We start from the raw sequence: 144,179 nt of genomic DNA on the forward strand, positions 1-144,179 counted from the left end.
CACTACCTATGGAGGATCCTTTCGACTTTACGGTCCTCTAAATACACTTGACGCACCGCAAGTGACTGCTGCTTCCACTTATCTAAAGATGCCATAGCTCTCTCTGAGGCTCCAAGGGCTGCCCTGCTTAACCCCTTAAGGACATATGACATGTGTGACATGTCATGATTCCCTTTTATTCCAGAAGTTTGGTCCTTAAGGGGTTAATTTCCAAAGGGACTCTAACAGGAATGTTAGGGTGGATGGACTAAGCCATGGTGCCTACCTGGTGCCTACTGCCTACTAGTGGGCGGTTTGGGATTTCAGGTGGGCGGCGGTGGGTTCTGCAGAAAATGCCCAGTGGACCTCGATAGCCATTGACCGAGGCCAGCAGGGGAGATCATTTCATCTCCCCTGCTGGCCCATGCAGAGCCAGCCTTGCTGTAAGCCCTCTCGGGCTGGTGAGGAGATCAAAGATCTCCTTCCTCGGCCCGCTGGCACTTAGTTCCAGCAGAAGGAGGTAAGGGCCTGGGAGGTTCTGTGTTCCTCCCGCGAGCAGGCTGATCAGAGCGTTGCCACGCATTACCATGGCAACACTCCAATACAGTGCTGTGTTCGCAGGTGGACATAAGAGTCCACCTGCAGCCAGAGGAGCTGCAGTCTTAAGTGAACATGCCACCACTGGACAACCAGGGCTTGCAGCATTATGTCCCCCATCCCTGGTAAAAGGTAAGAAGGCGGCAGGGGGAGACAGTAAGATTTTCACATCTCACCCACCTACACACAGCATGCACCCTTCACACACACAAACACTTGTGGAAAAAATAAATAAAAAAACAAGATAAATTTAAGTTCATAAAACTTTTTTTGTAAAAAAGGAATTGCTCTATAAAATTAGTTACTGTGGCACTGGTGGGCGGGAAGGAACTTTTACCATCAACAAAGATACAAAAGTGGGCGGTAGGTATTAAAAGGTTGACTACCCGCAGAGGACATGAACTAGGGCGGAGGATATGGGCTGTGCAGCCATTGGCTGTCTGTCAGCTAAGGGGTTAGTCTCTGTATGTGCAGTATTTCAAACTGAAACACTGCACAGATCTAGGCACTATGCCTACTTCAAATAAATGAGCATGGTGCCAGGGGAAACCCTTTAATTAAAATGATACAGCTGGCTGCGCTATGACTAGATGGCATTTGGTGATATGTCCTGTGTGCAAATTGTGTAAGCTTGTGGACTGTGTGTGGTGTTACTGCGGTGTGCAGTACCTGTATTACTCATATTTAGCTTGCTAGGGGTGTGTAGTATTATTGATGAAAATGTATTATGAATTTCTAATGTTCTATTGAAAGCTTATGAAGGGCGTCTAATGCAGTGTTTTTTTAAAGCTACATTATAATGCCATTGACTTGGACGTCAGCAGGGGTGACCTTGAGCACATGGAGGCTGCGTCAGCCCTGTTCCCACGCATATCATATACTGGATCTACAGGCTGCTGTTATAATGGTAGTAGAGATATCACATAGTAAAGGCAAATGTGTAAGGGGTGAGAGAAGAAATAGCAGAAGAAATGGCATTAGGCAGGGAAATGAAAACATGCAAACTGGGCATGGTTAGGTAACTGGTTAAGGACAAGGTAAGGGAGAGGGCGGGTGATGTAGGAAGGGAAATCAGGGAAAGTAAAACAGGGGCAGAGAAAACAGTTTATCTAGGGCAATGGGCACGTAAACTGGAATGCAGGAAACTGGGCAAGTGTTATGAGAATGAATGGTTAGTGGCCAAATGGTATGGCGAGGGAACTGGTATCATAAAGCCTGAGATTAGGTCAGTCTTCATTGAGGTAACAGTTACAATGAAAGTGTTAACAGCAGCGGTAATATTAGTAATGGTTAGAATTACAGGGAAAGAACATTGAAACGTGTGAACTTGTCCACTTATAAGCATTAGATTACTCCAGCTGTACATGACGGAATTATTGCTAAAGGGGAATTGTCACTCCAGATGATTTGCATTATTGTTTAGTTATCTACGTTGAACAAAAAAGTATTTGTGTAAAATAAAATTTACAAATCCACACCTCTTTATCTTGCGCACCTCCATTTTTAGTCTCTGTCACAGTTTGTTAAAAGTTGGGGTAGTGGCACCTGGAAGTCAACATAAAAAAAAAGCACACCGAGAGGAGGAGATATGACAAAATGCGCATTTTGCAATGTTTGCACTGGATTTATTTGGAATTAAATGGGTTATAATGCAAATGTCTAAATCTCTAAAGGGAAAATTCTATTGATACAACGTAGCAAATGTATAGCTTGGGGATCTTCCTACCATTTGTCAGTCAATTATTTTGCATAGACTCTATGAGGAAGAATTGACAGAGGAAAAAAAAAAAAAACGGTGGTCCTTCTGCTCTCCACACATAGCAACCACAGTGCATGTGCTGTGGTTGCTATGGTAACTCCCTAGCCAACGTAGTTGGTGCAAGCTAGGGAGCATAGGAATGGTGGCACAAAAAAAATCCAGCATGTTGGAGTGACAGAAGAGATTAGCCCTGCTTGGGGAAGCACTCCTTAATCACAGAGGCCTGCAGGCAAAGTGCAGGGGAAACCAGAGGTGGGTGTTAAAGACTGAGTGAACATCAAGACACTGAAACAGAGGCGAGGTGAGCAGGTCTCAAACTTTTACACTGAATGCATTATGCATCTCATGAATTATTCAACGTGTTTAGAGCTGATTAAAAAGGCAAGTCTAAAAATTGATGGCATGTTCACTTGAAAGGGATACCAAAACAACTTTAGCTTAGTACAGCAGTGTTATAGTGTACAGACCGTAGGCAGTGTAGGCCACCTACAGCATGTTGTGGATTACATCTCCCATAATGCACTGATGCATTTATCTGTAAAATAGTTTATCACTCTCACTGCCTTGGGTCATGCAAAGTTTCTTCACTAAAGGGCATGCCAACTTTCTTAAAGGGACATTCAAGGAAACAATACAACTTTTGATAGATGGTGGCCTCATTGAAATGCTGTATTATTTGCATGCACAAATCTTTAGAATTTGTTTTTAGTTTTTTTTTTCCAAATAGCTGTCTTGCAGTATACGGCACTATACGCTTTTAATTTACAACCTTTTAATTCCCTATGTGCCCTCTCCTAAAGCAGGTTATTTTATTGTTCATATCATTAGTTACCGTCAGTGGCATTGCTGCGTGCATACATTTGATAGGGAAGTATTTTTCTGGAGTGATGGGGCGTGGCTAAAGAAGGAGGTTTAAGGTGCAACATACTGAAAAACATTTACTTATTTTATGCAAAAACTATAAAGATATGAGCATGCAAAAAAATATATCATGTTAATGAGACCAAAGCCCATTGAATGCATTAAAGTTGTATTGGTGCCCGCAGTCTCTCTTTCATGCTGCAAAGTACGGTCCTTCCTGTCCTCTGGAGGTGTACCTCTGCCCCCTTGGTTGCGCAGTAGATGGATAGGGTGGAAAACAAGGGTTGCTGGAGGTAATGACTGCTTCCATTCTTAATCAAGTTAAATATATAGAAATCTGGTTTCCTTGGCTTACTACATTAAACCTGAAGAACATGGTGTTCCTAAGATGATGCAACCGCAAGGGGCCACACAATCAACCCCAGGAATAGCATCGCTTGGTCTCTTGAATCGATTTCTGGAGCCATAGGTATATAAAGAGGGTCATGAAATAAATTCAGCATTTGACAACAGTGTAATGGTGCACCCTTGCACAAATTCGGTTGAGCTTAAAATGGAGCACAATGCCATATTATAAATAAGGACACAGTAACAAGTAGTTATGGTAAATAGATGTATTTACATATTACAGTTTCCAGATATATCTGCGTATGATACATATTTATATATTGCATGGACTGCATATTGAAAATGTGAAAGAAATTGTCATTTACATACAGTTTCTATAGTATTATTTTAAACACTTTGTTCTCTAGTGAAGAGCAATTGCCAATATTGTACAGGTGCATTCTGTATTTACACCTGGCTCACTCTATAAAACTGCGATACATCTCAACAAATCTTCCAGTTACAGGTAAGACACCACTCATAGAACTGATTAGCATCGATATGTAATGTATAAATTATAGCTCTGACTCATTTACGATTTACTAGCTGTTGGTATTATTCTGTCATTGTTTCACCTTGGCAGAGGCATACTAATAGGAGAGGGGGAATGGTCCGGCCCAGATGACACAGAGCACCCCGTGCCAGAGAAGGCTGTTGCTTACTAGGGAGTTTATTTTGGGGGTGCTGTGTGATAGGTGCACACTCTGTCACTGTGGCTGCAGAGTTCGCACTAAGTGGTTGCAGGCATCACTCTGTACGGTTTTCACAGCTCCTCACGGGCCCTGTTCTGGTGTTGGAGCCAGGATATGATATCACACCAGCCCCAATGTCACTACAGAGCAGAAGGGAGCTAGGAAATCAGTACAGAGCCTGGACACCAGGGTTAAGGATTTACTCCAGCTCTCCCGCTGAATGCAAGAACACAGAGCCTTGATGGAAAGAGATAAAAAAAAAAGTATATATGTGTGTGTGTGTGTGAGTCTTTGTGTATATGAATGTGTCTATGGGTATGTTTCAGTCTGTGTGTTTATGTGTGTGTATATGAATGCATGTGTATGTGTGTGTGTGTGTGTACAAGAATGTAAATACAAGTGAATGTGAAAAGAATGTTTTTACAATTTTGGGGTTTGGTGCAAAATACATATCCACCTGGTTAAAATGCATCCTAGGTATACCTCTGCCATTAAACTGCCATAAGCTTACCACCACCTTGAAAGACAATATTTAACGACTACCACAGCTCATTTTTTTTATGTGACCATGCATCAATCACTGCTTAGGATTTTATTCCAAAACAAAAGTTAAATCTAAAATCTAAAAAGATATTTGCAGATATGGACTAAATCACGGAAAACAATTTTTGGGAATCACTAGCGGTTTGTTCACTAGACTAAAAAACATGCAGAATTGAAGAAGATGAAAAAGGTAATAAAAAATAAAATAAAAAAAATTGAAAACTGGGAATAAGCTCCAACTCAATTACTTACCCAACTTGGATATTTTGGACTTATCTTTGCAATTTTGTTAGCGGTTATCCAAAAATGAAAACTAACTATCTGAGATCTTGAAATTGTTTAAACCTGGGTTGGCAACAGGCAGAGCTCCCATGATACGTTGGTAAAGAATCAGATGAAGCTGCAATAAACTTTAAACCCACATTAAGGTTGTTTGCCATCTTATTTCCACAAATTCTTTTTTTTTAAAAAAAAGCTTGTTTTTGTGTTGACTGGTACACCATCCATAACCAGGTAAAACTTGCATATGCTAGAGTGACAAACTGTGCTACAATAGCAACGGTCATCCAAATCATCTTCAAAATGGATTTCAAAACCATGTAGTAGAGCAGATCCCATCCAGTCCAGAGATGGGTAACCTGTTGGTGTGTCCATGATGCTCAAACAGCCAAAAGTCATGGAAAACACGGACCACTATGTGTACTATGCTAAGGGTTAGCAGAAATAGCGGTGAAAAAAAAAAAAAGACCTGCAATTTACTTTTTTACTTTTTTTTTTATGCATTTCACAGTTTCTGTGATGTTAATATTGCTATAGGGGTGCAGTACGATAACAGGATAATTGTCCGAAGGGTTAATAAACAATGGCCACACAATTTAATGGCATTCCCAAACTAAACACCACAGCCTCAAAACAAATATTTCAGAAATAGGAGCATATGAGAATTAAGAGATTCAAGCTTGCACTATTATAAAAAGTTATGTAATTCTGGAACGCTGTCTACAATATGAATAATTCTGCCGACTCTCTGATCAACCAATTGCTCAACCTCTGTTGTATTCATTTTATCCTGATAATAACTGTTTTCAGCACCGTGGGAAAACGACTTGAGTAAACGGATTTAACAGTATTTCCAGGCCATGTTCCTTGGTATAAACCAAGATGTATATCCTGGTTACTGAAAGCAAACAGAACAGCCATGAAATCTTGGACTGCTTTGTGATTGTGGCATGGCACAGTGATGGCCTGGTTTAAAGGGACACTAACCATCAAATCAGCTTTGGCTTAGTTAAGTGGTTTTGATATATAAATCATACCCTTGCAGTCTTATTGCTCAATTCTCTGCTATTTAAGAGGAGAAAAACCAAACAAACACTTTTTCATTCAGTCCTAGCCATGCATTCCCCCTGCCCGTGGCTTACAGAGCTTCCCTACACACTTCCTGTAAAGAGAGATCTAGTTTTCAAAACTTCCTTTACTGCACAGTGTGTGTAATTTTAAATGTCTTAACTCCTGCTCGGTTGAGAGCCTACAGGGACCTTCTGTGTATAAATAAAGTAGGAGATAAAAACTCTAAAGTAAAAAAAAACTTTGTGCTGTAAGATCTGATTGAAAATGAAACCTTTTTTTTCATTTTGATTGTATGAGTCACAGCTGGGGGAGGTGTGACTATGGCTGAACAAAAAAAAAATGATTTAACTTTAAATGGCAGAGAATTGAGCAGGGATACTGCAGGGGCATGATCTATACACTAAAAATGCTTAGTTAAGCGATAGTTATTTTGGTGACTATACTGTCCCTCTTACTGAAATGTGACATTAACTTAACATATTAAAAGGAATAAAAAACTCTAAAATTAATGAAGACCTCTTCAAAACGCAATCTAAATGCATGACATGAAAGTAAGAGATAGGCACTGTGACATTTCCCCAAGCATTGGCTCACATCTCTTGGATTACGTGAAGCAGTAAATATTTGGTAAGTTGGGCATATTACGTCCTTTTTGCTGGTTTTGCTGTTAACTGTTTCTCTCTTTCCAATTCACGTTCACGTTGTTGTTCCCGTTTAAGGTTTTCTTCCTGTTTCTTCTGTTGTAATCTTAAAGCTCTTTTCTGTAAATAAATGCAAGAAAACCATGAACAACTGCAGACCATGAAACACGCTCATTTAATGATTGCTTCAGTTGTGTCTAATCGTCTTTGAATGGATAATCAAGTCTGATGCTCATGTTGCAATATAAACATATTTGCTTCATAAAAATCTAGCATCTTCCTCAGCACATACTCTTCCTTGCCCTTGGACTCCCACAGGTTAACGTGGATATTTTTGTATAAAATATTTTACCAGGAAGGATACATTGAGATTTCTCTCGTTTTCAAGTATGTCCTGGGTCCACAAAACATTGCCTTGATAGAATAGGGCACAATAAAATACAAAAACAATATTAATACACAATATATACAAAATGGAACATAGAACAGGTAGGAAATATATAATCAACCAAGACACGTGCATTCTGTTTTGAGTTACGTAGAGAGGGATCTCTTAAAGGATATAACTGTTAGAAGTTACAATGAAACATTATAAGAAGTTCCAGAACTAAATAGGTAATTTATTAAAGGGACATTCCAAGTAACATATTTCTAATAATGAGCTTGCAGTTGTAGTGAGATCATGGGGTTTGAATATTATTGAAATGATTGAAATAAACAAGTTAAATAAAAGAACATGTATCGTGTGTCTTCTTATAATTTCTGAGAGATAGATTTAACGTTTACCCAATATTCTAGCCGAGGTTTGTTTTTTTTGTTAGATCTTACTGAATGTCATAGAATCTTTGTAATTAACTGATTCTGCCGGTTTTGGGGTTTAAATTAACTGATTCTGCAACGCGTTTGATTTATTATCCTGTGTAGGATGCCATATCTGCAACAAACTGATTTTACCTAATTTTTCACACGGTTTATTGACAGTGTAGCATATTCTATATTTTGTCTTTGGTGCATTATTTTGTCTTTGGTGGTGTAATCTATGCAAGTAACTGATTCGGTCTAGAAAACAATGCTGTTTCTCTGAATATTGTTACATTGTATTGACAGTATGACATCATGTAACCCTGTGAAGCAGCCTGCGTTGCTGTTCTAAAAAAAAAATAAAAAAATACACCAATCTGCACAGAAGAAGGAATACGTATTATACAAGTCTATTGGATTTATAAACCTTGAGTTAAAGGATCACTATAGGGTCAGGAACACAAACATGTATTCCTGACCCTATAGTGCTAAACCCACCATTAAGGTTGCTTGCCCCTCCTTAGCGCACCCCCCCCCCCCCCCCTCATAAAAGTTAAAAACGTATTTCCAGCGCCAAGCGGGTCCGCCAGCGCTGGCTCCGCCCCCTTTGTGACATCAAAATGGCTGGTTTTTTTTTTTAAATCTGCACGGGGCAGGGGTCATATGCTGTTTTGGCCAATCAGGACCTCCTCATAGAGATGCATTGAATCAATGCATCTCTATGAGGAAAATTCAGCGTCTCCATGCAGAGCGTGGGGACGCTGAACAGCAGGGCTGCCTACCGTGCAGCACTGAGCCAGGAAGCCCCTCCAATGGCCATCTAAGGAGTGGCCACTTGGAGGTGTCCCTAGGGGCAATACAAACACTGCATTTTCTATGAAAGGGCAGTGTTTACACGAAAATGCCTGAATGGAACCATTATACTCAAAAGAACAACTACATTAAGCTGTAGTTCTGGTGACTATAGTGTCCCTTTAAATACTGATAGAAAACAAAAATTATGTACCTTAGTACCCCATTATTCCCTATTTTAAACAATCCCAACTCCAACACCATAAACACTACACCTTTTACTTTAGATTGAGTAGGTTTGTGGTTAAAGAAGCGCTCTATGCACTATAGCCATTTCACACCATTAAAGTAGTTATAGTTCCAGGCATCCCCTGGCATCCCCCTCCGTTTAATGTTAAATCATTTTCAAGTGGCTTAACACTGAATGCCACGGTCTGGCCCCCACCAAAAGTATAGCGAAGGCAGGCATTACACTCTTCCTTAGCCATACAACAAAATAAATCGAAACTGGGTGCCTATGATAGGCTTAGAGTAGTCAGCGGATACTCACAGCCAATCACCATCACCCGCTACTGCTCATGCAAATGCTTCTTCATTAGCCAAGGCAGAACAGATGGGAAAGTCTGCATTAGACTCTTGCTCAGTGTTAAACCACTCAAAACAGTTTTTTACTGAATGGAAGGAGTGCTTACATTGCCAAAAAAGTGTCCCTTTAAGTGGTCCCTGCAAACTTACATTTCAAATTATTGCCATTTTTCATTATCTTGAGGGAAGTGTTTGGAGCGCAGATCCCGGTCTCCTTACGTCATGCCCATGTACAACTGGCTCATTGTGTGCAAGTCAGCACTGTACTTGCAGGTGCAGTGAGCATTTGCATGTACACAGTACTGTTCTTTGTCCAGCTCAGAGCCCAATGCTTTGATTCAGACAGGGTCCAATACTATGTGAGATTGCGCCCCTCAGAAGGAAAGGGGGTACTGGATGTTTAGCTCAAAATCATAAAAATATGGCAAGGATTTCCCAATCTTACATAAACAATATACTCAACGAAACCGTTATTTAATCTACTCACATCTTAAACATCACACAATTCATTATGACCCACTTTTTAACTTCTGCTACAGAACTAAATTGTCCAGCAACCATTATTCTCTTGCTATAAGGCTATTCAAGAGTCAACACCTCCTGTGAAGCCCCATTACACACTCCAATGGGAGAAAGAACTTCAGCAAACACCATCACTAGACCAGTGGAAGGGAGCAGCCACTATTATGAGGAGCATCTCAAAATGCAACAGACATTGGGAAGCGATCCGGAAAATGCTTTTTTTGCTGGTCCTTAGTGCTATTATGTCTAGTTCATTTATCCAAATGCTTCAAATCTTTTTGGGCGCCACGGTTCATATACTCTGGGACTGTCCCTACTTGCATCAAACTGGACTAAAATAACAAAATGTTAAAATTCTATCAACTTTAACTGGTATACTATGGGATATTTTGCCACCTAAATTTAAATGCCCCTCCAAGTGTTCACACTTCATACTATCCTAGTGGCTTGCATTACCATTGCCAGACAATGGAAAACTCCTACAGTGCTACCAATCTCACTGGTGTGGTCTGCTCTCAAACGGGCACTATAATAAGAATTGCTAAACATGAACTCTGTCATGGCAAGCTGTGATGTCAAATTATTTTCTTTGTTAGAATATAAAGGCAGGTGCTTTCCAAGGGTTCCAATTGGTTCTATTCCCCATAGATAGGAGGCAATACATAAAGGAAGAATGGAACTTGGTTCCCAAACGGAGACCAGAACTTTCCACAGGTACATCATGAAGACAGAATTTATTTTAAAATAGTTGAGTGCCTATACTTGGTCACCAAATGTCTTACACAGCTGCTCCGCAGATTTCCCTTTAATACATAGAATAGGGAAAACAAAATGGAAGCTGTTGAGAACTGGTGAAAGGCATGACAGGTGAAAATCTAGGAGGAGAGTGAAAATGCAATAAAATACATGCCTGTGTTCCTGACCCTATAGTGTTCCTTTAAACTATTATATTACAAGCATATTATCTGAGTACCTGGAAAGTTCTTTACTGTACTAGTTTAGTAAATCAAAATTACTATAAACAATGAAATGAAAATAAAATAAACTCACCTTTAATTTTGAAGTCTTGTCATGAAGTATTATCATCTCTTTCTGGATATTCACCAGTTTGTTGTGGTAATATTTTGCTTCAGAAAACTTTTTTTTTAAAAATGAAATTGGAAATGAGGTTAAAAGGATATATATATATTTTTAAATAAATTTGTATTGCTTGTTGGATACACTATTTTAAAATATTAGAGATGCAGTAACACTGCATGAATAGGATATCTGAAAATCTAAAACGTACATTTAATTCCTCACCTCATAGGTTCTCTCAGGAATTGCATTTTGACAACCAATGAATAAATAGCAAAATAGTAAATACAGTTTGCAAAGTAGACAGTAAACACCATTTTCTCTGATTAAAAGACCAATTTGGGCACCGTAACTTTAATCGGTACTAAGTTGTCATGGTGTCAGGAGATGCTCTGGTTCACCTTTAGGGTTACATCTGTACCCGAGCGCTGGATCGCTCTACCTCCCTCCAACCCCCTTCTTTCTGAAATCTTTGATAATGTAAGGGACCTCCTGGCACCACAACAATTTAAATTTTGTTATGGTGCCAAACCTGGTCCTTTAAAGAGAGCAGAGTAATTCATATAATTCATCTGTTTATATTTTGGAGCTGTGTGTTTATGGCAAATAAAACCACTGCGACTACCGAACACAATTTCTTCAGATGTTACAGGACCAATGACTTAGTCTAGTGGTTTATGACGAATGGGCATAGGTGTATGAGGATATTCCACGGTAGCTAGGTTCTTCATTTAATGCTTGTACTCCTGATCCATGTCTACCGTACAAAGCTGTAGAATGGCAATGTACGCGCCAATACAGGAGTGTGTGACCTGTGCAAACTGTGACATGGTGGCAGCAGATACTTTTCACCAGCAAACTTGAAATATGGAAAATGTGTTACAACAAGTTGCAATCACTGTGGCTGTCACTGTTCAATGTTGTATTTCTTGAATTATTGAATGTTTGTTCTCTGCCTGGGAATGTACATGGTTAAAGAGTCCAACCCGAATACCGAAGACCAACCCAGGCCAATGTTATGGTTAAACCGCACAGTCTAGGTAACATTACTAAACCCTTATATAGTGACCTGGAAATCATCTAGCTGAAGTTTTATAAAAACACTTTTGTATTTGTTCATAGTGGGATAAAAATCTTTATCAAACCTTTCCTAATAAATAGGTCTTATATTTATAAAACAAAAACACGCATATGGACACATTTCTACAGAAACGTGAAAAGACTCTATATACTCATGGTGACAACATAAATTAAAATATGCTAAGCAAAAGTAGGTTATAAGCCTACCTGTACACTATATTAAGCCCACGTTCGAGGTCGGCAAATGTGACACATTTATTGATTTTCATTGTTTATTATACATATTAATGATAAAGCGCTTACAAGTTATGTATGATATTATTCAGTTATTGTTTATTTAAAAAAAAAAAAAAAACCTTGACACGGAGACAAGAGGACTTACAGCTACACAGCTTAAGGTTTATATTATGGAAAAGCACATGCTGGTCAGAACCGTGATTACTTGGGCTTCTGCGAAAGCCATGATCCAACTGTGTGTATTCATGTTGGCAAAAGCCATATTGCAACTATGTTTTATCTATGTCGGTGAAAGCCGTAATGCAACTGTGTTCACCTAAGCTCTGTCAAGTGAAAAATAAAGAAATAAAAAAAAAAAAAAAGAAACGTGAAAAGAAAATGATAATTTTGCTATACAAATTATTGCCCATTAGCATTACCATGTGATCATTACTCAGTAAAAAGCAAGTGGTGTAGACTAACTGAAATAGTGAACAGATGAATTTACTGCTAAAGTAATATTTTAAAAGCATTAATGTATGCACAGTTATATACTGACTAAGTAAAACGCACGGGAACTTTCCTTCCTCAAACACAGGATTCAAATATTGGGTGGTTAGGATCAAAAATATTACAGAGACCCATTCAAAGAAAATCAGAAACTGCGGTTAATCATATTTAGTTAAGTTATATACAATGTTTGACAATCTAAACATTGCTACATTTAAAGCGGCACTCCCTCTTAAAGCATGCCCTCCCCCTCTCAGGATCTGTTCTTGTTTTCTTCCTATCTGCTATAGTTTTCTTTAAAACGTAAGAAAAAGTAGGGACTATTTCTCCTCTGGAGGTTTCCTACGCAGTGACCAGCGGAGGAACAAAGTGTGCTTCGTTTCCGGTGGTCACAGCAATTTTCCCATGATCCTTAGCATTCCTCCCTGTTCCCACGATGCTTCCTGTCACTTAGACAGAACGTCGGCAAAACTGCCGAATTGCGTTCTGTTTCTCCATTCGTCTTAGAACGCAATTCGGGACTTTGTTCGGATCGGAATTTCATTAGAATGAATGAAACTCCGATCCTAGTCATTGCCGCGGCTGCATCTTGCAGTATTAGGGAGCTATCTACTAAAAGGCTGAAAGACCTAAATTGGTCTTTCAGCCAAATTTACCAATACTAAGTAAAGATTACTTAGTATTAGTAAATAATATGCCCCTACTCGCTATACCGAGAGTAGGGGCATGTATAGTAAACAGTGAGCAGCCTGTTGCTGCTCACTGTAAAAAAAACAAAAAAAAAAAAACTATTGGCCCCACCCCTACTGTCCCCTAAAAAAACCTATTGGCCCCACCCCTGCGCGGTGGGGGCTATAAATCACAATGGGGGTGACCTATTGTCCACCCCCCGCCCCTACCCCTGCTCGGCCGGTGGGGGCCCTAAATAAGGATAAGGGGGGCGAACCTACTGTCCTCCCCCTGGCCCCCACCCCTGAGCGGTGCGTGGGGGCCCTATATAAGAATGGTGGAGGGGAGGGGGACCTACTGTCCTCCCCCCCCTGGCCCCCACCCCTGAGCGGTGGGTGGGGGCCCTAAAAAACAATAAGGTGGGGGACCTACTGTCCTCCCCCCCCGGCCCCACGCGTGTTAAACTAGGGGTTAAACTAGTCCCTCTCTTAATAAAGAGAAAAAGAAGGGGAATAAAAGGGAAATATTTATATACACCAAACTCCCCCGCACCCCATGCACAGCTTTACCCTCTTTTTTTTTTTTTTTAAACAATCGCTACATTTTCTGTCCCAATGACTAGCAATGCATTCATTAATTTTTCCTACCCTACTCCTCTAGATTCAACCAGCAGCTTCAGATGGTATTCCATCCCAAATCAATCTCAACTAGTGATGTCGCGAATATAACATTTTCTGTTCGCGAACGGCGAACACGAACTTCCGCAAATGGTCGCGAATGGGCGAACCCGGCGAACCGCCATAGACTTCAATAGGCAGGCGAATTTTAAAACCCACAGGGACTCTTTCTGGCCACAATAGTGATGGAAAGGTTGTTTCAAGGGGATTAACACCTGGACTATGGCATGCCGGAGGGGGATCCATGGCAAAACTCCCATGGAAAATTACATAGTTGATGCAGAGTCTGGTTTTAATCCATAAAGGGCATAAATCACCTAACATTCCTAAATTGTTTGGAATAACGTGCTTTAAAACATCAGGTATGATGTTGTATCGATCAGGTAGTGTAAGGGTTACGCCCGCTGCACAGTGACAGACCAAACTCCCCGTTTAACGCACCGCAAACAGTCCATTTGCACAACCGCAAACTCCCCATTTGCACAAGGTTGGTTACCAAGCTAGCCATGTCCCGTTCCTTGTCCTCGCTGATGTAATTGAAGGTCTCTTCCTCCACCCAGCAACATAAAACACCAAGGGTCCCCGAAAGGTGACAACAAGCCCCCTGTATTTTTTTTATTTTTTTTTAAATGTACACTACTGTTACACCAGATATGAGTTGCACTGGTGTGACACTGTGCCCTGGCAGGCCCTGAAACGCACACGTGTGAAGGAAACTGACTGCTATTATATTACAGTCAAAAACGTTTTTTGTTTTTAAATGCAAGCTATTGGGCCCCCAAAACGTTTGTGTGTGGGGGTGCTGGATTGACGTGGGCCAATGGGAGCCTGAATCAACTTTTGGCTCCCACTGCCCCTTTAAGAGCGAGCTCGTGATTCGAGCCGTGCTCCTAGTGCCAGGCGGGCCACGTGACCGATCACTGCGGTCAGTGCACGCGGCTAAGTCAGAAGAGGAGATCAAGCCGCATGCGGCTCGTGTGGAGGCAGGAGTGATCCAGCCACGCGCGGCTCAAGCTTAGCAGCCAGGTCGGTCCTAGGATAAGGTAAATACAACCACAACCACTTATCCCAATCACACACCTTTCCTAACGTCCTATCCCATTAAAAGCATATTACCGCGTATTTAATAAAACAGATAGACCCCCTACTTCATCCAGGTTACCGATCGATGGTTCGATATTCTGAGCCCTCTCTGATTTACTGTACACGACTATTCGATATTCCCACATATTTTACATAGCATTTTATGTTTGTTTGAGACCACCTTAAAAATATTGGATATCGCTAAAAATCATGATCACTATATACTTTCTCTACAAACCACTCATCCATCCGCTATACCACTTTATCCCACCTAGAACTAGTGCCCAGTTAAAATACTTGATTCTTACTTACCCACACTCAGTCATGCCACACACATTTCACCACTACTCTCAATGAATCCCTCTGACTGCGGCTAAATTCATCTTCTACATCAGAACACTACTCCTAAGATTGGGTTGTATCCATGTCTCGGGTCTTTCATTTAGAATAGGGGCAGCTTCGGACTCCTTCAACACGGACACCCTAGTGCATATTATTAAAAGATTGGGCAGATGGAAATCCTCAGTCTACAACCGATATATTCCTCATCCCGAGAAAGAAATGAGGAAAGCTTTTAAAAGTTTGGCTTTGTAAATTTGATGCAATAAGTGTGTTTTTCTTTAATACCTTTTCACCCTCTTTGCATGAACCCGATTTACATATATTACTAATATGTTTCTGAACATATATATTATATTATTCACTCACTCACTCACTCTCTGGGCCGGCCTAAGACATCATGCTGCCTAGGTCCAACGATAAATGACTATGGGGGATAATGTATAATAAACACAGGTTACTGGCTATGGAGGGGATAATGTATAATAAACACAGGTTACTGGCTATGGAGGGGATAATGTATAATAAACACAGGTTACTGGCTATGGGAGGATAATGTATAATAAACACAGGTTACTGGCTATGGAGGGGATAATGTATAATAAACACAGGTTACTGGCTATGGAGGGGATAATGTATAATAAACACAGGTTACTGGCTATGGGAGGATAATGTATAATAAACACAGGTTACTGGCTATGGAGGGGATAATGTATAATAAGCACAGGTTACTGGTTGTGGGGGGATAATGTATAATAAGCACGGGTTACTGGCTATGGGGGGGATAATGTATAATAAACACAGGTTACTGGCTATGGGGGGGATAATGTATAATAAACACAGGTTACTGGCTATGGGGGGGATAATGTATAATAAACACAGGTTACTGGCTATGGGGGGGATAATGTATAATAAACACAGGTTACTGGTTATGGGGGGATAATGTATAATAAACACAGGTTATTGGCTATGGGAGGATAATGTATAATAATCACAGGTTACTGGCTATAGGAGGATAATGTATAATAAACACAGGTTACTGGCTATGGGGAGGATAATGTATAATAAACACAGGTTATTGGCTATGGGAGGATAATGTATAATAAACACAGGTTACTGGCTATGGGGGATAATGTATAATAAACACAAACACAAAAAAAATAAAATGAATACAGCTTCAGAATTAATCTAAATTGTATGCTGTCTAGGAGGTGGGAGGGTCTGGGAGGGAGGGTCTGCTGCTAATTGGCTGGAATGTGTCTGCTGACTGTGAGGTACAGGGTCAAAGTTTACTCAATGATGACGAATAGGGGGAGGACCGAACATCGCATATGTTCGCCGTCCGTGGCGAACGCGAACATGCTATGTTCGCCAGGAACTATTCGCCAGCGAAACCGTTCGGGACATCACTAATCTCAACCAATTAATGTCTCCATCCACTACATTCAATTAACATCCACATTCCCCATATGTACACACACAAGGTAAACTGTTGGGTTTATTGTGTAAACTGTGATTTGCAGGAAATACCGCCATAACTTGGTGGGTTCGACTAGATATTGTTTTCTCAGAAACATACTGTGCAGAAAATGAAATAAACCAACAAACTGACAGAGGAGAAGTGGTTTGCCGTGGACTCTGCAGTAATGGTGGTTACAAGATCACCTTCTGCACATTTTTTATCTGTGCATTTTCCTTAGGTAAATTATTTCCATCAAGGTAGGATTGCTTTACACGTTTAAAAGTTAAAATGTGCACCAAGCATATATACTATGTACAAAGATTGTGGAAAAGGTTAAAAAGCCGCCTATGGACAGTGCTTACTGCCTAAGCTGCAAATCCTAGAGATCAGCATTAAATGCATGAACTTCAAATAGAAGTATTATATAGATTTATCTATGATAAAAGTGTGTGTCAAAACCTGAAGTATTTGCTTTGCAAAGGATTAACATTTGTTCACCACCACATAGTCTAGATCTTTATTTAAATATTTTAAATGACTGATCGAACCCTCTCTGAAGACAAGTTTCTTCCTGCCAACTTGTATTTCAAATATGGATAGATAAAATGTGTGCCCAATAAAACCCACTGTTCTCCCATTGTACCAGTACAATTTAAAGTGGCACTGTCGCTTTTCAAAAAGGTATCCTCATATTGACTACACCTCATATTGACTACACTGGAATTTCACTGATTTCATAAGACAAATTAGGGGTTTCATGTTCAGCATGTTATGACATGAAAAGAATATCAGGAACGGGGGAGAGTAACATAGAATGGGTCCCCGATGCATTGATGACCTCTGTTTGTACCAGTGAAAAAGGAAAAAAAAATGGAGCTTGTGATATCTTACCAGAACAGTGAAATGTTTGGAGACTGTAAGAGTTGAAAATAGAGTAAAAAAAGAAAATAGGACAGCACCCATGTAGAAAGGTATACGAACCTTTAGCTACTATGGATGGCTGAAACAGAACAAGTGAGCATGTTGACTTATAGGGAGCAAAGATCCATCAAGTGATTGCCATTTTCAGTGAAAAAACAAGAATCATACTAAAGATGTTTGGTCCGTTCTGAGCACTGATGTAGTGGAAACTACACACTTACTAACTGTAGTCACGGACACAGAGTCCTTCCCTTGCACATCACAGTAAGTAATGTCTACTAGAAGATGCAAATCATACAGTATTTGGCAAACAACAGCAAAAGGAGTGAGCATTAGGAAGCTCTGGGGTAAACAATATAAAGCCTCTTCTACAAAGAAAAGAAAATAAGCAAACCCACCCACCAAGAGCATCTGAGATTTTCCAAGCACCTTAATATAGACCACATAGAATAGGGTTACTTACCAGAGCATTGATGTCAGGAATAGAATTACAGTCTTTGAATTTTGAGATTTCCTGGTCAAGAGTGTCTAGTAATACCACCTGATTTTGCCTGTGACGAAAATAGAGTTAGATTTTGTTTTTGCATTGCAATAAAATACTCTCTAGTTGCTTATAATAACTTCTTAACTTACTGCAAACAGTGACAACAATAAGTATATAAATAAAAAGGAAACAAACGGGAGCAACTTGGGTTCTTTAATTCAATACTTTCAAACCGAAGGGAAAAAAAAATTAAGATTCATAAATCATCACCATAATTAACTTGCAATATATAACATAGCTCAGGAATTCATTCCTGAACTAATCCCCAAAACAAACAGAACTAAAGACTGGGTTAGCTGCAGATTAATAGGTCTAAGAAGAATTCTTAAATTTAGTGAGGATCCACAGGACACGGTTATAACCGGGGGGAACAATGCAAACGCCATAATCATGCACAAATATGCAAGGCCCTGGGGTCCCACTAGTAATCCCATAAAACAATGATTTTTTAAGTCGACATTTCATGATATTTCACAAATTTCAACCAGTTCCATCAAGTAATTTTGCCATGGAAGCTGCGTTACAATTATTATTTGTAAATCATAAGATCCCTGCCTGTGAATTAATAAAGGTAACAGTTTGCGTTCATTTTACATACGTAAGTTCTTGCAAGGCAAGCTTAGAACTCTGGAGATTAGGCAAGTAGTGGGAAATTAGCCCGTCACTTAGTTGGTCAATTGCACTTGTATTAACAGGTAGCAGATCTTCTGGCAGTCCTTCATCACTCACATCATTACTGGAATCTGTGAAAACATATGGAATTAGAAAAAAAAAAAACTGATTCTGACCAATTATTGATTGCACATTGCTAGATAATGACATTGTTCAGCTTTTAAAATGTCAAGTCTCCAGAACCATTATACGAAACAAACGGATAAATCACACGCACAAGATCACCTCTTTGAAATTTAATATATAGATCAACCTGATCTAAAAGCAAACATGATTCATCAAACCAGGCAGCCTTCTTCCATTGCTCCATGGTCCAGCTCTGACACTCATGTCCCCATTGACTGAGTGTTCGGCGGCGGATAGGGATCATTATGAGCACTCAGAATTGTCTGTGGCTATGCAGTCCCATAGGCAGGAAAACGTGATGCTGGGGGCAGAGGGAGCAGAAATCCTCCTCCTGTTCTTGCTCTGCTCCATCGCACGCCCTGCTGTAATGCCGGGAACTGGGTTATGATGTCACTCTGGCTCCCTCATCACTGAACAAATAATGCTATTATTCAAGGTAGTATTTATCAAAAGGGTATGTTCAGTAAACATAAAATAGTGGTCAATCAACAAGTAAATGACAAAATTGTCAAAATAGCTGAGATTAAAGAAAATGGAAGACTGTTACTTTTCCACTCTGCCTTTTTGAGTTTATATGTGCAACACAGCGATCAATGAAAGCTAAATCACGGTTTATTTTGAATGAATGAATGAACCACATTTTATCCCAATCAATAATTCTTCAAGGAGCTACATATCTACCCAAACCCCAATCCAAAACTCTTTTTAACTTATAAATCATGATGGGGGTTGGTAGTTAGTTCTACTAGTAGTCTATTTTTAAACATCTCCCAGAATGTTTTTGCAGCCAATAAGAAATTAAGTCATGGCTGCTTCGCTTCAGGGTAACTGAACATTATTGTAAATTGAGACTACAGAAGCTTAGGGACCATTTCAAGTGGGTTTCTAAACAGTTTGGCACTTACTGGAGTCCCCTGGGCGCCCATGGTCAGGCCTTTGTCTCTGATATAGCCAAGGCTGAAGATCCTATTTCACTTTAGAAATATTAAAGGAATACTAACATGTTCCTCTGCATCTCCTCCCCACCCACCGTGATTTACAGGGTTAAATATTTAACCCTTTATTTACTTAATGGATTCCAGCACCAGTGTCCCTCGGTGGTGGGTTCTGCTCCGCCTCCTCTTACGTCAGCCAATTAGAGGGGGTGACCTAGTGCGCATGATTAGGCCTCCCCGATGGAGAGCATTGCCCCAATGCTTTCGTATGGGGTTTTCCCTTGATGCTGGATGTCCCTATGCAGAGTGTGAGGACGTCCAGCGTTATTTCACAGAATCAAACTCTGTTGAACTCCAATGGCTCTAGTAGATGTCTAAGAGGGAAAGGGACATGGCAACCAGACCACTTCAATGAGGTAACATATTCTGTTTGCCTATAATGTCCCTCTAATGTTGTTCCTTTCATCTTCAGCTGATGCTCTAAGTCAACGAAACTCTTTCAAAACACAGATTGAATGGAAACTTCTGCATTAACGATATGTGAAATGTGATGTGAATGCTGGATTGACGACACCTGGGGACACCTGCTGGATTGAGGACCCCAACTAAGGGGGTCTAGATTAAATGTAGAGCACAAAAATATCAATGAGGCTGTAATAAGGATTCCTTCCTCTTGATTTGCACAGGTGAATTATATTAACCTTTACGCATATTTTATGATAGATACAAGGATTTGGGAAAATGCTAAGTTTTTTAGAATCTTGTAGTCCAGTGAATACAATCCTAGTGACTATTTGTAATGTGTGTCTTTAAAATACATTATGCCGAGCAAACAAACAAACAAAAAAATATCTTTTATTCATTTTATATAATGAATTGAACACAAACAGCAGATTTATATCTGCCCAACAGCACATACAAATATGGCCATTGTAGTCCCTGCCGTATATAGCCAAGGAAACTAAGCATTTCTCAGATAGTCAGAACCAGGACTCTCACCCTGTACAGTCTTTCTTCAATTGCCGTACAGAGGGAGTTATATACCTTCGTTTTTTTTTTTTTTTATTCATTCTTTATTTTTGCGAGTATTGGCAAACAATATAACAGATTTTGTGATCAGCAGGTAAAACATTTTTACAGTACATGGATACTTTCGCCACCTAGCTTAGTCTACTCAATTTAAATTTTAAGTATAGGCGGGTTTACCCAGGTTTCCCTGTTGGTGGTCCTCGAGCTTGTGACTGTGTGGGGCGGTAAACTTGGGCCGTATGTGCCTTGTGGCCAGTGTAAAGTACACCCTGATACCTATGCAAGAGTGAGGCACGTAGTTATGGTATTATTGGGTATGGGAGCCCTCGAAGCCGGGTGTGAGTTCCCGTTATGTTGTGCTGTAACTGAAGGCGGGGGTTATGCTCTGGGCACCCGGAGGGCTGCTATTTCTGCGCTGGCGTGTCGCTTGGTGGCGCTTTGGTACTGAGCTAGGTCTAAGGCTTACGGAGCCGGCAACATAACAGATATAAAATATAGAAACATATATAAACATGGTCAACTTTTGTTCCCTTTTAAATAAAAAAAAAAAAAAAGGAAAAAGGCAACAGTTTTAGGATTTTGTGAGGGGTAGCGTGCATATGGTAGTGCACAGGCAAAACTCAGTCCCAAAGTTCAGGGTGGCACTGCCGCTGTCATGGGTGCTCCTCCTCTTGGCACGAATGGGGTGACGTCTGCTACATTCCAGGCTGGGTGGGCTATAATCTGTGGCTGTGCTGTCGGTAGGCCGAGGGCTTGCAGGAAGGTTGAGGCTTCAGCAGGGTGCGAGATAGTGTGTGTTTTCCCTGCCTTATTGGCAAGTAGCCTGCGGGGGCCCCACTTGTAGGTAATGGATTTCTCCTGAAGCACTTGGGTTATGGGCTTGAGAGAGCGCCGCCAGGACAGGGTATATCTGGAAAAGTCTCGATAGAATGCCAGCTGATCACCCTCAAAGGGCACAGTGGGAGTACCCCTTACTGCCCCCATAATAATGCCACGGTCAGCGTCTCGTACCAGTTTGAGACGAACTTCCTTAGGCGTCTCCTGGGTTGCAGTAGCCGTTTTATTAAGTCTGTAGCAGGAGTCCACGACTATCTGTTTGGAGTGCTTAGGCATTAGAAGGGTGGCAAGGAGCCTCCTGCAGTAGTGGGGGAGTTCTGTGTCTGTTATAGTATCTGGAATGCCTTTTATTCGTAGGTTGCGTGCCCTGGCTTTGTCCTCCAAGTTAGCTAGTTGGGCTTGGTGATCGCGCATTGTTTCTGCAGCGCTCCTATGGCGGTATCTGTGGCTGTCTGAGCGAGCTTGTGGCCTGCCATACCTTCCTCCATTTTGTGCATGCGGGTATTGAGCGTGGATACCTCCTCCCGTATTGGCGCCAAGTCTGCCTTGAACATGGCTTGAATCTCTGCTACCAGGGCTTTAATATCCCCAAGCGCTGTGGTCCCCAGTGGCTCCATTCTTCGCCTCGGTGGAGGGGAGAGGTCGGCTGTGCTGCTATCCTAGTCCGAAGACAGATGCGTGTAAGCCTCTGCGGGCGCCATCTTGGTGTGTGTCGGCCTCGCTGCAGTCCGCATGTAAGTGCCGATATCTTGAGAACCCGAGCCCGGGTCCGGACGCAGCTTCTTGTATTTTTCCCCCATACCGTCGGGGTTCAGGCAGCTTCCAGTGGAGGTCTGGTTGTGAGGTATTCTCGGGTTTTGCCGACCTTTTCCCGGGCTGAGTAGCGGAGCAGCTCCGAGACGCCTCCAGCTCGTTTGGGCGCCGGCTCCCCCCCCCCCCCCAGTTATATACCTTCTAACATGCTCCTGCGGAATTAAATATATCGGAAAGACATTCCGTTCTTTTAAATCCGTATTAGAGAGCATGTGAACTGTGTTAGAAGGAAATTGGAACCCCAATTTCACGGCATCTTAAGACTCATCATGCCAATTCGTCCAGTAAGATACGCTTTATGGGCATAGAACTCATAACTCAAACCCAACGAAAAGGGGACTGGCACCGTAAACTACGACAAAGAGAATCCTACTGGATCTATAAACTTAAAACACTCACCACAGGGACTAAATGAAGGATTCTCCTTCTGGTCATTCCTATAGATGTTTAGGTACTTTCCATCAACAGAATTTAAAATCTACTCTACTCGATCTTAGATGTTGTCTGTAAATATGTCTACATGTAAATTAATCATTAAAGCTTTTATTTTTTATTAACTAGCCCGCATAGACAACACCGGTTATTACTTAAATTAACACTGTGGCTGACCATGCATGTCACTACCTACAATTATCCAGTATTCACATTCAGACCCATACCTTAAATGGCTAATATCATATTTATAACTTGTGAGCTTGCTCACACTCATGCTCATAACAAGCACTCCGACACTGGATTGGATTTTTCCTTTTTCTTTTGGCCCACTATATATTTAGTTTAGAATCCAGTAATATGGATGCTTGTGCTAGCATATACTCTTATGTGGACATGTATACTTGACACATAAGTTCTAATATTTATACACATTCTTATATATGGAGATTTTTATATCTAGTTATAATATGATATTTTGTTGCCACTTAAGGGCCACCCTAGTGATATCTTAAGCATTTTTCCCTTTTTGGACCCCCCTTCCGTAACGCAACCTCTATTAAATATACAACAATGGATATTCGATATGATAGGGTGAGGGGTACGTCCCAATACCCTGTCTGACCCTTCTAATCATCAAATGGTATTTGCTGTATGTTTTGTAATTGAACACAAAAATCAGATTGTATAAATCATAATTCCTCTTCCTTTGTTCTTCAGGCTGAGAAGTGGATAAGGTCATCTCTTAGAAATGTAATAGGTGTTACATCTCCCTAAATAAATACCCATTACTGTGAACCTAACCCTTTTTCTTTTTACCGCACCAGCATATACCCAACACACATCACATTCCTCTGCCTTTAATTAAAATAATAAACAAAAACCTCACCAGCAATTTACTATGTTTACTCTCTAAACATATCACATTCCTGCCCACTCCCTCCAAACCCAACTTACTGCCCAAAATCAACACAAGACATCTATATAAGTTAACTTTACATTTATTAAAACATATTTTACATCCGCAAACAGAGAGAGGAGTCACTTAGGAGGCAGGATTTATCTTGAATATTATTACAAATTTGGCCAGAAAACAAGATGCTCAATACCACCAGACTCAGGAAGAGCCATTCTTGCAACACTCAGGAAATGAAAAAAACACTCTTGGAGGAACCATCTGGGGAACCAGGGCTTGAAGGACTTCCCTTCCCTCTATCTAGAGATTAAGAGGCAAATAACCAGGGTTATTCATTAAAGTGAGACATCAAAGTGAATTAGAAGTGAATTTCAAATTTAAAGGAACACTATAGGCACCCAGACCACTTCAGCTCAATGAAGTGGTCTGGGTGCCAGGTCCCTCTAGTTTTAACCCTGCAGCTGAAAAAACATAGCAGTTTCAGAGAAACTGCTATGTTTACATTAGGGTTAATCCAGCCTCTAGTGGCTGTCTCACTGACAGACGCTAGAGGCGCTTCCGCGATTCTCACTGTGAAAATCATAGTGAGAAGACGCTGACATCCATAGGAAAGCATTGAGTAGTGCTTTCCTATGGACGTTATTAATGCGCGTGCGCGGCTCTGGCCGCGCATGCGTATTCGGCTCCACTTGGGAGCCAACGTCGAGGAGCCAACGGGGGAGGAGAGGTCACCAGCGCCGAGGGAGGATTTTAACCCCTTCAGCCCAGCAAGAGGGTGTCCATGAGGGTGTGGGACACCTAAGGACTACTTAGTGCCAGGAAAACAAGTTTGTTTTCCTGGCACTATAGTGGTCCTTTAAGGTCAAAGTATACAAATTAGAAGCATAGGTGACTTAAAGGAACACTGTAGGCACCCAGACAACTTCAGCTCATTGAAGTGCTCTGGGTGCAAACTCCCATCACCCTTAACCCCGAGCATGTAATTATTGCAGTTTTTATAAACTGCAATAATTACCTGAGAGGGTTAACTCCTCTTCTAGTGGCGGTCTACCAGACAGCCACAAGAGGGACTTCCGGGTGGATAGGCGACTTTTGGTCGCCTAAACGAGCTGGACGTTCTCACGCTACGCATGAGGTCTTCTGTCAGATCTTTCCCCATAGGAAAGCACTGAATAATTATTTCCTGTGGGGAAATCCTAATGAGAGTGTGGATGACGTTGGCGTGAACAGAGCTTAGCCAGCGCCGAGGTACATCTGCCCTGTTCCCAGGTAAGTGATAGGAGTTATTAACCCCTGCACCACGGGGGTAGGGGCCTTGACAAAGGGGGGAGCTATAGTGCCAGTTAGTTTTCCTGGCCCTAAAGTTTCCCTTCAAAGAATGTTTGAAATATGGCTATTATTTCCTCAACGTTTGAAATTCACTTTGAATAACCACTTTAGTGAATAACCCTGATAGGGATTTTTTTTTTTTTTTTATTCTTTATTTTTGTTGTGCATAAAGATATAACAAAGCGTATGTGGTACCCCAACGGCATTCCACAAATTTTTCAATGACAGGTATAACAATGGTACATGGTAGCAGTTGCACAATTTTATATGTTTTGTTATTAAAATCTTTTGTTTTGTTGTGCAATAAATCATCACAAACTGACATGTTGAAAACTTACTCTTTACATTACTCAGCATCGCACAGGGACAGCCCTGTAGAAGCGCATGACGTGCGTTCATTGAAACAGAGTTTTTAACAACAATTGTAAAATGAACCTAGGTATCACTAATACTTATTTAACATTCTAGATAAGACATACAGTATTCCATCTCTTACTTCGAATGCAGGGTTCGCTGTACCTTGCGAAGCGTCGGCACCACTCCCTATAGGAGAGGTTCGTGGTGGCCAACAGGAGAAAAAAAAGTGAATGGACAGAACAGAGTAAGAAAGTATAGAGAAGAGGCAAGATGGGGCTTTGGAAGCACGAGGAAGGAAGCCGCGGGGGAGTGAGGGGGAGGAGGGGGGAATGCGAGCGCCCCGGCCGATCCTCAGGACTGCGGAAGCCCCGCCGCGCATCCTAGGCGCCCAGCGGGCTTCCATCCCATGGCTCCCATAGTCTACTGAACGCTCCCGAGGACCCCCTTATCCTGGCCATCAAGGTAAGTTTGTGAATCAGTTTTTGCTCCCTTCTGGTCCAGCCGTCTATAGTTCTATTTAGGAGATACACCCACGGGTCCAAGTCTGGGGCTCTGGAAAAAAACGGTGTCAGAAGATCCTGTATGGCCCTCCAGAATCCAGTGATTCTTGGGCACCTCCACCACATATGCAGGTAAGTCCCCCTCTCCCCGCACCCCCTCCAGCAGTCGTCCGTGGTGGTTTTGCGCATCTTAAATAATTTGACTGGGGTTGTATACCAACGGAACATTGTTTTAAGAGATTGTTCCTGTAAGGTTACACATACCGAGGTTGTTCTGCTTGCCTCCCAGATTTCCTGCCACTCTACCCCTTCAAGTTCTTCAGCCTGATAGGGAATTTATGAGTTATTTAAATTGATAGACAGACAAAGGGCAGTTAGACTGGAAGAAAAACAGGCAGGAAATAATAGAAATAGGTAGGTGGAAGACAGACAAAAGGATACACAGACCCTTACAGACCATAGGCACTTTTGCTTTCCCTTTTGCCATTGCAATCTTTCCAACGTGGCACATTCAAAGCTTAAAATGTTGATAATCCTCTCTGAAGAAAGTCCCATATTTTAACTTGGGTATACAAGTAGATGTGGAGAATATAATGCTCCCCCTGCTAGAACCCCCATTGCTCCAGATCAAACTGAGCGTAGGCAAACTTCAAATCTTCAGACACATAGATCTCTATGCCTTAGACATGGTAAGGGACCTATGGATGGTGAAGCTCTGTCCGAACCTCGGATACAACTAGGAGCAAACAGAATGCTCAATCTGGTATAGCAACATTTACATTCATGACATCATCTATTATGACGTCACTAAGGATCACTGGATCACTATTGCATCTGAGGTGGAGGGGATTGCAATAAAAACATAAAATGCTAATATCCATCTGAAGGTAAACGTTACAGTGTCCATTGCTTTCTCATCTATTCTCCTCTTTAGAGATAGATATCTATGACTGTATCCACTTTTATTCCAATCCAAGTATTAGCTCCTGATCCCGTATCCTCTTTCTTTCTATACCTATTCCGCACTCATTCCCAGTTTCCGCTGAGGATACAATTCATATTACTATTTATAAAAAGGTTCGGTATACAGAAAACAGTGGTCAAGCAACAAGTAAATTGAACGACAAAGACCCAAAGAGCTAGTATTGAAATAAAAATCAAACCCAGTTATATTTCCACTATGCTTTATTGCGTTAAAATGTGCAAAAAAAAAAAAAAAAATTTACATGGAAGGCTGCCTCCAGTGCTATATCTGCAGGTCTACCAGCATCATGCGGATTCTGAAATATTTTCAGGAACTGCAAAATGCCGCTGGCCAGGGGAGCCGGTGATTGGCTAAAGCGGTCAGCTGAAGCTCTAAACCATTCAGTAGATCCCCATTCATAAAAAAGGTTTGACGTGACATTGTATAAAGGGTGTGAAACATCCCCACAACTATAAGTCAAATTCTTAGAATGCATCAGTAGAGTTCCTTGGTACCTCTCCAATATTGTTGTAGGTTTAATATATTTACCTACTCATCAAAAGAACTTAGTCAATACGAGGATCAACAACATAAAAAGAGCCAGTGATGCAGAAAGACATGTTACCGCTCCTCCACCCCAGAACACAAGAGAATGGTTCTTAGTGAAAAATACACCATTAAATACGAGAGCAGAAAGTTGATTACCTTAATCAGTTACTTGGGATTAATTTCAAGAGTGCATAACTCCACTAAAGGATCTCATATGACAGCTTCAAAGCACAAAGCACTCCATTGTTACTAGTCACGCTCATATTTTCAAGTGTTTAATGAATGCCCAAATGTAACTCCTGACACAGGTAATAAACGTCAAAATACTATGAGAAAGTGTGCAGTTTAACAGTATCTCCCAACGTCAGGCAACTCCTGTAGTGTCATGAGTAAGGATTAGTGGAGTATTCAAAAACACTCAAAGCACAATAACCACTACAGCTTGCAGTGTGACACTTGGCTTGGGAGAATGCTATGTACAGTGCCATTCACAGGGGTATGAGTAAACAGATAGCAGCTGAACTGCCACATCTGATAAATCAAACTGTACCTGGGGGCTGAAGTACATATCCATAAAATCCTGCTTACCAGATATGATAATAACCCATAAATCAGAAGAAGAGACTCCTAACTGGCAGAACCTCTTCTTGGTCTGAGGGGTGGCTGTATGTAGCTGTAGTTTTTACCTGTGCAAGTTCAGAAGCTTAGAAGTAACACTCTGGTCACCAAAACAAAATTAAGTTGTTATGGTCCCAGGAGGTCCCTGGCACTAGCTCACCATTAGGGGTTAAACGGTTTTTAATTCTGTGTTCCAGCACCGGATCTCTGTTCCATTATGTCCTTCCGCTGCTGAAATTCTGGAAACTATAAGGTTCAGGCAGCATTGAGCAGGCAAGAGCACCGTTTAAAAGTCATTTTTATAAATGGGGAGCCACTGACTGGTTGAGAGCCTCAGCCTCATACTGCCAGAGCCTTCCGGTTTCCAGTATTTCAGCAAGTGGAAGGGGCAAAAGAAATTCGGAGCTGGAAAATGGACTTCAGGGTTAAACCGCTTGAGAACAATTTAAACCCTACAGGTGAGCCAGGTGGACCTCCTGGTACCATAACAACTTAATGTTGATAAAGTTATGTTACCAGGAGTGTTCCTTTAAAGCATCTGTCACCAGACTATAAATTGAGTATTTAATAGATACGTTTTATGAATATTAGGACACAGTTCCATAGACTGCTTTGGAATATCCTTGAAATCTGGCAATCAGGCTTCTTCTTACATATTGGGAGAGCTTGTCTATCAAGGACCCTGTTTCCTCACAGGATCCCCCATAGATAACCCTTTATTTTACTTGCTCTCAGGCATGAGCGTACACATGACTTCTGGAAGATGATGCAGTTTGAACTGAAAAAAAAAAAAAAAAGAAAAGATGGCAGTGCCCTCCACTGCAGCCCTATGTCACCCAGAATGCCATCTGGAAGCAGGGGGGCTTTGCTAAATATGTAGAGTCCCCCGAAAGTAACAGAGCCGCTGTAAAGAACTGTGCAGGTATTTCTGAATCTTAATAATTTCCATGCATGATGTACACAATGAGTTAAAAAGGATGGCCACTTCCAGTCTGGAGCATTTTTTAATTTTTTTTTTTATACCGGAGTTGCAGAACTACACCAATCCAGGTTATTACAGCATATTATTTGCACTCCCCTTGTTAATTATCTACATCCATGAGGACAGAGTCAGGAAGAAAGCTGTTATTAGTAAACCTTTAGAAGTTGGTAAACAAAAAATAATAATAAACACACACACAAAACAGAGTAAACTTGGAAAACCACAAAACAAAAAATACACATCTCTCAGTAACTTTAGAAAAAAAAAACTACAAATGTGATGCAAAGGATCAATAAGTACCAAATCAGTTAAATTCCCTTATACAGCAGTCAAGGCAAGCATGGATTGCAATATAAATATTATATCTATACATAGAGCATCACTCCAGGATTCAGTCAGCCTAACTCAGGGCTGTGTTTTTCAGGAGCTGTTTGTAAAGCACAGTCAGTATGATCTGTCCTCAGTTACCTGCTGCATGTAGCATGGGGGCCAGTCCATCAGCTCTCTGCCCTGCTTCCTCCATGAACCCCAGCTCTGGGTCTGCACATGAGAAGCATATAACCCAGCTGATCTCAGCCACACATGTGATCAGGGAGCTAACAACCCGGAACTCACTCTCACTCAGCCTTTTCTGCAGCAATCCCCCTGGGTGTCAATGTTTCATTGTTAATAAAGTTTGGTTGAAGAAAAAAAAAGGTAGATGTCAATATCTACCAATGTAATGCGTTATTTTATCGCTAGGGGGAGCTAAATGAGCAGAAATAAAACTCTTAATGCCTGAGTGTGCTAGTGCTGGGCCTCCTCGCAGTTATGTCATTACGTCACGGGTAGGGTAATCAATGACGGCCGTTGGGTGCATTTTAACTCAGAAAGTGTATGTAGGTGTTTCTTGGCCAATACAAAAAGAGTGTGAATTAGTCTCTCTGCATTTTGATGACTTTTATTCAGGGAGAGGGAAACAATTTGGTAGAGACCAGCACTTTCCTAGGGCTCATCTGAGGTCGCCAGTAAAATGGCGCTTGCTGACGTAAGACTTCGAATGGAAGCGCGAGCGCGCCTAACCTGCCCGTGTCACGTGACGCATGGTGCACCCTGAGCGCGCCTGCTCGGCTCACGTGATGCAGCGTGTAGCGCTCGCCCCCGTGCCCTGTCATGTGACTCATTGTTTGCAGTGAGAGCTGTGGGAACCCGGAAGCGCAGTCAGTGTGGCAGAGAGTCACTGAGCGAGTGACATCGCCTGCCAGGACCTGCAGGTGGGGGGGAGAGCGGCTGCTATGTGGCGGCCCCGAGCATGGTTCAATGCCCTGAGGACTTCGTTCAGGAGAGACGAGCAGCCGCCTTACCTGAACGATGCCACCGGCTTCGACTTCTCGGAGGAGATGGGGGACGGGGAGGAACAGCTGCCTCGCTTCAACAAGCTGAGGGTGATGGTGGGGGACGAACCGCTGGCTGCTAACGGGGGCCGCCTGAGCCTGTCCTCGGACGACGAGTCCCTGCTGGACCGGGACAACCCAGTGCAGGCCCGAGCCAAACCCGAACCGTGCGAGAACTGCACAAAGGAGAGGGAGAGGAGAAGCCACAGCAAGGCTAAGAGGAGGCTGGGGCTGGCTGCACTGCTCTACCTGCTATTCATGGTGGCAGAGCTTGTAGGTGAGTCACCCCTCTCTGTCTTACTGGGACCCCTCTCTGTCTTACTGGGACCCCTCTCTGTCTTACTGGGACCCCTCTCTGTCTTACTGGGACCCCTCTCTGTCTTACTGGGACCCCTCTCTGTCTTACTGGGACCCCTCTCTGTCTTACTGGGACCCCTCTCTGTCTTACTGGGACCCCTCTCTGTCTTACTGGGACCCCTCTCTGTCTTACTGGGACCCCTCTCTGTCTTACTGGGACCCCTCTCTGTCTTACTGGGACCCCTCTCTGTACTGGACATTGTTTACCGAGTGGGAACAGATTGGGACCGTGATGAATACTTTTTGAGCTGTTCATCTCCTGTAACTTACATCACTCATTATGCTCAGGCAGCAGTCTAGCTGGGCGAGCATGATGAGAGATGGGATACACAGCATTTTCAGTTCCTAAGATTATCCCTCTGTGTCTAAAGAGCAGCAATTGGTAATAGTTCACATGGCAAAGAGGTTCAGTGTCTTGGAAGACAAGAGGTGTACCAAAAGGTATCTGTCAATCGTCTAAGAATGGCATGGACTTTTTGGGCAAATAGCAATGGTGTAAACATCCAATGCAGTGACACGTGGTTAGTACTGCCTCAAAGGACATAGTCATTGTTTGGATCCAGCACACACAAGGGTCTGATCACCCATAGGCTCAATAGTTTGGAGTGCTACTTCAACCACTCCACAACCTGTCACCAGAAACACTGCGGCTTAGTTTAGTGACTGGTGTCTATAACCTGTCCCTGTAGGTTTTTCTATGTAAGCTGTGCTTTTTCAGAGAAAAGTCAGTGTTTACCTTGCTGCCTAGTAACACCTCTAGTGGCAGTAATTCCAACAGCCACTAAAGTGTCTCCTGCCTCAGTGTTGCACAATAAGCAGCATCTACATTGAGCATGGAGGTGGCACTGAACATTCCCCATAGAGATGCATTGCTTTAATGCTTCACTTTGGTGAGATGTTGATTGGTAATTGATAATCTCAGTTATGGAGGCTGGCCAGCTGCGGCGAGTCTGGCACGGCGTTGGAAAACAGTTGAGTGAAAACACCATTCCCATTCGATCGTAGGGGGGCTGGTGACCTAAACATACACATTTACTAACACACGCACGTACAGACGGATGCATGCACGCACAGAGACACGCACACATCCTCTCACATACTATCACACCATCACAAAATATTTATTATTTGATACACACAAATAATCATAGATGTACACAGACAAATACACACACACAGATGTACATGCATTACCGATATACACACACAAATAAAAGTGAAGACATATTTTTAGCCACTCTCCTGTTTCCTACCTTTTGGGCACAGGAAAGTGGCTTCCCTGGGGTCCTGTGGGACAGGGCACAGCAGTAGGCAGATTGTTGGGGCTGGCTGCGTCTAATGGGAGTGGGCTGCCACTGTCCAAGACTTCTCTCCTCCACCTCTCTCGATCTCGCGTGCAGCTCACTGTGCGCCGGGAAGAAGTGAAGGGATCTGCAATTACTTCCTCCTGGCGATGAAGCCGCGCAGGGAAACGATTGTGCGGGTGGGTCTGAGAAATGTGGGCGGGCATTGAGTCTGTGAAATGTGTGCGGGCGGGCATTGAGTCTGTGAAATGTGTGCGGGCGGTCGGGTCTGTGAAATGTGTGCGGGCGGTCGGGTCTGTGAAATGTGTGCGGGCGGTCGGGTCTGTGAAATGTGTGCGGGCGGTCGGGTCTGTGAAATGTGTGCGGGCGGTCGGGTCTGTGAAATGTGTGCGGGCGGTCGGGTCTGTGAAATGTGTGCGGGCGGTCGGGTCTGTGAAATGTGTGCGGGCGGTCGGGTCTGTGAAATGTGTGCGGGCGGTCGGGTCTGTGAAATGTGTGCGGGCGGTCGGGTCTGTGAAATGTGTGCGGGCGGTCGGGTCTGTGAAATGTGTGCGGGCGGTCGGGTCTGTGAAATGTGTGCGGGCGGTCGGGTCTGTGAAATGTGTGCGGGCGGTCGGGTCTGTGAAATGTGTGCGGGCGGTCGGGTCTGTGAAATGTGTGCGCGTGGTGAACAGAGACGATTTTGGCAGGTGTCCTGTTGTGCAGCCTCCGCGCCGGGAGAAAGTACTTACAGCTCACTTCCTCCCCGGTACACCAGGATTGAGATAGGAGGGAACGGGCTATCCAATCCCAGGAGCCAAGGCAAAATTCATAGTCACCTGGCGCCTGGGATTTGTCGAGCCCTGATTAAAATCATTGCATCAATTTTTGTGCAAGTATATCTTTCGCTATATCAGTGTTTTTAGTGGCGTTCACTGGTAGTAAGATTGTTTCCTTTTTAATTGGAAACATTTGGTCACTTATATGTATTGACTTTTTATCTATACTCACACTATATTGTGTTAAGCCTACCACTGCTCCGCAATATTGGTGGGTCCTAGATTAATACCAACATGGGAGACAAATCAAATAGTGTTAAAAAAGCTAAATTAATGTGAGAAGAAACGCAAATGAAATCTTATTATCCAAGTCAGAGGTATTCAGTAAAGTGGGAATTGTCGGAATGAAATTCATATCGCTCAATACCCTGTACATGAATTTTCCGTTCTTCTTCTAGCCTTGCTGTGGGGGATATTGGTGCTTGGGCTAGGTCAGAGTCTGCACCTCTACTGGTTGCATACCTCCGTGAACACTTCCTCTTGGTCTGGTGCCCAGCCACTGGGATTTCCAGCATGCACTCGGCTTCACTGAATGCTGGTACCACAGCAACAATAGGAAAGAGTGCCCTCTTACTGAACTACATTGACAGGCTTGTTTTTTTTGTTTGTTTTTTGCCCGATGTAGACTGGAATATTTCTCCATAATCTAATGTATGGACATGGTTTTCCACACCAAGCCCAACGTTGGAGGAAATGTTATATTATTTATTTTTTCATTAAAATACACACACACACATCGGATATACAGACTTTCAGATCTATATTGTGATAATTCAAAGCTTAGTAAGTACCCCTGTCAATGTCCAGGGTTCTTGGTAGTGTCCCCAATCTTTATAATTTAAATTATTTATCTTTATTTTTCCGTGCATAAAAGAAAAGCAGTTACAGATGTATTTGCAATGCCCCGACAGCATAGACAAATAATAAAGCGTCAAACATTGAAATATTAAGGCATGACATGGACACACAATGCACAATTTTTATGATAGGAAGAATGGTTTCAAGCTGACATGGAGACAGTGCTGGCTAGGCGTAGACTATCAGAGTATAGAGATTTACACTAGAGGCACTGTGACTGATAAAAATTCCTCCCAGGAGGCCCTCCAGGTAAGCTAGGTGTGAGTCCCACATTGAAAATTAAAAAATGCAAAGGGGGGTAAATTAAACAAATAGCTTGACACACTGTGTAGGTACTGTGGGTGTATTGATGAAATAACATGCGTGAGATGGTTGGTGCTTGTGCTCAGTTTAACCGATGCCCCGCTGGGGTACTCCACATTCCTGCCAGGAGAGTCTCCGCGCCAGGTCCTGTTGTCCTCCCAGGGAGAGACCTGCAGACATATTTTGGAAATAAGGCAAGCATAGTGAGGTTTGCAGGATTCTATTGTGTAGCCTCCAAAACCAGAGTGAGCTGTAAGGCAGGCTGTTTGGGATGTAGCAGGCTTCTTGGGTCAGCGTTAACTGCCCTGCTGTTGCTGTGATGGCTGGCAGTTTTCCGATGAGCAGCTTGGGTTCATGGCGAGCTCGGTGTTGTCCTCCTCCATATTCGAGCTCCCTGCACTTTGAGCACAATGGGTTTGCCACGGGATCATGCCCTTATAATGCCCTTATGGTCCTGGTCTGTATAATGGCAATGTAAGTTGCCATAATACAGACCCTGACTCGAGTATAAGCCGAGGGTTTTTTTTCAGCATAAAAATGTGCTGAAAAACTTTGCTTATACTCGAGTATGTACGGTACTTTATCTATATCCAATGCTTAGTGAATATACCCCTAGATAAGTGCTGTAGAACATCATGTAACAAGTAACCGCTGTTATATCCTGTACGTTTCTGCTGATTGGCCTTATTTCCTATTTCTCCAAAAAAGCTTTATTACACAAAAAACACACGTATGACAGGTATCAACATAGATATCAAAGAATTAGAAATGCAGAAACATCTCTGTCCAATATGCGAACAGTGACTGCAAGTAAAGCAAAATAGAAAAATAAATGATTATAATCAAAATGATCCGATAGAAGTGGTGTAGCCACTTATCCAGAAAAACAGTATTATGATACCTGTATATACTGATAAACAAAAAGATACATACCAAAGAAAACCGGAAATATGAGAAGAGGGGGTACAGACATCAAAATACAAAAAATAGCCCCCAACGTTTCGGCGTTATCCACCTTTATCAAGGGAGCATCCCTTGATAATAAAGCTTTTTTTGCATTTTACTTGGTTGTGCTCATTCTTGTAGTTTTTTACTTGTTATTTAAGTAGGTCATGTATGAAAAATAATTTAATTTAATAGATGTTAAGTTAATCACCAACAGGAAACTCCCCATGAAGTGCTCTTTTGCAATATGAATTATAACCTGATTGGCAATGTAAATTAGGATGAAGACAGCTTGCTTTTTTTTTTTTTTTTTTTCAAATACAGCAAATTCCCTGAATGCAGTGACATGGGAAATCAGGTGATAAGTGAGCCATTTCACCATCTTACTTTCCTCTCTGTCTAACATAATATCACTGAATGTCCCTATTTTCTCTTTTATGACATTCTTTCAGATTTTATCTACATAAATAAGTTATAGATTCCCATAACCCTAGCCTTTTTCATTTTATTGCAGGTGGATATGTTTCCAACAGCCTTGCAATCATGACGGATGCCCTTCATATGCTTACTGACCTTATCAGTATTATTCTGACCTTGCTTGCATTGTGGTTGTCGGAAAAGTCTCCAACTAAACGTTTCACTTTTGGATTCCACCGCTGTGGTACGTATGTGCTTTGACATTACCCTAGCAGATTAAGTAAAGTTTCAGTAGGTTAATAAAGTTAGCAGCTTAGTGCTATTGAAATAATCACTGGATAGTAGTAGGGGGTAACCCTAATGTTACCAAAAGGTGAACAGAAAAAGTGTATACTATTCCAGATAGGGAGGTAGTAGATAGATAAAACTTTTATTATTCTAATTTATTAGCGAAGAGCCGCCCGAACGGTGAAACGCTGAACTAATCTCAACTTGTAAAAACTACACTGATGCTGATCGTGATTTTACATAACATTTAGTGGATGCAGCATGATAACCTCCCCTACCAAGTTGTCTTTGGTTTAATTCGATATTACTAGATAGCTAGTAAGATTTAATTTGATACATGATAGTACAGGTGCCCTCGAATGCACAGTTTAGCTTCAGTGTTACCTGGGTATCACTGCCCCTTATCTGAGGACTTTCTAGCTCTCTAGTCTCTCAGTATTTTGCAGCTTTAAAAAAAAAAAAATAAATAAAAAAAAGACTTTCTTTCTAGCCAGTTCTTTATTTTAACAGCTTAGATTTGCCCTCCTTTTTTGTGACATACAGATTGATCTGTCTCTGTAACGTGGTATGATTTTACCTTCAAGGCATTATTGAGACCAATATTGTCACTATAGACATTGCTCTTTCAAAGTTGGCTAGTCTGTATTCACTACACTGCTCTTAATATACTACAACTATTGATTGTTTAGATAGCACTGTGCCACATTGTATCCAACTCTTGTATACCATTTGGATAGCACAGTGCTCTATCGTATCTACCGTGTTAATCTGAAAATAAGACAGTCCCCGAAAATAAGCCCTAGCTTATTTTCGAAGGATGCTCATAAAATAAGCCCTAGGTGCTAGTTTGCGAATCTTTGTTTGGGGAATTTTCCCCGAACATGCCACATAATAATGGCATGTGTACATAACTACACCTTACTTTGTACTGTTTCGTAAGCTGAAGTGGGGGTTCTCAGACTGTCAGAATTATTTAAAGCATGCTTATCCCTTTCTGTCATGTATCTTTCTCCAAACATTTCCTCTCTCTGAATCTGTTCTTCGTTTCAGTTCTTTTTCATTAGGGACTACTTCATCCACTGTATTTTTCCTCTGTTTGACAAAGCTTGAAATTAGGTTGAAACTTAAAGCAAGCTCCTCTTCATTGACACTATAGTCACCAGAACAACTACAGCTTAATGGAGTTCTGGTGAGCATAGTCAGTCCCTGCAGGCATTTCTATACAAACACTGTCTTTTCACAGGACTTTCCTTTAGAGATTAAATAAATGCATCTCTACAAGGCAATGCCGTTGGCCTGTGTCAGAGCCACTTTAACTGTGAAATCATGCATAGAATTCATTAGGGAATTCCGAAACTGAGGCCAATATAGCCAAACTTCAAAATTCTACAACTGACCATGGAATTGCCAAAGTTAGAGAATAGGCATAACTCCCCATCTCCTCTTATGTCCAGCTTAGCTATTTTGGTCTACAATGTGAAATACCCTGGCACTTGCAGGGAAATCCAAATTTAGTAAATAACTCCATATGTATAAAATTTGTAATCTAAAAAAAGAGTAAGGGTCTGATCAAGGAGAGGCCCAAATCACCAGACCATAGCTTGAGTTTGTGCTTATGGTAATCTATTCTAAATGTAATATTCATTTTCTGTTGCAGAGGTCATGTCTGCCGTTATCAGCATGATACTGGTGTATGTGCTTACAGGTATCTTGTTATATGAAGCAATTCAGCGTACTATTCACATGGATTACACCATTAATGGAGATGTGATGCTAATAACAGCAGCCGTGGGTGTTGCTGTGAACCTCATGTAAGTTACAATTAACTGAAATAATTCATGGGAATGGATCATAGTTATTCTCATATATATATATATATATATATATATATATATATTTCTCATAGATACTTACTTGCATGCATACATACAGGACTTAACATGTAAAGTCTTATGCACTAGCCAGGCCTTAAACATTACTTGCCAATGCAACTCATAGCATACCCACCAGTGGTGAATTTTTGCTGGTATTGGACAAAAGTTGACAGTGGAGCTCCGCCCTTTATCAACATTATTATAGAATGATTGCAACAGAACAGCTTTAAATGCATTGGGGAAAAGTTCTCTCAGCTTAGTTCATGGGTTTTTCTACTTATGAGAAAAAGTAGGGCATGGCACAAAAATGTTGGCATCAACACAATGCAAATAGCAGCTAACAATTAATTTAACTTTTCAAACTGGTAAACCCTGAAAAGAAACGTTTAACTACCAGCACAGTTCTTCTCAGAGATCTGGTTTGATCATGTATTTTTTTAGGCAGACCATAGAACAGGGCTTGGCTAAACACACTTTCCATTATTTTTATTATTATTGTTGGCATTTATAAAGTGCCAACATATTGTGCAGTGCTGTACAATTTACACAGACCAATACAAAAGGTAACGAGGGCCCTGCCCGTGAGCTGCCCATGAAGCAGAAATACAACTAGATACAACTTGATGTGTCTTATGACGACCCTTCTCAGCCGGAACTGTGTGTTTTAACTGCAAGTTTTGCCATACGCTAATCCAATCTTTTTAAATCGTTTACTCATTTTCTATAGGAAAAGGGAAATTAAAGTTAGGTATTAGGCCATTCATGGTTGTTGTACAATATATTCCAGGGGTATTTGCACAGGATTGTGAAACGGCAATCGCACCCAATGTGTGTCTTCAGGATTGCAGTGATTCCCCACAGTTATCAGTCAGGAGAAACATAACATTCTTAAAAAGCTTTGGTGGCACAATTGCTGCAAGAAAAGTGTTAAAATACATTGCATTATCTAGTTTTGAAAAGAATATTATTTTATGGGGTTAATTTGAATGAGTAGGCTGCTTATACTGCCTGTCTTGGCAGGGGACCCAGGAGTCCCCACTTGGGCTGAATAAAATTTGCTTTATTGTAACGTGGTCAGCAGGCCAGGATAACAATAAAACACAATATGAACATGTAGAAAGGATCTTGTTCAGCATTCTGTGTTTCACACACCAGGGGCCTGACCGCACGTTCTGTGTTTATTCACCGTGAATACATTCTCTTTCAACCTCCTCCTTCCTGCATTCAAATTTGTATAGAAACTTTCAAACCCAACCCCTTGTTGTGAATCTCTCGTTGCTGTCCCTGTTTAAGATCACTAACTTGTATATGATAAGTAAGTGCCTCTCCCACCTCTCTTAAATGGATCTTATAGATGCCATTTTAAAAGGAACACTATAGTGTTGGGAATAACATGTATGTGATGCTCCTCTATCGAGTGCGGCCCTGCTTCACTCATTAGAGCTGACAACACTAGACTGACACTGGTGAAAACCGTTCTTAAACAGTTTGACTACTTTCTTTGGGAGGCTGCCAGGGCATTCCTGCCATGATAATTACTACAGCTAAGATGGAAAATGTTTGTTTCAATTATAATGCTTAAAGGGACACCACGGAGGGGGGGGGGGGGGTGTAATTTACACCCGGGCCACCCATTAATCAGACCACAATAAGCACTCATCTTGTCGAGGGGCACCGGAGGATACTTGTTGTGAGCCTGTCTGCCCCGGCACATACTGATTGTGGCTTGCGGCCTACAGAAGCCAGAGGGGGGTTATTCCTGGTATCCACTGGCTGACGCCTCTATCGACTCTACTCTACATAACTACTACTCCACGACTCTTGATCGCGGCTGACTCACCTAAGATGGGGGACATGCTTCTGCTCCACCAGTCTGGTCTGAAACAGCCCATTGAGACATGAGGAGGCGCTGCTAAATACATGCTGGAGCGCTTGGATGCGATCTTCGCTGGCTTCTGGGCCAAATTGGAGACTCGTATTAGAGCGACACCTAATCAATCTCCTGAGGGAGAGCACCCCAAAGAGCTACCCTACACACCTGCTGAAGGCCAAGCGGTTTCCGGGGGTTATCCTGCTACACGACGCGGCATGTATAAACAGCCTCACTCCCCCCCCCCCCCCGCACGGCCAAGAAAGAGAGAAGGTGCAGAAAGCCACAGCGGCGAGCAATGCTTCTCCAGCATACCCAGCAGCATGGCTGCCACTACCCACCTCGACCACGGCAGAGATCCAGACTCCCTCGGCGGGAGGCGGGAACGGCATGACCCATAGGTCGCCCCCTTATGCTGCCAAGCACACAGGAACGTCGGCCCATGGAGGTCACAGCCCTTCCTGTTTCGACGCCACACACGGAAATAGCAAGAAGGGGAGGCAGAGCCTGGTACCAAGCTATCTCATCTCACTTGAACTCTAAGTGGCATAGGCTAAATGTCCCAGGCAGACTCCTAGAAAACCCAGTGTAGCCAGTGTGTCGGCCAGTTCTATCTCGCTAGCATGTTATATCTTTGATTGTATTCACTTTTAATTCCTTTGCCTAGAACGTCTTAACTGATGGCAAACTACCAGATACTCACTCACCCTAGAAGTGCCTAACTAGCATGTTCCAACTTATACGTATACATTATCTCTTACTATGAAGTTTTACCAGTTGAGTTCATCTTGCTTATGGTTGATTGCTATTATACTAGAAAATGTGCCGCTTTTCTTAATGCTCCTACTGCTATGCCTGAAACTAAGCTTGAGGATTGCTATTGGGGCACCCCGAGCATGTATGTCATTGTCACTATGCACAAATAAAATTATTTTTTTATTTTTTTTTAAATGGTCACCACAGGCAATCTAAATGAAGTGGTCTGGGCGCAGTGTCTCTTTCTGTTCAAGCCTTCAAAGTAAAATCTTGCCATTCTGTAGCAATGGTAATGTTTACATTACAGGTAGAACATGCCTCCCCATTCCCTTTCCCCAATTAACACTATAGCATTAGCAGTACATGTTTATATTCCTGACACTATAGTGTTCTTTAATTAGTGATATGTTGTGATAATTTGTAAAACCACATTAAAATCCTCTGCCTATGATGTAATCCCAGAATTGGAGTAAGTGTAGTTGCTTTTCAGTTTAATTACCTCGAGAATAGTGTGAATGACAGGGATTCAACAAACCTGGAAGCATGGAACAAGGATTTTGATCCATACTGTCTCGGAAGCATAATTTAGTAGTTCACACTGCAGACCTCTATTTTTACCTCATCCCAAAAGCACTTTATTGTATGAAGTTTGAGAACTTGCAGGTTATTAGAGTTCTAAGGAATCACAGTAGTTGTTGTGAAACCATCTTGAGATGATGGTGCATTGTCCTGCTGGAACTCTCTATTGGAAAATTGGCAACACCCACAGACACTCACCTGCTTAGTTTGCCTTACTTTCATACACTCATTTAAAGGGACACTACAGTCACCAGAACAACTACAGCTTAATAGAGTTGTTCTGGTGTCTATAACCTGTCTCTGTAGGCATTTTAATGTAAACACTGCCTTTTCAGAGACTACCTTATGACGACCCTTTTCAGCTGGGACTGTGTTTTATTAACTGCAAGTTTCGGAGAAGAGGCAATGTTTACACTTCCGATCACTCAGACTGCCACTAGAGGTGCTTGTTGGGAGATGCTCAGCATGGAGACATTGAACTTTCCCCACAGAGATGATCTCTGTGAGGAGATGCTGATTAGCCAGTGTGGTGTTTGGCTCTACTTCCCACCCTGCCATCTTGACCGAGATCAACAGAATTGACGATCTCAGCAAATCCAATGCTTTTCTGGATTGGCTGAGCGCATCATTTCTCATGAGGTCATCTAAAAAGGCGGATCAGGAGCGGAGCCAAGACAAGTTGAACCACACAGTGTTGGAATAAAGATAATTTTTTACTCTATTTAAGGGGCAGCCACCTAAATAGATTTTTTTAACACTATAGGGTCTGGAATACACGTTCGTACTCCTGGCCCTATACTGTTCCTTTAATATGTTATCTCTAACTCGTACTTGATTAACCACACTTACATCGCAGACTGCCCTGGCCAAGACCTGGCTGGAATTCAATGGCAACAAACTAATTGCCATAATTCAGTGATTGCGTGTGCCTCTTCATTGCATACGGCTTTCCTAAAATGTTTGTCATTTGCAGTTTATTGAGTTGAGTTTAAACAGAGCTGACCAACAAAAATGAGTTTATTACTCAATAAATTCTTCTATTGAGTTACTGACGTTCTTGACTGTTATATTTTTCCTTTATTGTTTTAAATATTCTGCATTTTGTGGCAAGTGTGTAAATGACCTAGGTATTTCTTTGCTTGTTGTTTTTTATCTCTAACTTCTGCCTCCATCACCATACTGACCATATTATTTCATTGTTTACAGAATGGGCGTTTTGTTAAATCAAGCAGGACATCTTCATTCCCATTCTCACAGTCCCACGATTCAGACCCACAGCCACCAAAGCCATAGCCACAGTCACAGCCACAGCGGTGGCAGCCTGGCAGTACGAGCTGCATTTGTGCATGCGCTCGGAGATCTTGCTCAAAGTGTTGGCGTACTTATAGCTGCTTACATAATTAGATTCAAGGTAAGAATACCTTTCCTGTAGACAGTACTCACATTCATTATTTACTAAAGTCTTCACTAGATCAGAGCCACAAACCCATCAGAATTGGAAATTGTGTATTCTCAACTGTGTTGTGCTCAAAGGAAAGACAAATAATGAGTAGCAAAACTAAGCTAATCATACTGTACAAGATATGTGTACTTTTACAGACCTATGGTGTGCACTTTTTGTCTCTCGCTTTGTGTTTCTTATTTAGTGACCTATAACAACATAGAAACATAGAATGTGACGGCACAAAACTACCACAACGAGGACATAGTCTTAAATAAGAGGGGCAAAGGTTTAAAAATAATATCAGGAAGTATTGCTTTACTGAGAGGGTAGTGGATGCATGGAATAGCCTTCCAGCTGAAGTGGTAGAGGTAAACACAGTGAAGGAGTTTAAGCATGCGTGGGATAGGCATAAGGCTATCCTAACTATAAGATAATGCCAGGGACTAATGAAAGTATTTAGAAAATTGGGTAGACTAGGTGGGCCGAATGGTTCTTATCTGCCGTCACATTCTATGTTTCTATGTCTACTGCACCACCCTGATCTATTATTTTAGTTACCCAATCAAAACAATTGGCATGATATCCCTGAAGTAAACTCATGTTGTCTCTGATCTTGAAATCCATGTGATTTTAGATGTTCAACAATCTGATCTTTTAACATGGTATCAATCACTTTCAAATTCAGGATTATTAATTAAAGCGACACTATAGTCACTTAATGTAGTTGTCCTGGTGAGTATAGTCTGTCCCTGCAGGTAGTTTCATGCAAACACTGTTTTCTTTCACAAAAAAGACAGTGTTTACACTCCTCAGGTGGCCACTAGAGGTGCTTTTTAGGGCAGTGCTGCACATTGTACAGCACTGCCATTTAGCGCCTCCACGCTCTGCATTGAGATACTGAGTTTTCCTCATAGAGATGCGTTGGTTCATCTGGAATTTTGCTGGATCATGGTTTATTCAAACCATAACCTCCATATATCTACACATCCAATGGTATTGTGAGTACTGTTTTCATTATTTTTCATTTTGTTTTTTTTCCCGCTGCATACTTTGAGCAAGCACCACTTTGGTAGTTTTACATATCTTGCCCCTATTTTTTTTATTTTTTTTTATCTGCCTGCCTGCCTGTAGCTATACCATGGCGTTGATCTCCCTAACTCACTTGCAGCCTAACCATATCATTCCATCTTAAAAATGGTCTTCATCCCTTTTAATTATGCATTGCAGCAGAGGGTTGCACTCTACAAATAATCAGCAGAAAATGTTTAGAAAATGAATCTGTATTTGTTGTTTCTGTTGTGTAGTCCACAATATACTGTATGTTTTAGATCTATGGGCTTTTCCACCATTGTCTGGAAAAGCATGGGACTCATTGCCTGTTTGCCTTACGAGGTATCACAAATGCCCTATTTGAATTGCTTTTTGAGAAGGTTTTCTATCAAAAGAAACCAACATACAGATGATTGAGAAAAAAAAAAAACCCTAAAGATTACCATAAGAGCGTTCTTTTTTTTCCTGACAACAAGTAAAGGAAAAACAAAAATATCCTAGAAGTAGCAAAGCAAAAGAAAGTTCTGACTCGAAATTAGTATTAAATGAATGAATAAATGGTTCCAGAGGAAATCATCAGTTTGGGCCAGAGAAGGGAAACGGGTGATTCAACAGAAATGTAAAATATATTGGAGGCCTTAAAGGGGAACTGTCACTTTATAGTTACTAATATGTATTTGTGAGATGTCTGAAATAAAATGAAATGCAGAAATCCTCACCTATTTATCCTGTAACTCTGTGCCCTGTCTAAGCTCCCTGTCAGAAGCTCAGTCCTTTTGCGCTTGGCCGTCAGCATACAGCGAAGTGGAGAAATTAAACAATGTTTCTGTTCTCCTTTGCAAAATATGTGCCGGGCCTGAACTGGATTGTGATGAATTCTACTAAATCTTTAATATAGGTTTAAAAGAAATCAGAACATTACAATTAATAAGTTATTTTGCAATATTTTGTGTTTTGAATGGTGGTCCTCCTTTAACAAAGCAAAAAAAGGCATGTTTTATTGTTATTATTATTGGTATTTATATAGCGCCAGCATATTCCGTAGCGCTTTACAATATTATCAAATTGGAAGATTTAACAATAAATGAGACAATTACAAGAAAACCTACGCGAACAATAGGTTGAAGAGGACCCTGCTCAAAGGGATTAGTCTATAGGAGGTGGGGCTTAACCCCTTAAGGACACATGACATGTGTGACATGTCATGATTCCCTTTTATTCCAGAAGTTTGGCCTTAAGGGGTTAAAACACAACAGGATAGGAAATAGCAATCAAACAAGGTGGGAGTGAAGCAGAGCAGCAGGAGAGAATAGAGTGCTGCCCTTTAGGAGAGAGCAAGAGACAGGTATGTGGGGTAGAGGTTACTCTGGGAGGCCATAAGCTTTCCTAAAGAGATGGTTTTAAGGCACAAACATTGAAGACTAGGGGAGAGCTTGATGGCAGTGGGCAGGCTATTCCAAAGGAAAGGAGCCACCCGTGAGAATTTAAGGTAGGGAGAATTCTTTCCATAGCTGTTTAATCTTGTCGGTAAAGTAGCATGCAAAGCTATAGGCTGTAAGGTTAGTTTAGGGGGTGGCCACAGCAGGGCAAAGAAAAGGGAGTTAAAGGTATTAAAAAGACGCATGGGATTGCAGGAGCTAATGAAGGAGGAGAAGTATGACTGTTTGGCAAGTGATGTGCTGTATGAATGCAATATGAATTTGTAGTGGAGGAAGTCAGACTGGGTGCATGACTTCCTCCAGCAGCGTTCAGCAGAACAGGAGCATCTCTGCAGGTAGCTTGTTGAATTAGTGTGCCACGGTTGGGGGCGTGTTTGGAGCGGGGCTGCAGCGTTCAAGGCTGAGGTCAGGGTAGTTTATATGAGACGACAGCCAGTGAGGGACAGGAGAAAGTAGGTATGGATAGACGTTGGGAATCCATATTAGCTGATAGCTGCTGGAGGTCAATATAATTCATATAATTTGTAGATAGTTAATTGTGCATAATCTGAAAAGAGAGGGGTGAACATTTTAAGAGTAGCGTAAGAATTTTTTTTTTTTTTTTTTTTAAGGAGCCATTAGGAACCTCTTATATGTAACCCATTTCAGTGTTTCTCAATTTTCTATGGAGAATGGAGAAATACCTCTGCAGTTGTAAAAATAATTCCTACGATCCCCTGCCTAGAGAATGTAATTACGATTAATTTAAATTGTGTACACACTAATATTTAAGTTAATACCATATTTTGGAAAAAGCCGAATTAAAGTTAGTAAAGAATATTGTAAAACTAAATATAACGTAACGTAAATATTGTATATGTAAGGAGGAGTTTATGATCTATTAATCTGAAGTATAAAAGTCACAAAATTAAAATATTACACACAATTGTTAAACACGGACGCACACATTTACACACACAGGACGCTGACACACACTCACTTATTTGACACACACTCACAAATTATTATAATCATTTTTTTTTAAGTCCACTCAGCCTCCCTACCTTTGGGAGAGCTGGAGCGGATCCTTTCCTTGGAGTCTAGTGTGGCTGTTATCATCTTCATTGTCTTTTTGCTTTGCTCCCTTGTGCACTGTTTAGTGATGCCAGAGTATCGTCATGACTTGGCTTCCGGCATCACCGTAGTGTACTGTGCGCGCGAGTGGATCCGATATTACACCTCCCTCACAGTTCGGCTCTAGCCTTCCCCTGGACACTGTATTTGGGCAGAATAGGCACAGCCATCTGGCTCGTGGCAGGTCCCTAAGGTGGCCAGCTGGCCAGTTAAAGGCATATTCCCTGCTGTTGGTGCATGTACCCCATGGGTTACCTGCACCACAGGTGGAGAAACCAGGACACACATTGACACACTCAGTCATGATAATACAAATGGTGACTTAAGTTTGTTATATCAGAAATATGCTAACTAGATGGACCCTTATCTACTGTCAACATTGATGTTTATATATGACCTAGTGCGTGACATTCTAAAGCCACAAAATGCTGATATTCTGCCGATCTAGATTACATTGACTATTGTCTGTTTCAAAGATACTTGCTCACACTGTATGTACATTATTTACATGCAAAGAACATTTGGCTTAGCCTTGTTATTTTGTTATATTGCAGTACTAATTTAGCTCATTGTTTTATCTTTCAGCCAGAGTACAAGCTTGCCGACCCAATCTGTACATATGTATTTTCTATACTTGTCGTTATTACTACTTTGAGGCTAATACGCGATACATTTCTCATACTACTTGAAGGTAATGCTTGTTTGCAGATTCAAATTTTGCTCCTGAAATGTTTTATTCTGAATACTCGTCCATTCTCTTTCTATATAAGTATCAGTGCATAATTCTGGTCCTTATCGCCACTGACTACATTTTTGGGGGCTATTCTCTAAATAAGAAAACATTGGCAATTGACTAGGAAATTATAAACAATGAACCAAAATATCTGTATATGAGAATTCCCAGTATGGCCATTTTGACCTAGTATGTGGAAACCCCTTAAAATGCACTGTTTATTCAATATTGTTGGCGTGTAGGTGTGGAAATGTATCTATTGAAAGGTCTGTTTTATGAGCAGCAAATGGATATATTAAAGGCTCTAAGCACCAATCCACTACATCTTAATTTAGTGGTTTTGGTGCAGAGATGCTTTCCTTTTTCTTTGTTTCAGAAAATGTTTGTCAGACAGGCAATCCACCAGGGGCTCTTCCACACAAAGACTGAATGCATTTAGGATCATTATGTGTTATACACAGTGTGTTAAATTCCGTGTTTCTCTGTGAGAAGCAAATGGCGTTTGCAATGCATGTGCTGTAAGTATTCAGTGCATTAGATTGGGCAAAGATCTTCAGTGTTAATAATTATATTGAGGGGTGGGGGCAGCTGCTTTGAGGATATTATCGCAGTGCTAGTTTGCAGGTTAGGTTTATGGCTTTTTTTTTTTTGTTTGAATTACAACTGGGATGGGAAGAAAACACAATTTTTTTTTATTTTTTTTTATATTTAATTTGTGTTTATTTGACAATATTGCAAAAAGTTACATGACATTTGAGATTTGAACAAGGATATTGTAGCAAGACTGTATCACATGGGTAAACAAGTTAAATTTTATCTTCACTTCTATTGTACTATATCAACATATACATCAACGTGGCCAGACATGGTGTCCTCGACCGATAGCTAGGTTTTGGCCCATGTTACCAGTACGAAACAGCTGTATTGGCCGTAATGCAGATTAGGGGGAGTCAAGTGGTCTACGTCGGTCTTACTGTGAACTCAGTCTGCTATGAAAGATTGTAGCTCGTGCTAGCTCGAATGTGGCGGCTACCAGTTGAGGGTCTGGTCCATTGGTAGGGTATGGGGCCAGGGAGTGCGAGGGTATATGGGGGGGGGGGATATGTCAGTGGTCTAGTGCGTTAACTAGGTTTCTCTTGTCTGGGAACTGTTTGGAGTATCCGTCATCCATTCCCCCTATCTACTTCCCCCTCAGAGCGTTCTATGGAAGTCCACTGTCTTTGAAGCGTACGTTGGACTCGCTGTGGGACCCTCTGTGCCTCCTATATCCCCACTCAAAATCTGAGTGTGTGCTATCTGTGGCCCCCCTATGTGGCTGATGGGTTCCCAATTGCGGCTTGGCCTCTAAAACGGATCCATTAAGGGTCTTGTGGTTCCCGCCTCCGCGCAGGTGCAGATGCTAGGGTCGTGTGTTCTGGTTTATGTAAGGATTATGTCCGAGCCATATATGTACTAAGTGTGAGTTGGTGCTAGGCCCAATGTGGTGGTTCGCCTAACGGGTTGGGGTAGGATGGGGAGGGGAAGTCTAGGCGTGTGGAGGACAAGGAAAGACTACCCCCCCCAGGTGTCCGCCCATGCCGCAGGGCCCGCCCCCGCCCGCTTTCTGCCGCTGGCCCCAACGACCTTAGTCCAGTGTTTCCCCGTTTCTACCTGGGTCTAGGCTGAGCTGTCCTACAATGTTCCCTCCTTCCGGGGTGCGGGACTGGGGTTCTAGGTCCCTCTTCGGGAGATGAAGTCTATCCACGGCATCCACGTCTGTAGGCATCTCTCTGTGGTTCCCCGTAGGGAAGCTGTGAGTGTTTCCATAGAAAACACTAATTTATCTATTTTATCTATTGCTTCTTTAAAAGAACACTGCAGTGTTGAGAATCCTATATCCCTGTATAGTTCCCTAGTCCTTATTTAGAATAAACCTCCTCCCCCCCCCCCCCAAACATTTTTCCAGCACTGAGACTCCAAGTTCAGATCCAAAAGGAACATTGGGGATATTATGCATAGCAAGCACCGCATGCATCCATTGAAGTGCTTCATATATGAAAGCATCAAATATATTGCTTTCCTAAGAGCTTCATTTGATGATGTTCACCATCCTCATGGACTTCGAACGTCACATGACCAAGTTTCACTTGGGTGTTGCCTCATTCGCTTCTAGCGACTGTCTACAAAATACCAGCAATTTACATTAAAACTAGAGGTCTACTGCTCCCAAACTACTCCATTAAGATAAAGCGGTTGGGGCACATTGAGCAGTAATTTAAAGATTATACTCTGTTTACAGTAGGCGTGTTGAGTGAGATAGTCGTACATGCAACTGCATATAGAGTATTCTGGCATTGAATTGCATATATTAGGTAACAAATGGTAAACAAAATGGTAGCCGTGCTTAGTGAATATTCCCCTTCACATATTATGGGAAATACACCAACAAAGTAAAATTATATCAAATAGTCTCAATGTCAGTTTTGTCTTAAAAAAGAATGTCTCCAGTAGAGAGGGTATAATAATAGTAACACAGTATGTGTATTGTGGTTTCTGTATCTAATCCAATGGAAACTGTGTCCACCTTAGAGATTAGTGAAACACAGATATAGTGTAACACTGTTACTTTATTTAGCCCTCTATTTTATCCCTTTTAGGAACTATTGCACAAAGTAATGGTGTTGCTTGTCTCCAAGGACCACAAAAAGGCATTAGTTGCAGTACAGCACAATAGTCTTTAAAGGGTTACCACTCCGTTGGTGCAGTGCTGCAAGCCGCTCCTGTGCACTTGAGCCGGGACAAATCATTGGCACCTTGGAAGGATGCCGACTTCTGTTACCACTGAACCTGCTCCTACAATAGTTAAAAGGGACACTATAGTCACCAGAACAACTACAGCTTATTGAATTTGTTCTGGTGAGTAGAATCATTACCTTCAGGCTTTTTGCAGTAAGCACTGTCTTTTCAGAAAAAATGCAGTGTTTAAATTACAGCCTAGTGATTCCTCCACTTGCCTGCCACTCCTCAGATGGCTACTAGAGGTGCTTCCTGGGCCAGTCCTGCCTAGTGTACAGCACTGCCATTCATTGTCTCCTCCCTCTGCATGCAGACACTGAACTTTCCTCATAGAGAGATTCATTGATTCAATTCAGCTCTATGAGGAGATGCTGATTGGCCAGGGCTGTGTTTGGCTTGGGTTGACTCTGCCCCTGATCTGCCTCCTTGACAGTTTTCTGCCAGTCCTATGGGGAAGCATTGTGATTGGCTCAGACCACCACTTCTGATGATGTCGGCAGACAGAGGCAGTTCACATGAAAATGGGGCAGAGGTAGCAGCTGCAGACTTTAATACAAGTAAGATTATACTATATTTAGGGTGGCAAGAGGGAGCAGAGGGGCTAGATGGTGGTTTTAACACTATAGAGTCAGAAATATGTTTGTTTTGCTGACCCTATAGTGCTCTGTAGAATCAGTTGAGGGACCCTGACTGTTTTCTGCTTTCCTGCCTTGCTTGCTTCTGGCTATGTGATAAAGGCAGCAGTGTTTAGCAATTTATATCATCTGGGCTAGGTCACTAAATGTTATGTCACTGAGGCTGCATAACACACAAACTTCCATTCAAAGTGCTCCTAATGCCTTTTTGTGGCCCTTTGAGACAAGCCACCACCATTACTTTGTGTAAGAGGTCCTAAAAGGGATAAAATAGAGGGTTAAATAAAGTAACTGTGTTTCTCTGATCTCTACAGTGGACACATAGTTTCTATTGTATCTGATACCAGTGAATATACAGGACAGTGTGCTATTATTATTATTATAATACCCTCTCTACTGGAGATAGGATTTTTCTTTTTAAAGAAAAAACTGACATTGAGACTCTCACTATTTGATCTAATTTTACTTTGTGTTTCCTATAATATGGGAATATTCACTAATCGCTGCTACTATTTTTTTTACCATTTTAAAACTTTTTTAAACTTGAAGGTTTTATTTTTTTTTTATAAATCTTTATTGCGTAAAGATGTCAACGAAACATGGATCATGCTGTTACAACATCAGTATCAGGCATAAGTTTCATACGAGTTAATCAACTTTACATCTGAACAATAAGTTTGTAGGTAAACACAGTTACAGCTTAACTTTCCACCCGTGTGGGTGTTTTTTTTTTTTTTTTTTTTTTTTTTTGTATGTCCATACATGAGAGAAAAGTTTATAGGTGATAATATCACAATGAACGACATAGTCGGAGGTTTAAAGGTAAGGGTGTGGCACATGGTCGGCAACAAATAACATTTCGATCAGACCTGCAGGAGCAAGAAAGAATAATTCCATCATGCGAATGTGAGATATAGCTTGAGAGGATCTACTAGGAGTTCCACGTTTGACGAGTGAGATGGGCCGGATATCCACAACATTTAGCCTGCCACTGCCCACCAAAGACAAGCTATAGCGTTAGAGGTCGTGAGAGTGGCCTTAACCTAGGTCTCTCAGATCTCAACCAGACCATCCTATCCGGGGCAGTGGATATCATTACCCCTAGCCAGTCAGCAGAACGTAGGGGTTTCCCTCCCGTCTAAAGTCAGCAGCTAGATTCGGTTCTTATGGCTATGACCTCTCCAGAGGCGTTTCTGTCTTGGGTCTGTCAGTGCTCTAATGTATTGGTTCATGGGTCGTGGACACGATCAAGCGCTATGTGAGATTTAGGTTCGGTGATGTGTCGTTCCACTGTATCTTAGTCCCCCCAGCCTTAGGCCCTGTGCGAATCAATGATGCATGTGTTATGTAGGTTATCATCTCCTTCTCATCTAATGCTTAATTGTGTCGTAAGAAGTAAGAAAGCCACGGTGGAGAAGGCTATGTCATCTTTACTATGTTGCAGGTGGACCAGACTATAAGCTCTATTGCATGTGCTTAGGGTATTAGGTGTGGGGGGGGGGAAGAGGTGGGAAAAAGAGGGGGGGGTGTGGGAAGGGGGGGGAAGGGGGGGGGAAGAGAGGTGGAGGGACCGTGGTCGGCCATGGTGGTTATGTAGGTTACTGTATATGGTGTAGTAGCCAGTTTGTAACTTGAGATTTAGGGATTATGCGTTGGAGGTGGGTAGTAGTGGCTCAATGCCTCGTGTGTCATAGGTTAGGAATCGGTAGTGTGTGGTAGCTTGTGGTGGTCTACAACCGTCCCCTCTGCTCCCGGACTCCCCCACACCGGCACCCCACCGGCCTGACATACAAAGTTGCTGTGGGAAGATGGTCAAGGCGAGAAGGCAGGATAGGGGGAGGGGGGGGGGGGGTAGAGTTGATCACGATCCATCACGTGGTGCCCGTCCCCGCAGACGCTCCCTCCGCTGCTCCGGCATTACCATCATTTCGCCGGTATCGCGAGATATATTGGAACCATGGGAACCACATCTCTGCATGTTTAGGTCCGCGGTCCATCAGGGAGGCATGTGCCGCCTCAGCTGCCTGTATATCTTCGACTCGTTGTATCCACTCCTCCTTAGTGGGTATCTCGGTTGTTTTCCAGTGTACTGGTATAGAAGCTTTAGCTGCATTCAGAAGGTGCCGGAGTATCGATTTCTTATATACCGGGATAGGTTGCGTCGAAATATGGAGTAGCGCTAGTCCTGCACTCCAGTCTGTGATGTCCCCCAGGATAGACGTTATCTCGTCTCTTATCATTATCCAATATATGGTGATGTCTCTGCATGACCACCAGATGTGGGCCATAGTGCCCCTGTCCGTATTGCAACGCCAGCAGGTGGGAGAGGTGGATGGGAAGATCTGGTGTAGCCTTGTCGGTGTTCTGTACCATGATGAGATCAACTTATAATTTACCTCTTGATAATGCGAGCTCATAGAGCTCTTCTGTTGCCAGATAAGTGCTTTATCCCATTGAGGGGTTGAGAAGTTATTCCCAGTTGTTCCTCCCATTGTCGCTGGAATGTACCGGCGGCGGGTATGTCGGCCGTTATAAGGTTCTGGTAGAGTACCGATATCGCATGTTCCAGGAGGTCGCCTCCGTAGCAAAGATTCTCGAACCAGGATAAATTCCGGAATAAGCGATCCTTGTGGGGCATGGTGTTGAAGTAGTGTGTCAGTTGTATGTATCTCAAGACGGCGATGGGGGTCCTAGGTTCACCTTCCAGCAGCGAGTCCAGAGTGCGAAGTGTCCCAGTCCTTAGCACTCTGTATATTGGTATATATGTCCCAGTGGTTGCGATAGGCCAAGCGCCGGGTGGGAGCCCTCCCCCCACCGATATGTTGTGTGTCAGGGGGGTCATCGGGCTAGGAGTGGGAGAGATGTGGGACTGGCCTCTCATGGTCCTCCAACCCTGGATCGTCTGCAGGACCGTCCCGTCCTCTCGGTGTTGCGAGACAGAACTCCCATCGCCTCCCCAGATCTTAGCCTCGATTGTAGGGCCTATAAGGCCTCTGTCCAGCTCCACCCATTGCTTCCAAGTTGTGCTCGCGTGCCAGTCCAGAATACGCTGCAGTACTGTGGCTTGGTAGTACTTCTTGAAGTCCGGCAGTGCCAGGCCCCTTCTATGTCTGGGTCGAGTAAGTATGTCATATCGCAGCCTGGATCTTTCGCCTCGCCACACATATCGGATAACTGCCGATTTCAGGGGAGAGAAGAAAGTTGTCGGTAGTGCAACTGGGATGGTCTGCATTAGGTAGAGAAGTCTCGGGAGTATGTTCATTTTCAGAACTGCAATACGACCATGCCAGGAGATGTGCGGATACGACCATTTGGTCAGGTCAGCGACTATCTTTTGGGACATGGGTTGAAAGTTGAACCTGTATATGTCCGACGGGTCAGTGGGTATCCAGATGCCGAGGTATTTCATTCTGTCATGACACCATCGGAACGTGAAGTGTGGTTTCAGTGAATCGTATTCTGACGAGGGTAGCGTGAGGTTCAAGGCTTCGCATTTCGCAAGGTTAAGCTTGAACCCTGATAGTTTCCCATATTTATCAATTTCAGAGAGGAGGCAAGGCAGGGTGGTTCTGGGGTTACGGATAAAGAATAGCAGATCATCCGCATATGCAGCTACCTTATGACACTTCTCCTTCCATTCGTACCCCTGAATGTCGGGGTTCAAGCGGATCGACTGAAGTAGCGGTTCCAGCGTTATTGCGAACAGCAGGGGTGATAACGGGCACCCCTGACGGGTGCCGTTATTGATTGCGAAGTCGGTTGTCGTGGCTCCGTTAACCCTGATCGTGGCCCTAGGCCTGCTATACAGCGCTGCTATCCAAGTGAGTAGCCTTTGTCCGCATCCCATCTGTCGAAAGAGTCGCTATCATGTAGGTCCAGTTAACGCGGTCGAACGCTTTTTCCGCGTCCGTCGACAACAGCATTAGGGGAGTTTTCGTTCGCCTTACGTGGTGTTGAATGGAGAAGAGTCGGAGAGTGCTATCTCTAGCTTCCCTGCCCGGGATAAAGCCAGTTTGGTCCACGTGTATCAAATTTGGGAGGAGTCGTTTCAATCTAGTAGCCAGAACTTTAGTGAGTAGTTTAGCGTCCACGTTGAGCAGTGAGATCGGGCGGTAGCTGGCGCAGGACAGCGGGTCTTTCCCTGGCTTTAATAGTACCGTGATGGTGGCTGCCAGTGATTCCAATCCAAAGTTTCCCCCTTCCCCAGCTTCATTAATTGCTTTGGTCAGCCATGGAAGTAGGGTACTGGAGAACTTTTTATAATACCCGACCGAATAGCCATCCGGTCCTGGGGCCTTGCCGGTTTTAGAAGATTTAAGAGCTGCCGCGAGTTCTTCAGTGCTAATCGGGGAGTCTAGTATCGAGGCCTCGTCCCGGTCAATCGTGTTCGCGATGGTGCAACGTAAGTATTCCTGGGTCCGCTCAGATTGTCGTGTCGGAGACTCCCTGTCCAGTGGTGATGGCAGGTTGTACAGGTTTTGGTAGTACATCCTAAATTCCTCCGCGATTTTTTGTGGGAGGGGTGACACTTCTCCCGTCGCGAGCCGTATCTTGTGTATCTGTCCGGGAGGCGAAGGGCCCTTGAGGATTCTCGCCAGGTATTTGCCCCCTTTATTCGCGTGAGCGTAGTAGAAGCCTTTTGAACGCCGTAACGTTCTGAGGTGCCTTTTCAGGATAAGATCTCTAAGGTTTCTCCTTTTTTCCATCAATTCGCCATATACTGCGTTAAGATGGGTCCTTTTGTGTTGGCGTTCTAGTTGCGCTATAGATTGGTAAAGGTCGGTCATTTCCCGCATCGCTTCTCGTCTCTTGATCGTGGCAATGCGTATGAGTATTCCTCAGATGACACTTTTATGGGCTTTCACCCGTCTCATAAGGTCACCCGTCTCATCCCTCCTATCAAAATTGAGTGGTGAGCTTACTTATGCGTCAAGTGTAAATGGTCACGTGTGTCGTACGTGTACGGATATTATATGCAGTATCTTATAAACTTTAAACATTACAATTGAGTTTCAAAACCAGACATATCAACTCTTTACATGAAATACTAAATGCAAGATAGAAAACATAGAATGCTAAGTAACAATCAATGAATATTCTAGACTGAAGACTACCCATGTGTCCTGAATCGGGTCCCCTTAGGCTATGCGTTATCCAGTGAGTGTCAGTGTCACTGTACCCCGGTCCCCGGGCCCCTCTTAGCTCCATCAAATTCGTGTTGTGTGTACGGCTCCCACTCCCCAGGCATAAGGCCATCCCCCCCCCATAAGAGTGTGGTGTCGTGTGGACCTCGAGGTCAGGGCACCGTTTCCCCCTATCAACCGAAGGCGAGGATGTCTGAGAGCTGTCATACACGTTAAGGACATGACGTGGATAATGTGCGCGTGGAATTTCCCATAGTTATATGTAAGTATCAATCATCGGGGTGGCACATATAGGACTGATGGGGTATATGTCCTGCCGTGTACTGATAAGGCTCATTTACATACATCTATCCTTCAGTGCAGCGTAAGGCAATTACGACATGAGTGTTATCTCGGAGACCTCTATCCTATTACCTAATAACAGTGTAGCGATGAGGGATACAGATAGCATATAAATGAAAAACACTATGGAGATATGCGTCAGGCAATACAAAGTACACAAAGTTAACATTGGGAATGCATATTCTCGTGTTCTGCCGTGTTGTAGGCTAGACTGAAGCGAAATCCAATGACTCATATCGGCAGGCAGTTCGGAGACAGGCCCCAAAACCCCAAAGACCCCATCCCGATATCCCCCACCCCACAGATGTTTCCAGGGCCCTGGTAGCGACTGAGTCAGGAGGGCGGGGAGGGCAATGAAGGGGTGGCGGTACCATACCAAGCATAGTGCCACGAGTCCAGAGACCCGGAGGGATCCCCGTTTAGAAAAAATATCCCCAAAGTACCTGAGGTTGTCGGCTGTAGATAGTCCGTCCCCATCGCCGGGTGTGCGGAGCGCAGGCATCGGCCTTCCCATAACAGGACATTGAGGTACCATTACGGCTGGTGGGAACTGTAATGTCGTTGAGATGACACCGTGCGAGAAGCAGGCCAGGGTAAGCGAAGATATCTAGAGTGGTTGTGGTAGCCTTCATCGTGTAAAGTTCTTATTCTTATTCTTCAGGAGAGGTTGGGTTCCTGCGTCGCCTGGCGAGCTCACGTGGCGGAGATCTTGCGTCCCTGCGTCTGCTCCCTCTTTGTGGTCTTGGAGGCAAATTTGAAGGGCCCAGTATCCAATTCGGTATTGGCAGCGGGGGGAGGCCGAGTTCTTCCAGGAAGCCCGGTACGTCTTCAGGCCCCCTAAGAGACACCCAGCGGTTACCTTGTCGTGCCATGAGGGCGAATGGGAACCCCCATTTATACGTAATGTGGCGGTCCCTGAGGGTATTAGTGACCGGGCGTAATGCGCGGCGCGCTTCCAGGGTTAGCGGGGATAAGTCATTAAACAACGATACCTGTGCCCCCCTGTAGGGCCAAGCCGGTCTGTCTCGTGCCTTTTGCATGATGGCATCTTTCGTTGGGAAGGAGTGTAGGCAGCAGAGAATGTCCCTCGGGCCGTCTTCCACAGTACGCGGTCTTAGTGTTCTGTGGGCTCTTTCGAATTCAATCACTTGTGGTGTGGGTGTCTGGAGTATAGATTGGAATAACTCCGTCAGCACCCCCTCCACATTTTCGGTGCCCTCTGATTCCGGCACGCCTCGGACTCTGATATTACATCTTCTGCCCCTGTTATCTACATCCTCAAGGTGCCTCCTCATGGCCAGGAGCATCCCCCCCTGGCGCGCCACAGCCGTGTCAGTAGTTTGTAGGCGCGCTGTGTAGGCCGCAGCAGACTCCTCCACGGCGGCAATGCGGCCTGTGTGCGAGGTCACCTCTGCGCGGAGCCCCGCTAATTCTGTCCTTACCGCCTCTTGTATGGATGTAGCAAGGGTCTGCAGGTCGGTTTTAGTCACCATCGCAGTTGTTAGTTGCTGCAGCCTCTCCTCAATCCTCTCGAAGGGAGCAGTGCCAGAGTCAGAGTTCGCCGCGGGCGGCGCCGCCATCTTGGGGCTGCTTGGCTCTCCGCTCGTGGTAGGATGCGGATGCAGGAAACTATCCAGGGGTCTCTGAGTCTGTTTCCCCGGGGTCTGAGAGTTGTCTGGCCGCTTCGTGCGACCCATTTAGCTTTTGTAAGCGCTTGTTATGAGCTGTTAGGAGGGATGTTGGGACGGAGCTCCTCACTCACGCGTCCATCTTGGTCGGCACCTAAACCACGCCCCCAAGGTTTTATTGTATCTAGCTGCTATTTATTATTATTTTTTTAGTATTGGTTTTATATGCAAAGATTTTTTTATTGCGCTCATAGTGCTTGTTCGAAGTATTGGTTAACGGCATAAATAATGCATTATATTATACCAGTGCTTACAGTTTTAATTACCATGCTATTAGTCAGGCCTTAAATTACTTGAGCTGCAAACATAGCCTACTCACCAGGGCTAAATGTTCACCCGCCAATGGCTAGCTGTGAGTGGAAATCTTGAACCTTCCATTATATTTTAGGGCTATTTTACTTTCACAAAGTTCTGTATGTTGTATTTGTTCTCTATTATATTCTGTGCATATCTCTTATAACAATTCATGCAGCTCCCAGAATATATTGGCTTACATCACAGGGTGGAATCCATTAATGGGGAGGGTAATCTTGCAGATCAATTCAAGGCTCCTTTTAATTTGCATCTGTTTCATCATATATACATATGATTCATTTATTACATGCGGTCATTGGGAGCATCCACAACTTAAACTTTAATTAGAGGTGGACCTGACACTACCCTTTTTAAATACATTATAGAGATAACCTTGTAGACATTGTTTTGACTTGAAGAGTTGTGTGCTGACTTGCTCAGCAGAGATTTGGCAGGTCATGATACATTTCTAAATAATCTAGGAGCCTGATTCAAAAATTAGAAGCCAGAAAACAAAATGGCTTACAAACATAGTTAATCATGGTTCTCTATCTCTCACACACACACACACACACACACGCGCATAACTTGCCACTTACGCAATATCTAATTATCTACACATTATTATGTGTACATACACACTTGCATAACGAACTAGTTTAGCAACAAAAAGGCAGATTCTCATCACCATTTCTTTCTCCCTGGAACTGTGGATTAATGTAGGTTTATGGATATGTAGTTCAGCAGTTGTGAGATCTCATTCCTTACCAGACCAGGATGGAACTGTTAAAGCTATTGGATCAGTTGGAAAGGGAGCTCCTGTTGCCATGGAATAGGACTACTACAGTGCTGGTTACCTAGACTTAATTTGATTCTTTTCTCCCATTTCTTGAAATACTGCAGGAGTTCCAAGGCACCTAAATGTGGATCTTATCAAAGATGACTTAATGAAGATAGAGGACGTGTATTCAGTTGAAGATATTAATGTCTGGTCTCTCACCACAGGAAAATCAACTGCCATCATTCGTTTACAACTAAGTATGTTATGGAATCAGTGAACACCTGTTTTATTTTTTTTACTGTATTTGTGTAATAGCTGGATTTTTTGTTAACCATAACCTCTTAAAGACCAGTGGCAATACATGGCTTCATCTTAGTCCTGCGTAGGGACTATGACGACATGGAAAATACTTCTGATTAATCAGCAACTTTTATTGGGCCTGAATGTTAATTGGATAGTCTTGAGGAACCAGATAACAATGTAGACTATTATTGCCCCTAACAGGTTGAAGTAACACTCCAGACATCAATGCTGCACAGTTTGTTTTTGACTTAAATATTTTTTTGTGTGCTTAATTTTGCAAGGTGTTTACCATCTCTTCCAATCCAAAATACTTTTTGTGGATTATGTAATTTCTAGTGTATTTCATGCTGTTTGCTTGTTGTTGGGATGTAAAATATAAAGATTCCTATAAAATCTTTAAGGGACACTATAGTCGCCATAAAAACTTTACCTTAATAGAGCAGTTTTGATGTGTGTAGATCATGCATCTGAAGTCTCACTGTCATTTAGGAGTTAAATCTTTTTTGTTTGCTTGTTTATGTCCATGAAGCCCTAGCTACACCTGCCCTGGATGTGACTGGCACATCCTGCATGAAAAAAATAAATGGTTTAATTTTCAATCAGATGTTAACTTACTTTAAATGTTTTATCTCCTGCTCTGTAAATTGAACTTAATCATATATAGGAGGCTCCTAGGTCTAGCAAGCTGTTAGTACAGAAGATACATTCTAAATTAAACAGAATTTGCAATAAAGGAAGTATAAACATTAAATGACATATTTACAGGAAGTGTTTAGGAAGGCTGTGTAAAGGGAGGTGTGCCTATGGCTGTATAAACAAAGTAATGCATGCATGGAAGACTTTCTGAAAGCAATTTGGCTGTAGAAATGATCTTAAATAATTGGTACTATCTGTATTTTACTTCTCAGGTCCCAGTTCCTCAGCAAAGTGGGAGGAAGTACAGCGCAAAGCAAGGCACGTACTACTGAACACACACAAAATGTACAAGTGTTTTATCCAAATGCAAAGCTATAGGCAAGAGGAGACCTCCATTTGTACTAATTGCTCCAATGCCTGAGTCCCATGGATTCTGCCTTACCACTGACAGCCCAAGTCTGGACGACAACAAAAGCAATATGTGTTAATCTTTTACTACGATTATGGTGCAGTCACTGGTGGTTGCATCATATATCTTTAAAAGGAGCCTTGTTTTATAACAAACTGTGATACTTATGGTGTATCCGAAGAAATTACAGAATTCCAGTGAGCATTTTTTGACCGATTTTCTAAAGTGTTGTTTACAGACTAAAAGCAAGTTTGCACATCGTTCTCAATCGGGGATATGATAGTATAGCACATTTGTCAGGATCCAAATTATATTATTTTGATTTATAATAAAAAAGGTGACTGCAAAAATGGACATTACAGAGCCTTCAGCCTTGCATAGCTCTTTTAGTCATGACCAATGAGAGGCCTAAATGTTTAATTCTGTACACAATTCACGGATGGTCAAAGTCTAAATTGCCTTACTGCATTTGAAAGGTTTACAGTCTTGTTCTAAGGTCAAACTGTTTACTGCCTTTTCTGTTGTAGTTTAAACCAAGTACTAAATCATTCCTGCGTATGAATATTAACCAGGGAGGTTCTCCATAAAATCTCACTCCGTCAGTACGGTGCAAAACTGCAAACCTCTGTTTATGCTGCTAACATATCATCATGTATTGAAATGATTGATTACTCACTTGTCATTGTGTTGCTTAGCTTTGATCCATTTACTCCTGCTTCACAAGCTGCCCAATTGAATGACTTTTTGTAGTGTAATGATTTACAAGTTTTATATTGGCTTTGTATATTGCTTGCTGAGAACCATAAGCTTGTTAATGAAGTTCAACGAGTAACCCTTATCAGTGATAAATCTCCTGTTGCACTTTTCCATTGCTGTTGATCCTTCCAGAAGTATATTTACAGTGTTTAATCAGTTATTTGTGCCAGTTATGAGTATTCAGAAAACGAATTAGAGACAGAATGCTCCCACTCCATTAAGCACAAACATTAATGAAGGTCATAGTCTGAATTTTAATTCATGCATCTTGACTGCCAGGTGGCTATTATGCAACAAGTAATATGAGTCCTAAAGTATCTGAAGCACATGAACAGTATTAAAGATATTGCAGGAACCTGATTTATTTTATGACGAAGGTTCTTTTTACTGTTGTTATAGTTCCAGATTGGATTGTCTGCCTTTGGAGAAACATATTATATAGAAATTTAAATTTGCAATTTACTTGGTTTTATGCATTGTAGTAGAAGATATTTGACAAATCTTTAGTACTGATGAAATGCCAGATCGAGCATTTGTACGTACACAAAACTAAAGCAGTATAAAGCATTACCATTTATAATGGCTACATTGATAATACATTTGTTATCACTTTAGGACAAACTATTTTTCAGCTGCAAACAATACTTAGTTACATTTTTACACTGACAAAGTTTGTATATATACACATTTGCCCTACATTTTTTTTTTTAAAATATATACATACATGCACACACCTCACTAAATCTGGAGTTAATAATCCAGTTTGAAAATCTAGGCCAAAATAGCAACATTTGATCATTTTCTAGATCTGATATTTTGGCAATCACATCAGGTCTGCTTGCCTCAACTCTGTTAAGTTAATATGCCCCTTCTTTGCATATTGATGGGGTGGGATACAATGGTCAGACAATTTAAAAACTTGTGATCCGGTGTCGCTTTTTATATATTGATATAATATATATATATAAAATTGGGTTCCAGTAAAAGTATGCTGTTTACAGTTAATAACGAGTGTATGTATAACAATTTTAATAATAAAAGGCACCGGCACGGTTTCTGTAACAGAATTTATGGTACTTAGACTGCACAATGCTGTGTTGTAATAAAGTATTTATTACAAAATCGTAAACCTTTTTGTGTGAAGTTTTTTCTTTTCATTTTAATTACAAAAATCAAACTGATTGTAAAGACAACGGTTCCTCAAAGCTGCATGTTTCAGCCAAGTTACTTGTGTGTTATTTGTATCAATGTGACTGAAGCTTCAATGCCTATATATTCACATACGTACATGACATAACATCCCCATAGTTAGGACAGGATCACACAGCATGCTGCATGTTTTGCAATGATGGTGAACTCCCGGGTTTTATCTAGGCAAGTTGCATGCACATATTCTGTATGTTTCTTATATAATTGATTTAAGTTATTTCTGTACATATCATATACAGACACAAGCCATATTGCCCCTTGAGGCAGCGGTGTATTTGAAATGGGAAAATAACCTGTTGTAAAGCAAGAAACGCGAGTAAGGGGTTGCCACACATTTCCTATTATCACATGCTCTACCAGATACTTGGTTGCCTAAGTACCTGTATTATTCCTCATCATAGTTCAATAATAAAACTATACAACTGTATCCTTCGTAAGACTGAAAACTGATATTTCTAATTTTACAGCTTCTTCTGTAAGTGCAATACATCTATCTAATAAACAGGCAGAGTTCACCCTTTTACAGTATATCCAGATAGCTTTTCATAGACTTTTAGGTCACTGGCAGTGAGCGATGGTTTCACACATTGTAGAGATTTTTGGAAATGCTCCATTTTCACTGACGTTGCCTGTAGTCCATTCATATGTAATGACAACAGGGCAGCCTGAAAAGGCAAAGTATAAAACTATTTAAACAATGCAACTCATACCTACTTGCATCAATCAAACACTTTTCCATCAGCATAATATTTCCTGTTAAAACCTTATGCCAGCATGAAACAGTCTACTAATGTAGTACTTGTAGCTCTATACAATTGCTAAATGAGGGCATTTTACTGATGAAAGCAATTGATGGGGCGAACTTGAAAAAACAGGTTAACTTTACCATTGTCCAAATTTAATAAACCACCCTCCAATTGGGTCAAATTGCTCTACAGTCACTCTAGATCCTGCATCATTGTTAAAAGGCACTGTAACGAACTAGTTCTCTGTGTTGAATATGCAATGTCCTTTTTAGTGCAACCGTCAAGGTAATTCAATGCATTCATGATTTTACAAAAGTCTCACCTCTTTACAGAGATTGCAAAGGTCTGCTCCAGAGAATAAAGGAGTCTCCGCTGCCAGGATTTCTAGGCACACATCAGGATCTAATGGGATCTTAGCTGTGCAGATTTTCAGGATTGATAAACGTGCCTGTGAAGTATAGTTAAAAAAAAATTATAATAATCCATTTTGGCCTATTTGTAATTTACTTTTATTTTTTAATTCTTTATTTTGGTTGTGCAATAAAGATTTACAAGCATTCCCGCCGTGCCACGACAGCAGATGCAGGTGTGTCATACTATACAGTGTCACGACATTTAGTTGCACAGTTTTGTGTAGTGAGTGATTAGTTAGTGCGAGTCTTGTCCCAGAATGGGTACGTATAAGGATTGGTCATTTTAGCATTTAAAGTGAAGTATTGTTAATATGGTAAAACGTAAAAGAAAAAGAAACATTAATGTAACATATACCCCTCGTATGGGTCCAGCCCCTGGTTTATTTATTTATCCTGGGTCTTTGGTGGGCCTCAGATAGTTTAGGCAGATTGTACCTTTTCGTCTCTCATATGAAGAGCGTGGTTGGTGGGGTGGGTTGTCTATGGGCGCCCTTGTTATGTCTTGGTGTTTTCTGTTGCTAGTCTGGTGTGCCCCTGATGTGTGGGGTCAAGGCCTGGAGCCATATTTATCCACTTTTACGTCTGTTTTTAAGGACGTGGGTGTTTAAGAGATTAGTGGCACAGGTGAGGCTAGCCGCTGTGCAGAAACTTGAGGGGCAGCCTGGGGGATCACAGCTGCGTGTGTGCGTTGTCTAGAGCCCCATGGTGCCCCTTTACTCTGCTGGGGTCCAGCTGCGAGAGACTCCTCTATATGGGGGAAAGGTCTAACGCCATGGGTGGTTCTAGCGGGGCGATGACCCCTTCCGACTAATTTGGTGGGTAGGCCTGCTATGAGGTGCCATGGTTTTAACTCTTGGTGCGTTTTGTACGCACTGTGACGTGGCTGAGGACTATACTGTCTCTCACTATATCAATTTGTAGTGCCCTGTGTCTCATGGTTGCATGCCTAGTTGGAGGGTATGTCTGAGGGTTACTCGCTAACCGTGTATCTCCTGGGGGGGCCGCCGCGTCCCTGTTAGTGTTGGCCTAGGTAATAAAAGAGTTCTAATAAAAATAAGTCTGTTAAAACGAAACTATAGTTCAGTAGCAGAGTCCCTGGTCTTATCTGGCTCAATAGGGATGAAAGCAAGGCAGTCTTGGTGCTTGGTATGGGGTGATTACACACCAATCTCTAGAGTAAAGAAGTAGAATGTTGGGTAAGGATGCAAGATGAAATAATAATGGTTTAGATGGAGTATCCTTTAATGTATTATAGCCGATATCTCACTCACTTTCATTTAAGCTCATAGAAATTAATATCCTGATTGTTTACAGAAAACATAACCTGCCTCCCACAGTTAATCTTTCTAGATTATGAATAGGCAATGAAGATTACAGCAAAAAGCATATCATCTCTACAGGGCTGCCATCAGAAATTTTGGGGCCCCTGACAAAGTTCAAGGTCTGGGCCCCTAGAGCCCACTCACGAGTCCGCCCACAGGGCCGTCCTTGAATATGCCCACAAGGATGCTGTATGTGTGTAGAGTGAATGCAGAGTCTCTGTGTGTGTGTGTGTGTGTAGTCAATGCGCAGTGTGTGTAAAGTGGCCAAATGTAGTTCTGAATCTGTTGTAAGTCCCAGAATGCTTTGCTAGCTGGGGATCTACAATTTGCAGGGCTGTATTTAGCACTCAGCAGTGTATGTGTGTTTGAGTATAAACATGGTATTGAATGGAGCATGTGTGTGTTTGAATGTTGGTGTTTGAATGCAAGCGTGCATTTGTCTGTAGTGTATATACACACACACACACACACCGATAGATACACACCCTGACATACATGTAAATACACAGACACACAGTTACACACACATATATACTCAGGTTCACACTGACATAGATACATAGACATGCAAACATATACACAGACACATTCAGGTGCACACTGACACACACACACACACACTGATATACATACATGCACACACATAGGAGATACAGGCACATGCATTGACATACATGGAAATATACAGACACGGTTACACACACACACACACATACATTCACGTGCACACTGACACCCAGATACAGACACACAGATACACACACAGAGATACACACTCAGGTGCAATCTGGCACCCATATATACACAGATACACACATGCACACACTAACCCTCTGATACATACACACACACACACTGACATACATGTAAATATACAGACACACTGAAAGATACAGACACACACACACACACTCAGGTGAACATTGACACATAAACAGGTACACGTAAAAAACTAAATATAAATAAAATATTTGTGTAAAAATGTAGAAAAACAATAAAGTAATCAATTCTATGGGCAGAATAACACCAAATAAACACAGCTTTAGTTGAGAATCTCAGAAAACAAAGAAAGCGTGAGCGCTCCAGCAAAATATTTATATATATATATATATATGTATGGCACTAATTAACACACTTTAAAAAATAAATGCAAACGACCGAAAATGGGCCATGCACATAATAAAATATAAGACAGGCTATGCAAGATAAAAACGTACACAACATGGACAGGCAGCGCCAAATAGAAAAGATATACATTACAACAAAGTTACCAAAACGAACTAACAATCTGTTTAAACATTTAAATAGAGCCACAACTAAAACTAAAATAAATGGGGAATATCAACTAAGTAGTGAAAATGATTGTGGACAAAAAGTGTACATAAAAATCAAAAGCACAGACACTAGAAAACCATGAACATAAAAGCTGCAGCAAGAATAAAACAATAACAAAAACATACACTCAGGTGCACACTACCAACCAGATACAAACAAACACATAGATACACACCCTGATAGATACACAGATACAGACAGACACACACACTCTCAGGTACACATAGATACAGACAGACACACACACTCTCAGGTACACATAGATACACACACTGATAGATACATAGATACAGACAGACACACACACATTTAGGTACACATAGATACAGACAGACACACACAAACACTCAGGTACACATAGATACAGACACACTGACACTTTTTTTTAGCCACCCTCCTGTTTCTTACCTTTAGGCTGCAGGAGGGTGGACTCTGCTGGCTGGGGCTGATGTGAGTGTGGGTCTGACTCTGTCCTCCTCTTCACACTCCCCAATGCTTCCTCCCACCCTCCTGTTTCTTACCTTTAGGCTGCAGGAGGGTGGACTCTACTGGCTGGGGGCCTGGGGCTGATGTGGGTGTGGGTCTAACTGTCCTCCTCTCCTCTTCACACTCTCCGGTGCTTCCTCCCGCGCGGGTGTTAGCTGGGAGGAACTTCCTCCCAGCACTGCCAGTGCCAGGATCCTTAAAGGGGCCCGGACTAGCTCTTAAAAATCCACGGCACTGATCGGGCCCCTTCAGAGATATGCCCATCGGGTGGCCCTAAGTGCATGTGCCACCTGATGGGCCCCCTCAGTAGTTCTGCCACTGCCAAAACACATGTATATAGCGATAACTGCTATATATATGTATGCACATTGGGAATTGGGGGCCTGGGCCCACCAGGACCGCCGGGCCCATGACAACAGTCATGGTTGTCACCCCCTGATGGCGGCCCTGCATCTCTAATAGATGTTTTTACAAATTTAAAAATACACAAATGCTAAATCACCAGTTATTATAAAAGATATTTTCAAGTGGAGCATGTTTTGAACTTACCCAGAAGCATGATCTTTGTTTTTGCTCACATGTACCTTAAAGACCAAGATACCATAATTCAGATTTTTTAAGGTTATGAATAACCTGTATATAGACAGGATTTTTGGTGACCTGAGTAGTATACTACAGTACAACATTCATTGAATAGCAAAGTGAATGAATTCCAGTGGGGGTGTTTAAACCAAGCATGCTTCGAGAACACAATGTGAATATAGTCATACGAGAAGAGGAAAAATGATAAAAATATGGACACTTTGCCTAGAAATACCAGGCTCTGGAGCTTATCTGAAGTAACCCATACCTTTTTATCTGGTGGTGGAACGTACAGTAATTTGTCCAATCTGCCAGGGCGCATCAAAGCATCGTCTAAAACGTCTGGCCTGTTTGTTGCAGCCACAATCATCACGGAATTGTTTATAACCTCCTCAAACTCCAGCTGTCAGAAACAACAATTAAGGACTATTAAGAATAACGTTGCAAAATAAATGTATTGTTCAAATGGTAAGAAGAAATTAAGCAGGGTGTATGCCAGGAGCTAGCCGGCTGTGTTCTAATGCACCTGCTTACACGGATGACAGGTGTCTACTCTGCCCAAATGTGCTGTGTGGGGAAGGGGAAGGGGAAGGGTCAGTCACTAAGAATTATATTTTGCAAAACAGACATATGCTTGCTTTTTTTTTCTTCAAGTTTTGCCATAGTGTTTTAAATTAAAATCTTAGCAGCATAAAAACGGTTTCACTATAGGAGCATATAAAGGAGTTTCCTTTATAGACAAATCATTTAGATTTTTTTTTTTATGTTTTTGTATATGAAAAGCTGTGCCATATGGTGGTATAAGAATGCTTGTTTTGCATAATATTGCTTTTATTTTTAACACTGTGAACATGCAAAGATGTTCATACAGGTACATTACAACCTTTAACATAAGATCAACTTTCTTTTCTTTTGTTTTTTTAATCGGCATATAAAAAGTTGTGCCACTTTGGGTCACTGCCTGACATCTCAGGCAGAGCTGCAGACAGCCATGTGATTGCGAGGCCCTCGCGATTACAGAGGCCCACGAGGGCCGGACTGGCAGCAGGGGAACAGCCGGGAACAGCGAGAACCGTCTGGCCAGGTAAGTTTCTCTGGCCAGCAGGACTAACGGTCGTTAGAGTGAACCAGGCTGCCCTAACAGTGTTTAAGCCCACAGTGTGCAGGGCGGCATAGTACACCTTAACGGCCTTAATGGAGACAAGAGGGGGCCAGGGAACCTACCTATATTTTTACCACTACAAGGCCAGGAATACGTTTGTGTTCCGGACACTATATTGTTTCTTTAAAGGACCACTATAGGCACCCAGACTACTTCAGCTTAATGAAGTGGTCTGGGTGCCAGGTCCCTCTACGGCAGGGGTTCTCAACCTTGTCCTCAAGGACCCCCCCTACCAGTCAAGGGTTTAGGGATTACCTGGGTGTGTCTAAGGTGTTTAGAAAAAGAAAGAAAAAAAAAACACCTTAGAGTCTAAGGTGTTTTTTTTCCCCTTTTTCTAAACACCTTAGACACACCCAGGTAATCCCCAAATCCTGGACTGGTAGGGGTTCCTGAGGACTGGGTTGAGAACCCCTGCTCTAGTGTTAACCCTGCCTGCTGTAAACATAGCAGTTTCAGAGAAACTGCTATGTTTACATATGGGTTAATCCAGCCTCTAGTGGCTGTCTCATTGACAGCCACTAGAGGCGCTTCCGACTGTGATTTTCACAGTGAGAAGACGCCAGTGTCCATAAGACTGACTGAATGCGTGCACGGCTCTTGCCGCGCATGCACATTCAGCCGATGATGTCAGAAGGAGGAGGATAGTCCCCAGTGCCGAGGGTGCCCGGCGCCCGTCGGGAGGGGTGCCATGAGGGTGGGGGACCTATTAACACTATAGTGCCAGGAAAAAGAGTTTGTTTTCCTGGCACTATAGTGGTTCTTTAATATATATATATATATATATATATATATATATATATATATATATATATACACATACATACATACATACACACACACACACACACTCACTGACAAACACACACTCCCTGAGACAAACATTCACTAAAACAAACACACTGAAACAAACACACACACACACTGGGGCTCTTACACAAACTCACTAGCTTATATACACTTTTTTTGATATATAAAATAAAAAAGTTCCTACCAGTGGCCAGGTGTTGCTGTCCAGTGAAACTGACCAGCCTTCTCTCATCACAACCCTTGGCCGCTGGGATATGAGGTCATCTAACCCAGCAGCCCTGAACACAAAGTGATTGGCCCCTCTGAGGCTTTCACTTTGCCTCATTTGGCCGGCGCATCTGGAGGGGTAAGAAAGAATGACCGGTGGGAGAGTGGTTTTATGTGCTCCCACTGGTCACACGGACATCATTGCTCCATAAGGATGGTAGCGCCGGCCCTGTGTCTGACACCCTCAAAAGGTGCTGCCTGTGGCGGTCAGCCCCTCCCCCCTTGCTACGCCCCTTTGAAAAAGTTTGTTTTCCTCTTCTTTCTCTATAGTTGCTTTACAATATGGTTGTCCAAATGTCACTTTTGTTATACCATATTTTTATACACAACTGTCTATGTATATTTTGTTATATGTGTGTCCGTCTACACACATAACAACATAGCCATGGACAATTGTGTATATTTGAGTTGATGTAAATACAACTTTTTGTATTTTATTCTTATCATATAAAGTTGTTGCCAAAATGTATATACATACACAGTATCTCAGAAGTAAGTACACCCCTCACATTTTTGTAAATATTTTATTATATCTTTTCATATGACAACACTGAAGAAATAACACTCTGCTACAATGTAAAATAGTAAGTGTACAGCCTGTATAACAGTGTAAATTTGCTGTCCTCGCAAACGGTTTAGACATTAATGGCTGTGTGTTGAGTTATTTTGAGGGGACAGCAAATTTACACTGTTATACAGGCTGAACACTTACTACTTTACATTGTACAGTGTTGTCACATGAAAAAATATAAAATATTTACAAAAATGTGAGAGGTGTACTCACTTTTCTGAGATACTGTGTGCGTATATATATATATATATATATATATATATTTGTGGTCAAGGCATAAAGCCGTAGATTTAGTAACCAAAACAAACAAGACCTGAACAGTCAGTTGGGGTGTGCCGTAACTGACGACGCAGTAGGCCTAAAAATAAAAGAGGGCCTACCTCAAGAAATGATTAAAAGGAGGAGTGGTGGGTGGGACAAATCTCTAGACCTGAGACGGTAGTGAGTGAAGGGCTGGATCTCCTTAAGAAGGGGAACCAAGCCCCTCCCACAACTTCAGGCCCTGCCTTCCATATATATATACACACACACACACTGAACAAAATTATAAATGTTACACTTTTTTTTTTTTTTGGTCCCCATTTTTCATGAGCTGAACTAGAAAATCTAAGACTTTTTCTATGTACATAAAAGGCCTATTTGTCTCAAATACTGATCACAAATCTGTGTTAGTGAGCACTGCTCTTTTGCCGAGATAATCCATCCACCCCACAGGTGTGGCATATCAAGATGCTGATTAGACAGCATGATTATAGCACAGGTGTGCCTTGGGCTGGCCACAATAAAAGGCCGCTCTAAAATGTGCAGTTTTATCACACAGCCACAGATGCCGCAAGTTTTGAGGGAGCGTGCAATTGGCGTACTGACTGCAGGAATGTCAAGAGCTGTTGCCCGTGAATTGAATGGCGTTTCAGAGTTTCCACTTTACTGTCCTGGGTTTACTGAGAGGTGTTTGTCATATCGGAGGTCGTGGGGAGGTAATATCGAGTGGAAATATTAGCCAAGAGCCGATCTTGGCTAGCTTGCACCACAAGAAGTTATATGGCAGCTGCAGTGTTTTTATTTTTTATCCTCAGAAGCAGACATCCAAATTATCTTGAGTTACTATTTTTGAGTTATAGTTTCTTTTAATGTTTTATGTTAATTTTTTTATGAACAACACTCTAATATGGTTAATTGATAAGTATAAATATGCTCTCGTTTGTCAGAATAATCATTAAATACTGCATTGCTTACGTACATTTGATATTTCATCATATTTGCATAGGGGTTCAGTGACACATTAGATGCATAATTCTCACACACACAATCTGATGCTTATTTACAATATTACAGGAATACGGTCTATTTTTGTGTTATTATTCAAACTAAAAGACACAATGCACTATAACCTCAGTGTGTATAATTGTGCAATATATACATATAAAAACATCATCTCAGTGCATTTCCTGGCTTACCTTTGCTCTGTCTAATTATGGTGCCAGGAGGCCCGTTAGAGGCACTCTTACTTCAAGTTAAATTGTTCTCGAAATGGTTTAACCCCAAAGTTGCCTCGAGTGGCGATGACCACTCCCCCCCAGACGGCATCCAGCATGTGAATTCAGGAAGCATGAGTGCCGCTAGGGAAGCTGTTAATTGGCAGAGAGCAGCTCAGCTGACGCTCTCAGCCAATCAGTGACTACCCATTCACTAAACTGGCTAGGAAAGAAACTCATTTTTACTTTGATAAACTTTCTCCACAAGGTTTTATTTTTAATACTAATAAATTATGGCAGCTTTTCTTTGAGTGGGTTAAGACACTAGATAGCTTTCTGAAGCCAACTTTCATTTTATTCCACTTTAATACTTTAATCCAATTAGACAACAAAGAATGCCTTGCATTTTGTTTTGTTTGGAAGAAATGTGCTATTGGAGCATAGAATGTTGTTTGTCCTGTCAGTCTCTCACTATGTGATTAAATAAGATTTACCGACTAAATGTCCAAGGCTCTCTCAGGTGAGCTGGGAAAAATACATTTATGGTTAATAAATTAAAAAAAAAAAAAACAACAAAAGCCCTTAGCTGCTACTTAGCAACTGGCTTTTAGTAGCAGCAGCCCGGCCTGTAGCTCCCCGTCTTGAATTGTGAAATTCTGCAGTCACTGAGCAGTCACTACTCTCTAAAAGTAGTGTCAGGGACTTGAGAGAGTTGCAGCTAGCCGGTAATAAGTAGCAACAAGATCAATACTGTTTCTGAGATGTCCAGCACTTTGATAGGATGATCGGATTTGCAAACGCTCACTAGCTTTTGATTGTATTCGGACGGTAGTCACCATCACCTGGGGTTTCATACAGACACTTTATGTAGGACCCTGGAGTAATCCTATGTCTAAGGCACCTGTGTCCATTATAGGTGCAAGGTGTGTATAATGTGTTTGTGTATTGTTGGTTGTTTTGTGTGTTCTCTTGTCTAGCTAATGCTTGCTACCAACTAGGTGGATTTAACTATGGAGCCTGTATAGCGCCCTATGTTGGTAGCAACAGCTATATGCACTACCTGAATAGCAAGGCTTGTTAATTTGCATATTCAGGAAGTTTTGCATATTGCTACTTCTGCAGGCAAGAGAGATATTGTGTTAATTATTGTCTTCCCCACCCTTTTATAAATATGTAATTGTGTTATTATAAGTTGCTGTATGTTGTCTGATATAATTTGGTTATTTGTATTTTACTAAATTTGCCAATCTAAGTGTAATGAGCATATGGGTTAGTCCCAAGTAAAAAATAAAGTTTTGTATGCAAGCTGCTTTTGAAACTGAGTCTTCGGACCTGTTGGCTGGCTGCACGATCCCTCTAGCCCAAGGGCAAAAAGAGAGCTAGGCCTGGGAGCCGCACGTGTCTTTATAAAGACAAGAGCAATCACAGTGCAGGCAGAGGTGGTGTCAGGATCGGGACAGGGATCCAACACGCAGAGTACAAAGAGTGGAAAGGTACGTATACCGGGCCTTAGAATGGCCGGACTAACGTACTGAGAGAAATAGAGAATAGTCAGAGACAAGCCAAGGTCGAGGGAACGGGAAGACAGATAAGCGAGAGACAAGCCGGGTCAAGGGATAACAGAGAAGCAGGGTAGTACAACAAGCCGAGTCAAAACCAAATAGAGCAAACTAGAATACCAGAGCACAGAGTGACTAGACAAGCTAGAACCACGACAGGGCAATGAGCTGAAGTGAGAAGTAAGCTTAAATACCCTGGCTCCGGATGGTAATCACGCCTCTGACAAGTACCGATTGGATATCGGACACTTGAGTGACAGGTCGCTCGTGATAGCGTCAAGACGTCACGTATTGAGCGTCCCGCTAGAAAAGGACGTGGATTCCTCGCGGCCGGTGTTTAAGTGACTGGATGAACCGCGAGGAACGAAGGAAACAGCTCGCCTGGACGGACAAACCACCAAGTCTCTACCTCCCTTAGAGGTAGAGGCCTCAGGTACCCTGACAGTACCCCCCCTCTCAGATACGCCCACCGGGCGGAAGGAACCGGGGCGAGATGGGAAGCGGAGGTGAAATGCTCTGCGAAGGCGAGAAGCATGAACGTCCTCCTGAGGTACCCAACTCCTCTCCTCAGGACCATATCCCCTCCAGTTGACCAGATATTGCAATTTTCCCCTTGAAATTCTGGAATCAATGATGGAGCTGACTTCGTACTCCTCCCGACCCTCCACCTGAACAGGACGAGGCGAGGAGACCTTAGAGGAGAATTTGTTGCAAATAAGAGGTTTCAACAAGGAGACATGAAAAGAGTTAGGAATGCGTAAGGCAGGTGGCAGAGCAAGGCGATACGCAACCGGATTGATACGAGTGAGAACCCTGTAAGGACCTATGTAGCGAGGAGCAAATTTCATAGATGGAACTTTTAGGCGAATATTCTTAGTACTCAACCATACCCTATCCCCAGGAACAAAAACAGGAGCCGCTTTTCTATGCTTGTCAGCGTGTTTCTTGAACAACGAAGAACTGTGTAACAGAATTTGCCGAGTCTGATCCCATAATTTCTTCAGGTTGGCGACATGATCATCAACCGACTGTATCCCCTGAGAAGAGGAAACCGAAGGAAAAATCGAAGGATGAAAGCCATAGTTCATGAAGAAAGGGCTAGAGCGAGTTGAATCACAAACAAGGTTATTGTGTGCGAACTCCGCCCAAGGAATCAGACCGACCCAATCGTCCTGGTGTTCGGAAACAAAGCAACGCAGATACTGTTCGATCTTTTGATTAGTACGTTCAGCAGCTCCGTTAGACTGAGGGTGATAGGCAGAGGAGAAGTTCAATTTGATACCCATGTGAGAACAAAAGGATCTCCAGAAACGTGAGACAAATTGAGAACCTCTATCAGAAACAATCTCCGAAGGAATCCCATGTAGGCGAAAAACCTCTCTCGCAAAAATCTCCGCCAATTCAGGAGAAGTCGGAAGTTTAGGTAATGGTACGAAATGAGCCATCTTAGTAAATCTATCCACCACCGTGAGAATAACAGTCTGTCTCTTGGAAGCAGGTAAATCAACGATAAAGTCTATGGACAAACAGGACCAAGGTTTCTCAGGAATGTCCAAGGGGTGTAACAGGCCACATGGAGAAGCATGAGGTAGTTTAGTCTTGGCACAAGTCTCACAAGCTGCGACGAACTCCTCAATATCTTTTCGAAGTGAAGGCCACCAGAAATCCTTGGATATCAGAGAGTATGTCTTGCGAATACCAGGATGGCCAGCTATCTTACTTTCGTGAAAACATTGTAAGAGTTCCAGTTGAAGTTCAGGAGGAACAAAGTTTCTTCCCTCAGGAGTGTTTCCGGGCGCTAGATGTTGTGACTTCAGGATCTGGTCAAGTAGCGGAGAATGAATTTTAAGACTGGTATTAGCAATAATATTGCATTTGGGTACAATGGAGGACACAAGTGGTTCAACTGAAGCAGAAGGCTCAAATTGGCGAGATAGCGCATCGGCTTTAGAATTCTTTGAGCCAGGTCTGTAAGTCAGAACGTAATTGAAATGGGTAAGAAACAACGACCAACGAGCCTGCCTGGAGGACAAACGCTTGGCCTCTCCGATATAAGACAAATTTTTGTGGTCTGTGAGGATGGTAACAGGATGTAAAGTACCTTCCAATAAATGTCTCCACTCTTTCAAAGCCTTGATAACCGCTAGTAATTCTCTGTCACCAATGTCATATCTGCTCTCAGTACCGGACAATTTTTTAGAGAAAAATCCACATGGATGTAAAGGTTTATCAACACCCAACCTTTGAGATAGGACAGCACCTAAACCAGTCTCTGATGCGTCTACCTCAAGTAGAAAAGGCAGGGAAGTGTCGGGGTGAACTAAAATTGGAGCGGAAGCGAAAAGCTCCTTGAGAGTTTTGAACGCAAGAAGTGCTTCAGTAGTCCAATTCTTAGTATCAGCCCCCTGTTTGGTCATATTAGTGATAGGTGCGATAATTGAAGAATAGCCCTTAATAAAGCGCCTATAATAATTAGAAAAACCAATAAATCTCTGTACGGCTTTAAGACCTTTGGGTAACGGCCACTCTAGAATGGACTGGAGTTTATCCGGATCCATTTTAAATCCCTCCCCAGAGATCACATAGCCGAGAAAGGTTACCTGGGTTTGATCAAAGCTACATTTCTCCAACTTGCAGTACAAACCATGCTGAAGAAGCTTGTGCAAAACCCTCCTGACTTGCTTGTGATGAGTCTCAATCTCACTAGAATGTATAAGTATATCATCTAGGTATACAATGACGCACTCTTGCTGAAATTCCCTAAGAACCTCATTTATCAGATCTTGGAATACGGCTGGTGCATTGCATAACCCAAAAGGCATAACCGTATATTCATAGTGGCCATAGCGAGTATTGAATGCCGTCATCCACTCATGTCCCTGCTGGATTCTCACCAAGTTATATGCCCCTCTGAGGTCTAACTTGGTGAAAATTGTAGAGCCCTTCAAACGATCGAAGAGTTTGGTGATCAAGGGAATCGGGTAGGCATTTTTAATGGTTATCTTATTTAAGCCTCGATAATCAATACAAGGTCTCAAAGAACCATCCTTCTTTTTAACAAAAAAAAATCCAGCCCCGGCAGGAGAGGAGGACCTCCTGATGAATCCCTTGTCTAAATTCTCGTGAATATACTCCTCTAGAACTGAGTTCTCTTTCGTAGATAATGGGTATACATGACCTCTGGGGGGCATGGTACCAGGGAGTAGGTTAATTTTGCAATCAAAGGGCCTGTGTGGAGGTAAGGTATCGGCTTTCTTTTTGTCAAAAACTGCCTTTAAATCTAGATACTGAGGCGGAATTTGTGTCTCTGTAGGATTGTCAGAGTTAGCCGATGTGTTGGTTAATCCGAGAGGTAAGACCTTCCGCAAGCATTTTTCTTGACAATTCTGTCCCCACGAAACTATCTCCCCTGACTCCCAATTAATAATAGGGTTGTGTCTCCTCAACCAGGAGTACCCCAGGACTATGGGAATAGACGGAGAAGAAATGAGCAGTAAGGATATGTCCTCTTTATGTAGGATGCCAACAGTTAAGTTAATCGGTATGGTCTCATGGAAAATAACAGGCTCAAGTAACGGTCTACCATCGATGGCCTCAACAGCCAGTGGTGTCTCTTTTAACTGGGATGGAATAGCATGCTTGGCAGCAAAACCCTGATCTATAAAGCTCTCAGCAGCTCCAGAATCGATTAGTGCCATAGTCTTAACTACTCCCTTTTCCCACTTTAAAGAGACGGGTAACAGAAGTCTGAACTCTTTGTAGTTGTGAATAGAGGACAAAGTAGAAACACCCAAGGCCTGTCCTCTAGAGAAACTTAGGTGCGAGCGTTTCCCGAACGATTGGGACAATTTAGGCGTAAATGACCTCTGACTCCACAATACATACATAAACCCTCCCTTCTCCTGTACTGTCTCTCCCTCTCTGTGAGATGAGTACTGCCTATCTGCATAGGTTCAGGAATGCGTAAGTCCTCGAACTCAGAATTTTGAAAGGTAGGCGCTAGTTTAAAGGAGGGTCTACGGGTCCTATCTCGAGTGTTCTGCCTCTCTCTTAAGCGTTCATCAATACGAGATATAAAAGAAATTAAATCCTCCAAACTCTCAGGGAGTTCTCTAGTAGCGACCTCGTCAAGAATTACATCTGACAACCCATTCAGAAACACATCTATATAAGCCTGTTCGTTCCACTTAACTTCTGCCGCCAAGGACCTGAACTCTAGTGCATAATCCACAAGTGTTCGATTGTCCTGTCTAAGGCGCAACAGTAATCTAGCTGCATTGACCTTTCTACCAGGAGGGTCAAAAGTTCTTCTAAACGCAGCTACAAAGGCATTATAATTATAGACTAGTGGATTATCATTCTCCCATAAAGGATTGGCCCATCTCAGAGCTTTCTCAATGAGTAAAGTAATAACAAATCCAACCTTCGCTCTATCTGTAGGATAAGAGCGGGGTTGTAATTCGAAATGGATGCTAATCTGGTTCAGAAAGCCACGACACTTCTCCGGTGACCCGCCATAACGTACTGGTGGGGTAATACGGGAAGAAGCACCTACAGTGGCTACCTCTAGACCTGAGACTGCAGGAGAGATAGAAGGAGTACGTGTCTCCTCAGGTGGATTACTAGCACGAGACAAAAGTGCCTGTAGTGCCAAAGCCATCTGATCCATCCTATGCTCCATGGCGTCAAACCTGGGATCCGAAGAACCAAGCTGACTGTTTGTACCTGCAGGATCCATTGGCCCTGTCGTAATGTCAGGATCGGGACAGGGATCCAACACGCAGAGTACAAAGAGTGGAAAGGTACGTATACCGGGCCTTAGAATGGCCGGACTAACGTACTGAGAGAAATAGAGAATAGTCAGAGACAAGCCAAGGTCGAGGGAACGGGAAGACAGATAAGCGAGAGACAAGCCGGGTCAAGGGATAACAGAGAAGCAGGGTAGTACAACAAGCCGAGTCAAAACCAAATAGAGCAAACTAGAATACCAGAGCACAGAGTGACTAGACAAGCTAGAACCACGACAGGGCAATGAGCTGAAGTGAGAAGTAAGCTTAAATACCCTGGCTCCGGATGGTAATCACGCCTCTGACAAGTACCGATTGGATATCGGACACTTGAGTGACAGGTCGCTCGTGATAGCGTCAAGACGTCACGTATTGAGCGTCCCGCTAGAAAAGGACGTGGATTCCTCGCGGCCGGTGTTTAAGTGACTGGATGAACCGCGAGGAACGAAGGAAACAGCTCGCCTGGACGGACAAACCACCAAGTCTCTACCTCCCTTAGAGGTAGAGGCCTCAGGTACCCTGACAGGTGGATACCTGGTGGGATGAAGGGATGCAGAGGAATAGACAGAAGGGATGGATACCTGCCTGGAAGGGAACTGCAGCCTGGTCGGGTGGAAATGTTCCAGAGAGACCCATATCAAGCTTCTGCGAAGCGCTCCAAAAGCCCCTGTGGCAGCAAGGAAGCAAACCAGGTGGAGATTCTCAGTCATAGTACAGGAGCTCAGTCACATGTATGTTTTCTGGTCATATAAGCAGTGTTCTTCCATAGAGCAAGGTTTAGCTAGGATTATGTGCTTTAAAAAAAATGCCAGAACTACAAACTAATAGAATCAGAGGCTAAGTTAAAGAAAGACTCCAGGAACCAAAACCATTTCATGTCAATCAAGTGCTTATGGTGCCTAGATTCCACAAAATGCCTTCTTACCTTTTAAGTGTTAAACCTTAACAAAACAACTAAATTTATTTAGAATTGTTTTGCTGTTAGGCAATGTAGCAAACACAAAGCACAGTTTCTGTAAATATAGATCAACAGTCATTATTCTATAACATGTTTTGATTCACTTACAGGGATAATCTATACACCAAAACCACTTCTGCTTTTATTATGTTTTTCTTTATTAATCATATGCAACCATATGCATTTTTGAACAGTGTTTGTACAACATACAAACGCAGGACTCACTAAAACAAATTCATTTACTTGAAGTTGTTCTAGTGCCACAGTAGATCCCAACTACTAAGTGCTCACAAAACATTATTTTTTAATTATTTGAGCCCCCTGGATATGAGAGCCATGATTGTTACTGGCTCTTATACCCAGGCACACCATGACATGACGTGTACATGTGCAGTGCTATCACAGCTTGCCACAGAGAATCATTGCCATAGAGAATTTCAACGATTCTCTATGACAGGTTCAATGGCGGAGTGCATCAAGTTCCACGCATGGCCTATGGTCCCCAATGTGCCTCCATAAGGAGCATTGGATTGGTCCATCATCCTTTAGGCAAGGCCGTAACGTTGTTCATATTATCTGGTTATACCTTATTCCCCCCCCCCCCTCCCTCCCTGCACCAGCTGTCCGAATTTTCTTGTCTTATTGAGATTTGCTGTACCCCTCTACTGGACGGTGCTCTGGGGATGTGTAATGGAAGTGCTTTGGACATGGAGGCAGACCGGGCCCCATTTCCTGTGTGCATACTCATACTACATTGATCATGCAAGGAGTAGATGGCAGCACTAAGGGCGACTCAGCACTGGAGAAAAGGGAAGTATTATTTTCTTTTTTTTAAATGTGCACACGGGGGTCTGATGTCAGTGCACAGGCGACACACAGAATAAGGTTCTACCCTTGCATGCAGCACTGGTAAGGGGCCTGCAAAGGGAAGGTTGTATGTCCTCTCCCTCGTGCACTCCACCCCTCCCACATTCAGATTTTTGGTTTGTTTCCCCTCTGTCATGGATCCTGTCCCTCTGTCCGCCGCACTCTCACTCCCAGCACAGAATATGCGCATGTGCTCTGAGCCTGAAGATCGGTCCAATGCTTCTCTATGAGAAGCATTTGATTGAAGCAATGATGTCAGAGCATTGAAGGCAGCAAGAGAATTTAAGATAAGGTTATAAATATTATAATTTTTTTTGAGAAACATAATGGGGAGTACCAAGTACATAATGCTTAATAGGGCAATAAATTAAAAAATAGTAACCCTTTAAATTAGACTGTAAAATAAAGTCTGCAAAGTTATCCCACAGACGCAAACATAAAAATGAACACGTCCTAGTGTATACAGGTCTGAGAATATCATATCATATTTTTTTTTCTTCTATTTAATAACATCCAGTAAAGTTTTCCTCTCTCCTATAAGTAATAGACAGGGATTATCAACATTACCTTATCATCGTGGCAGTTTCCAGTGCCTTCCAGCAGTACTTTAGTGCCCCTACGTTCAGTGGTCTTTAATCCAATACCGTCCAACTCATTAAGCAGAACAGACAAAATTCTTTCCTGGACACCGGAGCCAGAACCGCTGGACGAACGTGACCCCACAATGGCATCAATCTCATCAAGGAATACAATGGCTGGAGTGCTAGCTCTTGCTTTCTTAAACACCTGTATACACAGAAAGTCATCAGGAATCTCGAGTGGACACATTGGAATTTGGAGGAAAATAGCAGTCCTCAAAAAGCCCTGCAATTGTGTTATAAAATAAAATATATCTATTTTTGCATTAAATAAGATTCTTATTAGCCATGGACTATTGAATATGTATACCCTGTGTATATATGTCCAGAAATGTATCAGCAGCTACCTAAAATGTAATTTCTATATGTGTGCCCAATCTTAAAGCTACAGTTGTGACTGTTATGTGGGGACTATTTGAAAAATCTTGAGCTTTCCTTTCTAATAGCAATAAGAATGTTCACTGGTTTTCTCTGGCACAGAACTGCCAACAGTCTAATTACATGTAGTGAGTTCCGTTTAAAAAAATAAATAAAAAATAAAATAAAAAAAGGCTGCAAAGTTTCCCACAAAGAGAAAGGCTATGGTAGTGTTTACTAGGGTTAAGGGCTGACGAACCGCTACTTCTCTAGAAGTGAAACATTTTTTTGTTTTTGTTTGTTTTTTAAAGCATACAATATCGTTTAATCTATACACCTGCTGGTGATTTTGTCAAAACAATATATATATATATATATATATATATATATATATATATGTCTAAATGGCATCTTGTCACTCAAACAACAAGTGGGTTTACTTTAAAAAATAAAAAAAAATACAGCAATATTTATATATAGTGTTCTTACGAGAAAACCACTACTTCAACAACCGTGGCAAGTTATCTAAATAACATTGAACAATTTTGTCTCAGACAATACATAACCAAAAATAGCAAGCAAGCAGCATTTCTAGAGCACTTTAATACTCTAGCATTCTTTCTCATCATATCCAGGTATTATTATGTGTTGTTATTACTGTGGATCTTATAGTTTACACACTTGGAATTCATAAACGTATGTACGTGGGCTAGATCTAAGCAGAAACCAACAATCATACTGTAAGGGACAGCATTTTCCCTTCCCTTCCAAGTAAGAGTGGTTAATTAGGATTATCGAGGACAAAACTTCTCATCCACTCAACAAGATATTAGCTCTTGGTGGCTGTGGCACAAGGTGCAGTTTCTTCTCTCCACCTTATTAGTAAGTGTTGGTGGTTGGATAGCAGATTGTAATACGCAATAATTGTACATGGGCAAGATGTCGACTGATAAATATGGCTAATGTCATGCCTAAACCAGAGTAGTAAAGGCTACTTAGGACATTAAGCCAGTGCCTGGTAAACATAGGAACCAAGCCATATTTATTATAAGAAAATCAGCCATGTTGCCCAAGTTATAATACAATTTTATAAGAGTATCTATCCCTCCAGAGTCAACTAATATTTTTTTTTTTTTTTTAAACCTACAAAAGGATAGGAGTAAAAAGCCGAATTTCTCAAGCTCTGCTCAAAGCACCATAAGCACTGCACCTCCACTTGAGTGGTTATGGTGTTATGATTCTTTTTTTTTTTTTTTTAATTCTTTATTTTTGCAGTGCACATACAGGGTTACAAGCAGGCATGAGGTGCCCCAAAAGCAGTCCTCAGGCATTTTCTCCGCACAACATGCGGGGCAATTGATTATCAGGCACATTTTTTATAATTATTTGCTCATGTATTCAATTGGTGAGAGTATTTTTAAACTGTGAGTAGGCTTGAACATTGTTTAAACTAGTCTTAAGCATTGGTCGCTTTAAACATTTGTCGCTTTAGACATTGTCGCTTTAGACATTGTCGCTTTAAACATTTGTTTATGAAGAGTATGCATGCTAAAGAAGATCTTTGCTTTCAAGATAATGGTTTAAAACATAAAGTGAGAGCACTGATTTCAAGAGTACAAGTCAGTCCACCTAGTTACGCTTGCGTCTTAGGGTAAGCGAAGTGTAAAGTGTAATAATTCTAGTGTGTCTCCAAGTTAGGTGCAGGATCGGTAGTGTGAATAAGACATGCATAGTTACTTCAGGCGTGGTTGAACGAGATACTGTCCCCTTTGTTATGTAATGACAGGAGGTTAACTTGGTAAGAGTCGATCTATATAGATGTTGTGCTGTGTAATGCTAGTCAGTCATTCCAGTGAGTGACTGCTGGGTGTGCAAGGCTATGTAAGCTTTGTACAAAAAAACAGAACGAAAGAATAGGTAGCGGGTAACAGACCTAGTCCCAAACCCAGATGGAACAGTCACCAGTACTGAACCAAATGGGGCAGTCCCAGTCTGGCTCCGCTAGGCCTATTGTACCGCAGGGAGACTCCAGGGGTCTCCAGGGGCTTAACCCCTAAACTATATAAATGCCAAACAGACAGAAGCAAATGCTCAAGGTCTCAAAACTTAAAAAAGTAAATGAGACCCTAGGCATACCTGGATATACGTATAGAGTTTAGGAAAAATAATATACACAGATACTGGAGGCTGGATCCCCCTAGCCAGGGAGGACAGTGCTACAAAATAAGTAGGTAATTAAATAAATCCAAGTAAATAAAAAAAAACCAAATGAATGAAGTATATACAACTAGTACATTCTCTACTGTCTAATGGATCTGGGATATAGTCAGAAGACAGAGGACTATTCTGGGATAGAGGGACAAAAAATAAAAAATCCTTTAATGTTAATAATCAATGAATATATCCATATCCCTGCCTCTGATGCTTACCCAGCCATATAGAGTTAATGAGTAGATAAATAAATCAAAATAAAACAAAATAAATGAAGTATATACAGCTAATGCGATCTCTACTGTCTAATGGATCTGGGATATAGTCCAAAGAAAAAGGGCTATTATGGGATAGAGGGACAGGACATAAATAAACATCCTTTAAAGTAAATAGTCAATGAATATATCCAAATCCCTGTCCCTGATGCTTACCCAGCCATGTATATAAAGCCATAGCCTGCTCAAAAGTTAGTGCTTAGACCTAATTCGTAATCTATATAGTATAGGTCCTCAGCTCACAGATGCAGATACAGTTAATCAAAACAAAAACAAATAAAAAAAAAACAACAATAATAGTCAGACTGTATCACAGAGGTGCTGCAAGCAGGAGATAGAGCAATAAAGTGAGAGAAGCGTAGGATATAATAGGGGGTCAGTACTAAATGTACTTGACAAATGTAGTTATAAAGCCTCTCTCCCTTTTCAGCTAGCTAGATAGACATAGTAGAGAAAGAAAGAAAATCAATCAAAAAATGGTGATACAGAGCATAATCAAAAAATGCTCCACACCCAGAGTGTTTAGTCAGTGCCCATGTGTGAAACACAAAAAATAATAAATGCTAAAAGCGCCCAACGCGCGTTTCGGTGCCTATGTCATGCACCTTCGTCAGGGACCAAAAGTTTGTGGTCACTAACCTCCCTTAAGTATGCAATATGCCCAGATATTGGCCAATTGGCCGGTCAGAGAGGATATCCCTCAGGTGTTGCAGAGTTACCTCAATCTAGCCACTCATTTCCGGTATTCCATGCCGGGTGGGGTGTCACGTGACCTCTCTCACCACGGACCGGATTGGTGAGATTAAGGGCTCCTCTGATTGGTTCAAACGCCCTATGTGACTCCTTTGATCGGCAGGTAGTGTGTGGATGTATACCACACCCCCTTCCAAGTCTTTGAATAATCTGACGATCGTATCCACAATGAGGATAGAAAGTAGAAGGACTACCAGTCCTAGGACTCTCAGGCAATCGCCCACCTAAATGCCAAATACAAACTAAGCAGTCGGCAGACCAGCGTATAGCCTACCTGACTATCTGTTAAGTTAGGTCCTATGTGCCCATATTGCACTGTATCCACCAACTCCTACAAATCTCAGCCAGCCATTAAATGTTAAGTTTAGACAGACTCTAGGTGCTTATACTTATATGTATAGAGTGTAGCTATTAGTCTCACACTCTATCAGTGGTAATGAAAGAACCACAGGGTACCATAATCCCTGATAGGCTATAGTCGCATAGAGACATCTACATAGCCCTGGCTAGATGAACAATTCAAGATTCGGGGATATGGGGTATCTCATATATATATATAAACAGGCTTCATAGGGTAGATGGACCTCCGGCTAGGCATCTAATGTATTGGAGGAACCATATTATCAGGGAAGCAATTATGGCAGATTCTACAGTGCAATCTCTTAGGTGTGATTGCGGTGCCGCTGTAAATAAAGGGACAGAGTCTTAAAGAGGTAGGGCGGTAGAGGAAAGCCGAATTTATTCAGCCCAATAGTGTAAAGTCACTTGAGGTTTTTGAGGTAACGTAAGGGTATGGGCTGTTTTAGTGGGGATCAACAGCATCAAAAAAATAACAAAAATAAACAATAAAAAGGATCAAAAAAACTATACTAGAATATAAAGCGTGTATGAGGCATATCTTGAATATTTACATGATAACATTATTTACATTAATTACAAACATGGGAGCTAAGAATGTTAATCCGCGATAAATGAGGTGTATGAAAAACCCTCGTTGAGACCAAGGGGTGCGAGTGTCTTGAGTTTATAGATCCAGAAACTCTCTCTTTGTAAGAGTTTTTTATCCAGATCCCCACCCCTTGGTCCCAACGTAACCCTTTCCAAACCACAGAACCTGATCCCATCTGAGGAACCCCTGTGATGCAGTTTGAGGTGTTTGGAGACTGGTGTGTCTATCAGTCTCCTTGGATTCACTGAGTTCACATGTTCTCTTATTCTTACTTTCAACATCCTAGAGGTTTTACCTACGTAGAGTTTATTACAGGAGCATGTGAGTAGATAGACAACACCTTTTGTCTGACAATTAAAAAAGGTTTTCACCTTAAACTCCTGGGAGTTAGATGAGTCTGTAAAGGTTTTGGATGGACGACGTATGAAGTGACAGGCCTTGCACCTCCCACACTGGTAGGTGCCTACCACTGAGGACTTAAGCCAGGTGGAATTCTGAGGGGTACTTTTCAGGTGGCTAGGGACTAATAAATCTTTTAAGTTTTGTCCTCGTCTTGCGGTGACAGAAGCATGGGGAGTGATTACTTTATGTATATGTGGGTCTTGGTGCAGGAGGGGCCAATATCTTTCCAAGATCTTAATGATATGGTTCCAGCCTGCATCATAACTCCCAATGCACCTAATCACATCCTGAGTTGTTTTACAACTGCTGTCCTCTGAAAGTAACTCGTTTCGATCTACCAGTAGCGCCCGTTTGTACGCATACTTGATGCATTTATTCGGGTACCCTTTCTGTTTGAACTGGCTCCGAAGTGTCTTAGCCTTAAGCTTAAAGTCCTCCAAGTTGGAGCAGTTCCGTCGAAGGCGTAGGTATTGTCCAATTGGTATCCCTCTTTTTAGGGATGGGGGATGATAGCTCTCCCAATTGAGTAGGTTATTTGTAGATGTGGGTTTTCTGAATAACGTAGAGATAAGATGACCATCTTCTGTCATTGTGATGGTTATATCCAGAAAATTGATTTTTTTTGCCCCCTACTTCACTCGTTAATTTCAAGTTGATGTCATTTAGGTTCAGGGTCCTCACAAAGTCATGGAAGAGGTCAATGGTGTCCGTCCAAATCAGTAGGACGTCATCAATGTATCTCTTCCAGACTTTGATATGTTGGGTATATTTCTGCATCTGGGTGTTGAAAACCATAGTTCTTTCCCACCAACCTAGGTGGAGATTGGCATATGAGGGGGCACATGCCGTCCCCATAGCCGTCCCCCTAAGTTGGTGGTAATATTTGCCCTGGAACATGAAAAAATTATGCGTCAATATGAATTGCATTAAGTCATGTACCAGGCGATTATGAGATAACGAAGCTCCTGGTTGTTCATCCAGAAAGGCCTGGATGTGTTTAAGGCCCACTTCATGTGGTATAGAACTGTATAGGTTCTCCACATCCAGGCTACATAAGATGGCATCCCCTGTTACGGTCAATCCCCCAATGGTATTCAAGGTATGCTTGGTATCCCTTAAGTAAGATGGGAGTTTAATGACTAATTTACGTAGAATCTGGTCTACAAATAGGCTTGTGTTCTGGGTTAAATTACCCCTCCCCGAGACAATAGGTCTCCCCCCTAATTTGGGTTTTTGTTTATGTATTTTTGGGAGGGCATAAAAGGTCGCTGTTATGGGTTTTTTAGTAAAGATAAAATCAAATTCATCTTTGGAAATTAGCTCTGATGCTAGGGCCGTATCAAGAATCTTTTTGAGTTCCATAAGATACTTTTTAGTGGGATCGCAGGGGAGTATTTCATACGTATCTTTATCCTGGATAAGATCATGTACCATAGATACATAATCGATTCTGTTCAGGATCACCGTATTGCCCCTTTTATCTGACGGTTTAAAGATCACTTTGTCCAGAGTCTGTAAATGTTTCAATGAACTCTGTTCCTGTAGAGAAATGTTACTAGCAGGTTGGACTTGGAGTTCTTTAAACTTAACTTTGTCTATTTCTCCACATGTTAGTTCAACAAATAAGTCTATATACTTGAACTCACCCTACCCTACCCTACCTCTTTAAGACTCTGTCCCTTTAATTACAGCGGCACCGCAATCACACCTAAGAGATTGCACTGTAGAATCTGCCATAATTGCTTCCCTGATAATATGGTTCCTCCAATACATTAGATGCCTAGCCGGAGGTCCATCTACCCTATGAAGCCTGTTTATATATATATATATGAGATACCCCATATCCCCGAATCCTGAATTGTTCATCTAGCCAGGGCTATGTAGATGTCTCTATGCGACTAGAGCCTATCAGGGATTATGGTACCCTGTGGTTCTTTCATTACCACTGAGAGTGTGAGACTAATAGCTACACTCTATACATATAAGTATAAGCACCTAGAGTCTGTCTAAACTTAACATTTAATGGCTGGCTGAGATTTGTAGGAGTTGGTGGATACAGTGCAATATGGGCACATAGGACCTAACTTAACAGATAGTCAGGTAGGCTATACGCTGGTCTGCCGACTGCTTAGTTTGTATTTGGCATTTAGGTGGGCGATTGCCTGAGAGTCCTAGGACTGGTAGTCCTACTTTCTATCCTCATTGTGGATACGATCGTCAGATTATTCAAAGACTTGGAAGGGGGTGTGGTATACATCCACACACTACCTGCCGATCAAAGGAGTCACATGGGGCGTTTGAACCAATCAGAGGAGCCCTTAATCTCACCAATCCGGTCCGTGGTGAGAGAGGTCACGTGACACCCCACCCGGCATGGAATACCGGAAATGAGTGGCTAGATTGAGGTAACTCTGCAACACCTGAGGGATATCCTCTCTGACCGGCCAATTGGCCAATATCTGGGCATATTGCATACTTAAGGGAGGTTAGTGACCACAAACTTTTGGTCCCTGACGAAGGTGCATGACATAGGCACCGAAACGCGCGTTGGGCGCTTTTAGCATTTATTATTTTTTGTGTTTCTCACATGGGCACTGACTAAACACTCTGGGTGTGGAGCATTTTTTGATTATGCTCTGTATCACCATTTTTTGATTGATTTTCTTTCTTTCTCTACTATGTCTATCTAGCTAGCTGAAAAGGGAGAGAGGCTTTATAACTACATTTGTCAAGTACATTTAGTACTGACCCCCTATTATATCCTACGCTTCTCTCACTTTATTGCTCTATCTCCTGCTTGCAGCACCTCTGTGATACAGTCTGACTATTATTGTTGTTTTTTTTTTTTATTTGTTTTTGTTTTGATTAACTGTATCTGCATCTGTGAGCTGAGGACCTATACTATATAGATTACGAATTAGGTCTAAGCACTAACTTTTGAGCAGGCTATGGCTTTATATACATGGCTGGGTAAGCATCAGGGACAGGGATTTGGATATATTCATTGACTATTTACTTTAAAGGATGTTTATTTATGTCCTGTCCCTCTGATGTGGAATTATTAAAAATTATTATTGTACTTGTATTGAATTATTGTACTAACTCCATTTTAACCCTATATTGTGACAATCCTCCATTTTGTCCTCCTAACCTGACTTCTTCAAATCCTCCATTTTGTCCTCATGACTTAACTTGTTCATTTTAAAACTACCTTACGTGACTGAACTTCTCAACCCAATTAATACAGTAGACAAAGACCGTGTTTCCTACAAGGACAAGTACCAGGAGGTGCTGGCTACTCCTTAAGACTTGTAAGATAGTATAGTTTGAAGGCCACGAGAACACAGTAGTAATGAAATGTTCTATTCATAAGAGACCTTGCACCTGGACATGAGGCCTGATATCACTGACTGTGTAAAATGACGCTCAAGCCCCCCTTTCCACCGAGTAAACCTCATGCTGGGAAAGATGGCGCCTGAGCCTTCTGTCCACACCCTTGTCCAGAATAATACCACCTCCCGGTGGGAGGACACCTAGCTGGTCACTCAAACCCCTGAGCCAATTAATAATATTGGTGGGTGGACACGAAGTTAGTCACATAATGTTTAATCCAATCAATGATGTTTATTTATTATCATCTGATATTCAATGATGATGTAATTTTGCTTTTAAAAAGATCTGCACAACTGTTTTCCAACCAGATTGTATTAAATTTTCTGAAGTGCTTTTAACCTGAACTCCATGTGTCAGTGTGAGCTTACTTCTGCGTATACGCAATTTAATCATCTCAGATTTGGACAGGAACAGATAGACTTTGAACATTTTGGTTTACTTTCAAAAAGTACCATAACAACTTGGCGCCCAACGTGGGGCATCGGGCTATGGCCTCTGGCCGGTGAGCCGTCCTAAGGAAGATGCTGTTGGACGGGGGAATCCTGGGGGTAGGAAGGGAGATTGATCACCTCCAGATACACGGTAGAGACTTCTGCAGAGCCACCGGTACGTTCCGGCCCCTTTGATTGACCCGTCCACGTGTCTGTGACTGCTTCCCGGGAGGACATCAAAGACAGGTAATATCTTGCCCGGTGTCTCGTTACTCACTTGTTTACCTGCATTTTAGTCTATCTGTTGCCTGGGTGTGTTTGAATTGTGTTTGAATTGTTTGCCTGTTTCCCCATTTTGAGATAAAGGGGGGGTGGACCTGCAGGGGATTTGCCTGGGGTTCTGTCTTGCTTGTTTTCCCCTTTTTGGGATAAAGGGGGGTGGACCTGAGGGGACTTGCCTGGGTCTTCAGTGTGTCTGTCTATCTGTTTGTATTTTACCCCTTTTGGGATAAAGGGGGGTTGACCCGTGGATGTGTTCCTGGGGGGTCTTCTGTTGCCTGTTTTACCTCTTTTAGGAACCACGGTGCTGTGGTTGTAAGGAAAAAGAGGGGTTGACCCGTGGATGTGTTCCTGGGGGGTCTTCTTTGCCTGTTTACTTCTTTTAGGAGCCTCGTGGCTGTGGCTGTAAGGAAAAAGAAGTTTGTGGAACTGTGGGATCTGTGTAGAATCATAGTTTCCTGTGATCCAAGTTTGTGTCACTTTGATAGCCTAGCTAGCTTCACTGTGCGCGTTCGGACTATCCAGCTCTAGTTGAGTTGGGGACGTCCTGACCCGGACCATCCAGCTCTAGTTGAGTTGGGGACGTCCTGACCCGGACCCTTCGGCTCTAGTTGAGCTGAAGGTCCACTGATTATTTAATCGTGGTAGGAGACTTAGCCTTGTGGCAGGGGACTTTGTTTCCTGGGGGAATTCAGGCAGGTATTGCTTGTTTTTCGCATCACGTGGTAGTGAGACTTATAAAGTGGGTTTTATAGGGGCACTACGGGAATGAGGATAGACGTGGCCACATTCTTGTGGACTGCAGAGTAGAGGGAGGCTGGAAAGGATTTCGGACCGGTGTTAGCTGTTATCCTTGGCCGCTGGTAGTGAGACTTATGAAAGTCGTTCTCCGAGCGGGGACACTACGAGGTTGAGAAAGGTGACTTTGGAGTAAGCACATGTAGAAGGAAAGGGATTACTGTTGATTTCATTTGAACTGTGATGCATGCACTGTATTTCAACTGTACTGTTGTTTGTTTAATGTGGAGTCATTTAAACTCCTGTGTCTGTCCCTAAGGATTTTTTCCTTACTCTTTACCTTTTCTATACTTCCTATATTATTATTCTATCCTCTTCTATTTCTATTGTGAGAGAAGTGATTGGTCACACACTTCTCACCTCCAATTAGTGACTAGTCTACGTTTTGGAAAGACGCACTGGGGGGGGACCCACCCCTCTCGAGTGTCAGTCCACCATTGTAGACACTGTTTAAAACCTTTCCCCCCTATATCTGGGACGCCTGTATAGGAGGGGAATGGAACAGGGTTAGAAAAGCCCAATAAGGGCTGGCTAGCGTGTGTGATCTAGTTGAAGATAGAGATTGCTAAAGTGTGTAAAATTGCTGTGCCTTCATGTGGTAGATTACTGACAGAGAAGAAAGCAAGCTTACTGGTACAGAGTAGCAATGCTATTCAGCAGGAAGGTAGGGTTGAGGAAGAACTAGATCACAAAGGGTTAAGAATGTATGTATATTATAATAATTGTTTTTGTATTTTGTGTTAGCCATTACCCTGGTAGAGGGTGGGGGTTTTGTATTGAGTTTCACTAAAGAGTATTATTAAATGTTGTGTTTTTGTGTCCCTTTGCTTTTGCAATAATTGTAACGTAACTGTCTTTCCAGCGCTGACATGGTTAAAAAACTTCATGCTGGCTCTCTCCTTGCCTTCTGTGAGACGCGAGGGGGGAGAGGGAGGGGTGACATTCCTGGTTTTTCAGTTCAGCGTTCAGTAAAATTATTCAGAAACTAATAAGATTTAGCAATGGAACAAAGTATTTTCTCCAAGACTGTTGTATAAGATAAGGAGTCAGGGATGTAGCTCAGTGTTTATTACGAAGGTTAGGAAAGTGAATCTGATGCAGGAATAGAGAATTATTTGGACGAGTTAAAAATGTAAAGGCAAGTGTGATTTGTTGCATTGCTATGCAATGTGGATAGAGGGAATATGCAAAGTTGTTAAGCTAGATTGTGAAGAGGAAAAGTGATTAATGGCTGTAGGTATATTGTTTGCATTCCGTGAGTTTATTTATTTATTTTATTTATTTATTTTCCGCCCGTGTATTGTGTCATGCTCATCCTATCTTAAAGACATGCTGTCTTCCTTAATTCCCATATATTATGAACAAAAAGGTTACGGTTACTAGGATTATCCTGCTATTAGTTTCCCTGTGTCAGGAAGGTGTCTGTGACAAGTATTGGTTAATATGTAGATAGAATATATATGTCTATCGTTTCATGTATAAGTAACAAGTGTGTTTTAGCTTTGTGTACAAAGATTGATAACATGCTGAAAGAAGGGTTATCTTAAAGAACATTTACTAAAAGAAAGTTCTAATAAACCAAGATTTCTTGAACAAATGAATAAGCCAAGTTTAAAGACTGACTAACATAATTTTTGTTGTAAGCCCAGATATTTTATTATTGCATATGCGTAGGAATTGAGACTTTGGGCATTATAGTATATTAATTCTAGATCTGTTACTAGCAGCAAGTGCTTAGCCTTATGCCTATCCCACGCATGCTTAAAACACTTCTACTGAGTTAACCTCTACCACTCCAGTTGGAAGGCTATTCCATGCATCCACTACCCTCTCAGTAATGTAATACTTCCTGATATTATTTTTAAACCTTGGTCCCTCTATTTTTGAGACTATGTCCTCTTGTTATGGTAGTTTTACTTCTTTTAAATATAGTCTCCACTTTTACTGTGTTGTTTCCCTTTATGTATTTAAAAATGCTTTTATCATATTTCCCCTGTCTCGTCTTTTCACCAAGCTATACCTGTCAAGATCCTTTAACCTTTCCTGGTGAATTTTACCCTGCAATCCATGAACCAGTTTAGTAGCCCTTCTTTGAACTCTCTCTAAGGTATCCATATCCTTCTGAAGAATATGGTCTCCAGTACTGTATCCAGTACTCTAAGTGAGGTCCCACCAGTGTTCTGTACAATGGCATGAGCATTTCCCTCTTCCTACTGCTAATACCTCTCCCTATGCAACCAAGCATTCTGCTAGCATTCCCTGCTGCTCTATTACATTGTACATTGTCATTAACAGCCAGAAACTGGAGTACAAGAAATGTGAATTAATGTATAGCCATTTATAAGCTTAACAAAATCTCCATTATCTTTTCCATTTATTTTGCAGAAGGCAATGTTATTTGTCTATTTTGTATGTTTTAAAAATACATTATCAGTAAAGAGTAGAATAAATTTTATCCCATTTACGAGACATAAAATTGTGATAATGTATATTTGTGATATAAGTAGAAATTACATTTTGAGATGTTAGATTATAAATTATTAAATTAAGAACGAGAGTCAGGGATAGCGTCTGTCTCCGCGGGCACAAGACCCCGTGTGGAGAAGTGGTGGGCAAGCCATCATGGGCCACCCATGGGAGTGAAACGTTCGAGGCTTGTGGAGACAAGATGAGCATGTTAGCCTTTTATTATTTTTCTCTAGGGAAAGCATAGGGCCAGTTAATAGTTGTTGTACATGGGCTATTTGCAGCCTCCATTGCATTTCTACCTAGTCTTGATTTCTGATGTATCCTCCATTGCTACATCACCTGTCTGCTCCCTTACCTGCCCACCCCCGCTTATTCCTCCCACCGATCCCTCCCCTTCATCTGCAGTCCCCCACTTTCCCCTACTGCCCCTCCCTCTACTCCACCTTCTCCTCCTCCTACTCCTCCTTCCTGCTCTTACTCCTCCCCCTCTTCCTACTCCTCCCTCTACTCCACTTTCTCCTCCTACCCCTTCCTCTACTCCACCTTCTCCTCTCTCCTCCTACTTCTCCTCTTCTCCTCCTCCTACTCCTCCCTCTACTCCACCTTCTCCTCTCTCCTCCTACTTCCCCTCTACTCCTCCTTCTTCTTCCTACTCCTCCCTCTACTCCACTTTCTCCTCCTACTCCTCCCTCTACTCCACCTTCTCCTCTCTCCTCCTACTTCCCCTCTACTCCTCCTCCTACTCCTCCCTCTACTCCACCTTCTCCTCTCTCCTCCTACTTCTCCTCTTCTCCTCCTCCTACTCCTCCCTCTACTCCACCTTCTCCTCTCTCCTCCTACTTCCCCTCTACTCCTCCTTCTTCTTCCTACTCCTCCCCCTACTCCACTTTCTCCTCCTACTCCTCCCTCTACTCCACCTTCTCCTCTCTCCTCCTACTTCCCCTCTACTCCTCCTCCTACTCCTCCCTCTACTCCACTTTCTCCTTCCACTCCACCTTCTCCTCTCTCCTCCTACTTCTCCTCTACTCCTCCTTCTCCTCCTCCTACTCCACCTTCTTCCCTCTCACTCTATCCGCTACTCATTCTTCCATCTCCCCACCACCATATCTGTATCCTTTATATGCTTCCTCCCTTCTTATTCCTTACCAATTTCCTCCACTCATAGACGACTCTGCCTCTACCTGACAACATTATATTTTGAAGAAAAGTTGCTCTGGCCACTCTTCCGCCACTTCCCAGGGGGGAATACCACACTAACGAAAAATTAAAATTATTCAGACATGAAAGAACTGTTTTGGGCACTCTCAAGGAAATAGTGCGGTCCTGACCCAGATTCCCATGGAAGTAAGACACCTGTAAGGGAGGTGGCTGTCCCTCATGTTTTTTCTACACTAAGTCCCCAGAAATCTCATGAAAGGAACCTGACTCATTAGAACAAAACATGAACATTCAACTTACAGATCTCTACAGAGGGGGGTCAGCAAGAGAACTGTGAATAGAAAGACAAATACCCCCCAATCTCACACAGAAATAGGTGAGGAAACCTCTTCTACTGCTCCTTATGGTTGCTTTGAACAGATGAAAGAAGAAACAAGACACCTTTCAACAGAGCATGCAGTAGCTTTACCAGATCCTGACTCCACTCTGTTTGCGGATAAAGAGGAAAGGTACCATACTGGATTTGCTGTTGCTACAGAAGATCAGGTACGTCAAGCACCTTCACTTTCCTCACTCACATCTGCTCAAGACGCTGAATTGACAGCCTTCTCAGTGGCATACAAAATGCCTGAAGGAAGACATGCCAATATCTACACTGACTCAAGACATGCCCTGGGTGCAGCACATTATTTTGGATCAATCTGGAAGATAAGAAGCACCACTCAGCTGCCCAAAAGCTGCCAACCAAGCCACAAGTGCACCAAGGGAAGTGGACGGAAGGGTGTCCGCTAAAGAAACTTCTATACTCACCATGTAGATCCTACCCACAGATTTCAAGCTTCTGAAAGAATGACAAGCAGCTGCTGACCCTGAAGAAATACAAAGCTGGAAAAACAGAAAGGGGCAACCCTTGAAGACGGGCTGTACTCCAACGCTCTTAAGCTCTGTTTACCCAAAAACATGTACTGGGCAGTGAGCCCATGGAACTTTATACCTATCCAAGACCCTCATGAACTCTTTGATCTCTAAAATACCCCTAAGCACCTAGCTAACTCTCAATATCCCTTTCAAGAATCCAGGTGACAAAGAGCTACTGGGTCAAATATGCACTAGTTATCATAGACATTTTGTCAGGATGGCCAGAAGCCTAGCCGGTCATCAATGTGACATCCAAGACCATATACCCAGTAATGCATTGTGAAAGTTGCAGAGATCACTCAGTGGATTCATTGTTCCAGATTCAAGACTCTCTCTGCAACATGAGAAGTGACATTTGTTGATTTTGACACACTTTTGACTCTAAAGAAAAAAAAAAAAAAAAAAAAAAATGACTTGTTAAATAAAAAGATACCAGCAAGTAGGTGTTTGATGGCCATAATAATGCCTGACCACCTGCCATCGATGGAAAGCCGAGGACCCCAAAAGGAGACCTCGTGAAGCTAAAAAGATCCAAACGCCAAGCTCCCTCAGGATTATTTGCCCATCCTGAGTTTGTGGTGATATTAATATTGACTAAATGATCCGAGTCCACCTACGCTGATGTAGCGTGGGACAGGTTTAATACTACAATGCATAAGCAAATGCGCCCTAGCCAAGGTTATTATGTCCATACACATAATACATGACAAGGTACTCTTGACACACCACATTCATGCTTCAGAACATAAAGAGGAGCACCCCTCTAAAGGGAAAGTTTGATTGATATATATATATTGATGCCATAGGTGTGCCAAGGGGGGTACCAGATGATTTTGCAGTAAAAGGAAAGTTTGAGTCCATTTTCCCAACCGTCACTGCTAATAATAATAATAATATTTTGATTTGCATTTATTATATCTATTGCAACCAACAACGTTTACCTGTCACCATGACTACTTGTGCCTATATTCCAGATAACACAAGTCCATATGGTAATGTAAGCTTGTCTATTTATGATGTCCCTCTGAAGAACTAAGAAGACTTTGAGAACCGTTACTCCAGTCATTTTTGTGCCTTTGGGTTAACACGTCTTCTGATACTAACATAATAAAGTTTTATCTCTTAGAATCTAACATTTCATAGGGGGGACTGATGTGGAATTATTAAAAATTATTATTGTACTTGTATTGAATTATTGTACTAACTCCATTTTAACCCTATATTGTGACAATCCTCCATTTTGTCCTCCTAACCTGACTTCTTCAAATCCTCCATTTTGTCCTCATGACTTAACTTGTTCATTTTAAAACTACCTTACGTGACTGAACTTCTCAACCCAATTAATACAGTAGACAAAGACCGTGTTTCCTACAAGGACAAGTACCAGGAGGTGCTGGCTACTCCTTAAGACTTGTAAGATAGTATAGTTTGAAGGCCACGAGAACACAGTAGTAATGAAATGTTCTATTCATAAGAGACCTTGCACCTGGACATGAGGCCTGATATCACTGACTGTGTAAAATGACGCTCAAGCCCCCCTTTCCACCGAGTAAACCTCATGCTGGGAAAGATGGCGCCTGAGCCTTCTGTCCACACCCTTGTCCAGAATAATACCACCTCCCGGTGGGAGGACACCTAGCTGGTCACTCAAACCCCTGAGCCAATTAATAATATTGGTGGGTGGACACGAAGTTAGTCACATAATGTTTAATCCAATCAATGATGTTTATTTGTTATTATCTGATATTCAATGATGATGTAATTTTGCTTTTAAAAAGATCTGCACAACTGTTTTCCAACCAGATTGTATTAAATTTTCTGAAGTGCTTTTAACCTGAACTCCATGTGTCAGTGTGAGCTTACTTCTGCGTATACGCAATTTAATCATCTCAGATTTGGACAGGAACAGATAGACTTTGAACATTTTGGTTTACTTTCAAAAAGTACCATAACACCTCTATCCCATAATAGCCCTTTTTCTTTGGACTATATCCCAGATCCATTAGACAGTAGAGATCGCATTAGCTGTATATACTTCATTTATTTTGTTTTATTTTGATTTATTTATCTACTCATTAACTCTATATGGCTGGGTAAGCATCAGAGGCAGGGATATGGATATATTCATTGATTATTAACATTAAAGGATTTTTTATTTTTTGTCCCTCTATCCCAGAATAGTCCTCTGTCTTCTGACTATATCCCAGATCCATTAGACCAGTGTTCCCCAACCCCCGGGCCGCGGACCGGTACCGGTCCGTGGATCAAACGGTACCGGGCCGCCCAGGGGTGTGGGGTGTGCGAGCCTGCCGGCTAATGCAGGGCTGGCATTGCCCAAGTGCCAGCCCTGCAATGTGCCTGCGGACCGGAGGGGAGATCAGAGCTCTCCCTCCCCAGTCTGCAGGCACTGTGCTGACAGCCGGCAGGGGAGTGAGAGAGGACCCGGGAGCTCTTACCTGCAGCTCCTCCGGGTCCTCCTCTCGCGAGATTTGGAGCGTTGCCGCGGTAACCACGGCAACGCTCCAAATCTCGCGAGAGTAAACTCTAGCCCTGTAACTGGGCTAGAGTTCACCTCACCACCACCGGACCACCAGGGAATCCCCACCGGACCACCAGGGACTAAGAAATGTCCCCCCTCCTCCCAGTAAAGGTAAGAAGGGAGGGGGGACATGAATATCTTAATTTTAATTAAATAAATTTTAAAAAAGCCTCCTTACCCCCCATACACACACTGCCCCATAAACACACTACACACACTGCCCCCACACACACACTACACACATTGCCCCATAAACACACTACACACACTGCCCCACAAACACTGCCCCATACACACTACAAACACTGCCCCATGCACACACTACACACTGCCCCATATACACACTACACACATTGCCCCACAAACACTGCCCCCATGCACACACTGCCCCCATGCACACACTACACACACTGCCCCACAAACACTGCCCCTATGCACACACTACACACACTGCCCCACAAACACTACACACATTGCCCCACAAACACTGCCCCATACACACTACACACATTGCCCCACAAACACTGCCCCATACACACTACACACATTGCCCCACAAACACTGCCCCCATGCACACACTACACACACTGCCCCACAAACACTGCCCCTATGCACACACTACACACACTGCCCCACAAACACTACGCACATTGCCCCACAAACACTGCCCCATACACACTACACACATTGCCCCACAAACACTGCCCCCATGCACACACTGCCCCACAAACATTGCCCCCATACACACACTGCACACACTGCCCCACAAACATTTCCCCCATACACACACTACACACACTGCCCCACAAACACTGCCCCCCACACACACACTGCAACTCTCACACGCACTGCCACCCTCACATACACACTGCACCGCTCACATTCACATACACACAATTTTGAGTCTATGTCTTTATGTGACTGTGTTTGTGATTTTCTGACTATGTATGTGTCTGCGTGTTTTTTTTAATATATGTGACTGTTTGGTTTTTTTTTGTCTTATTAAATCAAAACAAGCGGGCCACGGAAAAATTATCAAACGTTTACCGGTCCGCGGCGATAAAAAGGTTGGGGAGCACTGCATTAGACAGTAGAGAATGTACTAGTTGTATATACTTCATTCATTTGGTTTTTTTTATTTACTTGGATTTATTTAATTACCTACTTATTTTGTAGCACTGTCCTCCCTAGCTAGGGGGATCCAGCCTCCAGTATCTGTGTATATTATTTTTCCTAAACTCTATACGTATATCCAGGTATGCCTAGGGTCTCATTTACTTTTTTAAGTTTTGAGACCTTGAGCATTTGCTTCTGTCTGTTTGGCATATGTAAGCTTTGTGCAATGTCTGGGTGCCCAATATATAAACATGCCACGGTTCAACAGTAGTTTAAACATTAAGGTTAACGGTGCGTTAAGCATACACCTTATACAGTTTGCATTATCATCTGAAAAATATTAAACTTAAAACAAAGGTTAACATATGCTGCATTAACTAGCCCTTTTAGTGTGTGGATGCTTCTCCCCGCTTGCCATCAGGTGAGTGTGTGGGGACGAAAGCGGAGCCCAGTGGGGTTGTTGTCTTGCTATTGAGCCTGATGTGAATCGTATGGAAAATCATATGGAAACAATAGGCCAGTACCGGTCTCTGATAGGGTAGGGAGGTTATCCCACAATGTCCCGCTCAGCCAACTCCCGCCAGTGGTATATCACAGTCCCGGTTAAGGGGCCGAGTGCGTCTCGGTCTCTGTCGGCGCTGGTGCTCGGGAGGTTCCCTCTGTCTTGTTGGAGTGCCTCCGTTGGTCCGGCTGGACGATGTCGCCATTTTGGGACTCGTGGCTCGCTTTTTCCACTGCCGATCATGTTTTGCGGTGTTCTCGCTGGATCTGTTGCTGGGTATTGCCTGATTACGTGCGAAGCTGGAGTAGTCTAACTTGGTCGCTTTCTTTGCCCTGTTGGTCAGTGGCAGGCCGCCTCTGCGTTCATTGGGTCTCCCCAAGCTTTTCTTCAGGGCGACACCCCTGTAGCTCCAGCCTTTCAGACGCCTGGGGCTTGTAATAGCATTTGCTTTCTGCTTTGCGGTCACCCGCTGTGGGCTTGGTCGCTTGCCTTTTGTCTGGGTCTCCAGGTGGGGAGGTCGCATAAGTGCCTCCAGCTTCTCCCAAAAGGAGTTGAAAATAGCGGCCATTCGGAGCTCTGTGTCTGCTGGGATATGAGAGGCCTCCCGGGCCGCCGCCATTTTGGAGGCATCGTGTGCCGGGTTGCCCCTCTGTGTTGCAGGTTCGGCCTTATGGTAGGACTTCGCTGGGTTGCCCCTGTTGTCCAGGGGGGACCGGGATATCCCCCGCCGGTCCACAGGGGGGGGGGTAGGAAGCTAGTGTGTCGAGGGGTCCGTGCGCGTTTTTGCTGTCGCAGCTTTGTGTAGGCCCCAGTGGCTTGTGAGGTTTCCCGGGGAGCGTATGTCTCGATTTTGGGGTCATTGGATTCCCCCGGATTTCCCCTGCCTTCATCGTGCCGTTGAGCAGAATTTGCACCGATTTGTGGGGTGTTTATCCCCAAAACAGTTGCTTGGAGTCGGGAGCTCTTACGTTGTGCGTCTTTCCCGCTCGGCGGTTAGGCTCCGCCCCATGGTGTTATGATTCTATTGGTATTCAGTCTTCTGGTTTCCTGTCAATCCATTTCAGCGGGGCTCTCTGCAGTCACGCAGATAATCAGACATTGCCATTCTACATTATCCATAGGAATCCCACCAACCCTGGCTGCCTATGATGTGCTGAGAATGCGGACTTAGCTGCCCGAATGCCTACAGTGACAGCCAAAGTTAGGTGGATTCAAACACATACTGGAAAAGTGTAACTAAAGCTAAAATATGCTCAGATATTAGATATAGAATTTGTGAGCATTGGATTGCCCATTGCAGATGGATGATTGGCTGGATCGCAGAATGAGATTCGGATGACTTTGTGGGAGAAGGCATGGGTAGCAAGTGCAAAGGGAGCCTCGGCGCAAAAATAAAGGTAAATTAAAACCCTTTTCCAGGTTTTTACACCAAATGGAGGGGGTCAAAACGAATCAGGCACCAGGATAGGTTTGTATTCCTAAAGTTATAATGTCTCTTTAAGGCCAAAATAGCTGAACTGCAAAAATAGCTAACTTTGAGCAATTTTCCAGTTCAATCATTATGAACATAACATTGAATTCCTGGCACTTCTCACTTTGCTGAATAACACGGTTAGTAAAGATAAATTCACCTGCGCTAAAATCTTTTCCGAGTCTCCAACGTATGGCGAGAAAAGATCAGCACCGCTGACGGAAAGGAAAGAGCAATGACAGCTAGTGGCCACAGCTTTCACCAGCGTGGTTTTGGCACATCCTGGTGGTCCATAAAGTAGCACTCCTTTAGGCAATGTTAGCCCCATTCGGGTAAACGCATCAGGGTATTTCAAAGGCCATTCAATGCTCTGAAAACACAAAACACACCATTAGCAGGCAGAGATTTTCCTAAACAAAAAAGGAAAAAATTGGAGGAAACGGTAGAAGGATATAATAATTCAGGATTTAACGGGATTCTATATAGTGTTAGGAATACAAATCTGTATTCCTAACACTATACTGCCCTCTTGTCCGTCCACCCTTTCCCCCCCGCAGTACATAAAGTTGTTTTTTTAACCCTTTATTTACTCAACTGATTCCAGCGCTGATGTTCATCTGTGCTGGATTGGCACTCAGTCTCCTCCATTGTTATGCGACAGGGGATCTAACGCCCATGCGTGGCGAGCACATTAGGTCATTCCCATAGGTTTTCAGGATGTCCAGCGTCAGTTAGGCGACCCGGGTTTGGAACTCCTGGAAGTGCATCTCAGACAGCCACTAGAGGCTGTCTTAGCACTGCAATGCAAACATTGCAGCTTCTCAAAAACTGCAATGTTTACATTGCAAGACTAAGGCGGACAGGGACAGTGCACGTAGACCACTTCACTGAGCTGAAGAGGTCTGGGTACCGATAGTGTCCCTTAAGAAATTACATTAATACATATTTCATGAAATCTCATTGAAGATTTGTTAAAAGTTTAGTATACACCAAATCAAATGATTATTTATCCAAATTAATATAAGCTATTTTGGAGTATGTGTAAGACAAAGAAATATTTCCGACCAGATTTTTAGGTTCATATCAGTCAAAAGATGCATCCACAACCAGTACTGTTATGGGTTTATGCAGTAGTACCTAGAAATTCATGTACTTTTTATTACAGAATAACTATGGAGTAAAAACGACCACTATTTTTTTAAAATGCATTTGAATGAATTTAAAGAATGCAAAAATGAATAAATAATATAAAGAAAATAAACAGAAGTGTTATTTTACTTAACCCCTTAAGGACCAAACTTCTGGAATAAAAGGGAATCATGACGTGTCATACATGTCATGTGTCCTTAAGGGGTTAATGCAATATTTGTTATGTATGCTTGCAGCTGTAGTCCACCTATGAGTGGTCTGAGGCTCTGTTCTTACTCCTTATCAGAGAGCAAGATTTCAGAAAAGATTGTGTGAGTAGCATGCAGACACCACCAGACTTCAAGCTGAAGCATGTTTTGTGTTCTAAAAATCACTCTAAGCTCACTCTCAGAGTTGAGGGTGCTCTATGCACCATAACAACTTTGCATCACTGCAAGTTAATACTAAGGACAGTACACTGCCTTCCCAGCCAAAGTGGCGCATAACGGCAGTGATTTGCAACGATTGGCACAGATATAACCCTACCCCAGGACATCAAAGGAGGTCCTATAACGAAAGGAACGTCTCCATTCTCATTACTAAAAATGTGAAACATAAATTTCACAGAAAAAGAAGAAAAATATTAATTTAGCGAATTTATAGGGTATACAATGTTTTTTTCACGAAAAGGATCCCAGTTAAAAAAAATTATTGTAAGACATACTGAATTTTTTTTTTTTTTTTTTTTAACCAATCTGACTTTTGACACAGTGCTGTAAAATATGTTGCTGTTTTATAAACAATACAAGTAAAATCTTCCACCTGTTTCAACAATACTTTGAGGTCATCAAGTCCACCAATTTCTTCCCAGTAAACCGGTTTAAATTCTACCTGCCCAATAGAACTCCGAGCGGAAGAAGGACGGATTTTTTTAAATGCTTCATAAAAATGTACTTTGCTGATCCTGTCGTTTTCGCAATCCTAAAACACATAAGGCGCGCATAAATGAGTACTCCAATAAATTTATCACAGTCATGCAAAAAATACATGGTTGCACATTATGGACAAAAAAAATGAATCTATTGTTTGTGATAGCCAAAATGTTAGCATATTTATAGATAAAATGTTATGTCATATTTTAACCACTTAACGACCACATGCCGGTCTATCGGGATAGGCAACCTTCGGCACCCCAGATGTTGTGGACTACATCTCCATTGATGCTTTGTCGCCATTATGGCTGTAAGAGGATTAAGGGAGATGTAGTACAAAATATCTGGAGTGCCAAAGGTTTCCTATCCTGATAGGCCGTCATGCAGTGCAGGACTTTAATGCCCAGTGACGGCATAGTCAGTCACGCAGTTAAAGTACCTGCTGGTACCAGCTTGCTCAGCTGGAGTGTTTCCATCACTGCACAAAGCATCAAACTTATTCCTGTGGGTCCCCTGTCAGCTGGAGCCACAAGTAGTGGCCCCAGACTGACAGATAAGTTATGAGCAGCACTCAAATAGAGGGTTGCACATAGCCCTTTAAAGGGACACTATAGCCACCAAAACAACTTTATCTTAATGAAGCAGTATGGGTGTACAGATCATGCCTTTGAAGTCTCACTGGTCAGTTCTCTGCCATTAAGGAGTTTAATCACTTCTGTTTCTGTCCCTGCAGCCCCTGCACACCTCTACTGGCTGTGACTGATGTAGCCTGCATGGAAAAAATTGTTTCATTTCCAATCAGATGCCAACTTACTTTAGAAGTGTTTAATCATCTACACTGGACATACAGGAGGCTCCTGCAAGGGCTACCAAACTATTAACTGTGCAGGAGAGAAGACATTCTAAATTAAACACAATTTGCGATAAATGAAGTATAAACATTAGATGTTGGTGTTTAGGAAGGATGTGTAAGGCACATGCATAAAAAAAATGAGTTTTCACTCTTTACTGTGTGAGCTAGGAGAGGTTGGCACATGGAATGGGTTAGAGGGTGGGATTAGGACTGGGATTATAGGTAGGGAAAGGTGTTAGATTATGGGTAGGATTATAGGTTGGATTAAGGACAATATTAGGGTTAGGCAAAATAAATAACGGTTCAGGCACTCCGGGATAACAAAAAAATAGCAGCTTTATTGGAGCAAAAACCGCAACATTTCGACCTTACTGGGTCTTTATCAAGCTTGAAACGTTGCTGTTTTTGCCCCCATAAATCTGTTATTTTTTGTTATCCTGGAGTGCCCGAACCGTTATTTATTTTGCATATCTTGGAAGGGAGGCCTAGCCAGCCCTAGTTTCAGAGCACCTGGGTTACTTGGTGACTGCGGTATCCAGTACGTCTCTAATATTATGGTTAGGGTCAGGATTAGGGTAAAAAGTATACATTTAAGGGTATCACTGTACTTGAGAACAGTAGCAGGATACAAACATGGAGGGTTTGCAGTAGTGGGACAAGTGTGGTCTGTGAATTTCTCCAAAATACTATATGGAGAAAAAATAAAATATGAACAAATTTGACCTAGGTTTGTGATAAAATGGTTAAATGAAAATGCTCTTCGTTAAATAGCTTGGGGAATATATATATATATATATACACTTTTGTGTACCGGTTTTAGATTCTATTATTGCAATTAAAGTTGTAATATCAGCATGCCAAATTTTTCAAAGTTTTAGCTTTGAAACTGTTCACTCCTTTCAGAATTTATTTTATAACGTCTCAAATGTATTGAAATTATAGACACATTGGGCATTTTAACAATTAGGACTAATTAGTGAATCTAGTTTGAGTTAGTTTTCTTTATTTGCACTTGATGTTTACAAACGATTACATGAGAAAAAAATACGTTTAAAATAGTTTTTAAAATATTTTATTCCCATTTAATATTGCGTTATGGCTACATAAAGGGTATCGAAAGAAACCCCTATTTCTCCTTTTAAAAATGTATATATATATATATATATCTTTTAAAAGGAGAAATAGGGGTTTCTTTTTGGCCCTTTATCCTTGTGTTCATTCTACACAATTTCCCCCTTTTTCTTTAAGGGCATATATATGCATATATATGCACTTAAAGAAAAAGGGGGAAATTGTGTAGAATGAACACAAGGCTAAAGGGCCAAAACGGTAAAAATTGGGACAGACACACTGCTGATCCAGAATACCCAGCACAACAAGCGCAATAATGGGGAGGTTAGCCCAGCACTCTAAGCCTATTACTGCCCAGGAGAACCACTTCAATGGTCTGACCGAAAATCTGATGTAGTGGTTGTGGTGCTTACGGTCTCTCTAGATTACTTTACAATCTTTAGATCTCTGGGTGCCAGAATGTAATTAAGCCACATGCATTGTTTCAATATGTGATGTTTGTACGTAATGTTAGAAACCCAGCTCTGGAGATGTGATTTATGAGATATAAGAGCTTTCACATTGGTTTTACCTGATGGCAGTGTAGCACAGCAAGCATAGCAGCCTCTCTGCAGAGTGCTGTGAGGTCAGCTCCAACGTATCCGACCGTCATATCTGCCAGACAAGACACATCAACGTCATCACAGATGGGCATGTTTGAAGTCAGAAGTTTTAGAATTTCTTTCCTCTGTGCCAACGTTGGGGCTCCAATGATGACCTGAAAGAATAAAGGTGTAAAACAGCCAGCAGTTCTATTACAGACATGATACTGTATCTTCCTTTAGAAAGCAGGAATCCGTACATGATGTTCTCAAGTTGGATGTTATCTCACTTCAAAAACATGCATGACATAAGTAACTAAACATGTTAATTCACTCATACTGACTTAAAATCAGTGTAAGAATTCCATTACTTTTCCCATAATTAAAAAAAAAAAAAAAAACACGACTTGTAGGTTTTGTATTTTCCTAAATACAGGACCATTTGAAACATTTAAATGATTTTCCAGTTTGTTCAAAATATGTTAATAAACCACTAATTGCATAAAACCAGGATTAAAGGGACATTATAGACATCAGGACCACTTCATCTCATTAAAGTGATCTGGGTGCACTGTCCCTGCACTGCTTTCCTATAGGGAGGGCCGAATGTGCACGCCATAAACATTCCAGCACCAAGTTCATGCTGTTGGAGGACCTAACGCCAAGTGCACATTAGAACTTCCCAATAGAAAAGTTTTAAATTAATGTTTTTCTACAGGGATTTTGAAGACGTTGCACATCCTCGTGCAAACACTGAACATGAAGGAAGCGCCTCTTGTGGCTGTCTGGCAGACAGCCATCGGAGGCTCTCTTTATCCTGAAATGTTTTACATTCATGGGTTACGGGGACAGGGACACTACACCCAGACATTTCAATCTGATGGAGTGGTCTGGATGCCTAGTATATCTTTAATATAAACACATTTCTAAATGTTGGGCCCTACCAACTAGTTGTCTGTTTGTTTTAACTTTCTAAATTTACCTCTCTGTCAAATCTACCTGGTCTTCTCAATGCTGGATCTAGGGCATCAGGCCTGTTTGTTGCAGCTACAATGGCCATCTTGTTGTCACTGTGGATGCCATCCATAAGTGTCAGCAATTGAGCAACAATTCGGTTTTCAGGAGCATTACTTGAACTTCCCCGTTTAGGGACTAAGGAGTCAATCTCATCTATAAAAAGGATGCATGGACCACCACAGGAGATCCCTCGTGCTTTCTGAAAAATGTCCCGTAAGTTTTCCTCACTCTCTCCAGGTCTTGAACCATGAATTGCAGGGCCACAGACACTAACTAAATATGCTCCAACTTCTCTTGCAACAGCTTTTACCAGGAGGGTCTTCCCAACACCAGGAGGTCCAACCAATAGTAGTCCCCTTGGACAAGAGAAGCCCAATTTAGACATGGTCTCCGGATAGTGCAAAGGTAAATTGATCATTTCTTTAAGTGAGGCACATATGTCATTAATTCCTGCCACTTGGCACTGAGGGTTATCCTGTAATGTATGCTGGTACATCTCTAAAGTGGTGATCTCTTTTATGTGTATACTTGTTTTTGCAGTTATAAGACCAGCACCATCATCTAAAAGGTCCGTGTCAAGTACCACTATATTCACAATAAAGGAATCTCCATTAATGGTTAACATGTAACGAGGTAACACATACATACTTCTTAATAAATCCTTCACTAGATCATAAATAGTTGCTCCACTGGTTGCTAGTTTCACTTCCAAGTTCTTTAATATAACTTTTACTGTAACCTTTCTTAATTTGACAGACGTTAAACTTTTGAGCTGGTTTAAGGTTGTGGTTGTATTTTTTAATGGAGTCAATGGTTTGTGTGAAGAAGAACACATGAAATCAATCTGAAGGAGCCCATCGCATAAATCCTTCCTGGGCCAGGCTGTGCACAAGCAGGCGCCACTTGGCAAAGATATTAGAACTGGGCATCCTAGTTTTACTCCAAGCAGAGACATTGCCTTGGGTCCTAATCTGCATCTTTGTGTTCCTTGGTCTTCTGGATTGGAAAGCAAAAGTTTAAGCACGATATCCATCTGTAATAAATAAAAGGTGATTAATAATAAAATTGCAAATACATGAAATGCTACAATTTAGGGAATAACTCTAAAAATGCTACTATTAATTAACTATAATTTGGCGTGTAGTGAATAAACCTTAGAATAATTTACCGAATGTTAAATTGTTTAAAACCAGGAAAAAAAAAACAATAACTGTACAGCCCGTGGAATGCCACATGCAGGAGACTGATGGTGGCTTCTTAGTGGGCAAATGATTTTAGTTTTGAACTCTTATCGTCATGAGTCAAAGAGAAATAACAAGCAGGGCAATCAGTGATGTCACCTTTTAAAATAGAGTGTTGGACAACACACACATGTATATTCCTGGTATTTAGGAAAAAATCATATCATAATGAGTATGTATGATGAGTAAGTGTGTGCAAGGAGCTGGAGGCGAGACAAGATATTTGTGCCAGGCGAGGTATGAGAAACAAAGACTGCATCACAGATTTATATAAACCTGCTTTGCAGGTTATACTGATGGACACTGCAAGAATTTATGAGGTTACACCTTGCAACTTCAGCCATACATTATCTGCACAGCGTGAGTAGGACCATCCACCTGGAGATTTGTGAGTCTTATAGGCAAAAAAAAAGGCAATGTCCATTGTCTGTTCTTGGTCACCATGCCAAATGTTGGGATTTTATATAGAGGCTGTCCCAGTGGTTTTTATAAAGAGGCTTAATCCCTATCTATATGCTGTATAAACAATGAAACCAGTCGACAAATGGACTTTTAACCCTTTAAAATACCAGCTCACACTATTTGTGGACAATCCTACTCATCGGATTCAGGTGTTTTATTATCATCTGTTGCTAAGCGTGTATGAAGTCCAGCACAAAGCAATGTAAACTCCATACTCAAAACACTGGAGCAGTTCAATGGTTCGTATTGAAGAGCTCAATGACTTTAAACATGGGACTGTCATAGTATCTCAGTTTGTGAAATTTCTGCCCTGCTATTAGTAGTATTGGCAGTTATATAGCGCCGACATATACTGCAGCACTTTACTATATTATAAGGGGGAAATATAACAACAAATGAGGCAATTACATATTACAGGAACAATGGGTTGAGGAGGACCTTGCTCGAAGGAGCCAACAGTCTAGAGCCTACACGTGCTCATGTCAACTGTAAAGTGCTATTTTGCTATTATTCAGAAGTGGTAGGGTCTAGCAGCACAGCCCAGCTATGCACAAAGTAGTGGTGCTTAAAGGGATTCTATAGTGTCTGGAAAACCAAGCTGTTTTCCTGGCACTATAATATCCCACAGTGCCCTCCCCCCCACCTACCTCTCCCGGTGCTGAAGGGGTTAAAACCCCTTCAGTCACTTATCTGAATCTAGGGCCGATGCCCCTCGGCGCTGGGTCAGGCTCCGCCCACACTCCTCCCCCACCAATGTCAACCAACAGGGGCCTGTTTGCATTAGGATTTCCCCTATAGGAAACCATTATTCAATGCTTTCCTACTGGGAACAAAACAAAATCAGATGCTGGAGATCCTCATGCAGAGTGTGAGGACGTCCAGTGTCAGATACTGGACCAAAGGTCCATTTCAAACCAGGAAGCCCTCTAGAGGCGGTCTGGTAGACAGCCACTAGAGGAGGAGTTAACCATGGATAGTCCGTATCGTCTGTTGCATCACTCAGTGCAGAGTTCCAAACTGCCTCTGGAACATTATCAGCATAAGCATGATGGTGTGTCAGGGACTTCAGGAAAAGGGTTTCCACGGTCGAACAATTGTACACAATCCTCACAAGCACAATGCCAGGTATCAGCTGGAATGGTGCAAAGCACGTCATCACTGGACTCTGGCGCAGTGGGAACATGCACTCTGGAATGAAGATCACACTTAATTATTCGGCTGTCTAATGGAAGAATCTGGGTGTGGCGCATGCCAAGAGAATGTTACCTACTGGAATGCATAGTGCCTACAGTAAAGCTCCTAGCAGAACCTCCCTGGTTCTCAGACTAAAAGTGAAAGAGGAAGCAGTGGCGTCCAATAGATACCAAGCTGGAAAGTCAAACTATCAGATTTGACACTCTTATAAATCCCTGCTGAGACTACTTGCCTGCTGTCATTCAGAGAGCCCAGGGGGTTTCCTCCGCAAGCTCCACAGTGCCTTCGCCACATCTCAACACGCTGTACTATAGCTCATTGAAAGTAACAGATATGCACTGGAATAATCCGAGTCTATAATGATGATTGGTGCTCGCAGCACCTGCTGTGCTTGTGAAGTAGGATCCCAATGGAGAAGCATTGAATTGGCTGACACCATCAGTAATGATGATCTCAGTCTGGGTGAGAAAGGAGCTGCAGCGAGACTGGCACAACATGGAACTAACGTTAAAGGAACATTATAGGGGCAGAAACACAAACCTGTATTTCTGACTCTATAGTGTTAAAACCATTTAGTTGCCCACCCTTAAAAGGTTATAAAACGTACCTTTTTTCCAGTGACGCGGGGGACAGCCCCCGATCTGCCTCCTGCAAATTAACAGAAGCTGGATGGGGGTGAGGCCAAACACCGGCTTGGCCAATCAGCACCTCCTCATAGAGATGCATTATATCAACGCATCTCTATGTGGAAAGTTCAGTCTCTCCATGCAGAGGGTGGAGACACTGAATGGCAGCACTGCCCCAGGAATCACCTCTAGCAGCCTCTAGGAGTGGCCAGTGGAGTTATCGTTAGGCTGTCATGTAAACACTGCCTTTTCTCTGAAAACATTGTTACTGCAAAAAGCCTGAAGGGGATGATTCCACTCACCATAACAAATACATTATTAAAGTGGGGGAAGCTGAATCTAATAGGACGTCCAACAGGCTCATGTACAGGTGTGATGGTGTCCACATACATTTGCCTATACAGTGTATACACCAGTACAAGTGGATTTTAACCCTTTAAATTACTGAGCTGTTCAAGATATTGCAAACTGTTTACTATAATAAATTTTACAAAATTAATATCTAATTTAGAAATTGTTTAACAGTTTTGCTGTGAAGAATAAAATCACTTGCTAAGATAGAAACCAATAAGAGCCAGTCAATGTCTGGGTATTAACTGTGCAGGATTGCCGGTTGTGTACTCAGGGTAATTACTGTGGTGGGAGCCCATGCCGGTAGTGTACTCAGTGCAGTTACTGTGGTGGGTGTCCATGCCGTTAATGTACTCAGTGTAGTTACTGTCGTGGAGCCCATGCCGGTAGTGAACTCAGTGTAGTTACTGTGGTGGGAGCCCATGCTGGTAGTGTACTCAGTGTAGTTACTGTGGTGGAAGCCAATGTCGGTAGTGTACTCAGTGTAGTTACTGTGGTGGGGCCCATGCCGGTAGTGTACTCAGTGCAGTTACTGTGGTGGAGCCCATGCCGGTAGTGTACTCAGGATAGTTACTGTGGTGGAGCCAATGCCGGTAGTGTACTCAGTGTAGTTACTGTGGTGGGGTTCATGCCGGTAGTGTACTCAGTGTAGTTACTGTGGTGGGAGTCCATGCTGGTAGTGTACTCAGTGTAATTACTGTGGTGGGTTTCCATGCCGGTAGTGTACTCAGTGTAATTACTGTGGTGGGTTTCCATGCCGGTAGTGTACTCAGTGTAGTTACTGTAGTGGAGCCCATGCCGGTAGTGTACTCAGTGTAGTTACTGTGGTGGGAGCCCATGCCGGTAATGTACTCAGTGCAGTTACTGTAGTGGGAGCCCATGCCGGTAGTGTACTCAGTGTAGTTACTGTAGTGGGAGCCCATGCCGGTAGTGTACTCAGTGTAGTTACTGTAGTGGGAGCCCATGCCGGTAGTGTACTCAGTGTAGTTACTGTAGTGGAGCCCATGCCGGTAGTGTACTCAGTGCAGTTACTGTGGTGGGTTTCCATGCCGGTAGTGTACTCAGTGTAGTTACTGTGGTGGGAGCCTATGCCGGTAGTGTACTCAGTGTAGTTACTGTGGTGGGAGCCTATGCCGGTAGTGTACTCAGTGCAGTTACTGTGGTGGGAGCCCATGCCGGTAGTGTACTCAGTGCAGTTACTGTAGTGGGAGCCCATGCCGGTAGTGTACTCAGTGTAGTTACTGTAGTGGAGCCCATGCCGGTAGTGTACTCAGTGTCGTTACTGTAGTGGAGCCCATGCCGGTAGTGTACTCGGAGTATTAGGTCTCCCTGTGTCACTGTACGGATTGTACTGTTCATACTATACCTGCCGATAGGGGCTCTCCCGCTGCTGCCGTAAAGTGCCGATACTGTCGTTTTCATGCCATGTGACATCACACGGGCAGCGCTGACACGGGGGTGAGAGCGGAGCTGCGCATGCGCCGTCAGCTCCACGTGGCCGCGACCAATACAGATAGTGCGCATGGCCAGTTACAAGCGCGACAGGCGCATGCGTAGAAAACATAATGCAGGAAAAAAAGAGAACTCGATCGCCCCCTGCTGGTTTGATATATTTAATGTGCAACTTGTACTGTTACCTGTTATTCTAGTTTAGTGATCTTTTATTGAAACCACTTCAGTTTGTGTGAAAGGTCTGTCCATATCAATTGATTTGTTGATTAGATAAATATGCACCCGGTCAGAAAAACCTAATTTGAAAGTTTTCAAATGGTAAAGCGGCACTACACTTAAAGCACCAAAACAACTTTAGCTATTGGCGTAGTTTTGATGTATGAATCATGTCCCTGCAGTCTCACTGCTGAATTAAATTAGCACCCAAGCAGCCAGGCCCACACGGTCAGAGGACCCATCGGGCCTCCTGATGGTATTTCTGAACTGGGCCCAGTCGGGCGCCGTGGCCCTTTAAGAGAGCGACCGGGCACCTGTAATATCGGCCAGCTGACAGCTGTAAATATGAAAATTATAACGTGTATGTGTGTATGTATGTCGGGTTGTGTGTGTGTATGTGTCGAGGTGTGTGTATGCACCTGTATCAATGTGTGTGTATATGTCTGTGTGTCAGGGTATGCATCTGTGTGTCAGGGTGTATATGTCAGTGTCCAAGGCCGGCCTTAGGGGTATGTGGCCACACAGGGCCGGCAGCTGTGAGTACCTAGCACCCAACATAGCTCGTACACACAGTGGCTGGCAGAAAGCAGTGCAGTCAGTGGCAGAATTGCCAGCTGCAAATACTTGAGGCTGGGGCAGAGCTAAATACATGATGGGGTGGCGCTAAATAGGCAGTAAGGCAGAGATAAATGGGCGATGGGGGTAAAGCTACATGCAGCCTTAACCCACTGCCCACACTGATGGGAAGCAGGAAAGAGTCCCTGCCTCCCAAACAAATAGACTCCAAAAAACGGCACGGCCTCCACTCCCCAGCCAGTGCCTATAATGGAAAAAGGTACCCGTCTGTGTTTGTGACCGATTGTAACCATCTGTGTGTTTATGTGACTGTTTACCTTTAACTGTGTATGTGTGTGTGACTGTCTGCCTGTCACTGTGCATGTGTGTATGAGACTGCCTGTCACCGTATCTGTGCCTGTCAGTGTGTATGTGTGAGACTGTGTGCCTATCACTGTGCGTATGTGTGTGTGAGATTGTCTGCCTCTGACTGTGTATGTGACTGTCTGTGTGTCAGTGTGTGTGTGTGAGAGAGAGAGAGAGAGAGAGAGAGACTGTCTGCCTGTAACTGTGTGTCTGTATGTGTGTGTGTGTGTGTGTGTGTGACTGCCTGTGGCTGTGTATGTGCTTCCCCAACAACTAGACTCCAGAAACTGCACTGCGTCCACTCCTTCCCAGCCAGTGCCTATAATGGAAAAAGGTATCTGTCTCTCTGTGTGTGTGTGTGTGTGTATGTGTTTGACTGATTGTCTGTAACTGTAACTGTGTGTCTGCTTGTCACTGTGTGTGTGACTGTCTGCCTGTAACTGTGTGTGACTGTCTGCCTGAGAATGTGTATTGGACTGTTTGCCTGTAACTGTGTGTGCCTGTGCCTGTCATTGTGTGTGTGATACTGTCTGCCTGTCACTGTGTGTGTATGTGTGAGACTGTCTGCCTCTGACTGTGTAAATGACTGTCTTCCTGACACTGTGCGTGTGAGACTGTCTGCCTGTAACTGTGTAACTGTGTGCGTGACTGCCAACCTGTGACTGTGTATTGCTGCTTTTCATTTTGCATTTCATTTATTTACAATTTTTCTCTATTGTACCCAAAAAAAATGTTGACTGTTTTCTCTGTAACTTCAATATATGTTACCCATGTGTTATTTTGTTGCTTAACTAATAAAAAAAAAAATGAAAAATATGTGTGTGGATTTTTTTATTTTTGTGCTGGAATATGTATTTCTACATGGGAGTAGGTTTATATACTGTGATATGGGCTTGTTTGTGCACAGACCCACTTAGGGTATGCATGAACATCAGCATACACACCATATCAACTTTGCATTAACGTACAGTTTATGGAACAGAGTATCATTTCAGAGGATGGCTTATAGACTTCTAACTGCAGCCTTTCGAGGCTTGAATACAGCAAAGGAGGATTTTGTTTATTTTTTCTTTGCCTGTTAATTTTCTCAAACTTGTGTGTTATGGTGCATACTGCATATACATATTATTATTATTATTATTATTATTTTATTATTTATATAGCGCCAACAAATTCCGTAGCGCTGTACAATGGGTGGACTAACAGACACATAATATAGGACCAATCTCCACTTCCTCAGTATCCGTGCACACATTCTGCCTATCGCTGTCCACAGCCCTGTACACAAAACTGTGACGGAGTGTGCATAGACTGATAACAGCCACTGTATGATGGTAGCGATAAGTTTATAGAGCATACATAATAAGGTACTTTAAAAAAAAAAAAAAAAAAAAAATATATATATATATATATATATATATATATATATATATATATATATAATAAACAATACACAAGATCCAGCACACTCTCCTATCTACTAAACAGCAACTTCAAAGTTGACAGATTTTATTCGTTTTTAAAAGTATATATATATATATATATATATATATATATATATATATATATATATAACTACAGCATGGTGTCATAATGTTTTTTCTGTCACCTCAGAAACTATACAATAATTCTTCAGCATCTTGGAAGCATTATTCCTATTTAAAGTTACACTTTTCAATTTGATTGCACAAACTTAGGTCTCAATTTAACATGTTTTTCTAATCAATAGCCAGTTTATAGGACATCACTTCCTTTCCTGGAGGAATATCAGGGAGAATGAACAGAGGGCAGACTGGGCTGCATGCAGGGGCAATACTTACAATTCTAACATTATTGACTCATTTAGAAAGCTTAGTAACCCATGGCCCTAATGTGCAGAGGTAGCCAACCTTCAGCACACCAGATATTGTGAACCACATCTCCTGCAATGCTTTACCAGCATCATGGCTGTAAGAACGTAATGGGAGATGTAAGAACGTAATGGGAGATGTAGTCCACAACATCTGGAGTGCTGAAGGTTGCCTAACCTTGTTGTAATGAATTAGGAATAGGATTCCCTAATGGAAAATAAATGTTACATTTCATATAACCACCAGGTGGAGCTTTTCTACAAGTTAAGAAATCTAAACTTCTAATACAGAAAAAACTGTTTATTACCACATCTAAAGGTAAAGGAAAACTAACATTAAAAATAAATATATTTGATTTAAATGTAAAGGGGTCCTTTTTAGTTCAGATTATTAGGGTGTTATATATATTATTCTTATTTTTTTTTAAAGCCATAAAACATACATGTAATCCTTCAACAGGACAGACACCTCACTGCAGCTGTTCTCCAATAGAGTTCTGATGACTTTTGTCCGATGCAATGAGAACTATTGGGAACACAGGAAGCATTAGTTACACTCACCACTTAGCCTCACCAAATATTACCAACTTAGGGCCAGTGGAGGTTTAAACCCACGTAATGCCTGGGAATAAAGTTAGGCATCACCAGCCTCACTCGTAACTCTCTCCACAGCCCGCACCATCAACTCCCTGACTCTATACTGTCTAATCCCCTCCTAGCTATGCCTACTGGAGCCTGGAAACAGCCTCACTCCAAACTAGGGGCCAACCCACTATGCACCATTCACCTGCCCTAAACTCATAACCCAGACTTTACTCCGGGTGCTCAATACCCCTTCACTTTTTTGGTGGACGATGGGTTTAACACCCTTTGCTCCTTCATTGATCATGTTCACCAGAAGTTTCGGACCATTTCTGAGCTCCAGGAGCATTCCATGGGCCTTCCACTTTAATGGTTCGCTTACTTTCAAACCCCAGAACCAACAATACTAAATCTTTTTACATTTCCCAGCAACTTTCAGCCAGCTCCAGGTACTGACTAAATCTTGGAAGATACTCCACCTCATTTATTCTGTTATTCTTTGTAACACTGTTACATATTCACATTTGTTACTATAGCATTGCTACCATTGATAACTGTAGTTTGCCGCTGTTAATTTTATGTGCATGTAGTTTAAAAAATATATATATATTATTGTAATTTAATGTATTCAACCAATATTCCATGTAAACAGTTATTAATATTTTGGGTGATATAATTTGGTTGGTAAACCTTTCAATGATACACAACAAATGTTTACTCTACCCACCTACCCTCCCCTCCTTGCACCCACCCAGGTTCCTCCTAAATATATGGTATGCTCCTCCAGCGGTTTGAGAGTCTCACTCAATTACCTCCTCATTCCCTTTATATATTACCAATAGCTGCAACTCTTTGTGAACTTCTTTTAGCCATCACTTCCAAATTCCAAATTGGAACCCTTACCAGGCCATCACTTGCCTAATAAACGATTCCTCCTTATCATAGTAGCTGATGGACTCAAAACCATCCTTCAGGTCTGGAACAAACCACACGCATCCACATTGGAATTATTTTTGGCCACACTTGCTTTTATATTTAAAATGGATTGGTTGGACACGCTAACAAATAAATAACTACTAACCTGGAATATTTTCTTGATCTGGCTATAATATATACTTACCTTAGATGATTCTTTTAGGACCAAGGTGAGAACCATTTTGGCATACACAGCATGGTTCTCGACTGAGGTGGTGGCAATTGCTTAAAGTGTTGTATGGGGAGTGATAAGGCAATCCGGCAATTAGTTTACTTTGTTCTGTTTTATTTAGTTTGGTCTTTCAATTCACGCTTTGGTAGTGGCTTAACAGAGCACTTGAACTGTGGACCTCCTTTGGTGTACCTTCTTCTGCTCTTATTTGTGGTAATAAACACTATGGCATATCCAATGGCATATACTGTTGATTTTTAAGAGCAATCATTGCTCATTGATTTTTTTTTGTCACAAAACATGGTTCTAGTATTGAGAACGCTTTTGTAGTCCCGTATCTCCTTCCTGTGGCTTTGACGATACCCATGTTGGGATACCCGGGGGAAGACTGAGACTGAGCATTTGCTCTTTACTGGAATGGTGAGTCTAGAAGGTCTTCGCTAACATTATCTTGGAAACCTCTGTAGTCCTCCTAATGAAAGTGGGAGTATACTCTCCTCTCCTTTGCTGGTCTTATACCTGTCTTGTAGAACACCTTAGCGTATTAAAACATTTCATTAAAATTTCTATCCCTGACCTATTCAAGCAGTATCTTTGGAGAGTCAACAATAATTGGGCATATCGGCCACCTCCAACAAACTGGATGAGATGTTTCCTTTGGTATCCTACTAGTAACTGTTACAGCCACACTTCTTGCTCATTATTAATGACCTATTAGGTTTCGTAAAACCTTATTTTTGTTCTGTTTTTTATGTTAAAGAAAATATAAGATTGTGAATGTAACTGATTGAACATCACTTTTGCAATTGTCAGTAACACCTAACTGCGTTTCAGCTGGTGATATTAATCATGTCAAATCTTTTGTATCTTGCATTCACTATACATTTCTTTTGAAAATTACTTCATTTTTATCTACAAGTTTCTTACATATTTGCAGTTTATCAACATTTGATTAAGTGCAACTATGTAAGAAACACACAGACTATGGTCGCTGGTGGTCTGAGATGCTGTGAGCCTGAACCACTGTCTGTTTGAGATATGGTTCTAACTTGATGTATATAAATCTGAAGAAATTTTAACATGACGCATAACAGTTGAAAATTGCTCTAGATCTCTCTGATGCCCAATCGTCTTCAGGGTAACACCACCTGCCTCGCTGGAGGGAGAGTGGTATCAGGAAGAATGGACTGACGGGGGGAACATGACTGCACGTGTGGGCATGCCTACATTGGCTGTCTGACACCCACAGACTGTGCATGTTGTGTCAGATACCACTTTTGCATAAAATTAATACGAGCCAGCCCAAAACTTTGTTCTTGGTTTGCTAATGAAGCTGTTGGAGGTTGAGTTACACCTCCTGATGCTAATGATTTAATTTTCCCATGTGCAGCATTTCAAAGTGACTCCAGGCATCATGATCACTTTAATGAAGTGGTTGTGGTACTTACAGTAGCCCTTTACTTAACCTTCTATTATTAATTATTAAATACTGTTAGAAAAACTTATCAAATTATTTATCTACAAAAATTCCCATTGATTTCAATAGTGACTTCTGTAGATAAATCATTTGGAATGTTTTTTTGTTTTGTTTTGTTTTTTAACAGTATTGAATAATTTGTAAAGCTTAGTAACCAGAGCACCTGCCTTGCAAAGACTTCTTATTGAGCTGCTTTGGGAAGTCTGTGATTGGGCAGCCACAGAAAGTGTGGGCAGGGTTAGAAGGAGAGGGCTTGAAAAGTCTGAAGACAAGAGATCTGAAGCTTTTGCAAGCTATTTTAGATATACTCCAATGATAAAATGCATAATAAATAGCGTACTCTAAACTATTTCCTGTTTTTTGGTCAATATGTTGTACTTATTTCAACTAACTGGAACCTACTAAAATATCATAAGGACATCATTTTATTGGTTCAAATACCATATGAAGCAAGCTTTCTAGAGTAGCTGATATTATTCTGATATTGCCACATATTTTACTTTTGAATTAAATGTGATAAGTGACATAAGTGTATGACTCTTGATATTTTTGTTAAATAGAATATTTCACGATTTATTGTTATCGGAGGAAGGAACATAATAATGTAAAGTGGAGAGAGGTTATACAAGCACACTGTAATCCTTGTATACCTCATTGTGATGAACTTCATGCCATAGGGAGAAATCTTTCCCTTCTCCAGATTGCAGAGAAGTTTAATGGCTTTTTTCGAAAAAAAATTTTCTTTTAACAAAGCCGCACACATAATCTAACTTACTAAGGAACATTGAAAGTTAAAAAATATATCTATTTTTAATGTTAGAGTATTCCTTTAAATATCCAAAACTCATAAATACTCTTGACATTTACCAACTCTAACTCGTACTTTCTATATGTCAGGATCGGGACAGGGATCCAACACGCAGAGTACAAACAGGTACAGGGTACGTATACCGGACCTTAGAATGGCCGGACTAACTTAAGTAGTAAGTAAAGAATGGTCTAGAGACAAGCCGAGGTCGAGGGAACGAGAGAGCAGGTAAGCGAGAGACAAGCCGAGTCAAAGGGTAATAGAGGTAAACGAGGTAGAACAGACAAGCCGGGTCAAAACCAAAGAAACTAACAGAATACAAGAGCACTGAGTGACTAGACAAGCTAGAACCACGACAGGGCAATGAACAAATGTAGAAAGCCCTATTATATACCCTGGTTCCAAACAGGTAATCACGCCCCCGACGAATCCTCATTCGTGCTTGGGGCTTGATTGACAGATCGGGTTGGGTTGTCGTCATGACGTCGGCTACTGAACGCCGCGTCATAAAAGGAAGTGGATCCCTCGCGGCCGGCGTGTAAACAACCGAGGGAACCGCGAGGAACGAGTGATTCAACCCTTTTGCGAGGAAGAACGTCCAAGTGTCTCACCTCCACAGAGGTAGAGACAACAGGTACCCTGACAGTACCCCCCCCCTCAGAAACGCCCACCGGGCGGAAGGAACCGGGACGAGATGGAAAACGGGAGTGAAAAGCCCTGCGGAGGCGAGGCGCATGCACATCCTCCTGAGGTATCCAAGACCTCTCCTCAGGACCATATCCCTTCCAATCAACCAGATATTGTAACTTCCCCCGGGAGATACGAGAATCGATGATGGAATTGATTTCATACTCCTCTTGTCCCTCAACCTGAACAGAGCGAGGAGAGGATGCAGTGGAGGAAAACTTGTTACATATTAGGGGTTTTAACAAGGAAACATGAAAGGAGTTAGGAATGCGTAAGGCAGATGGAAGAGCCAGACGATACGCAACTGGGTTAATTCGAGTCAGGACCTTGTAAGGTCCAATGTAACGAGGAGCGAATTTCATAGAAGGAACCTTCAAGCGAATGTTTTTGGTACTCAACCATACCCTGTCCCCTGGAACAAAGACTGGAGCCGCCCTTCTATGTTTATCAGCGTGTTTCTTGAACAACATGGAATTATGCAGAAGAATTTGTCGAGTCTGATCCCACAACTTCCTCAAATTGGCAACATGAACATCAACCGACGGTACTCCTTGGGAAGGAGAAACCGAGGGAAGAATGGAGGGATGAAAGCCATAATTCATGAAAAAGGGGCTAGAACGAGTAGAATCACAAACGAGATTGTTGTGTGCGAACTCTGCCCAAGGAATCAGACCAACCCAATCGTCCTGGTGTTCGGAAACGAAACAACGCAAATATTGTTCGATCTTTTGATTAGTGCGTTCAGCAGCTCCGTTAGACTGGGGATGATAGGCAGAAGAGAAATTCAATTTGATACCCATTTGAGAGCAGAATGACTTCCAAAAACGGGAAACAAATTGGGAACCTCTATCAGAAACAATTTCGGAAGGTATCCCATGTAAACGAAATATCTCTTTGGCGAATATCTCAGCCAATTCAGGAGAAGACGGAAGTTTAGGTAAGGGCACGAAATGAGCCATCTTAGTAAACCTGTCAACCACCGTGAGAATCACAGTCTGTTTTTTAGAAACAGGTAAATCGACAATGAAGTCCATAGCCAAACAGGTCCATGGTTTCTCGGGAATTTCCAAGGGATGCAAAAGCCCACATGGAAGCGTCTGAGGTCGTTTAGTCTTCATACAGACCTCACATGCTTCGACGAAATCCCTAATATCTTTACGTAAGGAGGGCCACCAGAAATCTTTGGCTATTAAGGAGCATGTCTTACGAATGCCAGGATGCCCAGCCACCTTACTATTGTGAAAGCATTGTAGCAATTCTAGTTGGAGTTCAGCAGGAACAAAATACTGTGACTCAGGACTCTGTCTAGGAGCCAGATGTTGTAGCTTCATAATCTCGGCAAGCAACGGAGAATGAATCCTGAGGCTAGTGTTGGCGATAATATTGCACTTGGGAACTATAGAAGACAAAACCGACTCAGATATAGTAGAAGGTTCATGTTGGCGAGACAAAGCATCGGCCTTAGAGTTCTTAGAACCAGGTCTATAAGTGAGTACGTAATTGAAATGGGTGAGGAACAAGGACCAACGAGCTTGTCTGGCGGATAAGCGCTTGGCCTCCCCAATATAAGACAAGTTCTTGTGATCCGTCAGAATAGTAACAGGATGCAAGGTCCCCTCCAATAAATGTCTCCACTCCTTTAAAGCCATGATAACAGCTAGTAGTTCCCTGTCACCAATATCATATCTGCTTTCAGTCCCAGATAGTTTCTTGGAAAAAAAACCACATGGATGTAATGGTTTATCCACGCCTAACCTTTGAGACAAGATGGCACCTATACCTGTCTCTGAGGCGTCTACCTCGAGTAGGAAAGGTAAAGTTGTATCGGGGTGAACTAAAATTGGTGCAGAAGCAAAAAGTTCCTTAAGTGTCTTGAAGGCAACGAGAGCTTCAGTAGACCAAGTCTTAGTGTCAGCCCCCTGTCTGGTCATATTGGTAATAGGAGCAATAATGGAAGAGTATCCTTTAATGAAGCGCCTATAATAATTGGAGAATCCAATAAACCTCTGAATGGCCTTGAGACCCCTGGGTAATGGCCAATCTAAAATAGACTGGAGTTTATCCGGATCCATTTTAAAGCCTTCCCCAGAAATCACGTAACCAAGAAAGTTTATCTGAGATTGGTCAAAACTACATTTCTCCAATTTGCAGTACAACCCATGTTGTAGGAGTTTGCGCAATACCCTTCTGACTTGTCTGTGGTGGGTCTCAATTTCTCTAGAGTGTATTAGTATATCATCCAAATATACAATAACACAATCCTGTTGAAATTCCCTAAGAACTTCATTGATCAGATCCTGAAATACTGCCGGTGCATTACAGAGCCCAAAAGGCATTACCGTGTACTCATAGTGCCCATATCGAGTATTGAACGATGTTTTCCACTCGTCTCCCTGCTGAATTCTCACCAAGTTATACGCCCCTCTGAGATCTAACTTGGTGAAAATCTTGGAACCCTTTAAACGATCAAAGAGCTCAGTAATCAAAGGGATTGGGTATGCATTTCTGATAGTTATTTTATTCAAACCTCGGTAATCAATGCAAGGCCTTAACGTGCCATCCTTCTTATTCACAAAAAAAAAACCGGCAGGCGAGGATGATCTCCTAATGAATCCCTTGTCTAGATTCTCACGGATATACTCCTCTAAGACTAAGTTCTCCTTAGTGGATAAAGGATATACATTGCCCCTCGGAGGCATAGTACCAGGTAGGAGATTAATCTTGCAATCAAAGGACCTGTGTGGAGGTAAAGTATCAGCATTCTTCTTGTCAAAGACTGCCTTTAGATCTATATACCGAGACGGTATTTGTAAGTCTGTAGACTGGGTGGAGTTAACCGGTGTATTACCTACGCAAAGTGGTGAGACTTTCTGTAAACACCTGTCCTGGCAACCCTGACCCCATGAAGTTATCTCCCCTAGCTCCCAATCAATAATAGGGTTATGTTTATTTAACCATGGATACCCCAGAACTATAGGAACAGAAGGGGAAGAGATAAGCATAAGGGATATACCCTCCTCGTGTAAGATACCAACAGTAAAAATAACAGGTATAGTCTCATGAGAAATCACAGGTTCAGATAATGGTCTACCATCTATGGCCTCAACGGCCAAGGGGGTGTCTCTTAGCTGAGATGGGATAGAGTGTTTAGAAACAAAAACTTGGTCAATAAAGCTCTCAGCAGCTCCGGAGTCTATCAATGCCATAGTCTTTATTACTCCCTTCTCCCATGCTAAAGAAACAGGTAGCAGAAGCCTGTGATCTTTATAATTGTGTATAGAGGACAAAATAGAAACACCCAAGGCCTGTCCTCTAGAGAAACTTAGGTGCAAGCGTTTCCCGGACGATTAGGACAATTTAGGCGAAGGTGCCCTCTTACTCCACAATACATACACAACCCCTCCTTTCTCCTGTACTGTCTCTCTTCTTCTGAGAGGCGAGTATTGCCTATCTGCATAGGTTCAGAAAAAACTGGGATAGTGGTTTGAGGACTTTGAAATAAAGGAGCTAGTTTAAAGGAAGGTCTACGAATATTATCTCGAGTGTTCTGTCTCTCTCTTAAACGTTCGTCAATACGAGAAATAAAAGAAATTAAATCCTCCAAATTTTCAGGAAGCTCTCTAGTAGCCACCTCGTCTAGAATTACATCAGATAATCCGTTTACAAATACGTCTATATAGGCCTGTTCATTCCACTTAACTTCTGCCGCCAAAGACCTGAACTCTAGTGCATAATCCACAAGGGTTTGGTTATCTTTTCTAAGGCGCAATAGTAATCTAGCTGCATTGACCTTTCTACCTGGAGGGTCAAAAGTTCTTCTAAAAGCAGCGACAAAGGCATTATAATTATAGACTAACGGGTTATCATTCTCCCACAGAGGATTGGCCCATCTCAGAGCCTTATCAATGAGGAGTGTGATAATGAATCCAACCTTTGCCCTATCTGTAGGGTAAGAGTGAGGTTGTAATTCAAAATGAATACCAATTTGGTTTAAGAAACCACGGCACTTCTCCGGAGAACCACCATAACGTACAGGGGGTGTAATACGGGAAGAAGCACCTACAGTGGCTACTTCTAGACCTGAACTTACAGAGGAGATGGACGTGGCTCGCATCTCTTCCGGTGGATTACTAGATCGAGATAATAAAGCTTGCAGCGCTAGAGCCATCTGGTCCATTCTGTGATCCATGGCATCAAATCTAGAATCGGAAGGACCAACCTGAGTGTTTGTACCTGCAGGATCCATTGGCCCTGTCGTAATGTCAGGATCGGGACAGGGATCCAACACGCAGAGTACAAACAGGTACAGGGTACGTATACCGGACCTTAGAATGGCCGGACTAACGTAAGTAGTAAGTAAAGAATGGTCTAGAGACAAGCCGAGGTCGAGGGAACGAGAGAGCAGGTAAGCGAGAGACAAGCCGAGTCAAAGGGTAATAGAGGTAAACGAGGTAGAACAGACAAGCCGGGTCAAAACCAAAGAAACTAGCAGAATACAAGAGCACTGAGTGACTAGACAAGCTAGAACCACGACAGGGCAATGAACAAATGTAGAAAGCCCTATTATATACCCTGGTTCCAAACAGGTAATCATGCCCCCGACGAATCCTCATTCGTGCTTGGGGCTTGATTGACAGATCGGGTTGGGTTGTCGTCATGACGTCGGCTACTGAACGCCGCGTCATAAAAGGAAGTGGATCCCTCGCGGCCGGCGTGTAAACGACCGAGGGAACCGCGAGGAACGAGTGATTCAACCCTTTTGTGAGGAAGAACGTCCAAGTGTCTCACCTCCACAGAGGTAGAGACAACAGGTACCCTGACACTATAGTAGGACTATGACGCTATAGTCACCAAAACAACTTTAGCTTAATGGAGCAGTTTTGGTGTATAGATCATGCCCCTATAGTATCACTGCTCAATTCTCTGTCATTTAGGAGTTAAATCACTTTGTTCGTGTCCATGCAGCCCTAGCCACACCTCCCCTGGCTATGACTGACACAGCCTGCATATTCTGCACTTCTAACAGCTTGCTGGAGGCTTCTGAGTCTGATTAAAGTTCAATTTACATTAGGAGCAAGAGATATCTTTTAAAGAAAGTTAACATCTAAATGAAAATGAAACAATTTTAAAAAAAAAATAATTCTTTATTTTTCCATGCATAGATAATACATAGTACAAGTATGCGTGAAGTGCCACAACAGCTGTTGCCAGCATTTCGATAAACATATATAGACAAACAATTGCATGACACAGAAAACATTGCCTTTTTTTCAAATGTTACAGCAAGGTTGCCTATAATGTAACACTACTGCATTTTAGCAATCTGAAAAATCAGGTGAAAAAAGATGGCTTTTGTCCAGGATCTGGGGACATATTTGTGTGGTAAGCTGATATTCCACTTACTATCAAGAATATACCTGTGCATACATAGTGTGCTGCAGAATTTGGACAACACAGAAATAAAACTGGAATGATGGGACATGGATCACGATTGTCCCACTAGATCAGGCTTCCCCAAACTCCGCCCCCCAGATGTTGCTGAACTACAACTTCCATGATTCTCAGCCCATCTATTTAATTCATAGAATCATGGGAGTTGTAGTTCAGCAACATCTGGAGGGCCGGAGTTTGGGGAAGCCTGCTCTAGATCCTTGAAACTTTTGATATCATCTTTTTCATGAAAGTAAAATCTACACAAATGGCCAGAGCAAGTGACAGGACCACTTTAAAAGTTAGCATTAATGTGTATTTAGTGAGTTGATATAATGGTAAAAGCACCACTCATAGCTGGCATAGAGATGGTTGCCTAGAGGTTAAACTTTGAGAGGTTGCCATTCAACAAGGAATTAGCAATTCTTAGTGCCAACTGCCAAAGAGCACTAATTCCAATGCACAACTAAAGCAGCTAGTCTATGATCGGTATGCTGGTTGTGAGCCAAATAATTAGGACAGATTTTTATTAACAAGCGGCAAGGTTCATTCTGGAAATGCTACTTGGGTAAGAACTGGAGACTCAGTTCAAATGACAAACACTACACACACAAAAAAACCCAACCATTAAAAATATAATTAGATGTGTACCTGCTAAAACTCTTTTATGAGTGACTATTAGAGTATCTTCCAGCTGAACAGAGAACAGTCTTGGTTGGTTCTTGGGTGTGATGGAACTATGGTGGTGGAAAACAATTGCAGGTACAAAGCACACCCTTGTGCTTTAACCCCTTAAGGACCAAACTTCTGGAATAAAATGGAATCATGACGTGTCAGACATGTCATGTGTCCTTAAGGGGTTAATACCTTCAGGCAAAGTTTCACATTGGGAACAGGAGGAATTTAATACATATGGCAAGTAAGGGAAAGTATATGGATAAGTCAAGGAATCAGGAAGAAGCAAAGCCAGAGTCAGCGCAAGCCCAGAGGTCAGGGTAGACAGTCTAGGTTCGAATTTGGGTCAAGATAAGATAATAGGTAGGACAAGAAAAGAGAACCTAGGAGAATGAAGGAAGTACCCAAGGGTAGCAGGAACAGTATAGCAAGTTTACAATGCAGGTGACAGTTGCAGTTCTGGCTACCAGGTTGTGGTGGGCCTTTGTTGGCCAACACAAGGCATGAATCCAGTGGCCTCATTACTAATCCTTTTTTAGTACTGACAAAGTGGGCCCTATTTTTGTGCTCAGATATATAATAACATCTTGTTAGAAATGTAAACACCAATTTCCTCGGAGCATTCACCTACACAATAATCTTGGTTTATTGGAGTCATCGTAACATCCCTTGGATGGTGGGCAAAAGTAACATAACCAGGACGTACTTGGAAACCAGAGAATATCTGAATGTACCTTTCTTGATTAAACACTTTGTTATTATTATTTACCCTGTGTGATTTATTGGAGTCATTCACCCAAATATTATTATAGTTGTGTTAACAACATGAAGGTATTGGATAGAGTGATACACTTACACTATAAATATGTAAGTTAGTGAAATGTGTTGGGGTGACAGCACTACAGGAACGATGCTGAGAGATAAGACTAATGGGCCCCTGTCACAAACGCACCCTACTCCAAGAGTGTGCATGACGTAGTTGTGGTGGTGAGAGGGTTAAAGTTCACTATTTGTCTGCACTAGACCGGAAATAATGACAAAATTCCCCTTCACACCACCCACACTTAAACATAATAATATAACTATTACTATTTTAACGCTACCACCACTAAGACAATTTATAAACGGGGTGCCTTGGTCCCCCAGGTAAATCGATAATAAAAACTCACAAAATATTACTTAGCACAATATCTATGTAATTGAAAAATACTAGTTAGTCTATTCAGGTAACGTGATTCTTGTCAGGGTACCTGTGGTCTCTACCTCCGAAAGAGGTAGAGACTTAGCTGTTCCTCCATCCAGACGGCCTGATGGCTCCCTTCCCCACGGTCTATCCGGTCATGCAAGGCCGGCCGCGAGGGAGTGACTGCCTTTTACAGCATCTAGGCAGGAAGTTGTCATCAGGACACTCCTCCGGAACGACCTGTCACTCAATTGCTGCAGGACCAATCAGGACGCCTCGGAGGCGTGGTTACTGCTCTGAACAGGGTATTTAACAGAGCTTCTTTCATTAGCTCATTGCCCTGTCGTGGTTCTAGCTTGTTCTAGTCACTCAGTGCTTGTGTATTCTATTATCCCTTTTGGTTTTGACCCGGCTTGTTTACCTTACTCTGCTTATCTCTGTTACCCTTGATTCGGCTTGTCTCTCGCTTACCTGTCTTCTGTTACCCTCGACCTCGGCTTGTCTTTGACCATTCTATACTGTACTACTTACGTTAGTCCGGCCATTCTAAGGTCCGGTATACGTATCTGGCTACTGTTTGTACTCTGCGTGTTGGATCCCTGTCCCGATCCTGACATTACGACAGGGCCAATGGATCCTGCAAGTACAAACAGTCAGCTGGCTTCTCCTGATCCTAGGTTTGAAGCCATGGATCACAGAATGGATCAGATGGCGCTTGCGCTACAGGATCTATTATCTCGTGCCAATAACCCACCAGAGGAGATACGTAATACCCCTGTTTCTCCTGTCGGTTCAGGTCTAGAGGTAGCCACAGTGGGTGCTTCTTCTCGCATTACCCCCCCAGTACGCTATGGTGGGGCTCCTGAGAAGTGTTGTAGTTTCTTAAACCAAATTAGTATCCACTTTGAATTGCAACCTCGCTCTTATCCTACAGATAGGGCAAAGGTAGGATTTATTATCACCCTACTTATTGAGAAAGCTCTGAGATGGGCCAACCCATTATGGGAGAACGATAACCCATTAGTTTATAACTATAACGCCTTTGTAACTGCTTTTAGAAGAACATTTGACCCTCCAGGTAGAAAGGTTAATGCAGCCAGATTACTGTTGCGTCTGAAACAGGAGAACCAAACACTGGTGGATTATGCACTAGAGTTCAGGTCTCTGGCGTCAGAAGTAAAGTGGAATGAGCAGGCGTATATGGATGTATTTTTGAATGGCTTATCTGAAGTAATCCTTGATGAGGTTGCTACCAGAGAACTCCCTGAGAATTTAGAGGATTTAATTTCGTTCATCTCTCGTATACATGAACGTTTAAGAGAGAGACAGAACACTCGAGAGAGGAACCGGAGACCTTCTTTTAGGTTAGCCCCCGCTTTTCCAAGTCCTGACTCCACGGTATCTTTGCTTCCTGAACCTATGCATATAGGGTATACCCGCCTCTCTGAGGAGGAAAGACAGTACAGGAGAAGAGAGGGTTTGTGTATGTATTGTGGAGCTAAGGGTCATTTACTCTCGAACTGTTCTAACCGCCCGGGAAACGCTCGCACCTAAGTCTCTCTAGAGGACAGGCCTTGGGTGTTTCTATTTTGTCCTCTACTCCTAATTATAAAGATCACAGGCTTCTGCTACCAGTTTCCTTAACTTGCGGGAGGGAAGTAGTAAGGGCTATGGCTTTGATAGATTCCGGTGCTGCTGAGAATTTTATCGACCAAGCCTTTGCTAGTAAAAACAATTTCCCATCTCAGCTAAGGGAGACACCCTTGGCCATGGGGGCCATAGATGGTAGACCACTACTAGACCCTGTTATCTTTCGTGAGACCATACCCATTGAGTTAAATGTTGGTATCCTACACGTGGAGAATTTATCTCTTCTGCTCATTTCGTCTCCTTCCGTTCCCATAGTTCTGGGGTACCCATGGTTGAAAGAACATAACCCTATTATCGATTGGGAGTTAGGGGAGATACTCTCGTGGGGCCAGGGCTGCCAGGATCGGTGTTTGTGCAAGGTTTCTCCATTAGCTAATATTAACATACAGGAGAATCCTACTCAGTCCACAGAGAGACAAATACCAGACCTTTACCTAGACTTAAGGGCAGTGTTTGACAAGAAGAATGCCGATTCTTTGCCGCCACACAGGTCATTTGACTGTAAAATTAAGCTTTTACCCGGGACTATGCCTCCGAGGGGCCATGTATATCCTTTGTCTGTTCAGGAAAACTCGGTTCTAGAGGAGTATATTCAGGAGAATTTAGAAAAGGGATTTATCAGGAGGTCTTCTTCTCCGGCCGGGGCGGGGTTCTTTTTCATTAAGAAGAAGGATGGCACGCTGAGACCTTGTATCGATTACCGAGACTTGAATAAAATAACTGTCAGAAATGCCTATCCTATCCCACTGATTACCGAGTTATTTGATCGTCTTAAGGGCTCCAAAATCTTCACCAAGTTAGATCTCAGAGGGGCTTACAATTTGGTGAGAATCCAGCAAGGTCACGAGTGGATGACGGCATTCAATACCCGGTATGGCCATTACGAATACACTGTTATGCCATTTGGACTATGCAATGCTCCTGCAGTATTTCAAGATTTGATTAATGAGGTACTTAGGGAGTTTCAGCATGATTGTGTCATTGTTTACCTGGACGACATACTAATACACTCTAAGGAGATTGAGACTCACCATAGACAGGTCAGAAAGGTGTTACACAAACTTCTGCAACATGGCCTATACTGCAAATTGGAGAAGTGCAGTTTTGATCAGTCTCAGGTAGACTTTCTTGGGTACGTGATTTCTGGGGAAGGTTTTAAAATGGATCCTGGTAAACTCCAATCTATTTTAGACTGGCCTTTGCCCAAAGGACTCAAGGCTATCCAGAGGTTTATTGGTTTTTCCAACTACTATAGGCGCTTCATTAAGGGTTACTCCTCTATCATTGCGCCTATTACCAATATGACCAAACAAGGGGCTGATACTAAGTTCTGGTCTGAGGAAGCTCTTGGTGCTTTTAAGACTCTCAAGGAACTTTTTGCCTCAGCTCCCATTCTAGTTCATGCTGATACGACTCTGCCTTTCTTGCTCGAGGTCGATGCTTCTGAGACAGGAGTTGGGGCTGTTCTGTCTCAAAGGTTAGGGGTGGATAAACCGTTACACCCTTGTGGTTTCTTCTCTAAAAAAATTTCTGGGCCTGAGAGCAGATATGACATCGGGGAGAGGGAACTGTTAGCGGTCAAGGCTTTAAAGGAGTGGAGACATTTACTGGAAGGGACACTACACCCTGTTACTATTCTAACGGATCATAAGAACTTGTCTTATATTGGGGAGGCGAAGCGCTTGTCCGCCAGGCAGGCTCGCTGGGCCTTGTTCCTCACTCACTTTAATTATGTACTTACGTATAGACCTGGTTCTCAGAACTCTAAAGCCGATGCATTGTCTTGTCAATATGAACCATCCACTATAACTGAACCACTTCTGTCCTCCATAGTTCCTAAGGGGAATATCATCGCAAACACGAATCTCAGGATTCACTCTCCATTGCTTTCTGAGATCATGAAGTTTCAGCATTTGGCACCCAAACAGACCCCTGGGGATCGACACTTCGTTCCTGCCGCTCTCCAACTGGAGGTGCTACGCTGTCTCCATAACAGCAAGGTGGCTGGGCATCCTGGCATCCGCAAGACTTATGCGCTGGTCTCTAAAGATTTTTGGTGGCCTGACTTACGCAAGGATATTAAAGAATTCATCGGGGCATGTGAAGTTTGTACCAAGACCAAGCTACCCCATTCGCTTCCATGCGGATTTCTGCACCCTTTAGAGGTTCCTGAAAAGCCTTGGTCCTGCCTGGCAATGGACTTCATTGTTGATTTGCCTATCTCTAAAAAGCAGACTGTCATCCTCACTGTGGTAGACAGATTTACTAAAATGGCTCACTTCATTCCCTTACCTAAACTCCCATCTTCGCCCGAATTAGCGGAGATATTCGCCAGGGAGATTTTCCGTTTGCATGGGATACCTTCCCAGATTGTCTCTGACAGAGGCTCCCAATTTGTTTCCCGTTTTTGGAGATCATTCTGCTCCCAACTAGGCATCAAATTGAATTTCTCCTCTGCCTATCATCCTCAGTCCAATGGAGCTGCTGAACGCACTAACCAAAAAGTTGAACAATATTTACGTTGTTTCGTTTCAGAACACCAGGACGATTGGGTCGGTTTGATTCCTTGGGCGGAGTTTGCACATAACAATCTCATTTGTGATTCTACGCATTCTAGCCCTTTTTTCTTGAATTATGGCTTTCATCCTTCCATCCTTCCTTCGGAGTCTTCTTCTCAAGGGATACCGTCGGTGGATGTTCATGTTGCCAATTTAAGAAAGTTGTGGGATCAAACTCGACAAATCCTTCTGCACAATTCTACGCTGGTTAAAAAACATGCTGACAAACGTAGAAGGGCAGCACCGGTGTTTGTTCCAGGCGATAGAGTATGGTTAAGTACTAGAAACATTCGGTTAAAAAGTGCCGTCCATGAAGTTTGCTCCTCGATCTATTGGACCTTACAGGGTACTGTCTCAAATTAACCCAGTTGCGTATCGTTTAGCGTTGCCTAATGCCTTACGCATTCCTAATTCATTTCATGTTTCCTTGCTAAAACCATTAATATGTAACAGGTTCTCCTCCATGATCGCCCCTCCCCGCTCAGTTCAGGTGGAGGGGCAGGAGGAGTATGAGGTCAATTCCATCGTTGATTCTCGAATCTCCCGGGGGAAACTGCAATATCTGGTCGATTGGAAGGGTTATGGTCCTGAGGAGAGAAGTTGGGTACCTCAGGAGGAGGTGCATGCTCCCCGTCTCCGCAGGGCGTTTCACTCTCGATTCCCTTCTCGCCCTGGTGTATTCCGCCCGGTGGGCGTATCTGAGAGGGGGGGTACTGTCAGGGTACCTGTGGTCTCTACCTCCGAAAGAGGTAGAGACTTAGCTGTTCCTCCATCCAGACGGCCTGATGGCTCCCTTCCCCACGGTCTATCCGGTCATGCAAGGCCGGCCGCGAGGGAGTGACTGCCTTTTACAGCATCTAGGCAGGAAGTTGTCATCAGGACACTCCTCCGGAACGACCTGTCACTCAATTGCTGCAGGACCAATCAGGACGCCTTGGAGGCGTGGTTACTGCTCTGAACAGGGTATTTAACAGAGCTTCTTTCATTAGCTCATTGCCCTGTCGTGGTTCTAGCTTGTTCTAGTCACTCAGTGCTTGTGTATTCTATTATCCCTTTTGGTTTTGACCCAGCTTGTTTACCTTACTCTGCTTATCTCTGTTACCCTTGATTCGGCTTGTCTCTCGCTTACCTGTCTTCTGTTACCCTCGACCTCGGCTTGTCTTTGACCATTCTATACTGTACTACTTACGTTAGTCTGGCCATTCTAAGGTCCGGTATACGTATCTGGCTACTGTTTGTACTCTGCGTGTTGGATCCCTGTCCCGATCCTGAGAATTCTTAACCAGACACAGGCAGAACTTAATAAATTAATGTTTATTATGAGCAAAAAATAGTCACAGTGCATACAAAAATATATGATAAACAAATTATTTACACCAACAATAAATAAAAACAAAAAAGATTAAAAAAAAACAGAAGTCCTAATTACTCACTTAGGTTTTCAAAGTAAAATTTCTGCCTAGGGGGTCTCTGGCAAGGAAGGATGATGGTGGCTCACTCAAAATTAGATCTTTGCCCCAAGCAAGTACACCCACACCCCTCCAAATCATTGGATATATACCCTGTGGATTATCAAGTCATGCCCAGGGGTGGAGTTAAGGCGTACCTATAGAAATAATAGGTGACCACCTCCTTTGTCCCAGACCAATTTCAATCCAAATGAAAACATTTGGCTCTATCTTCTCTTATGTACCTGCCACAGAAATAATAATTGCATCTATGAATTTGTTATTATTTTCCCATCCCATAGACACATTGCACGCCCCGTCCGCGATCCAATAGGACAGACATCACAATTCCTGCCACACTGTTCAAGTTGTGCAACTCATGTTTAGACTTAATTAAAAGGCTGTGCCTGTCCCATTCCAAATATAATAAATATGAGGCTTAATTATTCAGCTGTGGGTAAGTATTAATGTTTCTCTTAGATATGCTACTGGAACACAAGGGTCTTCATGAAACTAATACCATTACCATATCAAATTATTGAACTATCAATTGAGAGCTTAAGGCCATATGGTCAAAGTCAGTTAGTTTACATTGAAACTAGACATAAAGGCGGCTCAAGTGTAAAATGATAGATCAAAAGAGCAATCCTTTTCACACCTTGCAGAAGTCCCTTTTGATCAAAAGAGCAATTTCTCTCTGCTATTTGTCCTCTACCCAGGGGTCAAATCATTGATGCACTACACAAGTTATATTAAATATCAATATTCCATAGTGTAATAATAAATTATGCACCCTTGTCATGCCCCTCTTTAAAGGAAATTTAGAAAAGGGTCAGAATTAATTGTTCAGCTGTGAGTGTGAAAATGGGAATCCAACCCTTTTTTATGATTTATTTTAATTTAGAATGTCATATTACACATTTGTAGCTGTTTCACTCCCTCCCTCCCTCCCTTTTTTTTTTTTTTTTTTTAATTGAAAAAGTCCAGTAAAAGAATATTTAACTTGCCGAAACGTTCTTCCAAGCCCCATCCAATGTCACTTCTTCCCTCTCTGTGGTGAAATAATATGCTTCCAATAGGGAAGCATATGATTGGACCTTTCTCACCAGCTCAGAGTGCATGAGGGAGGCTATTTAGAACACGATAAAATATAGCTCTCAATATAGGGAGGTGGGGAGGGTGTGTGCCAGGCATGGAGGGAATGTGCCAGGGAGGGAGCAAGATCAAGGCTTTCAGTGCTTCCTGCAATGGTAGAAGTTCACTACATCTGTCGCTAGCACTTGTTGATACTTGTTTAAACTGTAATTTTTGCAAAGAATTGACATTAGGCAACCCAGAACTGACCAAGTTATGTGTGCAGGCAGGGCCGGACTGGCTCACCGGGAGACGGGGAAATTTCCCGGTGGGCTGTGGCACCTGGGCCCGGGCAGACAGCCCTGATCATTAAGTTAATTCCTGTATATGATTTTCCCCTCGGACTGTGACAGCATGTGTCAGTCCGAGGGGATTAAGGAGCAAGGTGCTGGTGCGACAATATTTAGGCTGCCCGCAGCCGGAGGAACACTGTGAGGCTTCACAGGCCAATTTATACAATACACAAGATCCAGCGCACTCACTTATCCACTAAACAGCAACTTCCATGCTGACAGATTTATTAGTTTAAAAAAAAAAAAAAAAAACAACCCCTAATCTAGGCAAAAATAATGGGGGTTTAGTTACAATATATGATCATACATTGCATAATCCTGCCACAATGTCCATGTACCCCATTTTTGGCAGATCCTACTCTAACAGCCTAGCTGTCAGGTTCCTATGATGACAAGCAAGACTTTTCCGTTTATTACTGTCCCTTTAAATACAGTTCCTGGTTTTCACCTCTAGTGGCCTCCCAAGCCCCCTCGGACTCACCTGTAACATACGAAACAAAGCTCCGCTATAAATGGCCACACCCAACAAAGCAAGAGGCCTTTACATTGAAGTTGTTCATACTACAGAATTCAGATCCTGGCTCCTGTGAAACAACCTGTAACTTACCTGCATTGCTTCTTACCTGAATTTCTGGACATTGCTGAACACATTTATTAACAGGGTGTTATTTTCTTTCTCTGACTCCTTATAGTTTATATTACCGGTCTTATTATTCACACTTGTTTGTTTTATATTTAAGGCATATTGCCTTAACGTTTAAATCTCCCTTTCCTTCTCATTATTTATTCTACAAGTTTCTGCTGTAATGTCAAAAGCTACAAATAAAGACACTTCAGTTAACTCTGGCAATCTTCTCCTACGTGACCTGATCGAGAGCATGACACTAGCCTATATATGTATATAATATTTTTCCGTGTATAAGATGCCCCCATGTATAAGACGACCCCTATTTTTTTTTAGCCCAAAATTAAGAAATCAATATTTTAAACATCAAATAGAACTTTGGTATTTTAGAGGTGACTTCTGAGGAAAACTAACACACTACTTATTCTCATTCCTCCCCTGTGCTAAGGTACTCCATAGGTACATATTAGTTGTGGGCCGCGTGGTGTAGTATGTCTCTGGAGCTCCGTCAGTGTTAAGTGCTGACGTCTGCTGCAGTTCCCACGCATATAGGGGCCTCTTCCTCCTTGCCACAGCATTCAGAAATGGATTGGCAGCAGGGAAGCCAGGTATGTGTGTGGGCCGTGGCACACAGAAACGCGGCAGGCGCCATCTTGGCTTAGGCTCCACACACAAGTGTTTTTTTTTTTTAACCCTTGCAGTGACATTCCGTGTATAAAACGACCCCCAATTTTAGACTAAGATTTTTTAGAAAAAAGTCTTATACACAGAAAAATACAGTGTGTGTGTGTGTACGGTATGTATGTATGTGTATAATCACTACATAGCACGATGACTTATGGGGCTGGCATACATGGTTTTCCAGGGCTTCTTTGTATACCCAGTCTGGCCCTGTGTGCCGGAGATGAGGTGTAACAACCCCTCAGGACAAAAGTGCATATTTTTCTGTATGTGAAACCTTTTAAGAAGTACTTGCAGCTTCTTCCATTGAGTTAGGTGGAAAATATTGGATGGTGAGAGCACTCTAGTTAGAATTGCACATTACCCTTATTGCACACTTTGATCAATGGTATATAAGCGCTTTGACCAATCCTGTAAATATAAAACAGGGAGAACCGCAGCATAGGGTAATAACGTAAAAACTATGTGTAACTTAAATAATAAATGGTTACACTCACATGGTCATGAGCCACTTAATAAAAGCTGGCTCAGACTAGAGGTATATCAGGTGAATGCACGTGGTTGTCAAATTCCAAGCTGTCTCCCCTCTGTGGTCCTTCAAGTTGCTGTTGCTTTAAAGTATTCCAGGATGCAGGAAATAAGGCAAACAATTTATTGGACACACTCAAAGGTAACTTAATAAAAACAAATAAAATACAATAAATATATCTGTAAAGTCCACTTCTGCAATAGATCGAACTTAAAGCGTTTCGGCAAAGCCTTTATCAAAAGTCCATCCTTCATCTTTCTTCCTGACGGTTTAAATATCTTCAAAATTGGCGCCTTTTCACGTTCGTTGCGACGTCACAGTACCTCCGTTCCCACTTCCGGCGTCGCAACTGCATCCTCCGTTCTGGCGTCCATTCTTGCGGCTTCCGTCTTACTTCCATGACGTCATGATGCTATCTCCGTTTTAGCGTCATGACGTGTATACTGGGGGACGGATCTCCCTCCGATCCAATTACACTTGCCCTCAATGGATATGAATCTACAAATGTCCAGAATTGGCAAAGTGCACAGTTGCAACACTGTTCAGACATTTTCATATGAATATTCATCATTTATTAAAATACAAAACTTAGTAATACTAAACTATACAATAAATAACTAACTGGGGCCTACCTGTCATTAAGGCATAAACTCCTAATAATATATTATAAAACAGAGTACACATTAAGAAAAAAAAGAGAGAAGACATATATTGGAATCATGTTAAAAATATCTTAAACATTAGAAAAATATTGTGGAGGAAAACATCATTTGAAATCAACCATTTGATGCACCCTTCGTCTTTAATACCAAGGGAAAAAAATGATATAAAAAGTAAATATATATTAAAAAAGGATACATTTAAAATCTATATTTATCAAAAATAATAATAAAAAATGTATTAATGCACCTTAAACAGGGGTCAAGTCCCGGGGAATAAAGTGTGGGAACTCACTCGAGTTCCACCCCCACCCCACCACCAAAAAAAAACAAAACTTGTATGCATATATAAACGCGTACACACACACACTCAGGTGCACACATACACTTACAGACACACACGTACACTCACAGACACACACAAACACAGACACACACACACACAAAGACACACACACACAAATTCACAGATAGACACACATACACACACACTCCCAGACACATACACACACACACATACATACACTCACAGACACACACACACACTCACACACAAATACACATAGATACACTCACAGACACACGCACTCACTCCCAGACACACTCACAGACATACACACACACACACACATACACACTCCCAGACACATACACACACACACACACGCACACATACACACTCCCAGACACATACACAGACACACACACTCCCAGACACACACACACACTCACTCCCAGACACATACACACACACACACACATACATACACTCACAGACACACACACACTCCCAGACCCACACTCCCAGACACATACGCATACACACACCAACACACACATACACTCCCAGACACACTCACTCACAGACACACAACACACACACATATACACAAAAATTATTTGTATTTTTTTTTAAAATTAAAAATGTCCACCCAGCCTCCCTACCTGGAGAGCTGGCGTGGACCTGTTCCTGGGGTCCAGTGGGGCTTCAGTGCGGCCGGCTCTTGTCTCTCTGTCAGATGCGGCGAGGGGGCTGTGTTCTCTCTGCTCCCTCTCGCCGCGCGGGCTGTCTGCTGATGCCGGGAGCTGGAAATGACGTCATATTCCGGCTCCCGGCATCAGCAAACGGCGCGGCGAGAGGGAGCAGAGAGAACACAGCTCCCTCGCCGCGTCTGACAGAGAGACAAGAGCCGGCCGGGGGGGGGGGTCCATCAGGTGGCCATTAGGCCACCTCTTGGTCCCCCCATGACAGGGGGAACACAGGGGCATTTGGGGGCGGCATTTTTTGCCGCCCCCTGAGTGTCTGCAGGACCACAAACGGGAACGGCATTCCTGCTCTAAGAAAAGTGCAGGAACGCCGTTCCCACGCGTTCCTGCAGGACTCGAGCCCTGACCTTAAAATTCTTATTAAAGGGAGAATTAATAATTTATATGTACGTGGTGATTTCAAAATCCACATTTAAACCTTGTGGCATTAGAGTATCCATATTAAAAATCCATTTCATTTCGGTCCTATTGAGTAGATTCTCTTTATCTCCCCCTCTCCAATGTACTTTTATTTTTTCTATCCCTACAAATTCTAAATTTTTTGGATCACTATTGTGGCATTCCATGAAATGCTTTGAAACACTGTGATTGGTGAATTTACGATTGATGTTATAAATATATTCTCTGATCTTAATTTTAAGGCAACGTGAAGTCCTTCCTATATATTTAAAGAAAGGATATGCTTACTATTTAATACACTAAAAGAACACACCCCAAAAAAGTGTACCTCACACACACTAAAAAGAATAAGTACAAAGACGTATATATAAACCCATGGGTGATATATACAAATAGAGGGTGGTTGGAAACAATACAACCTGAATATGGCTGATAATGAACGTGGAATCTATAAAATAGCAAAAATACAAAATATGGTGAAGTAAATAAGGCAAAGGTGAATTTTTCACGTGGTAGAGAACTTACAAGAGAGAAGGGATAACCACGCCTGTCACCCTGTCAGGGGTACTGTCCACATCGAAGATCGGATATATATGATAGGACTGGATAATAGTGGAAGCAGATGTATGTCTCACAATATGTGAAGAGGAGAAATTCCAAATAGAATGAATCAAATGAATTTGGAATTTCTCCTCTCCACATATTGTGAGACATACATCTGCTTCCACTATTATCCAGTCCTATCATATATATCCGATCTTCGATGTGGACAGTACCCCTGACAGGGTGACAGGCGTGATTACCACTTCTCTCTTGTTAGTTCTCTACTACGTGAAAGATTCACCTTTGCCTTATTTACTTCACCATATTTTGTATTTTTGCTATTTTATAGATTCCACGTTCATTATCAGCCATATTCAGGTTGTATTGTTTCCAACCACCCTCTATTTGTATATATCACCCTTGGGTTTACATATATGTCTTTGTACCTACCTTGCTATATATTGTAGCCCACATGGGCAAATTAACATATAGATGACGTCCTTACTATTACAGGAGATAAAGAAGTTAAGGTCATACTTTTTTTTGTGGCATTCGATGTAAATTTTAAAACTTTTTTTATGTTTTCCTTTTCTCATTTCACATCCCTTACATTCCCCACAAAAACGGAATCCCTTTGGTTGTTCTAAAAACATTCTCATCAGTATCTAAAAAGCTTTTGGTTAAAACCTGTTTTAAATTTTTTGCACCCCTAAATATAATTCTTGGTCTGTCTTCAATAAAATCTGTCAACTTATCGTCTGTTCTCAAGATATGCCAATTCCTGTTAATAACCTTCCTCAAGTCTTAGAAATACAGAGGGTTGGTGAGACAAAGATGGATAGGTAAAATGGCCAAAGAATCAGACAGGGACTAAGAAAGAAGCAAAAGAGACAGACACGGGCTGGGAGGACACCCTGAGGGGCTGCACGGGGAGACCTGGGGGGAGAATGAGACACAGAGGGACTAAAAGGAAGAGACACATAGAGGCATTGGGAAGGGGACAAAAAGACACACAAAAGAGGCTGGGGGGGGGGAGGGGGGGTAGAGGGGCTGAATAAGGGGCAAAAGAGACAGATGGGGGGTAGGGAAGGGGCAAAAGAAACAGACAGAAGTTGGGATGAGACACCCAGAGGGGCTGGGAAAGAAAAAGAAAATGTGCTGAAGAGAAGGGGAGGCAGGGGGGAGATAAAGAGGTGCTGAGGGAGAAATAGGCAAGGTGCTGGTGGGGAGAGAAACACACACATGTGATGCAGTGGGCTATTGCAGATCAAACTTGGATGCCCCTGGCCTAGATCCTCCAGACACAGACTGTGCAGACACTCTTTCTCCTATTCCAGTCAATAAGAAGACAGAACAGTAGCTGGAGGACCAGTACCATAGAGTCACCCATTGCAGATAGCCTGGCCTTCCTCTTCCAGGCTGTTTCCAGTCAGAAATCCCAGCACTGATGGTGTCTCTAGGCAGCAATTCAATGAATAGAGTTTAATGAAAATAGGGAATATTACCCTGATATAGTGAGGCTTTATTTATCTGATAAGCTGCATTTTACACTGTAGACCCGTCTGTACAGCTTTGTAGCAGTATTTCAGGTAGGTTTTAGTCTATCACAACTCAGAGATAAAAGAGCATTATATAAAATGGGGGTTTAATTTATCTGATTTGCATCCTTTTCCTGGAACCACTAGAATGTGGATACAGATATTGTGTTTGAGTGACCATATATCACATGGATTCACTCAGTGTACTACATACCCGTACAGCGCTACGGAATTTGTTGACGCTTTATAAATAATAATAATAATAATAATAATACAAATACAACGACTTCAAAAGATCCAAGCACTGTGTGATCTCATTGTACAATAAAAACCCATCATTCTCAATTTCTGCTGTAGGATTGCAAGTATGATGTCACCTATTGCCTTCATCCTCCTGAATGGACCCACTTGGTATCACTGTTAGATCAAATGGCGGCCTAAATGAGGACTTTGTGAATCTTTTGGTCCATGCGATACTGAAAGTGCAAATTGCAAACAAGGTAAAGCCACTAAATTGTACTCCAGGTGACAAGAGTCTCAAGTACCAATAGAACTCCCCATTTAGTAGTAGGGTTGTAGCTTTCAGATGAATGTTCTAATGGTTGTCAAGGGCCATTTAGTTTACACACATAATAGCAGGTGCATTATTATAGGATTATTCATGCCACATCTCTAGCAGAGGAAAACTTCACATGTCATTTTGTGTCTTCCGTGGAGGTATTGGTCTATGACATTGGCATTAAGACTGGTACTGTTGCTGTGCATTGTGGGACGAATCTTCCAGGGCACATTTGCAGGGCACATGGGTTAATGGTATACATGCTGGGCTCAGTAGTGTAGGATAATGATTATGAACATGATTTGTAAGTCATGGCACATTTGCTGGGAATATTTGTATAAGACATGGGGATTCCTGTAAACAAACTTTGCATTTTCCCTCAGCTCTGAGCTGTATGATATTGTGTTGGGGATCACTCAACTTGAGTGCATTTTTGTTCCATTTTGGGAATCTGTGTCTTTCGGTAAAAAGCACATGGAAGAAATTGTGGTCGCACTTTTTGCAAATAGATTATTTGTGAATTTTGCTATAGGCTTTAATTTCGCCTTTAAAGATCGTTCTAATGTCTATAACTGTTTATCATAAGCGTGTAAATGTAACTATTTGCTGCCCACGGTTCTAGCAGCAGGTGCACTGCTAAAGTTATATACTGAAGTAAATTTATCAAAGTATTGCTGACAGTTTTGTAAACTTTTGGTGTAATTTGTCAAATGTGTGTAGTATTCTGCCTTTTTGGCTTTATCAACCTTTCCGTCAGTTTTTTCTACCAGAAAAGTGAACCCATTTCATTTCTCTTTCTTCACCACTCTAAACGTGGCGATTTTATTGTCTGAAATGGATATTTGAGAAAAAAGTGGCAGCATAAAGCAGACATTTTTATATAGACCATTTTAATAAATTCAAACAGATTACAGACCTAACATAAAATAGATTTTTTTTTTAGAACACTCTAATAAACCTCTCCCACTGTTTATGATGAGCAACCTGTTGCTCCTAGAAATGAGAAGGCGGCACCTCCAGCAGCAAGGTAAGGGGAGCCCCTAGAGAGGGGAGTCTGGAGGGAGCAGAGATGCTGAGCCTGAAACTGGATGATCCTGCTGAGTCTGGTTGCTGCTGAGCATGTACTGAGCCTAAGACTGGCTGCTGCTGACCATGAGACTGGCTGCTGCTGATTCTGGCTTCTGCTGCTGTTCCTGATTCCAGCTGCTGAGTGTGGGCCTGGCTGCTGCTGACCCTGATTCCAGCTGCTTAGTGTGGGCCTGGCCGCTGCTGACCCTGACTCCTAGTACTAAGCCTGGTTTCTGATGCTGATCCTGACTCCTGGTACTGAGCCTCCCTGCTGCTGACCCTGACTCCTAGTACTGACCCTGACTCCTAGTACTGAGCCTGGCTGCTGCTGAGCCTGGCTCCTAGTACTGAGCCTGGCTGTTGCTTCTGCTGCCCTGGACTCCTAGTACTGAGCCTGGCTGTTGCTTCTGCTGCCCTGGACTTCTAGTACTGAGCCTGGCTGCTGCTGCTGATCCTGACTCCTAGTACTGAGCCTGGCTGTTGCTTATGCTGCCCCGGACTCCTAGTACTGAGCCTGGCTCCTGCTGACCCTGACTCCTGGTACTGAGCCTGGCTGCTGCTGGCCCTGACTCCTGGTACTGAGCCTGGCTGCTGCTGACCCTGACTGCTGGTACTGAGCCTGGCTGCTGCTGACCCTGACTGCTGGTACTGAGCCTGGCTGCTCCTGAGTCTGAGACTGGCTGCTGCTGATCCTGATTCCAGCTCTGAGTGTGAGCCTGGCTGCTGCTGACCCCGATTCCAGCTGCTGAATGTGGGCCTGGCCGCTGCTGACCCTTATTACTGCTGCTGCTGACCCTGATTCCAGCTGCTGAGTGTGAGCCTGGCTGCTGCTGACCCTGATTCCAGCTGCTGAGTGTGAGCCTGGCTGCTGCTGACCCCGATTCCAGCTGCTGAGTGTGGGCCTGGCCGCTGCTGACCCTTATTACTGGTGCTGCTGACCCTGATTCCAGCTGCTGAGTGTGAGCCTGGCGGCTGCTGCTGCCTGTACCTAGACCTGGCTGCTGTCTCTCTCACAGGCAGGAAGCACTGAGTCCCTCTGTGTGGAGCGCCTCCTCCTCGGGCTGTGACTTCACACTCATCCCCGGAGCTCCCTGCCCCACCCTGGCCCTGGCTTTCCCCGCTGGAAGATGACTATTGCCCTAACGGTATCCGCCATCCGCGGTAAGTGATGACCGGGGAGCTGGGCTGACTGTGAGTCTGGGAGCCGTGCTGCCCGCTGCCCTCCATGCCCAGCACCAGCCTCCTTCCTCCCATAGAAAGGCCTGTGTGCATGGAACCAGCCGGCAGCCTCACATTCTGTGAATGGAATACTGACCCACCACCCCCAATTAACTGGGCATCCCCTAAAACAAATCAAGGGTTAACCCCCAAATTGGGTTTCCGTACACCCCCTCCCCTCCCCCTCCTTTAGAGATCAGCCCCTTCCTCATTGCATGCAGTTGTGTGGGGGGTTTGTGTCTGGCTGTGTTTACATAGCTGCTCTATTCTCTCATCATGCTGGATTCATGTGTATATGCTTAATGTTGCTAAGATCTGTACAGTTTGTTATAGAAAGCCTAGTGTACACCTGCCAGAAAAATCCTCTTTCAAGGAATGCACACATCACCCTTTTTCATTTCTATATTTGTAGCTTCATGTCAGTATTTTGTCAGTAAACCCACACTTACTGCTTTTTTATTATTTGCAGTGGTGGGGATTAATTTAACTGGGAAATGTTTGCTGGTTACTGCTTTTTTTTTTTTTTTTTTAAATTAAGACTTTTTGTAGACAACTAGGTATATGTATTTGAAAAAGGCAAATGTTTGGTGACCATGTAAGGGTACCAGTAAATGGTACATCTAGCAGCATAGAATGCATTCTAATGTATGTCTTTTCCACAGGAGTATCTAGAACAGTGGTTCTTACACCATGGATCAGATCTCAATAGTGGGTTCCTATGCTTTAGACATTAAGCTTCTCTTGGTTGGACCAGGCACATTGTTTGCACAATGCTCCTGGCATCATCTCCAATAAATTGTTTACCGTAGCAACACTGCCACTGTCAGACCCTTCTGACAGTAGGGAGAGTCTAATGTATTTTGCGGACATTGTTTTAGTATATATTATACTGCACTTAAGGAAGGGGCTGTTGAGCTAGATTTACAGTTGAAGAATTGTTTTATTTAAGCTTACAGTCATGTCCACAGTTTGTATTCCTGTTTAAAAAAGGTTGTGAACCTCTGCTCCAACAAATGGGTAATAGGGCACCCCATTGAGAAGGAGGTTCTGTTGGTAGGTTATCTATATTTATTATAGTATTATTATATTTTATTTAGAATGCTCCAACACATTTCTGTTAAATCCAGTAATAAAAATATATCATTTAGGGCTGCATTAAAAATCATTGTGTTTCGCATTAAAGTGAAACTTTTGTGAAAAACTTCACTTACCTGAAATGGCTCCCGTGTTCATTGAGTACACCATATATCATAAAGATACATGATGTATTCAATGTAAAATATATTAATTTAATCACCTCTCCTCCCTTCCAGCGCCACTTCGTATGTGTTACTTTTCGTGTAACACCCCCCTCCTGGCTGTCCTCTGCTTCTCCTGCAGACTCCTTTGATTTGCCCTGCTTGGGGATGCATCCGCAAGCAGGGCAAACCTCCTCAGTGACTTCGGCACCCTATAGAGTTTCTATAGCAGCTACAGCGCATGTGCTGTGGCTGCTAAGGGTGGAAAGCAGAGGCATCTCCTGTGGCAGATCCTTTATGCTGTCCCTTGTCAGTCAAAGCCTTGGTGTACTGAATCATTGACTGGCAGCTGGGAGACAGAGAAATATTTTTAATAGTTTTTTCTCCTAATCTGTACATTTGCTAGCACAATGTATAGATAGAATTGTATGCTTAGTCTAATGAGCATTGTTGTTTGGGGCATGACAGGTCCCTTTAAATATGTGTATTCCATTCACTTCCACAGTTAATGGGCATTTCCAATTCCTTTATTTTGTTGTGACTAATGTGTTGTTATCCTTCGGGAGAACAGTAAACGGTTACTCTAACCAAAAAACTGTTTTAAGAAACTGCTTTTGGTCAGAGTAACCTTTACTATCCTGGTGTGTGACCCCCCCAAAAAAGGGATTAGCTAAAACATACCTATCCAAGTTCTCCTCAGCCCAATCCTCCTCGACTGGCGTCACTCTCATTCACAGTAGGGAGGGCTGAGGGAACGACAGCATGAAAAGGGAGAGTGTGTGGCCATTGGATGTCTATTTCCAGCATGCTTTGAGTTCTGATGACAGATGTCAAACATGCACAGAACTCTTGTTCCTGGCTGGCAAATGACACCCCAATGGCATAGCTAGAGGTGGAGTTACACCTATGACAGCAGAGGTGTTAAACTCTAAATGTGCAGCGTTTCATAGTGCAACACTGCACCTACAGATTCGGCACCATGACCACTTCTAAATCAGTGAAGTAGTCATAGTACATTGAGTAACCCTTTAATTTAGGTCCGCAGAGTACTATCCCTTTTTTTTTTTTTTTTTTTTACAATCGTCTGTCTTTTATGGTCACACTTTTTTGTGTGTCTGAATAGCCTGTCCATAGAAAATTATGTAGTTGTAGTTGTGCTTAATGTAGTTGTTCTGGTGTCTATAGCATAGCATGTCCCTGCAGGCTTTTTAATGCAAACACTGCCTTTTCAGAGAAATGGCAGTATTTACAGTACTGCATAGGGACACCTCCAGTGGCAGTCACTCAGGACGGTGCTTCTTATGTCAGTCTACGCTCTGCATGGAGGTGCTGAACTTTACTTAGAGATACATTGAATCAATGCATCTGTAGGAGGTGATGCTGATTGGTGCAGTGTGACGTTTTGAAGCCCATGCGCGATAGTCTCCCAATGCTTTTCTATGGGAGCTTAGGGGGGACCAATCATCTAAGCTGT

The 144,179-nt window shown here is 42.5% G+C and overlaps 4 protein-coding genes across 4 annotated transcripts in view; 2 read left to right on the forward strand and 2 right to left on the reverse strand.

The window, feature by feature from the left end:
- Positions 1-5,601: 5,601 nt before the first annotated feature.
- BLOC1S6 (biogenesis of lysosomal organelles complex 1 subunit 6) lies at positions 5,602-30,230 on the reverse strand. The gene is made up of 6 exons (XM_063446301.1): positions 30,209-30,230; positions 29,615-29,791; positions 18,686-18,830; positions 18,007-18,094; positions 10,560-10,646; positions 5,602-6,929 (listed from the first exon to the last, which is right to left on the reverse strand). Exons 1-6 carry the CDS (start codon positions 30,228-30,230, stop codon positions 6,810-6,812), a joined length of 639 nt encoding a protein of 212 aa, XP_063302371.1. The 3' UTR covers positions 5,602-6,809.
- Positions 30,231-30,233: 3 nt separating this feature from the next.
- Positions 30,234-61,559, forward strand: SLC30A4 (solute carrier family 30 member 4). Its single transcript, XM_063449015.1, has 7 exons — positions 30,234-30,796; positions 35,619-35,765; positions 37,467-37,620; positions 42,095-42,299; positions 46,520-46,625; positions 58,449-58,583; positions 59,538-61,559. The coding sequence occupies exons 1-7, from the start codon at positions 30,421-30,423 to the stop codon at positions 59,684-59,686; spliced, it is 1,272 nt and encodes a 423-aa protein (XP_063305085.1). The 5' UTR covers positions 30,234-30,420; the 3' UTR covers positions 59,687-61,559.
- Positions 61,560-61,670: 111 nt separating this feature from the next.
- On the reverse strand, positions 61,671-110,521 carry AFG2B (AFG2 AAA ATPase homolog B). Its single transcript, XM_063449014.1, has 9 exons — positions 110,458-110,521; positions 105,183-106,250; positions 104,191-104,376; positions 101,586-101,744; positions 99,796-100,005; positions 79,544-79,762; positions 66,792-66,926; positions 62,708-62,833; positions 61,671-62,304 (listed from the first exon to the last, which is right to left on the reverse strand). The coding sequence occupies exons 2-9, from the start codon at positions 106,248-106,250 to the stop codon at positions 62,152-62,154; spliced, it is 2,256 nt and encodes a 751-aa protein (XP_063305084.1). The 5' UTR covers positions 110,458-110,521; the 3' UTR covers positions 61,671-62,151.
- Positions 110,522-141,294: 30,773 nt separating this feature from the next.
- Positions 141,295-144,179, forward strand: part of ATP8B4 (ATPase phospholipid transporting 8B4 (putative)) — a 215,325-nt gene continuing 212,440 nt past the window's right edge. Inside the window, exon 1 of the mRNA XM_063449017.1 lies at positions 141,295-141,410. The gene's annotated coding sequence lies outside the window, so the exon portion shown is untranslated. The remainder of the gene's footprint in view (positions 141,411-144,179) is intronic.

Source organism: Pelobates fuscus, chromosome 3 (genome assembly GCF_036172605.1).
Source record: "Pelobates fuscus isolate aPelFus1 chromosome 3, aPelFus1.pri, whole genome shotgun sequence".
Lineage (NCBI taxonomy): Eukaryota > Metazoa > Chordata > Amphibia > Anura > Pelobatidae > Pelobates > Pelobates fuscus.

What these genes read in the sequence shown, in the direction of transcription:
- AFG2B (XM_063449014.1), bottom strand. Translation starts at nt 106,250, where the DNA reads ATGGATATCGTGCTTAAACTTTTGCTTTCCAATCCAGAAGACCAAGGA. An exon ending in TCAAAGTATTGTTGAAACAG is followed by an intron (nt 100,006 to 101,585) that starts GTGGAAGATTTT and finishes TTGTGTTTTCAG; the next exon opens with AGCATTGAATGGCCTTTGAA. An exon ending in TTCCACCACCAGATAAAAAG is followed by an intron (nt 62,834 to 66,791) that starts GTATGGGTTACT and finishes TATACTTCACAG; the next exon opens with GCACGTTTATCAATCCTGAA.
- SLC30A4 (XM_063449015.1), top strand. Translation starts at nt 30,421, where the DNA reads ATGTGGCGGCCCCGAGCATGGTTCAATGCCCTGAGGACTTCGTTCAGG. An exon ending in CATGGTGGCAGAGCTTGTAG is followed by an intron (nt 30,797 to 35,618) that starts GTGAGTCACCCC and finishes ATTTTATTGCAG; the next exon opens with GTGGATATGTTTCCAACAGC. An exon ending in CTTACATAATTAGATTCAAG is followed by an intron (nt 42,300 to 46,519) that starts GTAAGAATACCT and finishes TTTATCTTTCAG; the next exon opens with CCAGAGTACAAGCTTGCCGA.
- BLOC1S6 (XM_063446301.1), bottom strand. Translation starts at nt 30,230, where the DNA reads ATGCGTCACGTGACACGGGCAG. An exon ending in CCCCATGCTACATGCAGCAG is followed by an intron (nt 18,831 to 29,614) that starts GTAACTGAGGAC and finishes ATGTTTTCACAG; the next exon opens with ATTCCAGTAATGATGTGAGT. An exon ending in ACAAGACTTCAAAATTAAAG is followed by an intron (nt 6,930 to 10,559) that starts GTGAGTTTATTT and finishes ATTTATTTACAG; the next exon opens with AAAAGAGCTTTAAGATTACA.